This window comes from Somniosus microcephalus, chromosome 7, assembly GCF_052327205.1.
Source record: "Somniosus microcephalus isolate GS21.2 chromosome 7, FLI_Smic_1.0, whole genome shotgun sequence".
Classification (NCBI taxonomy): Eukaryota; Metazoa; Chordata; class Chondrichthyes; order Squaliformes; family Somniosidae; genus Somniosus; species Somniosus microcephalus.
In genome coordinates this window covers 148,459,923-148,592,721 of record NC_140993.1, presented here as the reverse complement: position 1 = coordinate 148,592,721, position 132,799 = coordinate 148,459,923, and the positions used below count along the sequence as shown (strand labels likewise).

General features: G+C 46.4%; 1 protein-coding gene across 1 annotated transcript; it reads right to left on the bottom strand.

Moving 5' to 3' along the window:
- Nucleotides 1-25,086: 25,086 nt before the first annotated feature.
- On the bottom strand, nt 25,087-79,264 carry dnajc5b (DnaJ (Hsp40) homolog, subfamily C, member 5 beta). Its single transcript, XM_085993060.1, has 4 exons — nt 79,133-79,264; nt 64,459-64,672; nt 48,421-48,592; nt 25,087-28,111 (listed from the first exon to the last, which is right to left on the bottom strand). Exons 1-4 carry the CDS (start codon nt 79,237-79,239, stop codon nt 28,017-28,019), a joined length of 588 nt encoding a protein of 195 aa, XP_085849186.1. The 5' UTR covers nt 79,240-79,264; the 3' UTR covers nt 25,087-28,016.
- Between the last annotated feature and the right edge of the window lie 53,535 nt (nt 79,265-132,799).

Genomic DNA, 132,799 nt, shown 5'->3' with positions numbered 1-132,799 from the left:
GAATGCTCCAGACTCTCCAGCTCTGCTTCAACGGCTGGGCGGATCGCGTAAGGTACCGGTCTGGCCTTAAAAAATTTGGGGTTTGCATTATCTTCGATTTTTATCGTTGCCGTTACTCCTTTTAGAATCCCAAGTCCTTGTTGGAACACCTCTTTCGCGTCAGTTAGGATTTTTGACAGTCGTCCAGGTGTGACATCATCATCCTTTTTGTTAGTCACAGTTAGCGCCTGAATGGAATGCCAATCCAATTGTATTTTTCGGATCCATTCACGTCCCAATAATGGTGGTCCTCCATCTTGTAGTATATATAGATACAGTTTCTGTGTTTCCTTGCCGTTGTATTTAACTGCCACCCTTATTTTTCCTCTGGGGTAGATTTTTTGCCCCGTGTATGTCTTCAATACAATGGACGTGTCTTTCAAGGGTATGTGTGAGAATAGCCGCTCATAGCCTCGTCAATTCATGACAGTTAGGGCTGATCCTGTGTCCAATTCCATCTTTACTGGGGACCCTGCTATCATGAGGGTGACCCAAATGTTTCGGTGATCCTCCTTTGCGATCACGTTGTGTAACTTTAGACAACTTAGTCTCCTGCTCCCAGAGTCATTATCACTCTCCTGATCTTCCGAACTACTGTCTGTCAATTTCTTTACTTTCTTGTACTTTTCGTAGTAGTTCTTGTAGTGTTGGTTTTCTTTCCCAACCTGCAGACTCTTGCTGTGTGTCCCATTTTCCCACATTGCCTGCATACTTTGTCCTTAAACCAGCAGTCCTTCTGATCATGGGTTGTTCTGCCGCAGCGATAGCACTTTTCTGTTCCATACGCCATTTCGTTAGCGCTGTATTCTTGTGGTTTCTGTTGTATTTCCGCAGCTCCCCGTGCTGCTGCTTCGTAGGATACTGCCACGCTGAAAGCCTGTTCTAGCGTCAGGTCCTTTTCCGAAAGTAGTCGTTTCTGGGTTCCTTCACTCTGGAGCCCGCAGACAAACTTATCCCGTAAGGTGTCTGCCAGTCCTGCTCCGAACTGGCAGTGCTTCAATAACCTGCGTAGTTCCGTAAGATAGTCAGCATTGCTCTCATCTTTGTGCTGGTTTCTTTTATGGAACTTGAATCTTTCTGCTATCAGCAGCGGTGTAGGGTTTAGGTGTTCCTGTAAGATATTAACAATTTCTTCAAAACTTTTCTCCATTGGTTTAGCTGGGGTAATTAAATTCCGCAATAGGCCGTACGTTCTCGCGCCCATCAAATTTAATAATACCGACGCCTTCTTTCCATCGGCCACCTCATTTGCCTTGCAGTACACTTCAATTCTTTCCACATACATTGTCCAGTCTTCTACCTCGTTGTCGAAAGCAGTGATACTGCCACTTTTCGGCATCTTGGGTGATTTAAAATGGCGCCTCCCGCACTTTTTCTTCTTCCCCAATGGATTAAAATGGCGCCTCCCACACTTTTCCTTCTTCCCCAATGGAATAAAATGGCACCTCCTGCGCTTTTCCTTCTTCCCCTTGCTGCCACGCTGCTCCTAGCATTCTGCAGGGTAATGGCGGCGACCCGCGGCTTTGGCGCGTCTCACATTTCCTTCCCCTTGTTTAATTTTCGCTACGCTGCCCGGTTCTTGAGCACCGACTGTGCCCTGTGCGCTCCACCCTCTCTCTCTCTCTTTTCCTCCCAACGACGCTGCACGACCCCTTTGCAGAGCCGCTCGATCGAGCTCGAGCCCGCCGCAGTCCGGAAGGGTCAGCGCACTACCTGCTACCAGCACGATTTGCTGGAACACCTTGACTGGGGAGCCAAGCCCAGCTCTCCACAGCCTCTCTTGCAACTCTCCGAACTCCGATGGATCCTTGGGCGGTTGCCCGCGGTCGACGCCCGTTGCTCTGACTTCGACCTCCAAGATGCTTCTTCTCAGGGAAAGATCCCCGTGAGGTGATGCAGTACTGCAGGTGAGTTCGAACCTGTTCGTCGCCAATGTAGTGTCCGAGTATCAATAATACACGGACTGCAGGAGAACAATAATAACAGGTATTTACTGAACAGAGGGTACTCTTTTATTTGGACCCAAAAAAAACCAATTCAACTGTAAATAAACAAAAGTTCAACTAAAGCTTAACAAATCAAATTAAAATTTGGTTTTCTGTGTTGATGATGCACTCCAGTCCCCGCGGCGCCCATCGGTCGCGGAAATACTCAAGCGCACCGGCGGACACCGCGTGCTCCATCTCCAGGGCCACCCGGGCGCGAACATGGCCGCGGAAGAGATGCAGGCAATCCGGCTGGACGACCCCCTCGACCGCCCGCTGCCTGGACCAATTGATGGCTCTTTTAGCCAGGCCCAGGAGCAGGCCCACAAGGAGGTCCTCCAACCTGTCCGCTCCCCTCTGCACCGGGTGACCGTAGATCAAGAGCGTGGGACTGAAGTGCAACCAAAAATCGAGGAGCAGCCCCTTCAAGTAGTGAAAGAGGGGCTGCAACCTCTCACAATCCATATAAACGTGAAACACGGACTCCTCCAGGCCACAAAAAATGCAGGCGGCCTGGGAGTCCGTGAACCTACTTAAAACCTTATTGCACGGGACCGCTCCATGCAACACCCTCCAGGCCAAGTCCCCGATGGAACAAGGGAGGACTCCCGCATAGAGAGCCCTCCATTGGGGACCTCCGCTACCGCCGGTCGGCAAAACGCCACGCCAAGGCGTGTCCGGACGGTAGACGAAGATGGCAAAGTGGAGAGTGTGCAGGAGCAGCCCGTACAGGAAACCCCTCCGCGCGGAATGAAAAGGCACGGAGGGTATTTCCTCGAGACGGCTCAAGTTGTGAGGCGCCGGTTCCCGAGGGGAGTTTCGGGGCCGGGCGCCGATGAGGAATTCCGTCCGAACGGGGGTAAGCTCGGACGGGATCGCCCCACGTGCTTGAGCCGCCTCGATACACCTAGTGGAGTCGGGGCCCAGTGCCGCTTTTACCGATTCGATGGTTTCGACCGCGAGCCGGACGTTGGCCCAGGACAGGCGCCGCGCCAGCTCCTCCGGCGCCATCCAGCCCGCTCCTCCACCATCGAGCAGGTCCCCGACTCTGGTCACCTTGCCAGCCACAGCCCTACCCTCCGCCAGCCGCCCAAACCCGTGTTCGTGGAGGTGCGGATTCCTGAGCAGCGGCTCCCGAAGGAGAGCCGCCGCTCCTGACGGGGGAGAGCTCCGCCTGGAAGCGACGTAGTTCCAAACCCATAGTAGTTCCTGGTAGAAGACAGGCAGCTCCCGCAGGCCGGCACGCCTGCTGCCCACTTTCGCAAACAGGAGCTGCGTGTCGTAATTGAGGCCATGCAGCTGGCGGAAGAAAAACGTCGCCAGCGCACACCATCTCGGAGGATTCTCGACGTACAGGTATCTCTGCAGCGTCTGAAGACGGAAAGTCGCAGCCTGGGTGCGAAGGCACACCAGCGCCTGACCGCCCTCCCTAAGCGGGAGACACAGAACCGCGGCAGAGACCCAGTGCTTCCTTTTGCCCCAGAAGAAGTCGATGAGCTTCTTCTGAATCTTGGCGACAAACGCAGGGGGAGGGATCAAAGTGACCAACCGGTACCACAACATGGCGGCCACCAGCTGGTTTATGACCAGCGCTCGACCCCTGTAGGACAACACTCGGAGCAGTCCTGTCCAGCGTCCTAGGTGAGTGGTGACTTTGGCCTCCAGCTCTTGCCAGTTCGCCGGCCAAGCGTCCTCGGCAGGGCTAAGGTAGACTCCCAAATAGAGGAGGTGCGTGGTGCTCCAGGCGAAAGGCCTGAACTCCTCCGGCAGGGAGTCCACCCGCCACTGACCCACCAGGAGTCCGGAACATTTCTCCCAGTTGATCTTGGCGGAGGATGCGTCCGAGTAAATCTGCTGGCATTCCCGCATCCTCCGCAAGTCAGCGGGATCCGTGACCGTGAGGAGCACGTCATCGGCGTAAGCCGAGAGGACCACCTCCACGCCCGGCCCTTGCAGAGCCAGTCCCGTCAACCTCTTCCGCAAGAGGCGCAGGAAAGGCTCCACGCAAATGGCATATAACTGACCGGACATGGGGCATCCCTGACGCACCCCCCTCCCGAAGCGAAGGGGCGCCGTCAAGGACCCATTAACTTTAATCAGACACTCCGCGGCGGTGTACAGAAGTCGGATCCGGGCGACGAAATGTGTCCCGAACCCGAATGCGCGCAGAGTCCCGAAGAGATACTCGTGATCCACCCTGTCGAACGCCTTCTCCTGATCCAGGGAAAGGAAGGCGACCGACAGACCAGCCCTCTGGGAGTGGTGGACCAGGTCCCGGACCAGATGGATGTTATCGTGGATGGTCCGGCCCGGGACCGTGTAGGACTGGTCGGGGTGGATCATGTGGGCCAGCACGGTGCCAAGGCGAGCAGACATGGCCCTGGCAAAGATTTTATAGTCCGTGCTGAGGAGGGAGACCGGGCGCCAGTTCTTAAGGAGGCGGAGATCGCCCTTCTTAGGCAGCAGGACAATGACCGCCCTGCGCCAAGAGAGGGGCATCTCCCCGGTCGCCAAACTTTCCCCCAGGACCCGCGCGTAGTCGCCCCCCAAGACGTCCCAGAACGCCCTGTGGAACTCCACGGTCAGCCCGTCCAGCCCCGGGGACTTTCCCCTAGAGAGCTGGCGGAGGGCGCCGGTCAGCTCCGCCAGACTTAGCGGAGCGTCCAATTTTTCGGCGCCCTCCGGGCCAACCTTCGTCAGGTCCTCCCACAAAACTCTGCGCGCATCCTCGCTGGATGGATCCGGAGAGAACAGAGCCCCGTAATAGGCGCGGGTCTCCGCGCTGATTCCCTCCGGATCCGAGACCAGAGATCCGTCGTCGGCCAGCAGCCCCAAGAGCTGCTTACGGACCCCCCGTCTTTTTTCCAGCGAGTAGAAGAAGGGGGAGCCGCGGTCCAGGTCCCGCAGGAGCTGGATCCGCGACCTCACGTACGCGCCTCGGGACCCGACGAGCTGCAGGTCCTTCAGCGCGCCCTTCTTCTCTTCGTACACCTTCCGCAGGGCCGGGTCCTCGACGACCTGACCGAGACGGGACTCCAGGTCGAGCACCTCCTTCTCCAACCGCCCGACCCGGGCCTCCCGCCTCTTGGTCGACCCCTTCGCGTACTCCTGACAGAAGAGACGGATGTGAGCCTTGCCCACATCCCACCATAGCCTCAAGGAGGGGAAGCCCCCCTGCTTCCTTCTCCAGTCGGCCCAGAATCGACGAAACAAATCCCGGAACCGTGCGTCCTCCAGCAGCAGGTTGTTAAAATGCCAGTACACGGACCCCCCCCGCGCGCGCAGCGGAGCGAGCTCCGCCCACACCAGGTGGTGGTCCGTGCACGGCACCGGCCGCATGGAAGCTGCCGGAACGCAGGAGACGAACGCCCGGGAAATGTAGAGGCGGTCGATTCTGGACCTTCCTCCCCCAGACCTCACGCTAGTGAAGGCGCTGGAGTCGGGGTGGAGATTTCGCCAGACGTCCACCAAGTCGAAGGACCCAACCAGGTCCCTCAACTTCTCCATCGCCGCCGGGCTTCGCGGGGGACCCGAACGGTCCCTCGCCTCGAGGGTGCAGTTAAAATCCCCCCCGAGGATGACGCACTCGCCCACGTCGATGGAGCCCAAGAGAGCGGACACTTCTTCGAAGAAGCGCACTTGCTGCGCACTGGTCTGAGGGGCGTACACGTTCACTAGATGGAGCGGCACGCCCCCCAGGTGAACAGTGACATGGAGCAAGCGGCCCGGCACGTGCTCCTTGACCCCCAAGATCTCCGGCTGAAAATGCGGGGCCAGCAAGATAGCCACCCCGCTGGAATTGTTGGAGAGGTGACTCATGCTGACCCCTCCTTGCCACTCCAGGAGCCACGTGGCTTCGTCTCCCGGAACGGTGTGGGTTTCTTGCAGGAAGCACACCGCATACTTCCCGTCCCGAAGGACCGAGAAGTTATTGAATCTGCGGCGCGCCTCCCTGCTGCCGTTGATGTTGAGGCTGGCTATGGTTATCTTCATGTCAGAAGCATAGTGCAACCTCTACCTACACCTAACGGGGCGAGGAAGCGCAGCCGCTGGTCCGCCGCCACTTCCTCAGCAGCCCAGTGAGAAACGTTGTGAGCCGACGCAGCTCGAGCGGGTTCACACCCTCGTCCGCGCCCAAGATCTTAACGGCGGCGCGGACGGAATCGATGAGCAGCGCCAGCTCCGACCACCTGTCGAGGGCCAGCCGGACCTTATTGCGCTGACCCAGGCACGTGGCCATAAAATCCCGGAGTTCCCTTACGGAAATGAGGGGAGACTCGGCAAGGGGCACGAGGTCATCCATCGCCACGTCGGCGCTGGAGTCCGAATCGTCCTCCGTGCCCATCACCGAGTCCCCATCCTCCTCCAGGGGGTCGTCACCAGCGGCCGACCCGTCCGCCGCGCAGTGCGAAGCGAACGACTCGGCCGCGCCAGCCAGCCCCGCCTCCGCCCGGATCCCACCCCCAGGATCGGCGGCAGAGGATTTCTCCCTGGGCTCCTCTAGGGGTGCCGGGCCAGAAGACGGCGGTGGTTCAGAGCTCCCCTCCGCCTCAGACGCCGGAACGACCGGAGAAACCGGGGAGAGAACAATTTCCAGCTCCTCCAGTACGTCCGGCACCAGAGACGCAGCCAGGGGGCCATCCTCCTCCCCGCCACCAACCTCCGACCCAGCGGACGGGGGGTTTTGAATTAAAAGCTCTACCAGGACGAGCATCCCCTGGGAGACGTCCGGGTCGCATTGGGCGAGCTCATTATCCTCGAGCTCGCCCGACCCAGCCCCCAGGCTGCCCGACCCGGCGAGGGGTAACGACACCGATAAAAGGTCAACTTCAATTACTGCCGCGGGTTGTTCCGCATGACGGCCCTTGAGCTGCAGATGGACTCACTTTGGAGCATCCACGATTCTGAGAGGGGTGTGGATAGCACATTTAGTGAGTTGGTCACACCGCAGGTTAAGGCCAGCGTAGACAGTACATGGGTGACCAAAAGGCAGAGCAAGGGCAGGAAGGTAGTGCAGAAATCCCCTGGGGTTGTCTCCCTTAGCAACAGGTTCACCGTCTTAGGTACTGTTGTCGGGGGGGGTGACGCATCGGGGGAAGGCACCAGCAGCCAGGCTCATGGCACCATGACTGGCTCTGTTGCAAAGAAGGGAGGGAAAAAGAGTGGCAGGGCTATAGTAATAGGGGATTCGATTGTAAGGGGAATAGATAGGGGTTTCTGTGGTCGCGACCGAGACTCCAGGATGGTATGTTGCCTCCCTGGTGCAAGGGTCAAGGATGTCTCGGCGCGGGTGCAGAACATTCTGGAGGGGGAGGGGGAACAGCCAGTTGTCGTGATACATGTTGGTACCAACGACGTAGCTAAAAAAAGGGAAGAGGTCCTACAAGTAGAATTTAGGGAGTTAGGAGCCAAGCTAAAAAGTAGGACCTCGAAGGTAGTAATCTCTGGATTACTACCAGTGCCACGTGCTAGTAAGAGTACAGAGAACAGGATAGTTAGGCTAAATACGTGGCTTGAGCAGTGGTGTAAGAGGGAGGGTTTTAAATTTTTGAGGCATTGGAACCAGTTTTGTGGTAGGTGTGACCTATACAAAAGGGACGGTCTACACCTGTGCAGAGATGGAACTGATGTTCTCGGGGTAATTTTTGATAAAGCAGTTCGGGAGCATTTAAACTAGTATGGCAGGGGGCTAGAAACCTATGTAGTGAAATAGAGGAAAGTGAAAGGCAGACAGAAATAAATGGTAAAAGGGTGAGGAACAAAAAACAAAGGGCCAAACTAATTCATAAAAAATGTGAGCATAAAAAAAGCCTGAGGGTTTTATACCTTAATGCGAGAAGCATCAGGAACAAGGTAGATGAATTAGCTGTGGAAATAGAGGTTAATAATTATGATCTAATTGGGATTACGGAAACATGGTTGCAGGGTGAGCAGGGCTGGGAGCTTAACATACAGGGGTATTCAGTATTTAGGAAGGATCGACAAAAAAGAAAGGGAGGAGGGGTAGCATTGCTAGTAAAAGAGGGGATAAATGCAATTGAAAGGAAGGATATTAACTCAGTTAATACAGAATCTATATGGGTGGAGCTAAGAAATAGCGAGGGGCGAAAAACATTAATAGGAGTGGTATATAGGCCTCCAAATAGTAAAATAGAGGTTAGGGAGGGCATCACGAGGGAAATTAGAGAAGCGTGCAATAAGAGCACAGCTGTCATCATAGGTGACTTTAACTTACATATAGATTGGACTAGCCTAATCAGTAAAAATAATGAGGAGGAGGAATTCCTTGAGTGTTTAAGGGATGGTTATCTGGATCAATATGTCGAGGAACCAACTCGGGAACAGGCTATATTGGACTGGGTACTGTGCAATGAGAAGGGACTAATCAGTAATCTTGTTGTACGGGGACCCTTGGGTCAGAGCGATCATAACATGATCGATTTCTCACTCGAAATGGAGAGCGAAGAAATCGACTCAGAGACTAAGGTCCTGAATTTAAACAAGGGGAATTATGATGCCATGAGACGGGAACTGAGTAGGTCTGATTGGACAACGTTCCTGAGAGGACTGGAGGTAGATAAACAATGGCAAACATTTAAAGATAGAATGACAAAATTGCAAAAATTGTTTATACCAATCTGGCATAAAAGGAAATCTAAAAAGGTGACTCAACCGTGGATAACAGGGGAAATTAGAGACAGCATAAAATCCAAAGATAGGGCGTATAAAATAGCCAAAAAAAGCGCCAGAGCGGAAGATTGGGAACAGTTTAAGATAGAGCAAAGGAGGGCAAAGGGCATGATCAAGAGGGGCAAAATAGCTTACGAAAACAAGCTGGCGGAAAATATAAAAACTAACTCCAAAAGCTTTTATAAATATATCAAAAGGAAAAGACTGGTGAAAACCAAAGTTGGTCCATTGCAGTCAGATACGGGGGAATATATAATGGGAAATAAGGAAATGGCAGATCAACTAAATGCATACTTTGGGTCAGTCTTTACGAAGGAAGACACAAAAAACCTCCCTGGGATATCGGGAAAAATAGGGACATTGGCAAAGGAGGAACTGACGCAAATCAATATCTCTAAGGATATGGTGTTAAGGAAGCTAAAGGGATTGAAGGTGGACAAATCCCCAGGGCCTGATAACATGCATCCTAGGGTACTGAAGGAGGTGGCCCTAGAGATAGCGGATGCACTAAGGATGATTTTTCAGAATTCATTAGACTCGGGAACAGTGCCGATGGATTGGAGGGTAGCTAACGTTACCCCACTATTCAAAAAGGGGGGTAGGGAAAAAGCAGGTAATTACAGACCTGTAAGCCTTACATCAGTTGTGGGCAAAATGCTGGAGTCCATCATTAAGGATGAAATAGCGGAGCACTTAGCAAATGGGGACAGGATAGGACAGAGTCAACATGGATTTACAAAGGGTAAATCGTGCTTGACTAATCTATTGGAATTTTTTGAGGGAGTAACTGGTAGAATAGATGGGGGAGAGCCAGTAGATGTGGTGTACCTGGACTTCCAAAAGGCCTTCGATAAGGTCCCACATAAAAGATTAGCATGGAAAATTGAGGCTCATGGGATAAAGGGGAAAAAGTTTTGGCGTGGATAGGGAACTGGCTGTCAGATAGAAAACAGAGAGTTGGAATAAACGGCTCATTTTCTGAATGGCAGGCAGTAACAAGTGGGGTACCACAGGGATCTGTCCTGGGCCCCCAGCTGTTCACAATTTACATTAATGACCTGGATCAGGGAGTCGGATGCAGCATTTCCAAATTTGCAGACGACACTAAACTAGGAGGTGGGGTGGGCTCAGAGGAAGAGACCAGGAAGCTCCAGAGCGATTTGGACAGACTGGGCGATTGGGCGGATAAATGGCAGATGCACTATAATGTGGACAAGTGCGAAGTTATCCACCTTGGGTGCAGGAACGGGAGGGCAAATTATTATTTAAATGGCAATAGATTGGGAGAGGGGGAAGTACAGAGAGACCTGGGTGTTCTTGTACACCAGTCACTGAAGGCGAGCATGCAGGTGCAACAGGCGGTCAAGAAGGCAAACGGTATGCTGGCCTTCATAGCAAAAGGGTTAGAATACAGGAACAGGGATACCTTGCTGCAGCTGTACAGGGCACTGGTGAGACCACACCTCGAGTACTGTGTACAGTTTTGGTCGCCTCATCTGAGGAAGGATGTTCTTGCCATGGAGGGGGTGCAGCGGCGATTCACCAGGCTGATACCAGGAATGGCGGGAATGACCTATGAGGAGAGACTATGTAGTTTAGGGATGTACACACTGGAGTTTAGAAGATTGAGAGGGGACCTCATAGAAGTGTATAAAATTCTGACAGGTCTAGACAGACTGGATGCAGAAGGAATGTTTCCCTTGGCGGGTGAGAACAGAACTAGAGGACATAATTTAAGGATAAGGGCTAAACCATTTAGGACAGAGATGAGGGGGAATTTCTTCACTCAGAGAGTGGTGAACCTGTGGAACTCATTGCCACAGAGGGCAGTGTACGCCAGCTCATTAAATATATTTAAGAGGGAATTAGATATATTTCTACGGGCAAAAGGGGTTAAGGGTTACGGAGAGAAGGCGGGGACGGGATACTGAATTAAAGGATCAGCCATGATCTCATTAAATGGCGGAGCAGGCACGAAGGGCCGAATGGCCTACTCCTGCTCCTATCTTCTATGTATCTATGTATAACCCCCCCCACGGGCAGGGTCTCATCCCCATCCCCGGGAGGCACGTGCTGGACAGACACATCTGCCTCAGCCTCCCGAGGGACAGGCGACCCCTGCCGATCGCTGGTGATGACGACAGCGCTGGGGGGGCGGGGGGGCGCAGTACCCGCGGCGGGCGACGACTCCCCCTGCTCGGAGGGACCTTCCTCCTCCCGGTCCTCCTCCTCATCCAGGGGGTCGCGCCTTCTTTTTAGCACGGAGGGAGCGAGGGAGACCTCCATGTCTGCAAAGGCCTCCTCCTCGACTCCCTCCGGCGGAGCAGGTTTGTCGGGTTCCTCGGGCCCGAGCCCGGCCGCAGGTATTGGCATTACCGCTGCGGCGGTTGCGGCCACAGGCTCGGGCACGGGGCCCCTCCCGCTCACATCTGCCCTGATCAACTCCGCGAGGAGCGCGGGTGTAAGGGGCTCAAGGGGCAAGGGCTCACCATCCACGGGGGGACCTGCCCTAAGGTGCTTCTTTTTTTCCCGCGCCTTCTTTCCGGCCGGACACGCTCCCTCCCCCCCGCCGGAGGCCTTGGTGGCATCGGCCCCCGACGTCAACCGCGCATCAGACGTACTTGACGCGCGGGCAGATCCGGGGGGGAAGGGCGGCGGCGGCAGCGCCAGCCTCGGCCGCACGAGATGATCCGGCGGCCTTGGAGGCAGGGCAGTTCCTCCTGATGTGCCCCACCTCCCTGCAGGCATGGCACCTCACACCGTCCGACGTCCAAAAGGCGCGGTAGGCGGTCCCCTCGTGGAGGACGACGAACGCCCCTTCAGTGTCCTCCTCCCGCGCCAGCTGGATAAACAGCTGGCGCCGGAAGGAGAAGACGTGGCGAAGGCTGGCCTCCCGGAAGCCGAGCGGGATGGGCGTGATCCCCGACCTCACCTCCCCAAGTTGTCGCAAATGGGGAAGGAGGAGCTCACCAGGAACATAGGGCGGGACGTTGGAAATAATGATCCTCTGCGCGGTGGCCTCGAGAGGATCCACCGGCAGGAAGGTCCCGCCCACGGTGAGCACCTTGGCGACAGCCAGGGACACCGCCCGCTCCGACCCCAGGAAGAACACAGCCTTCCCATACATTTTCGAGGCCGCGACGATGGTTGAGGGGCCGACAACCCCAGCCATGGCCTTGACGCAGGCCTCGATGGTCATAGTGGGGTGAGTGTAGCTCTTCACCCCAAGCTTTTTTGTTATTAATCGAAAAGGTGACGGGGCAGCAGGAACAGCGGGAGCAGCTGTGGCTGTGGCTACCACTCTCGCATAGGTCCCGGCTGGCCCCGCCACCGGCGAAGATGCAGTCGCCATTCTGGGGTGCTTTTTTTAAGGGCTACACTCACCCCAAGTCACAGGCCTGAAGGTGTTAATGGCCTCGGTGTATATATATATTTTTTTGTCCTCTATTGAGCAGAGGGAGCTGATTAAAAATGAGGACACACCTCTCTCCCTATTGATTTAAATTGGGAGAGGAGCCCTCGCCCCTCTGCTCAATTGGCAATTAATAAAATAGATGAAACTAAGGTGCCTTAGAAAGACAGGCAGAGAGAGACAAAGAGAGAGAGAGAGGTGGGGAGGTGGGAAGGAGGGAGGCCGCAAAGGGCAGTGTTGCCACTCAGGATGGTGGGTGGGTGTAGGCAGGGTTGCACTCTCCGATGGAAAAAGTCTTTGGTGGTGGTGGTCTTCTGGCAGGGGGAGAAGACGTCTTCACCTGGAAAAGCTGGAGAAGCCCAGGCTTAGTCCTGCAACAGGTCTTAACGATGTAATTAAATTAAATTAAGGACTTCACCTTGGGCAGCTCCAAGCTCTCCCAGGGCAGGCAATAGAAGGGATGCTAATTAGTGGTGTGTGTGGCCTAGCTTTTAACAAGAGCACACACACTACACCCCTTGATGATCCGGCCTTGCTTCTTCTTTTCTCCCCCCACCTAAAATACAAAGTCTTGGGAGAGTGCCCCAAATAACACCCACCTGTAGATGTTCCGGATGAAGTTTTCTTCCCTCCTTTCAAGCAGTTGGTTTCTCTCCCCTCTCTCCCTCTCCTGAAGTGGAGGCCAATTTGGGGAGGCAGTGATAGAAAGGCCTCTCCCCTGGTTGATGTTGATGTAGGCCTCCTTTCTCCTTCTCCTCCTCTGTCCTCTCTCTCCAGGCACCTCAGTTGATGTAATGATGGTGGAGTTGGTGGTGGTGGTCCAACGTTCTCCTCCTCTTCCTGGTCAGGGGACCACCACTTTAATCCACTCTCCAAAGTCTGGCTGCTCCCTCTGCTCGTGCTTGCAGCTGAACAGAGGGTAACTTAAGACTGAAGTACAGAAGCCTGCTATGGCTTTATATACAGGGGTGGTCACTGCCGGTACTGCAGTATAGAATCAGTTCTTCTCTTAAAGGTACATACACAACAATAACCAGGGAAAGCGTAGAGCCCATTAGGGAGTGGCAATCTGTGTGTAGAGCTGGAAGATGTAGGTGAGGTTTTAAATGAATGTTTTGCATCTGTGTTCACTATGGAGAAGGACGATGTAGGCATAGAAACCAGACAGGGGGAGGTACTAGCAGTTTTAGTGGGCTTAAAAGTGGATAAATTCCCAGGCCCAGACGAGATGTATCCCAGGCTGCTGTGTGAGGCAAGGGAGGAGATTGCAGGGGCTTTGACACAAATTTTCAGAACCTCTCTGGCCACAGGGGAGGTGCCAGAGGACTGGAGGACAGCTAACGTAGTGCCATTATTCATGAAGTCCCGCATGGGAGACTGGTCAAGAAGGTAAGAGCCCATGGGATCCAGGGCAGTTTAGCACATTGGATCCAAAATTGGCTTTGTGGCAGGAGGCAGAGGGTGATAGTCAAAGGTTGTTTTTGTGACTGGAAGCCTGTGTCCAGTGGTGTACCGCAGGGATCGGTGCTGGGTCCTTTGCTGTTTGTAGTGTACATTAATGATTTAGATATGAATGCAGGAGGTATGATCAGTAAGTTCGCAGATGACATGAAAATTGGTGGAGTGGTAAATAGCGAGGAGGGAAGCCTCAGGCTACAGGACGATATAGACGGGTTGGTCAGATGGGCAGAACAGTGGCAAATGGAATTTAACCCTGAAAAGTGTGAGGTGATGCATTTTGGGAGGACTAACAAGGCAAGGGAATACACAATGAATGGTAGGACCCTAGGAAAGACAGGATCAGAGGGACCTTGGTGTGCATGTACATAGATCCCTGAAGGCAGCAGGACAGGTAGATAAGGTGGTTAAAAAGGCATATGGGATACTTGCCTTCATTAGCCGAGGCATAGAATATAAGAGCAGGGAGGTTATGATGGAGCTGTACAAAACGCTAGTTAGGCCACAGCTGGAATACTGTGTGCAGTTCTGGTCGCCACACTATAGGAAGGATGTGATTGCATTGGAGAGGGTGCAGAGGAGATTCACCAGGACGTTACCTGGGCTGGAGCGCTTCAGCTATGAGGAGAGGCTGGACAGGCTGGGGTTGTTTTCCTTGGAGCAGAGAAGGCTGAGGGGGGACCTGATTGAGGTGTACAAAATTATGAGGGGCATAGATAGGATAGATAGAAAGGAACTTTTCCCCTTAGTAGAGGGGTCAATAACCAGGGGGCATAGTTTCAAGGTAAGGGGCAGGAGGTTTAGAGGGAATTTGAGAAAAAACTTTTTCACCCAGAGGGTGGTTGGAATCTGGAACTCACTGCCTGAAAGGGGGGTAGAGGCAGGAACCCTCACAACATTCAAGAAGCATTTAGATGAGCACTTGAAACGCCATAGCATACAAGGCTACGGACCAAATGCTGGAAAATGGGATTAGAATAGACAGGGCTTGATGGCCGGTGCAGACACGAAGGGCTGAAGGGCCTCTTTCTGTGCTGTATAACTCTATGACTCTAAAAAGCAGTATGAGTCAGGCAGGATTCAAACCTGCTGGCTATTTCCAGCATTTTCTGTTTTTATTTCTGATTTCCAGCATCTGCAGTACAGTATTTTGCTTTTGCATGGCAAGCTACTGCCTTGTTTCATTGCAATATGATTGTTATTTCTGTATATTTGCTGAGATACTAATTAATTATATTGAAATTACAACACAGAAACACTGGGCCCAACCAGTCTGTGTTGGAGTTTAGCAGTAGTTCTAATCACATATGCCCATCCTGTTCTCATATCCCTTTATTCATTTTTCCTTCAACCACCTAACTCTATCTGACCTATTCTTAAATGGGGAGAGATAGTACTGCATGTCATCAACATACATGCCTTCAGATGATATTGCCAAAGGGTGTGCAGGGTTGCGGGGGCGGGGGGTGGTGGGGGGGTGGATAAAGGATCCTGGGGTACACAGATTTGACCATGTAGATAGGAGAGGAGAAGCTGTGGCAGGGTTGTGATAGTTATGATGGCCGCAAGATACAGCGGTGCCATAGAAGGGATTGCAAAGAAGTTTGAGCAATTTGAGGAATAAAAACTCCATGGAAAAAGTGGTACAACAGTGGCTAACTAAAGAAGTTAAGGATAGTATTAGATTAAAAGAGGCTTACAATGTTGCCAAAAAGAGTAGTAAGCCTGAGGATTGGGGGGGGGTTGACCAAGAAATTGCTAAAGAGGGAGAAAATAGAATATAAGAGTAAACTAGCAAAAAATATAAAAACAGATTGTAAGAGCTTCTACAAGTATGCAAAAAGGAAAAGATTAGTGAATGTAAACATGGGTCCCTTAGAGGCAGAGACAGGAGAAATTATAATGGGGAATAAGGAAATCTCAGAGACGTCAAACAAATATTTTGTATCTGTCTTCACAGTAGAAGACACAAAAAACATACAATAGTGGGGAACCAAGGGTTTAATGAGAGTAAGGGATTTAAAGTAATTCATATTAGTAAAGAAAAAGTACTAGAGAAATTAATGAGACTAAAAGCCCATAAATCCCCTGGATCTAGTGGCCTAGGGTTTTAAAAGAGGTGGCTGCAGAGATAGTGGCTGCATTGGTTTTGCTCTTTCAAAATTCCCTAGATTCTAGAACCGTCCCCGTGGATTGGAAGGTAGCAAATGTAACCCCGCTATTCAAAAAAGGAGGGAGAGAGAAAACTGGGAGCTATAGGTCAGTTAGCCTGATACCAGTAGTAGGGAAAATGCTAGAATCTATCATTAGGGATGTGGTAACAGGGCACTTAGAAAATCATAACTCGATTAGGCGGAGTCAAAATGGTTTTATGAAAGGGAAATCGTGTTTGACAAATCTATTAGTTTTTTGAGGGTGTAACTAGCAGGGTAGATAAGGGGGAACCAGTGGCTGTAGTATATTTGGATTTTCAAAAGGCATTAGATAAGGTGCCACACTAGAGGTTGTGTGCAGCATCCTCTGAGGAGTCCTCCTGCTCTTCTTCCTGGACAGTAGGGAGGGGGGCTCTTGATGGTCCTGTGGGAGAGTAAAGACATGAGTTAGACATGTGATATGTACATTGCAGACACATCCCAATGTGTACATGATGAGTGTGATAAAAATAATAACTTCCGGGAAGTTATGTCATCACTTCCTGTGAACTGTGAACTATGAACTATGAACTGTGTACATACCTCACTTCCTGTCATGTGTCACTTCCTGTTGGACTGGTATAAATACTGGTCTGTTCAGTATTGTAAGAGGCTTCTACCAGAGGCATGGTAAAGACCTCTCTTGTATATAGTGTGTTTTTAAGTTACTTAAAGCTTACTTTAAAGTTACTTGATGGTAAGCCTCCTTTTTCTTACATCAATTTAAGTAACTTAGTATTTACACTCACGAATACTAGACCTTCGGACAAACTCGGAATTAAGGATCCAGGGAACCACCCATCATGGAGAAAATCCTTAGACCTATTCGTCTGGACTTGGACCCGAATGCACCAGCAGCTGGCAGGGTATGGAAGCATTGGTACCGTACTTTTGAGAATTTTCTGGATGAATGTGAAGCGGATGCTCCTGCTAGATTGAAGATACTTATCAATTATGTGACCCCAAAAGTGTTCGAATATGTTGATGAATGGGATAATTACGATGAGGTGATTCGGGCACTTAAGAAACTGTATGCCAAGACCCCAAATGAGGTCTATGCTAGACATCTACTGGCCACAGCCCGACAAGGGCCAGGGGAATCAATTGACGAATTCCTGCAAGAACTTCGCAGGCTCAGCATAGATTGTAACTTTCAGGCAGCCTCAGCTGAGCTGTACCGCCAAGAAATGATTCGTGATGCTTTCATCTGCGGGATTGCCTCTCCATTTATACGCCAGCGTCTACTAGAAAGTAAAACACTTGAGCTACAAAAAGCTTTTGACCTAGCTTGTTCACTGGATTTGGCAAAGAGAAATGCAGACCTCTATCAGCTGCCCAGATCTCGATCTGCTGCTGTAGCTGCAACCAGACAATTCAAGCGGTCTCAGGTGAACCCTATCATGGGGGAATCTAATTCTGATAATTCTGATGAAGAAGAGGAGGACGACCCCACTTTAGCAGCCTCTTGGCAATCTAGGAAGGAATGCTTCTTTTGTGGAGATGCTTTTCACCCTAGGAAAACCTGCCCTGCTCGCAATGCAATCTGCAGTTATTGCGGGAAAAAAGGACACTTTGCTAAAGTTTGCCTATCAAGGGCCTCTACGAGGGCCAATCCAGCTAAGGCCTACCGAACTGCCCCAATTAGGGCCTATCAAGATGCTCCAGCTAGGACCTATCAAGCTTCCTCTCGAGCTCTCTCCCGAAGAAGCACACCAAGAGTTTTAGCCACTCTCTGTGCAACGACACCAATTACAGCTGCTTGCCCACAGAACCTGTCTCATGCTGCCACAAAAATTTCAATTAAAGGGCATACCTTAGATGCCTTAATTGACTCAGGAAGTACTGATAGTTTCATTAAGGAACAGATTGTTGCGAAATTGAAACTACATGTCTTCCCATCGGACCAGGCAATTGCGATGGCCCAGTCATCACTTAATACCAGAATCTCCGGCTTTTGTGTTGTTGATATGACACTTCATGGTCGTATGTATCCCTCCACCCAACTTTCGGTGCTCAAGGACTTATGTAGTGATCTCCTCTTAGGACTGGACTTCCAAAAACAGCATAAGAAACTCACCATTGAGTTTGGTGGATCCAAACCCGGACTTACTATTTCTAATATACCGTCTAAATTACCATTTTGTGCATTATCAGCAGCTTCACTTGATGAACCCTCATTATTTGCCAGTATTCCGCCTCAATGCCAACCGATAATAACGAAATCGCGGCGCTTTAATCAGGAAGACCAATCTTTTATTGCGGCTGAAATCTCTCGACTTCTAGCAGAGGATATCATTGAACCATGTTCGTCGCCCTGGCGGGCTCAAGTCGTCATTGTCAAGAACCCTCTAAAACCTCACAAACAGCGACTATGCATCGATTATTCGCAAACCATCAATCAATATACCGACTTGGACGCCTACCCATTGCCACGCATTGATGATATGGTTAATAAACTGGCCGAATACAAAGTGTTCTCAACTTACGATTTAAAAAGTGCCTATCATCAGTTACCCTTGAAGGTCTCAGATAAGCAGTACACAGCCTTTGAGGCTAATGGACGGCTGTACCAATTTCGTCGCCTCCCATTCGGGGTTACTAATGGAGTGGCTGTCTTTCAACGGGCAATGGATGGCCTGGTTAAGCAGGAAAACCTAAGGGACACTTTTCCCTATCTTGATAACATTACCATTGCAGGTCACGATCAACAGGAACACGACTCCAACCTCCAAAAATTTCGGGATGCCCTCCATCGCCGTAATTTGACCCTGAATGAATCCAAATCTGTTGAGTCGCAACCGACCATCAACATCCTTGGCTACTGCGTAGGCAATGGTATCATTAAGCCAGACCCAGAAAGACTTCGCCCGCTCCAAGAGCTCCCGTCACCTAAGAATCCGGCTTCTTTACATCGGGCTCTCGGTCTGTTTGCATACTACGCTAAATGGATTCCTCATTTTTCGGACAAAATCCAACCCTTGCTGCATGCTAGATCATTTCCACTGGGAACAGCGGCTGTTGCAGCCTTTAACCTTCTCAAAAAACAGTTGGAGAAAGCGGCTCTTCACTCCATTGATGAGAATCTCCCTTTCGTGGTTGAATGTGATGCCTCGGAGGTGGCGATCTCGGCTACTCTGAATCAGGAAGGTCGTCCTGTAGCATTTATGTCCAGGACCTTACAAGGTGCCGAGCTACATTATCCTCTGGTTGAGAAAGAAGCCACAGCCATCATAGAGGCAGTACGGAAGTGGAACCATTTTCTAGCTCGCCAGCACTTTACATTGATCACGGACCAACGATCAGTCGCCTTCATGCTCGATAATCGAAAACGAACCAAAATTAAGAATAATAAAATACAACTTTGGAGGATGGAACTGGCCTCTTTTGGTTATACCATTTTCTATCGGCCTGGCAAGGAGAATGTGGCCCCGGACACCCTCACACGGGCATTCTGCTCCACTATGTCATCCTCCACCCTCATGGATGTCCACAATGGTTTGTGCCATCCTGGCGTTACGCGCATGCTACATTTCGTACGATCACGGAATCTCCCTTTTTCCACTGGAGATGTAAAGAAAATATGCTCAGAATGCCGGCTTTGTGCGGAATTAAAACCTCAGTTCTTCCGCCCCTCAGATGGTATACTCATACATGCAACCCAACCGATGCAACGACTTAGCATCGATTTTAAGGGCCCAGTGCCCTCTTCAACTCGGAGCACATATTTGCTCGCCATGATCGACGAATATTCACGTTTTCCATTTGCCTTCCCCTGCTCCAATATGCTGGCGTCCACAGTAATCTGCTGCCTTGAGCAGGTATTTTCTCTCTGTGGCATGCCGGCTTATATTCACTCAGATCGGGGTCCATCCTTTATGTCGAGGGAACTCAAGGACTACCTCTCAGAACGGGGAATTGCTACAAGCAAAACAACACCATACCATCCCATCGGAAATGGGCAGGTAGAGAGGTATAACGGTATCATCTGGAATTCCGTACGTCTCGCTTTAAGATCTCGGGGCCTACCAGACCAGCAATGGGAAACAGTGCTTCCGGATGCATTGCACTCTATACGGTCCCTGCTTTCTACAGCCACAAATACTACACCTCATGAGCGGTTCTTTGGATTCCAGCGTCGCTCATCTCATGGGACATCACTCCCGTCATGGCTAACTACTCCTGGACCTGTATTACTCCGAAGATACGTTCGGACGTCTAAAAATGACCCTCTTGTAGACGAGGTCGAACTAACCGATGCCAACCCCACCTATGCAAACATACGATATTCCGACGGCCGAGAATCTACCGTATCATTACGGGATCTGGCTCCCTGCCCACCAGGACCTAGTGGGACATCGGGTGATGGCATTTCACCAGGAAACTCTTGGGACCTATCGGGTACCCCTCTCCAGGATCCTGATCGGACACCAACTAGCTTGGTGCCGGTAGAACCCCGTGCTCAAGGTTGCGACCCTCCCAGTACCACGCATGAAAGTACTGGTCTGCCACAGACCAGCTCTGCACCTCCCTCTGAACAGAGGCAGTCTGACTTTGAACCTATTGGGGCTCGTACTCGAAGCCATGATCTCCCCGACCCTTCACAGGGCAATCCAGGCCACACGGACTCTGGCCAATGGCCAACCGCATGTAAGCGGACCAGCGACCCTCTACGACGGGAATCCAAACGGGTGCGACTCTTCCTTGTTCGGCGGCTGCGGACCAAAAGGTGGACCACAGCCTCCTAAACCTGCAGGAGGGAAGAATGTGATAAAAATAATAACTTCCGGGAAGTTATGTCATCACTTCCTGTGAACTGTGAACTATGAACTATGAACTGTGTACATACCTCACTTCCTGTCATGTGTCACTTCCTGTTGGACTGGTATAAATACTGGTCTGTTCAGTATTGTAAGAGGCTTCTACCAGAGGCATGGTAAAGACCTCTCTTGTATATAGTGTGTTTTTAAGTTACTTAAAGCTTACTTTAAAGTTACTTGATGGTAAGCCTCCTTTTTCTTACATCAATGAGCATTCAATTTTTATTGACATCAGATGCCATATGTGTCATTCATGAAAGCCAAATAAGATGGATGGAGAAGCATTCTGTCACCAGGTTGTTCACCTGAGCCCATCTCTCCATCCCCCACTTCAAACTGTTCCACTAATCCCACAATGCCCAGAGCGGCCTCCTCAGCATTGGTCAGCTGTGATAAGGATGGTGGTCCTCCTCCTGTTCCCGCCCTCCCTCTTATTGTGGCCTATCTTTTCCTGCAATGAGGGAAAGAAGTGGAGTTTCAGTGAGAGTGATGGAATGCGTGTAAAGAATGGATAGGATAGATGTTTAGAGGGAGACTGTGAAGGATTGGGTTCCCATTATGGAGTTCCCTCCTTTTGAGTTGTTAGTTGTCATTGCATAACCTTGTGGGTGGGTGTGAGGGGTGTATAGTAAGATGGGGAAGTGATTCTGTGTATAGGGAGAGAGGGATGGGGGGTGGTGTAAGGAATGTTGGGTTGAGTTGTTAGGATGTGCAGGAGTAGGGTTACCAATGCAGAGTGATGGGGATGTTATGACAGGCACAGCAGAATTAAGGTAAGTGTGCTTTTATACTCACTTTTCCAGTGCACAGGAGATCATTGAACCTTTTCCTGCAGTGGACCCAGGAGCATCTGTACATGGACCTGGCATTGACCACCTCAGCTATTCACAGCCAGGCTGCCTTTGTCTGCTGAGGAGGTTTCCTTCTTCCATCAGCTGGGTATAGGACCACCCGACATCCTCTGACTCCTTCCACAAGAACATGGAGGGAGTCATCGTTGAAGCGGGGAGCTGCCTTTTGTTTCTCTGCAGACATCGTGCTGAGAAGCAGCAGAAATGACCTGAGATCTAATGGGGAAATGGCCCCTTAAATGCACCAGCTGCAATCACGTCAACAGAGCAGCTCAGCAGACCCACACCTTGTGATTGGGGCAGGTAACTCACACGGCGGGTTTAACTAGCCCAATTAATCAAAAATTGTATCAACAGGCCAGCTGGAGCCGGCAGTGGGACCGGAACCCGCCAACTACAGTTCCCGATGCCAACTCGCCTCCAAGAAGAAAATCGTGGCTATAATGGCTCTAAGAGTATTGAAATGTATAAAATTCTTAGAGAGCTTGACAGGGTAGATGCTAAGATGCTGTTTCCCCTGGCTGGAGAGTCTAGAACTTTGGGTCATAGGCCGCGATTTTGCGAGCGCTCAGAGGGCGGGTTTGGAGGCAGATCAGAGGTAAAATTCGATTTGATTGACGGCGGGTTCCGAATCCGCCATCAACCTGCCTCCAAACAGCTTTCCCAAGTGTTGGGTCCCCGATTTGCGAATGGATCCAACACCTAGCGGCGGGAAGCGGATTAAAGGCAATTACCTGCCTATTAACAGGTACTTGCCAGTAGCTTTCAGCCTGTTTTTGGATTTTCCCACTTCTGGGTTGGCTTTCCCGACATCCGGACACCACGCCAGGTAAGTGTGGCGTGTTCTGAGTCTGCTGTGATGTTTGTGGAATGAGTTTCAGAGCAAAGAAAATGTTGGATACTGCATTTTTAAAACATTTACAGATTTCTTTAGCTTACAATTTTAAATCCAACTATATGTCCAGTGCTACCTCATTGGGAGAACCTCTCTCACCAGTGACAGATCGCTTCTGTCATCTTACCTGCAGCTGCCATCTATTCCAGCATATGGAGGGAGTCATTGGAGAGCCTGGGTGCAAGAGGTCACCTTTGTGCAGTGATTGTCAGTGTTTTCAGCACCACAATGCTGTCAAACACTGAGAAATCAACTGTCAAAATAAAATTGTGCGAGGTCCCTTTAAGGAAACCAGCAGATGATGCGTCATCAATGATGTCATCAGACCTGCTTCGTGGTAATTGGCCGGCAAGCCCGCAGGGTGGGCTGAACAAGGTCAATCAAGGTAAAATCACGTATGTGGAGCGGATGCAGCTGGGGACGGGACTGGAAGCCGGAAACAAGCTGTCCTGCACCCAACCCGACAACAAAATCACGGCCATAGTCTCTGGATACACGTCGGCCATTTAGTAAAGCCTCCCGTAGTAAAGCTGAACAAGCATACCCTTCTACCCGTACCCCATAGAGAAATAATCTGGAGTCACAGAGATGGAAGGTGCAGGTTGGAGACATTTTTTTCTTTGTTCATGTGATGTGGGTGTCGCTGGCAAGGCCAGCATTTATTGCCCATCCCTAATTGCCCTTGAGAAGGTGGTGGTGAGCTGCCTTCTTGAACTGCAGAGGGCAGTTAAGAGCAAACCACATTGTTGTGGGTCTAGGGTCACATATAGGCTGACCAGGTAAGGACAGCAGATTTCCTTCCCAAAAGGACATTAGTGAAGCAAATGGGTTTTTACAACAAGCTTCATGGTCATCATTACTGACACTAGCTTTTTATTCCAGTTTTATTTAATTGCATTTAAATTCCCCAGTTGCTGTGGTGGGATTTGAACTCCTGTTTCATGGATCATTAGTCCAGGCCTCTGGATTACTCTCGGATTACTAATCCAGTAACATAATCACTATGCTACCGTACCCCATAGAGAAATAATCTGGAGTCATAGGGATGGAAGGTGCAGGTTGGAGAGAGTTGGTCAGATATGGTGGTGAAACTGTGGAGGGATTTGAAAATGAGGACAAGCACCTTGAAATAAATCACTGAGGATAGGGACCTAGTGAGCTTGACCAGGACAGGGATGATGAGTATAGGAGATTGTATAAGAGAGATCTTGGGCTCTGAAGTTCTGAATTAGTTGGAGTTTGTGAAGGTTGTAGGAGGGAAGGCCAGTGAAGAGAGCATTTGAAGTATCGATGAAGGTGTAGATTAGGATTTTGGTGGCAGAGAGACCTAGAGGCCCAAACGGGCAATGTTCCAGAGGTGGAAGGAGCATGTTCCACAAAGAGAAGTCACTTTTATTTGTGGCTTTTATTCACAAAGTAACTGTACCATTGGAGTTTGTAAGATAGCATAGACTGCAAGGGATATGGACAATACCAATGGTCACATGGACCAGCAAATGGGATCATATTTATATCATATCATCCCTGTTTGGAGAATCCTGCAAAGTGCAAACATTTCAGGCCCTCTTATTCTGCTGCCAGGTTTCCAGTGGGGAAGTAATGAAGGTGTTTGTCTTGGCGAACATCACAGCAGTGACCTGTTTGATTCATTGATGTTGCTGATGCCACTTTTGGTAACTTTGAATGAGCCTGCACTGTAAAAGTTCAGGGCTGTGATGACCTGAATGCCACTGGCAGTGCCATCCTCTAATGGTTATCCGTGGTGAAGCAGAATCGGTGAGGGCAGTCTTCCATAGACAGTTCCAGGTAATGATGTCTAGGTTTACACACATGATTGTGTGGGTAGGAGGAATGTAGGAAGTCTGCCTAGCATCAATTCTTTCATCCTCTTCTAAATAACACAAAATGAGAGGATGCCCCAAAGGAATTCACATATTCTAATTTTTAATTGGACTAATCAAAAATGTTTAAGTTTGGCCAATAAAATGCAAAACACAAACTGTACACCAGAAGTGCACATTAGTCATGATGCTCCAGCCATCATGAGTGTGGGGTAGGCTTGATTGACCATCTGGTCTTTTCTCTGCCTGTCATTTTTGTATGTTCATTGGAAAATCTACCCATTAGTGTCCACTTTAAGGAAGTCATCATGGGAAGAATACAACTGGTAGTCCTTGAAGGAATCACTTCCCACCAGTCCTGAACCAGGCTGACACATTTCATATGGGTGATCTGAGCTCAGTGCTTGCTGGAAAATTGGGAATTGCACTTATGCAGATATTAGCATATATTATATTGAAATGAAGCCTTCACACATTTTGTGCAAGGAAACAGATCAACAAAATGGATGAGGGCCCAGCAATATGAATCTCAACAGAATTACTCAGCCACACTCACCCATTCCAAGATGGCACCACTGGCTATGCAGAATGGAACATTGGCTCAGTGCGTGGTGCAAAATGACCTAAAAGAGGAGACATGAAAGCAAATTTTACAAATTTGCGTTCCCAGTGTAGAGTTTTGTGTGTCAGGATCTCATATTAAGAATATGAGATGGAAGTCAACAGGATCTATAGAATTTTCCATCCATTAATGTCAGAAAATTGTGAAGGGCCTAGTGATCTTCTCATCCAAATCCCAATATATGTGCCTGTTGCTTGAAGCTGTGAGCCGGGAAAGCAAATTCATAAAATCTGCTCTATAATATAACCAAAAAAGGTGTAGATATTGAAATATCAGACTTCCAGTCAGCATTCAGCAAGTGTAGGCCTTTGTTTAGAACAGTACACTTTTTAATAAGATACTGATTCTTTCACATAGGCAAATGTATACACAAAACATAAATATTAAATCATTTTTCTGATTGCAGACATTTTGCTAACACTTTCATCACTTTTTTCCATTTTTTATTTTGTTAAGCTCCAGTGCAACCATACACATTAAGTAGTTTTCTCGTTCAAATACTGTATTTTTTCTTTCCTTACAGTCTGAGTTTATATTCATTAGTCAAACAGAACAGAAAGAAAAATTTAGGTAAACATGAAATACAAAGATAAAAGAAATGTTGATTTGTCCTTTGTCATCCTCAGCTAGTTTAAGTAGTGCAAAAAGCTTAGCATGTTCTTTCACAGAGCTTACTAGTCTTTCCCACTTTTTTAATGCTCTGAATTCACAGCAAGCAGTGGATGGGATGGTAACCACATACTAATATCCACTAACAAATATTTAGTTATGTAGTATGCTTGCATATCTGAGAACTGTGCTTTATATTTTACATGTCAGAAAATTAATATTGTTTTCTTACATCTCCATTTGTTTCTCATTCGCACCACCTGTACTTTGTATCATATCGTGATGGGTAAATACCAAAGAAGTGAAGCCAAGTGGTCAGGCAAATACAGTGGCTAAAGGTAGCAACTTACCAACAGAGAACACCTGAAGCTGCCTGCAATATGAATTGGTCTAGTATTAAAATATCCAAAACTACAAATTCACACTTTCTTCACAATTGATTTAACTCCAATGGACAGACAGTATTCCCACAATGGACTGAACAAAGGAAAGGGGTTAACCAGGGCTTTGGTCTTTACAAGTGACAAGTTTTGCAAAATACAAGTAGCATCACACACAGATGTCTTGATGCATTAACTACAGCAATTTACAATACTGTTTAAAGAAAATAAGTAAACTACACAAATCAATTGCTAATTTTTAAACAATTCATTTTTTAAATAATATTGACAAAGATAACATCCCTTTGTGCAAAATCAATCTGTTTCATATTCTAAAATGAAACCTACATACAAGTTGTATCATATATTTGCCTTCAGAAAACCTTCCTGTAATTTATTTTTTTAAACATATTTGATGTTGCTACTTAACGATCTTTAGTTACACGAGAAGGATTGAAGATATAGAAGACAATATTCTTTATGTTTTTAAACAGGAAGTAATAGAATTGTCCAACAATCCAAAAAGTTATAAAGGGAGAGTTATGCACACACATGGTTACTCTGCTTCATGTTTAGAGGCAGAAACAAGCTGCATTTTCTGAATGCTTGAGGTGGGGAACCTCCCCTTCATCAGTACAATTTCAATGGACAGAAATTCCAGTATGTGCTGGTGGCGAGCAAGGTTTCTTGCTGCCTGGGATACATGAAAAATGGAGGCTAGTAAATTTCTGTACTAGTGACATCATGAATGACGAATTGCATTCAGAATTGTCTCGATGTAGGGTGCAACTGGAAAAGTTTCATTGTATGATAGGACGGGAAGCTTTACACTAAAGGGGTCATTCTACAACTTTGTGCTTCAGGTGGTTGTAACATCCGGCACAGTACAGGCTGAAATTTCTGATATGTGCTCTTCGGGTCAGTGGGTGTGAGGCTCCCCACCAGGAACACCAAGTTATTAAATTACTCTTTAAATGTCTGTTTCAAGACTTTCTTTAACCATCGATTATAAAGCAAGATACGTTGCGACTGAAAAATGTAAGTAAGCATAGAAATATCTCTTTACAAGATGTAGGATTGCATGATAATTCAATAGAATATGAATATATTTAAATCTAGTCCATGAAGGAGTGAAAAGCAGATGCATTTTAAGTCTGAGCACTGAATGAAGATGTTAACACCAAAATAAACTACAAAATTACAGTTTGCTCCTGAATTTACTGCAAGAATGCAGGGAATTACAACGTTTTCTATGGTTTTGAATATTTCTCTAATTCTATTGTACACAAAATTAGAAATTTATTCATTTTGGTTATTCGAGAAATGTGCATCTTATGAAAGCTATGAAAGGGAATCCAGTAATCAGAGAGCTGAAATGTAGATGACTGAACTGAGATTATGGTTGAGATAGGTCGGAAATACATTACAATCTCTGCTCCAAAGGCATATCAAATAATTCCTGTACTGCATCTGATCAAATCCTTTCAATTACATTTTTTTTGACCCGAGAAACCTTGCTAAAATCGCTAGCACAGTTCATGTGTACTTCAGAGAGCTTCTAAACTATAAATGATTGAAGTGCTGGTCTTACTCCTCCCTGTATTTGTCACCCAGTCCTTGTGTTACAGCTGTAACCAGATCAGTCAGCCTATTATTTTCAGAGGTGCAGTGCCAATATCCCAATCACAAAGAATGCAGTAGCAAGCAGCAAAACTACTACAATATTTAGTAGCAAAAGATTCATTTCTAACTTTCTTACTGTTGGGGCAATGAATAGTGGAAGGAAGGTGTTAGTTTTCATTCCCAGCCTCACGTTAGTTGGAGTCTATTTAATAAAATACATTTGCTTATCCAAAAAGGTGCAATTTGGTTACACAGTATACAAAATATATGACAATATATTTGAGAGGGAAAAGTATATTAAACACAATAGTCACCAGAAGTGTTTAAAATAATTGAATGCTTGTTTCCAGATGATGTTATAAGGTAAAGTGAGAAAAAACAGGGATTTGATTTTGAAGTGTTTAGAGCAACAAAGCAACACTGAACTCTGCTTATAGATAGGTTTTCAAACTGCTTTACAGTTGTGGGTACTTTTAAGTAATGTCAAGATTGGTAGTTGATGGCTTCATTTTCCAAATGAAAAAATGCAACCTCTCTCCATGACATGTCCACATTGTAAAGGTTGTCTGGAATTTCAGCTCAACTTCCTACTCTCTTAAATTCTACTGATCTGTGTTGTAGCTACGTCGACCATCGCCAATAAGTTGAGTTTTTTCATTTGCATTTGTAGGCTGAAGCACGATCGGAGTCTCTCCATCTGCAACAACAAAGCAACAAGTAGTAAGGAATCAGCGCATTAAAATGCTGTTTGGCTACGCCTCAACATATTGTTCTGAAGCCAAAAAATATACAATCTGATATCATTATATCAAACAAAGCTTTGGAAGAGCATACAACACCAATTTTTGATTTATTTACTGTAAGCTTCGCATTTGTTTCAGCAAAACCCAGTCCTTCTGATCAACCAGCAAATTGGTTATTTTTGTGTCCATTTTATGGTGCAACGATGTTGAATTTATGCCCCTTTGTTCCCAAAAACTGAACATTAATGATCCATAATTAATTAATTTCACCTCCTGGAAACAAGACCAAATGAAATTCTAGCAATAATTAATATTCTGTTGTTGATGTACATGATAAAAGTGGGTTTTCATTGTATTAAAACAAGTCATGCTTTCACTGTGCACTTAAATTATATACAATACAGAGAGTACTGCAAGTATTCAAGGGGTGATCTACTGTTAAACCATTGATAGAGTCTATTTCAGCAAGGGAGGCAGCTGAAGAAACATTCCCTGGGATTAGCCGCTGAGTGAACTGCATATGGTTGAATGGAATGTTGTTTCCTATTTTGGAAATTCCCACCTGTTTCAAAGTAAATGAAAATCAATTGTAGCTGTTATGTCTTCTAGCGCTCGTAGTGCTTTGTAAAGACACCTCTGGACTCGGTAGTTTGTAATTATAACTACTGTTTTATTTGAGTTGTAATGGCTGCCTGCCGCATGGTGCGGGGTGATATTTCCGAGTGCCCTGTGCAGCGCCTGCGCACTACTTTCCCAGCATCGTAGTGCTGCTACACTTGATTTGAGTGTTAGTACACTTGTACAATGTAGTCCCAACATAACTATGTAACATCCCTCTTTCCCAACAAAACTAATTACATCAATTTTTCTATTTTACAATGTTCCCAGTTGAATAACGTTAACAAAAATACAGAACGTGAGCTTTCTTTGCTCAATTTATATACAGATATTTGTCCATGTTGTTTTACTGTTCTGTGCGAATTATAATTGTCTTTATAATTATTCGCAATACCGCTCAGGTGGTTGTATGTTACTCCTCCATCTTGTGGACTTGGCTGTAACTATTTCTTTCTGCGGTGTTTTGGTGTGTTCATTTCTTGTTGCCGGTGCTGTCATGTTTGGCTCTGGAGAGTGCATGTTTGCAGTTGTTGTATTTGAGGTGTTTGTTTCTGGCGTTATATTGTTTTCCGTGTCTGGTACCCTAACTGCTGTTAATGTTGTCCGCTGTTTGACAGCTTCAGGTGAGGGTCTGATATGGATCCTGTTTTGCCTGTATTGGTTTCCAGGTTCTGTCTCTACCAAGTAAGATCTTGGAATATCAGCTTTTCCAATAACCTTGGCTGGACTCCATGTTCTCAACAACGGATCTTGTATATGCACTGATTGCCCATTTAGCAGCTCCGGTAGTGGTTTTGCATGCTTGTTATAGTGTGTGCTCCCCGTAGCTTGTGTTTCCATCAGCTTCTGCCGAATGTCCTCTTGGTCCTGGGGAGGATATATCTTTGCTGGTAGAGTTGTTTTGTATTTTCTACCGTTTAGTAGTTCTGCTGGTGATTTCGAGTCTGCTCTCAAAGGTGTCGATCTGATTGCCAAAAGGGCGAGGTCTTGGTCTTCTCCCATCTCCTTGCTTTTAATGAGAGCTCTTTTGACTGTTTGGATCTGTCTTTCAATAAATCCATGTTCCCTTGGGTAATGTGGGGATGAGGTAATTATTTTAAATCCGTATTTTCCAGCCAGTGCTCTGAATTCGCTGGAGGTGAATTGTGTCCCATTGTCGCAGATGACCTTCTCTGGGATGCCCTGTTCTGCGAATAAGTTTTTCGCAATTTTTGTGATTGTTGTGGCTCTCATGTCGTTTATCCTTCTGACAAAAGGAAATTTTGAGTAGTAGTCTGCTACTATGATGTACCACTCCTGGTTGCACAGGAACAGATCTGTTCCGACTGTGTGCCATGGTCTCGGGGGTACTTCCATTTGAATCATCTCCTCCTTCTGCTGTGTGTTTCGGTATTTCTGGCATATGCAGCATGTGGAGACCACTTGTTCTATGCTTTTGTACATGCCTATCCAGTACACAGCTGATCTGGCTCTTAGTTTACATTTCTCCATCCCCATATGGCCTTGGTGTATTAAGCGGAGAAGTTCCATTTACATCGTTTTTGGTATTATGATTCTTGAGCCAGCAAGGAGAACACCGTCCTCCGAGATGTTGTCTCTGATCGTCCAATACTGTCGGATTTGGTTTTGGACCTGCTGGATCTTCTCCGGCCACCCCTGTATTACCTGTTTCATGAGTAGTAGCAACTCCTCTTCTTTACCAGTCTCCTCTTGAATTTGGCCAAGCTTTGTGGGAGTAACATTTACGAGGTGGTGTATTTTTACTGTCAGGCCCTTCATCTCATGTTTTTCGTGTGGTGACAATCGAGGCAATGCATCTGCCAGTGCCATTTCTTTTCCTGGCCGGTATTTTAATTCGAAGTCGTAACTTTGGAGTCTTAACAGTAACCTTTGCAGTCTTGCTGGGGCCTTGCTTAGCTTTTTCTTGTAAATTTGTTAGAGTGGATGATGGTCACTCTCCACCTCGAATTTTCTTCCGTATAAGTAGGTGTGGAACTTTCGCATCCGTATACTACTGTCAATAGCTCTCTTTCGATGTTTGCGTATCTTGTCTCTGTTGATGTCAATGCTTTCGATGCGAAAGCTATTGGTTTTCCTTCCTGCACGAGGGCTGCCCCTAGCCCCCTGGTAGAGGCATCTACCTGTAGGGTGACAGGTTTTTTTCTATCATAATAAGACAGGCTGGTTTCTTCACATAATAATTCCTTTAGGTGTTTGAAGTTCCTCTCATGGGATTCTGACCATTGGTATTCGGTGTCTTCTTTTAGTAATTCTCTTAGGTTCGCAGTGTAGTCTGACATGTTTGGGATGAAAGAGCTCATATACTGGACCAAGCCGAGGTAGCGTCTCAGCTCCTTCTTGTCGTTTGGAGGTTTCATCTCTGCTATCGCCTCGACCTTTTCGGGATTACGCTTGACACCCTCCAGTGTGTAGATCATGCCAAAAAATTTGCATTTCGTACTTTTAACGATGCACTTCTCGGCATTCAGCTTGATGCCAGCCATTCTGGTGCGCTCCATGGCCTCATGCAAGTGCACGTCGTGGTCTCTTTCATTTGTTCCGTAAACTTGGATGTCATCAGCGATTCCAATGGCTCCTTCACAGCCTTTGTATGTTTCATCGATCTTTTGTTGGAAGATGTCTTGGCTGACTTTCAACCCGAATGGCAGCCGCAGGAATTTATAACGCCCCAATGGTGTATTAAAAGTCGTCAGGTTAGTTGATTCTTCATCCAGTTTTACGTTCCAGTAGCCATTTCTGGCATCCAGTTTGGAGAAGACTTTGGCTCCTGCCAGTGCTGGTGTGATTTCTTCTAATGTTGATGTGGGGTAGTGGTCCCGCTTTATTGCCTGGTTTAAGTCTTTGGGGTCCAGACAGATTCTGAGCCGCCCGTTCGGCTTTTCCCGTACCACAATCGAGTTTACCCAGTCTGTGGGTTCAGTGACCTTTGCGATTATTTCTTTCTCTTCCATTTCTTTTAGTTCAGTGTATAATTTTTCTTTTAGCTCGATGGGTATTTTTCTTGGAGCGTGGATGATGGGTTTTCCCTCTGGATCTATTGTTATATGGTACTTGAACTCCCCGAAGCATCCTACAGTGTCATCAAAACATTCTGGATACATGTCCATCAAATGTTTCGTGTCCATGATTTGTGGACGATTCTCCAGTGGGGTGTTGCTGTCGACTTTCAGTGATGTTTTTGTTAGTTCGTGGTTTACCGAGATTAACCCCAGCTTCTCGCAGCTGTTTAATCCCAGGATCGCCGGTCCCTCGGAGTCGGTCACATAGAACATGCAGTTGATGTTTCTGCTTTTGTGTGTTCCTTTTATATAGGTTGTTCCGAGTTGTCTGATCTCGCTCCCCCCATACGCTGTCAGCGTGACGTTGTTTGCTTTTAAACATCCTCTTTTCGGGTATCTATCTTCGCCCAAGTTTTCGGGGAAGATCCTCTGGTATAGCCTCAGTGGAAGGATGTTGCTCTGAGCTCCTGTGTCCAACTTTACTTTTAGATTGACGGTTGTGGGCTGTCCTTCGATCCTCTTTTTAACCTGGATGATAGTGTGCCATTCTTCCTTTGGGGTGCTTTCCGCTCTGGACGTTTCGTGTAAGAGAACCTTTATGGTTTCAATGTTCAGAGCTTTGTCGTACCCGCAGTCTTCGTCATCTTGCTCACCCATGGTATGGATTTTGTTTTTCTTTTGTTGGTTCTGCTGTCCACCTCTGCTTTTGGTGTGTAGCCCCTCTCTTTTAGCTCTGCACATCTTTTGCCAGTGGTTTGCTTTACCACATGTGTTGCAGCTTGTTCCATATGCTGGGCATTTTCTTCTGTCTGTGTAGTCGTGTTGTCTTCCGCATTTTCTACACGTATTCTTCCCGCTGTCATGTACTTGTTTTTGTGTGCTGTGCTTTTCGCGCACTGCATCTACTCTGTGATCCGGTTCAGGAGTTGTCCGCACGTCAGCCGTATGAGTATTCAGCGTTTTCATCTGTTGTTTTGTGGCTTCGTGAGCCCTCGCTGTATCTATGGCTTCTGATATTCCAAGCTTTTCTTTTCCTATTAGTTCTTTTTGCACTTCTGTATGTGCTGATCCCCATATTAGTTGGTCTACCAGCCTTTCTTTTAGTTCCGTAAACTTGCATTTGCTGGCTTCGTTTTTTAGTCTCGTCAGGAAATTGTCAGCCGTTTCACCAGGTTCCTGTCTTAAGCTTGGGAATTTATACCTGTGTATGCGGTGGTTTGATTTAGGCTCGAGATGGTTACTGAACTTTTCATAAATCTCCGTAGGGTTCGTTTTATCCTCTTCGGATAAACTCCAGCTGTTATAGAGATCTAAGCCTTTTTCTCCCGCCCACAGTAGAATGTAGCTGACTTTTTCATCATCGGAGGAGCCTTTCAGGAAACTTTTAAATGTAAGCTCGCATTTTTGCTTAAATTTCCAGAAAGCTTCCACGATATCGTCGGCTTCCCACTTCATGATGGGGAGCATATTCGCGGTCAGTGCATTGGACGCCGCCATTTTAGCTGCCCGTACGATTCGCGGTTAAAACGCTGCAGAGTTTACTTTTAAATTTTGTTCTTCAATCTGATATCGTTTTTATTTGCGTAAGTTTTACTCACTTATACCGCTGCCACCATGTTATGTCTTCTAGCGCTCGTAGTGCTTTGTAAAGACGCCTCTGGACTCGGTAGTTTGTAATTATAAACTACTGTTTTATTTGAGTTGTAATGGCTGCCTGCCGCATGGTACGGGGTGATATTTCCGAGTGCCCTGTGCAGCGCCTGCGCACTACTTTCCCAGCATCGTAGTGCTGCTACACTTGATTTGAGTGTTAGTACACTTGTACAATGTAGTCCCAACATAACTATGCAACAGTAGCACTATGCGGTGTCAGAATCAACAAATGCACTGTTTTCAAGGGATCCCTACACAAAATGAATTAGGAAAACAGAATTTAAATACAAGTAGATTTTCAGGAGAGTGTAACATGATCAGTTAAACACTATGATACATGTCTCCAGTGGAAGGAATATGATAAGCTCCACACAGTAGTCACTATATTTAGATGGTGCCTCTTTAAAAATACATTACTTGGCTTCCTCATGTGACTCACCAAGTAAATTCACCATTTAATTAGATGCAGACCACCAAATTCCCAGGTTCAAAGTTTGGACTGTTCCGAGAAGAAATTCCTGCTCCTGATCACTGTTCAATAACCCCTGCTGGAAACTGAGTGTACTTTGGGTGAGGACATGATTGGGCTTTGCAGTGATGCCCTCATGTTAGAATAGCCTGCTGAAATAGACTATTTAGGCTCACACATGAAGAATAGATACTGGGAATGGGGATCGCCAGCTACTATGAAATTGTACTTCAGTCAAGTCCCTTTTTCAGGGTTGGTGTGAAAAAATATACAACTCAAAAATAGTAAGCTATTGACACAAATGTCATTCTGAAAGAGTGAGGAAAAGAAACTGATCAGCCTTATTCATGCTAATGCCCTACTTCTACATATTGTGGACAGCAAAATCAGGGGCATCTATAAAAGCAGTGCAGCCATAGTTACACCACTCAACTCTCATTGCTATTGAGCAGGGGAGATCAGAGCTCTGAGCATACTTACTCAGACTTGTACATGGAGCTCTGATCATTAGCCTTTGAATGCCATTGAAATTTAGGATGATTATAAGGAGATGCTAGGATAGTTATCTCTTTCCAACATTTAAAAATAGAAAGGCAGTGTGGCAGGCTGGCCAAGATATTGTAAAACCTTTCATAAAGCAGCAAGTCCCTCACTGTACAGATGATGCCATGGGTTTATAGATGCTGTGACAGTACAATTATCCTGGTAGTCTATGCTGGGTGATTTGTTTTTCCGTCAAGCCGCTGTGGGAACTTTGTTCCCTTTCAGTTATTGGGGTCGAGTGTGTTTCAGTGAACTCCCTCTTCCCAGTGTGTTTACTTTTTGTTAGTATACAACTGTTAGAAATTTGTTTCAAAAGGTAAGATGAACTTCAAACTTTTTTCCCCACCGGTCTTGGCTTTTTGTGCCTTCACCCTGTGTGTCACCGTAAAGCATCTTACGAGATCTGCATCAGGAAGTCTTCCAAAATGAACAAAAAACTTAGTGCTGCCTTATTTAAAATCTCAAGATTTTTAGAATCAAATATATTGTAAACAGAATACACATTAAAGACTAATTTTAAATGAAACAAACAATGGTGTTTCTGTTGCCATATGCATCTGATGGCCATCCGCAGTTTACCTGAAATAAACCACTGCTTTCTGCCGTTTATCCACTCTATCCCTGCTTATTTCTATGTTTCCGATCCTCCCAGGACCACAAACATGGCTAGTTAACAAGAAGTCATCAATTCTTGTCCCTTATACAAAATGGTGGGAACAGTAGCATAGTGGTAATGTCACTGGGCTAATAATAGTTCAAATCCCACCACAAGCAACTGGGGAATTTAATTTCAGTTAATTAAATAAATATGGAATAAAAAGCTAGTATCAGTAATGATAACCATGAAGTTATTGGGTTGTCGTAAAAACCCATCTGGTTCACTAGTGTCCTTACCTGGTCTGCCTATATGTGACTCCAGACCCCATGGCAATGTGGTTGATTCTTAACTGCCCTCTGAAATGGCCTAGCAAGCCACTCAGTTATAAGAAATCGCTACGAAACACAATAAGAAGAATGCGGATGGACACGGCAACGGCACACCCAGCCCAGTCGACCCTGCAAAGACCTCCTCACCAACATCTGGGGACCTGTGCCAAAATTAGGAGAGCTGTCCCACAGACTAGTCATACTCAGAATCATACCTTTCAGCCAATGTCCCAAATCAGCTTGTCCCACTGAGCTGGCCGAGTCCTGCTACCAGACTGGGCCTGCAACAGGTGGTGAGAGAACCAACATGAGGGAAAAACCTACTTGACCTCGTCCGCACCAATCTACCTGTCGCAGATGCATCTGTCCATGACAGTATTGGTAGCAGTGACCACCACACAGCCATTGCGGAGACGAAGTCCCGTCTTCACACTGAGGACACCCTCCATTGTGTTGTGGGGCACGACCACTGTGCCAAATAGTATAGATTCAGAACAGATCTATCAGCTCAAAACTGGGCATCCATGAGGCGCTGTGCTGTGGGCTGTCAGCAGCAGCAGAATTGTATTCCACCACAACCTGTAACCTCATGGCCCGGCATATCCCTCACACTACCATTACCATCAAGCCAGGGGACCAACCCTGGTTCAATGAGGAGTGCAGAAGAGCATGCCAGGAGCAGCACCAGGCGTACCTAAACATGAGGTGCCAACCTGGGGAAGCTGCAACACAGGACTACATACATGCTAAAAAGCGGAAGCAGCATGCTCGACAGGACTAAGCAATGCCACAAGCAACGGATCAGATCAAAGTCCTGCTACATCCAGTCGTGAATGGTAGTGGACCATTAAACAACTAACGGGAGGAGGAGGCTCCATGAATATCCCCATCCTCAAAGATGGTGGAGCCCAGCACCTGAGGGCAAAAGACAAGGCTGAAGCATTTGCAACCATCTTCAGCCAGAAGTGTCAAGTGGATGATCCATATTGGCCTACTCCTGAGGTCCCCATCATCATAGAAGCCAGTCTTCAGCCAATTTCGATTCACTTCACGTGACATCAAGAAATGGCTGAGCGCACTGGATACAGCAAAGGCTCTAAACCCCAACAACATCCCAGCTATCGTACTGAAGACTTGTGCTCCAGAACTAGCCACGCCTCTAGCCAAGTTGTTCCAGTACAGCTACAACACTGGCATCTATCCGACAATGTGGAAAACTGCCCAGGTATGTCCTGTCCACAAAAAGCAGGACAAATCCAACCCGGCCAATTATCGTCCCATCAGTCTACTCTCAGTCATCAGCAAAGTGATGGAAGGTGTCATCGACCGTGCTATCAAGCGGCACTTACCAATAACCTGCTCACTGATGCCCAGTTTGGGTTCCGCCAAGACCACTCGGCTCCCGACCTCATTACAGCCTTGGTCCAAACATGGACAAAGGAGCTGAATTCCAGGGGCGAGGCGAGAGTGACTGCCCTTGACATCAAGGCAGCATTTGAACGAGTGTGGCATCAAGGAGCCCCAGTAAAACTGAAGTCAATGGGAATTGAGGGGGAAAACTTTCCACTGGCTGGAGTCATACCTAGCACAAAGGAAGATGGTTGTGGTGGTTGAAGGTCAATTATCACAGTCCCTGGACATCGTTGCAGGAGTTCCTCAGGGCAGTGTCCTAGGCCCAACCATCTTCAGCTGCTTCATCAATCACCTTCCCTCCAACACAAGGTCAGAAATGGGAATGTTCGCTGATGACTGCACTGTGTTCAGTGCAATTCACAACTCCTCAGGTAATGAAGCAGTCCATGCCCACATACAACAAGACCCAGACGACGTTCAGGCTTAGGCTGATAAGTGACAGGTAACATTTGCGCCACAGAAGTGCCAGGCAATGACCATCTCCAACAAGCAAGAGCCTAACCACCACCCCTTGACATTCAACGGCATTACCATCGCCAAATCCCCCACCAACAACATCCTGGGGGTTGCCATTGACCAGAAACTTAACTGGACCAGCCACATAAATACTGTGGCAACAAGAGCAGGTCAGAGGCTAGGTATTCTGCGGCGAGTGTCTCACCTCCTGACTCCCCAAAGCCTTTCTACCATTTACAAGGCACAAGTAAGGAGTGTGATAGAATACTCTCCACTTGCCTGGATGAGTGCAGCTCCAACAACACTCAAGAAGCTTGACACCATCCAGGGCAAAGTAGCCCGCTTGATTGGCACCCCATCCACCACCTTAAACATTCACTCCCTCCACCACCGACATACTGTGGCTGCAGTGTGTACCATCTACAAGATACACTGCAGCAACACGCCAAGGCTTCCTCGGCAGCACCTCCCAAACTCGCGACCTCTTCCACCTAGAAGGACAAGGGCAGCAGGCGCGTGGGAACACTACCACCTCCAAGTCACACACCACCCTGACTTGGAAGTATATCGCCGATCCTTCATCGTTGCTGGGTCAAAATCCTGGAACTCTCTACCTAACAGCATTGTGGGCGTACCCTCACCACACGGACTGCAGCAGTTCAAGAAGGCGGCTCACCACCTTCTCAAGGGCAATTAGGGATGGGCAATAAATGCTGGCCTTGCCCGCGACCCCCACATCCCATAAACAAATTTCAAAAAAAATTATCCAAACAGTCTTTTATACTTTGATCTTGTCATTCACAGTTCTGGCCCTGGCAGTGTTAGGTTTTTTGAAGAACAGAAAGCACTGAGGAGTAAATTGCATGAAACAGTTGTAAATGGAAGCTAAATAAAGTATAAAAGCTTAACTTCTAAAATAAGCTGACAGTCTTCCATTCAACAGTAAGATGTGACTGATGAGTAACAGGAGAGCAGGTTTATCACGAGGCATCCACTGGTGAAGAGATTCTAAATGCTTTGAATTCCCACATATCACATTCACTGCCATATTTCATTATCTTGCTGTTACAACTTGCATTTATATAACACCTTTAATGTAGAAAAACATCCCAAGGTGCTTCACAGAAAACACAAGATAAACTGCGGACGGCCACCAGATGCATTTGGTAACAGAATCACCATTGTTTGTTTCATTTAAAATTAGTCTTTAATGTGTATTCTGTTTACAATACGTTTGATTCTAAAAATCTTTAGAGATTTTAAATTATGCAGCGCTAAGTATTTCGTTCATTTTAGGAAGACTTCTTGATGCAGATCTACCGAGGTGCTGCACGGTGACACACAGGGTGAATTCAGACAGAAATTGACACTGAGCCAAAGAAAGAGTTATGAGGAGGGGTGACGAGAAGCTTGGTCAAAGAGGTGGATTTTAAGGACGGTCTTAAAGGAAGAGAGGGAGGTGGAGAGGTTTAGGGAGGAAATTTCTGAGCATGGGACCTGGACGCAGCCACCAATGTCGGGGTGAAGCGAGGGTAGATGCACAAGAGGAATGGAGCATTTGGGGGAGGGGAGGGGAGTGTAGGCCTGGTTACAGAGTTAGGGAGGAACATCTATAATTATGGGGGATTTTAACTATCATATAAATTGGACAAATCAAATTGGGCAGGGCTGCCTTGAGGATGAGTTCATTGAGTGTATTAGGGATGGGTTTCTTGAGCAGTATGTAACTGAACCGACCAGGGGGCAAGCAACCTTAGATCTGGTCCTGTGTAACGAGACAGGATTAATTAAAAATGTCCTAGTAAAGGATCCCCTTGGAATGAGTGACCATAACATGGTTGAATTCCATATTCAATTAGAGGGTGAGAAGGTTGGATCTCAAACAAGCGTGCTAAGCTTGAATAAAGGAGACTATGAAGGTATGAGAGCGGAATTGAGTAGAGTGGATTGGGAAAATAGATTAAAGGGTAAGACGATACATGATCAGTGGTGTACATTTAAGGAGTTATTTTACAACTTCCAAAAAATATATATTCCACTGAAAAGAAAAGGGTGTAAAAGAAAAGACAGCCATCCGTGGCTAAGTAAAGAAATTAAGGATAGTATTCGACTAAAAACAAGGGCATATAAGGTAGCCAAATCTAGTGGGAGGATAGAGGATTGGGAAAACTTTAAAAGACAGCAAAAAATAACAAAAGGATTGATTAAGAAAGGGAAGATAGATTATGAAAGTAAATTAGCAAAAAATTTAAAAACAGATAGTAAGAGTTTTTATAGTTATGTAAAAAGAAAAAGGGTGGCTAAAGTAAATGTTGGTCCCTTAGAGGATGAGACCGGGAAATTAATGGTGGGAAATATGGAGATGGCAAAAACACTGAATGAATATTTTATATCAGTCTTTACAGTAGAAGACACTAAGAATATCCCAACACTGGACAAACAGGGGGCTAAAGGGGGGGAGGAGCTAAACACGATCAAAATCACTAAGGAAGTGGTACTCGGTAAAATAATGGGACTGAAGGCAGATAAACCACCTGGACCTGATGGCTTACACCCTAGGGTCTTGAGGGAAGTGGCGGTAGGGATTGTGGATGCATTGGTAATAATTTTCCAAAACTCCCTGGACTCGGCAAAGGCCCCGGCAGACTGGAAAACTGCTAATGTAACACCCTTATTTAAAAAGGGCAGTAGACAGAAGGCTGGAAACTATAGACCGGTTAGCCTAACATCTGTGGTAGGTAAAATTTTGGAGTCCATTATTAAGGAGACAGTAACAGGACATTTGGATAATCATAATTTAATAGGACAAAGTCAGCATGGTTTTATGAAGGGGAAGTCATGTTTGACAAATTTGCTGGAGTTCTTTGAGGAAGTAACATATAGGGTGGATAAAGGGGAACCAGTGGACGTAGTGTATTTAGACTTCCAAAAGGCATTTGATAAGGTGCCACACAAAAGATTATTGCTTAAGATAAAAAATCACGGGATTGGGGGTAATATTCTGGCATGGATAGAGTATTGGCTATCTAACAGAAGGCAGAGAGTTGGGATAAATGGTTCATTCTCAGACTGGCAATCAGTAACTAGTGGTGTTCCGCAGGGGTCAGTGCTGGGTCCCCAACTCTTTACAATCTATATTAACGATTTGGAGGAGGGGACCGAGTGTAACATATCAAAGTTTGCAGATGATACTAAGATGGGAGGGAAAGTAGTGAGTGAGGAGGACATAAAAAACCTGCAAGGGGACATAGACAGGCTAAGTAAGTGGGCAGAGATTTGGCAGATGGAATACAATACTGGAAAGTGTGAGGTTATGCACTTTGGCAGGAAAAATCGTAGAGCAAGTTATTATCTTAATGGCAAGATACTGGAAAGTACTGAAGTACAAAGGGATCTGGGGGTCCTGGTGCACGAAACTCAAAAGGTTAGTATGCAGGTGCAGCAAGTGATTAAGAAGGCCAATGGAATGTTGGCTTTCATTGCTAGGGGGATAGAATATAAAAATAGGGAGGTATTGCTTCAGTTGTACAAGGTATTGGTGAGACCGCACCTAGAATACTGCGTACAGTTTTGGTGTCCATACTTAAGAAAGGACATACTTGCTCTCGAGTCAGTACAAAGAAGGTTCACTTGGTTAATCCCGGGGATGAGGGGATGGACATATGAGGAGAGGTTGAGTAGATTGGGACTCTACTCATTGGAGTTCAGAAGAATGAGAGGCGATCTTATTGAAACATATAAGATTGTGAAGGGGTTGGATCGGGTGGATGCGGGGAAGATGTTCCCGATGATGGGTGAAACTAGAACTAGGGGGCACAGTCTTAGAATAAGGGGCTGCTCTTTCAAAACTGAGATGAGGAGGAACTACTTCACTCAGAGGGTGGTAGGTCCATGGAATATGCTGTCCCAAAAAGCTGTAGAAGCTACATCATTACATAAATTTAAAACAGAAATAGACAGTTTCCTAGAAGTAAAGGGAATTAAGGGTTACGGGGAGCGGGCAGGAATTTGGACATGAGTCTAGGTTCGGATCGGTCATGGCCCTGTGGGTAGCGGAGCGGGCCCAGGGGCCGTGTAGCCTGATCCTGCTCCTATTTCGTGTGTCTAATTCTGTTAGATTCAGGAGATGGTTCTGTGATAGTGGATTGGCGGTTAGGATCAGATCAGCCATGATCTTATTGAATGGCGGAGCAGGCTCGAGGGGCCGACTGGCCTACTCCTGCTCCTATTTCTTATGTTCTTATGTAAGGCATTAAAGAGATTTAAATATGAGGATGATGATTTCAATTTGGAGAATTTTGGAGCCAATGTAGATCAGCAAGGACAGTGGTGATGGGTTTGAGGGACTTGGTGCAGGATAGGATACAGACTGCAGAGTTTTGGATGAACTGCAGTTTAGAGGGTGAAGGATGGGAAACAACCAGGAGAGTTGAGTCTAGTCTAAAGGTGACAAAGGCATGGATGAGGGTTCTAGCAGCAGATGGGCTGAGGAAGACGGGCAGTGTTACGGAGGTAAAAGTAGCTGGTCTTTGTGACGGAGAGGATATGGGGTCAGAAACTCAGCTCAGAGTCAAATAGGACACATAGATTGCGAACAGTCTGGTTCAGCCTGAGACAATGATAAGGGAGAGGGATAGAATTGGTGGCTAGGGTATGGAGTTTGTGGTAAGTGCTGAAAACAACACCTTTTGTCTTCCTAATGTTTAACTGGAGGATACTGCGGCTCATCCAAGCCTGCGTGGAACCGGACATTGTGTCTTTGGATAATGTTGCTGAGGGGCAGCAGGTAGCTGAGGAAGAGGAGGCAGATTGATCTTTGGTGGACTCCAGAGGCAACAGTGCAGGGGCGGGAAGAGAAGCCATGTTGGAGATGCTCTGGCTAAGATAGGACAGGTAAGCATGGAGCTAGACAACAGAAGCATTGGAGGACGGTGCAGTCGCCATGTCGAAGGCTGCAGAGAGGTAGAGCAAGCTGTTCGCCATATTGGCGTAGGCAAAAAAATAGGCATCCTGGGCCCACGCCTGAAAAGGCGTTAGGTCTTTACATATTCAAATAAGGGGCCTACGGCCTGTTTCAGGCATGGACCCTGGATGCCTTTTTTTTGCCAACACCAATATGGGGGCAGCTTGCTCAGCCTCTGTAAAGCCTTTGATTTCGCGATTACACTGTCCTCCAAAGCGGGCCGCTACCAGCCATCATTTTTGAGGCCTCTTCTCTGGTGAGCTGCCTGGGGCACACAGCTCACTGGTTCGTTGATGAGGCTCGAGGCCCAATATTAGGTGTGCCTTGGGCCTATCCATTCAGGCACAAGGATCGTTCCCTGCGGTCACGAACAAATTTGTAGGCTACAGTATCAGCATCAAACATTCCAAGATCAGCTATAGTAAAGATAGAGGCAGAATAAATGACCCTTTACTCTGTCCAAAAATGTGATTTAGCCCCCACCACAGAAGAGTACACCCTAATGCGTCAGTGTAACATTTCTCACACCAGTTATCTTGTGGCTTTTTTGAGCAAGGTTGCAAATTTTAGTACCAGTTAGTGTTAGTTTTGTGCTTTGGATCCACATCTATTGAGAGCTGGCCTGAAAGTGCACAGACTAATTTCACAAAGGGCCTGTAAAGCCAAAAGACAGAGGAGACTTACATTGCGTCTGTCTTGGATAGGATTCTAGACCAGTCCCAGAGATGTATGGCCAGCATACTCACCATTGCACCAACTAACAGATTCCTGGTGTAAGTGCAGTGGGGCAGAACCCACCCCTACCCTTGCCCCAGCCTGCTGACCAAAAATCCCAGGGACGTAGTTATTTGCATATCTGGGGTTCCTTGAGTTTCAGCAGACTATTCAACTGTTAGATCACCACAGCCCAGCCGGCTTCACATTCCCATTGGACACTTTATAATTATATTTCAGATAAGATTAGATGAGGCCTGTATTCTAAAAAGTAACACGGTCTGACCGGTTACTGGTGAAGCAGAAAAAAGGACTATTGATGCCCATCAGAACAGGGTTTACATACAAAGGATAGTGAATGCTTACATATAAAATACATAGCGGCCTTCTGACGGCAGGCAGAAGGGCTCCAGCCCCAAGGATCTGATGAGTCTCAGTGGGAAGAAAAGGCCACATGCCTTTTTAGGCCTCCTTGGCTTTACTGCGTGTTCCTCTCCGGCTCAGAGTCATTGAACTGGAGACACTCTGACACACAAGGGAGGGGGAGCAGTATCTGAACAGTTTGCTCCAGACCTCGGTCACAACTCGTAGAGGTGTGCAGGTTCAGAACGGGGTTGGTGTGGCTGATATTGTGCAAAGTAAGGGGAACCCAGGTGAGATTGAGAATGAGGATCCGCAGAAACTGATCCTATTCAACAGGTACAATGTACTTATTACCTGTGAGGATAAGGATAAAGACTGTTGGAAGCACAGCCAGAGTGTGGACCCTGGCACCTTGGAGCAGGAGGCTGTCCAAAGGGGGGAGGAGGAGGAGGAGGGGAAGCATAATGTGGTAGTTGTAGGGGATTCAATAATATGGGGGACAGATTGTATCCTTGGAAAGCAGGATCAAGAGTCCCACATGGTACGTTGCCTACCTGATGCTAGGGTGAGGGACATCGCAAACCATCTTGAAAGGATATTGGGAGAGGGCGGGGGAGGATCCAGTTGTTGTGATCCATATTGGGACCAACAACAGGAAGGAGCAGGCAAGAGGTCCTATTTGGAGAGTACCAGGAACTAGGAGCTAAATTAAAAAACAGGACCTCAAGGGTTATAATCTCTGGATTATTACCTGCGCCATGTGCAAATTGGCGTAGGGATAAGCAAATTAAGGAGGTGAACACGTGGCTGAAGGAGTGGTGTGGGAAGGAGGGGTACCATTTCATGGGACAGTGGCACCACTATTGGGACAGGAAGGAACTGTAATGTTGGGACAGGCTCCCCCTGAACTGGGCTGGGACCAGGGTCCTAGCGGAAAGTATAAATAGGGCGGTCACAAGGACGTTAAACTAGTAAATGGGGGTGGCGGGGGGGGGAGGGCTTAGGTGGAAAATGTAGTATAAATAATAGTTCAAAAACAAACGAAAGAGAGTAGAGTAACAGTCAGAAATTGTGCTTTAGGCACTACAGGTAAAGGGAAAACTAAAAGATGTAAAGTGATTAAACCAGGAGAGAGAAGTAAGAAAATATGTAAGTAAAACATTAGAGCTGAAGGTCAGGTTAGGGTGCGTGGCCCAAATAAATGTTCTTTATACAAACGCACAGAGTATGAGGAACAAAGTGAATGAACTGCAGGCGCAAATTCAACTTGGAACGCATGACAATGGTAGCCATTACTGAGACATGGCTGCAAGATGGTTAGGACTGGGACCTAAATATACCAGGTTATAAGGTCTACAGGAAAGATAGGGAAAATGGTAGAGGGGGAGGAGTAGCCTTAGTGATTAAGGGTGAAATCACTTCAATGATGAGAGGAAATAACGAGAGGTAAGTAGGCAGTAGAGACTTTATGGGTAGAGTTAAGAAAAAATAAAGGATTTAAGACTGTGGTGGGAGTTGTGTATAGGCCCCCTGGTAGCAGCTGTGAAGTGCTCGATTGTATGAATGCAGAGATTAGACAAGGATGTAACAAAGGCAGAGTGGGTTTAATGGGGAATTTTAACTTTCATATAAATTGGAATAAGCAGGCTAGCACATGTCAGAAAGGTAGTGAATTTCTTGAGTGTGTCCAGGATAGTTTTCTGCAACAATGGCCCAGAAATTCGGGTCTCCACGGGTGAGTACGCACGGGGTACTCACCCGTAAGCCCAATGGAAGTGCTGGTTTCGTGCATGCACTGCAAATGCGCGGGAAACCGGCACTTCCGTTCCCCTGAAAGAAGGGGTTAAGAGGTGGAACGCGTGCGCAGGAGAGGCAGCGCGTGCCCATCGAACTTACGGTTTTTTTGCAGGTTTTCCCGGGAAGGTAAGTCTCCAGAAGTTAGACACGTAAAAAGCAGTCGCAAGGCCTGCTTTTTACAAGGTAAGTGGTGAATTAATTAAAATTAAAACATTTTTTCCACAGGTTTATTATTTTTAAATACTTTAAAGAAAGGTAAGTTTATTTTTAGCCCTGTTAGAAAATAAAATTATTTTTTTCAAATATTTAAATAGTTATTTCATGTAAAATTTATTTGAAGATTTAGTGATGTTTTGGGGCTTATAGTATTTATAGGTTTGACAGCATCGAACTAACTGCGGCCCTGGGATACGCAAGCACTGCGCGCTGGCAGTTGGAGGAGGCCCAGGATTGCAATTCCACGGGGGCCCACAGCTCAACGGCCGGTGCGCAAGGTAAGTGCAGGTTGGGGGTTTGCACCCGCGGGAAGCCCCCGACCCGAATTTCTGGGCCAATATGTCTTAGAACCAACAAGGGGGCATGCCATATTAGATTTAGTAATGAGTAATGAGCCAGATTTAGTTAACACCCTAACGGTGTGTGAACATTTATCTCATAGCGATCATAATATGATCGAGTTCAACGTAGCGTTTGAAAGGGAGAAACGCCAAACAGCTTCTAAGATTCTAGATTTAGATAAGGCTGATTTCAATGTGATCAGACAGAGACTGTTCACAGTAAACTGGGCAAATCTGTTAATGGGTAAAACAACAGAAGATCAATGGGAGGTGCTCAAAAAAGAATTTAATGTGACACAGAACCAGTTTATACCCCGAAGGGGCAAGAGCTCTACTTGCCAAAAAACCCGCCATGGACGACTCAAGAGGTGAGAGACAACATAAAATTAAAAGAAAAAACATACAAAAATACAAAAAATAGCACAGATCCTGGCAAATGGAAAAGGTACAAAGAACAGCAAAGGGTGACAGAACAGATAGTAAGAGCTACGAAAAGGGAGTATGAAAAGAAACTTGCAAGGGATATCAAAATGAACACACAATTTTTACAACTATATTAGGAAAAAGAGGGTGGTCAGGAGCAATGTTGGCCCCTGAAACTGATAATGGTGATATTGTCAATGATAATAAGGAAATGACGGATATGTTGAACAATTACTTTACGTTATTATTTACAGTAGAGGTAGAGGTCAGCATGCCAGACATCCCAAAGAAACTAATACTTAATCAGGGACAGGGACTCACCAAAATGAATGGAAGCAAAATAACAGTAATGAAGAAAATAATGGCAATAAAGAGTGACGAATCCCCAGGGCCAGATGATTATTTCCATCCCAGGGTTTTAAAGGAAGTAGGTGAGAAGATTGCAGATGCCCTAACTATAATCTTCCAAAGTTCTCTCGATTCAGGAACCGTTCCTTCAGATTGGAAAATTGCGCATATCACTCCGCTATTTAAGAATGGTGAGGGCGAAATCAGGGATTTATAGATCAATTAGCCTAACATCTGTTGTTGGGAAATTACTAGAGTTGATAATTAAGGATAGGGCGACTGAACACCTTGAAAATTTTCAGCTGATCAGAGAAAGACAGCATGGATTTGTAAAGGGTAGGTCATGCCTGACAAACCTGATTGAAATTTTTTGAAGAGGTGACTAAAGTATTGGACAGGGGAATGTCTATGGATGTTATTTATATAGACTTCCAAAAGGCATTTGATAAAGTCCCTCATAAGAGACTGTAAACTAAAGCTGAAGCCCATGAAGTGAAGGCAAATTATTGACCTGGTTACGAAATTGGCTGAGCAGCAGGAGACAGAGGGTAGGGATAATGGGCAGGTACTCTAATTGGCAGGATGTGACTAGTTGTGTCCTGCAAGGATCTGTGTTTCGGCCTCATCTATTCACTGTATTTATTAACGATTTAGATAATGGGATAGAAAGCCACATATCCAAATTTGCCGATGACACAACGATAGACGGCATTGTAGGCAGTGTAGATAGAAGCATAAAATTACAAAGAGATACTGATAGATTAAGCCAATGGGCAAAACTGTGACAAATGGATTTCAATGTAGGCACATGTGAGGTAATCCACTTTGGACCTAAAAAAGAATAGAACAGGGCACTTTCTAAATGGTGAAAAGCTAAAGACAATGGAGGTAAAAGAGACTTGGGGGTCCAGGTACATAGATTACTAAAATGTCATGAACAGACAGAAAATAATCAAAAAGGCTAATGGGATGCTGACCTTTATACCTAGAGGACAAGAATACAAAGGGGTAGAAGTCATGCTACAGCTGTACAAAGCCCTGGTTAGAACACACCTGGAGTACCGTGAGCGGTTCTGGTCACCACATCTTAGGAAGGATGTATTGGCCTTGGAGGGAGTGGAGGGTAGGTTTACCAGAATTATACCCAGACTCCAAGGGTTACATTACGAGGAGAGATTACAGAGACGAGGGTTGTATTCCCTGGAATTTAGAAGGTTAAGGGGTGATTTGATTGAAGTTTTCAGGATATTAAGGGGAACAGATAGGGTAGATAGAGAGAAACTAATTCCGCTGGTTGGGGAGTCTAGGACTAGGGGGCATAGTCTAAAAATTAGAGCCAGAACTTTCAGGAGTGAAATTAGGAAACACTTCTACACACACAGGATGGTAGAAGTTTGGAACTCTCTTCTGCAAACGGCAATTGATGCTAGATCAATTGTTAATTTTAAATCTGAGATTGATAGATTTTTGTTAACCAAAAGTATTAAGGGATATGGGGCAAAGATGGGGATATGGGTCAAAGATGGGTATATGGAGTTAGGTCGCAGGTCAGCCATGATTTCACTGAATGGCAGAACAGGCTCGAGGGGCTAAATGGCTTCCTCCTGTTCTTCTCAGACCCTTAGGCTAGCTTTCTGGGCATGCCTCAAAATGGGTGCTCACCATCCATTCCCAATGGAAAATGTGACAGGAGATGCGGTTTGGTCCCTCCCCCTCATATCCATGCCATCAGAATGCCTGCATCAGTAGTAGGCATAGGCACCCTGTGCCTGTGCCCCCAGGGGTTGCCCTTGAATCTCAGAGCAACAAGGTGGAGACCTGGTGCTGTGAGTCTCGCCTCTTTTTCACCGAGGAACTGAAGATTCTCCAGGCGCTAAGAGGAGGCCAAAATTTTTGCTAATTTTCTGATCAATTGAGCACGCGCAAGACTAACCCGATGCTTCTTGTCCGTGTAAGGCTCAAGCTGAAGGAGAACAGGTACCTTCCCTTTAGCACTTACCATTCTCCATGTCCGTGCGGATTTGTTCTTCCAGGTCCTCTGGCGAGACATAGTATTCGTATTCTTCTCCTGGGGACTTGGGTTTGCATTTGCCAAAGCAACAGTTACAGCAGCAGCAGAGGCAGCAACAGAAGTAACAGCCCGTGATCAGCCCACAGAACACAAAAAGGCCCTGGGTAAAATGCAAATCAGACAAAAGCAAGCAATCAGAAGTGAATATATAATTTAGTTGGGGCTGCTGTGCTATTGAGCTCTCTGAGAGTTATGGGCTGGATTTTCCATTGGCCATGCTCTGGTGGTTGGAAGGGTGCACAACGGGCTTTGTGAATCTTTGGAATTCTCTACCCCAGAGGGCTGTGGATGCTCAGTTGTTAAGTGTATTCAAGACTGAAATCAATAGATTTTTGGGCACTATGGGAATCGAGGGATATGGGGAAAGGGCAGGAAAGTGGAGTTAAGGTAGAAGATCAGCCATGATCTTATTGAATGGCAGAGCAGGCTCGAGAGGCCGTATGGCCTACTCCTGCTTCTATTTCTTATGTTCTTGTGATTGCCCGTGTTGTGCATGGCCATTCCTGTGCGAACCTCCAGTTTCCTGCTTCATTGGTCATTCAAGGCATTGGGTTCTCTTTTTTAAAAAATACACGTCAGATAGGCTTTGTCTTACCTTAGTCTTCCAGGCTCAAGTGTGTAGCTAGATTAGACCTAGGGTGGACTGGCCATATGGGAAATAGGGCTCCCCTTTTCCTGTGAGAATCCCAAAGTATCCTGTTCCCTTAAAGGGGAGCCAGTCTGCCCCTGACTACACCTCACTGCACACATAGATGGCATGAAGATAAGTTACTTTTGTGGTGTATGTGCCTTTAAGAGCCCCCTGTGTACTGTAATGCCGGTAATGGCCACTCGGGCTATATAAGCCTGTATATTGTCTTGTATCTGTTAGTTCACCTCCAGACTTTGTTCAGTAAACACCTGTGAAACCAACTCCTGCCTTCCATGTCTCTATTAACACACGGATACAACAGTGGCGACGAATTGGAAACGGACTTACCTGCAATTCGGCAGCACCTCAAGGAGATCGATTCCTCAGACGAAAGTCGAAGAAAAGCAAGAAAGAAAAAAAAAAAAACTGTGGTTTCACCAGCTAGCCGAGCTGGTGGCAGGTACTTCAATAATCCTTCCTGGGCGGCGGGCTGGGGCTCCATCAGCTGGTTCTGCAGCGGGGCCGAGCAGCGAAGGCGGAGGCAAACAGAGACAGAGGGGGGGAGCACTCGGGAGACGGCCGGCGCTGCAAAGCAGGTCGGCGTTCGGACCAAGCAGAGGGAGGGAAAAGTCCCAGAGAGTCCGGTGCGAACGAGTCTCCACCTGTAAATAAAAACCGCGGAAAACAGCGTTGTCAGCAGCAGCAGCGGCGGGAAAGCGCGGAAAGCGCCATTTTTTTTCTGCAGGGAAGAAAGGAAAGCGCGGGAGGCACCATTTTTTTTCAGGATGCCTAAGGCTGGCAATATTAATGCTTTCGATAACGATATAGAGGATTGGACCACATATGTGGAAAGAGTGGAGATATATTGCACAGCAAATGGAATAGAAAATGATAAAAAAGGCATCAGTACTTCTAAATCTAATGGGCGCAAGGACATACGGGCTGTTACGAAACTTAATCACTCCAGCCAAACCAAAGCACAAGAATTTTAAGGAGATTGTTGATACCCTACAGGAGCACTTAAACCCAACACCGCTGCTGATATCGGAACGATTCCAATTCTTCAAGAGGAATCAGCACAAGAATGAAAGTAACGCTGATTACCTCACCGAATTAAGGAAGCTATCAAAGCACTGCCAATTCGGGGCAGGACTGGCAGATTCTCTTCGAGACAAATTCGTCTGCGGTCTCCTAAGTGAAGGAACACAGAAAAGGCTACTTTCTGAGAAAGATTTGACACTGGACAAGGCTTTCAATATGGCTGTATCATACGAAGCAGCCGCAAGAGGAGCTGCAGAGATACAGCAAAAGACACAGGACTTCGGCACCCATGAAATGACACAGGGTTTCGAGAGATGTTATCGCTGCGGCAGATCCACCCATGACCAGAGGGACTACTGGTTCAAGGACAAAGCATGCAGGCAATGCGGAAAGATTGGACACATTGCACGTGTATGCCGATCTGGACACAAAAAATCCACGGACAGGAAAAAAATCAATAAGGAAAAGTACAGAAAGGTACAAATGATGACGTACAGTAGCTCCGAAGACCAGAAGAGCGATAGCGACTCCGGAAACAAGAGACTAAGCTGTCTCAAATTACATAATGTAATTGCCAAAGAAGATTACCAGACCATTTGGGTTACCCTCACGATAGCGGGGTCCCCAGTTAAAATGGAGCTAGATACAGGATCAGCTCTGGCCATCATAAGTCGACGGGATTACGAGCGGCTATTTCCGCATATACCTTTGAAAGACACATCCATTATCTTGAAAACATATACGGGGCAGAAAGTACACCCCAAAGGGAAAATAAGGGTGCCTGTTGTATACAACGGCAAGGAAATACAGAAGTTGTATTTATAAGTTCTGCAAGATGGTGGCCCACCGCTGTTGGGACGTGAATGGATCAGGAAGATACGTTTAGACTGGCACTCCATTCAGGCACTGACGGTGACCAGTAAGAAAAAAAATGATGATGACGTCATACCTGAACAATTAAAAGACATCTTGGCCAACGCCAAGAAAGTGTTTCAACAGAAACTAGGAACCTTGAAAGGCATCACCGTCTCAATAAAAGTGGAAGATGCGGCAATTCCCAAGTTTTTTAAGGCAAGGCCGGTGCCATACGCAATTCGTCCAGCAGTCGAGGCAGAGCTGGAAAATTTGGAAAAGGCAGGCGTATTATCCAAGATAGATTGGAGCGAGTGGGCAACACCCATCGTCCCGGTCATGAAGAAAACGTTGAATAATGATAAATCTGAAGAACAGAGAAAAATTTGCATCTGTGGGGACTTCAAGGTGACTGTAAACCCGGTCCTTCACATGGTACAGTAGCCTCTTCCGAGGATAGAAGATATTTTCGCCTCACTATCCGGAGGGAAACGTTTCACCAAAATTGACTTGGCACAGGCATATCTACAGATGGAGGTTGAAGAGGCCTCTAAAAAGTATCTCACGATAAATACACACAAAGGTCTGTACCAGAACAATCGACTGGTATTCGGAGTAGCATCAGCTCCAGCTATCTGGCAAAGAGCTATGGAGCAAATCCTGCAAGGGATTCCGGGGACTCAATGCTACCTAGACGACATCCTTGTAACAGGAGAAAACGACAACGAGCACCTTGCCAATTTGGAGCAGGTGCTCACTAGGCTGAGAGAATGGGGCCTACGAGCAAATCGCCCCAAGTGCGAATTTTTCCAGAAACAAATATCATATTGTGGCCACATAATTAACGAGGAAGGGTTGCATAAGTCACCTGAAAAAATTGAAGCAGTCATAAAAGCCCCAGCACCTGAAAATGTCTCACAATTAAGGTCGTTCCTGGGATTGATAAATTACTATCATAAATTTTTACCGAACTTGTCAACTCTTCTGCACCCTCTTAACGAACTGCTACAAATGGGAGTAATTTGGAAATGGAGCGAAGAGTGTAAACGTGCCTTCCATAAATGCAAAGGCTTGATCACGTCCAAGGAAGTTTTGGCTCATTACAACCCATCACTGCCAATCAGACTGGCGTGCGATGCATCCCCTTACGGCGTAGGAGCGGTATTATCGCATAGGTTCCCTGATGGCTCGGAGCGGCCGATAGCTTTTGCGTCACGCTCATTGAACTCAGCTGAGCGTAACTATGCCCAGATCGACAGGGAAGCACTCAGCCTGGTATGGGGAGTGAAGAAATTCAACCATTACCTACACGGACAAAAATTTACCTTGTTGACTGACCATCAACCCCTCATCTCCATATTCAACCCTAAAAAGGGTGTTCCATTATGACAGCGCAAAGGCTACAGAGGTGGTCCCTTTTCCTAGGGGCACACCAATATGACATAGAATACAAAGGATCAAAACAGCATGGGAATGCTGACGGTTTATCGCGCCTACCATTGCCAACGGTAGAAGAGGCACCTACAGTAGACCCAGTGGAGATGTTCCACTCAACCATAGTGGAATGTCTACCAGTAACAAATTCTGCCATTGAAAAGGAAACGAGAAATGACCCGACTCTCTCACGAGTCTACGATTTAACGGTGAAGGGATGGCCAGCACATGGCGAACCACTGTTGCCAGCATTCTCGCAAAGAAGAGAACAGCTGTCAGTGTGCCGAGGAACCTTGATGTGTGGATCCAGAGTGGTGATTCCACCCAAACTCCAGGATAAAGTGCTAAAGGAGCTTCACGAGGGGCACCTGGGTGGAGTGAAAATGAAGAACCTAGCCAGAGCGTTTGTGTGGTGGCCAGGTGTCGATGGAGACATCGAAGAAATGACCAAGAGCTGCCTAGGATGCCAGAAGGTCCAAAACGCCCCACCACAAGCCCCTCTACATCCATGGGAGTGGCCCTCATCTCCATGGCAAAGGGTACACATCGACTTTGCTGGTCCATTTATGGACTCAATGTTCTTAATCGCGGTTGATGCACACTCCAAGTGGCTGGAGGTAATAAAGATGTCCTCCACCACCACGGAAAAAACCATCACAGTATTAAGGACCATATTTGCCTGGAATGGGCTGCCTGAACAGATCTGTTCTGATAATGGACCGCAATTTGTGTCCGAAGAATTCAGGAAGTTCTTAAAAAACAATGGGGTTAAGCACTACACGTCCGCCCCATACCATCCCGCCACCAATGGATTGGCTGAAAGGTTTGTCCAGACCTTCAAGAAGGCCATAAAGGCCATGGGTAATGAAGACATAAAACTTCAGCATAAGGTAGATAACTTCTTGTTTGCATACAGGAATGCAACACATGTGGTTACAAACCAAACTCCTTGCCATGATGTTCTTCAATAGAAGCCTAAGATGCCAGCTGGATTTGATCAAGCCAAACATCAGAAGGGACGTGGAGAACCGGCAATTTCAAGGCATGAATGAAAGGCCAACTAGAACCTTCCAGATAGGTCAACAAGTTTTGGCCCGGGACTACCGTACCGAGAAATGGCAGCCTGGAACTATTTGCACACGACTAGGACCGCTGATGTATACCGTGGACATTGGAGAAAGCATAATAAGGCGCCATGCTGACCAGATCATTGAGTCATCCGAAAAGGGACAACCTACACCACAACTCTATATGCCTAATGATGAAGTAGAGATACCCATAGTATCTACCTCCGATCCGGTGATGCTGGAACCAGATGAACCCGACATGGCATTCAAGCCGAATCAGCCTTGCCAAAAGAACCTACTACACCACCAGAAACTACTACACCACCGAGGCATTATCCGGACCGAGTCAGGAAGCCTCCAGAGAGACTGACTTATAATTGATTAACTGCAGCAAATGTGTAGATTATTGTTCTTGTAACATGTTAATTAATGATTACTTAAAATATTATGTACTGGTTGTCTAAAAGGGGAGGAATTGTGGTGTAGGTGCCTTTAAGAGCCCCCTGTGTACTGTAATGCCGGTAATGGCCACTCGGGCTATATAAGCCTGTATATTGTCTTGTATCTGTTAGTTCACCTCCAGACTTTGTTCAGTAAACACCTGTGAAACCAACTCCTGCCTTCCGTGTCTCTATTAACACACGGATACAACAACTTTAATACTAACAGAATCAGAATCATTAAGGGGCATACATTTCTCTCTTTTTCTCAAAAAAGTGCTGATGACAATAGTTTTGCAATCAAATGATGGATGGTTGTCATTCTGTTTTGGTCAAATTTGTAATCCATTTGAACAAAAGATTGGACAATGACACAGCAGTAATAATGCTCCTTTTCCACTTTTCAAGCAATTAAATAACCCTTCACCTGGTTTAACAAACAAAAAGTTTGGTATTCCAGCAGGTGCACAGAATTTGCATATAATTGGCCCATAAAAATGTAGGATATGCTAATTTAGCCACAAAGCTCACTGTTTTCAAAATATAAGTCCCAGGTCCTTAGTTTTCTATAAGTTACAAAACTGCTGTTCTACCACTCACTGTTCAAATCCTTCAGATTGGTTTCCATCTTGCAGTCTGTGGTAAAGGAGCAGAGTTTGTAGCGGACACGAAGAATGATGGCTTCACTCTTTCCAATGTTTAGCCAAAGGAAGTTATGACTCATCCATGACTTGATATCAGATAGGCAGTCCAACATAGAAACATAGAGGATAGGAGCAGGAGTAGGCCATTCGGCCCCTCGAGCCTGCTCCGCCATTCAATGCGATCATGGCTGATCATCCAAATTCAGTACCCTGTTCCTGCCTTCTCTCCATATCCCTTGATCCCTTTAGCCTTAAGAAATATATCAACTCCTTCTTGAATATATTTAATGAATTGGCCTCTACTGCCTTCTTTGGTAGAGAATGCCACAGGTTCACCACTCTCTGGGTGAAGAAATTCCTCCTCATTGCTGTCCTAAATGGCTTACCCCTTATCCTTAGGCTGTGACCCCTGGTTCTGGACTCCCCGACCATCGGGAACATCCTTCCAGCATCTAGTCTGTCTAGCCCTGTTAGAATTTTATAAGTTTCGATGAGATCCCCTCTCATTCTTCTAAACTCCAGCGAGTACAAGCCCAATCGACCCAATCTCTCCTCATATGTCATTCCTGCCATCCCAGGTATTAGCCTGGTGAATCTTCGCTGCACTCATTCCATGGCAAGAACATCCTTCCTCAGATAACAGTATTGAGGTGGTCATGGGGTTGAAAGAAGTAGTGGAGAGGTAAGGCTGAGTATTGTCAGCATACATATGAAAGCTAACCACATGCTTGTGGATAATGTCCGAGAGGGGCAGCATGTAGATGAAGAAATGAAGGGAGCCAAGGACAGATATTTGGGATAACAACAGAAAATGCTGGAAATACTCAGCAGGCCAGGCAGCATCCGTGGAGAGAGAAACAGTGTTAACGTTTCAGGTCTGGGACCCTTCATCAGATAGATATTTGGGAGTCTCTGGAGGTGATGGTGCACAGAAAGCAAGAACAACCATTGCAGGTGATGCTCTGGCTGTCTTGGATAAGTAGGAGTGGAACCATGCAAGAGCAGTTCCCTAGAGCTGGATAATAGAGGAGAGAACCGGCTGTGGTGGAGGACAGCCCAATCAACATTTGTAGAGGTCAAGGATGATAATGCACCAAGGTCACAGTCACAAAGGATGTGTTTCGTGAATTTGGCCAATACAGTTTTAGCGCTGCGACATAGATGGACATTGGACTGGAGGGATTCAAACAGGAGTTTTGGGAGAGATGGGCATGGAGCTGGGAGGCAATGACATGCTGAAGGAACTTCAAGAGGAAAGAGAGGCTAGATATGGGATGATACACAGGTTGTAGGGATCCACATAAAAGGATCGTTGCTGCAGATCCCTTCTGATTGGCTTATGCCTTTCATTGTCGATAACAAAACTGCATTCTCAAAAAAAAATTCAAACGTACATTTTGTATGTTTTTTTTTGAACGGTGGAAAATATGGTCCCTTGCTAATGAAAGTATAAAGCTTAGGTCCTAGAAATTCGATGGAGCCTCGCCCATTTTTCAGGAGCTTAATGGGAACCTAAGCCTCCAGCATGGCAGACAGAAAGTGCATGCTCATTACGAGTATGCTGCCCACCTTATTGATATAGGCGGAAAAATAGGGATCCAGGGCTCGCACCTCAAACAGGCGGCAAACAAGCCAACACCTCTCACGGTCCCCTTTATAGACTTAACTGAGGGTTCCTGCCGGCGACACAGTGGCCAGATCTTTGAGGCCTCTTCTTTGGCGAGCTGTCTGAGGCACTTATTAGGTGTCCACAGATCACCGGTTCAATGATAATGAGGCCCGAGGCCCAATACGAGGTGCGCTTCAGGCCTATCCATTCAGGCACGGGGCCCGTTTTTGGGTGCAAACGAATTTTTCCTCCTAAATGTTTATGATTGGCAAAGGCAAACTGTTACTTGTCACTAATCTTCACAATTAGTACATAAAGTACATTGAAGGACCTCTTGGGTTTTAGCAATAATTAAAATGTGAAAGGGGGATGAAGTCATGTCACAGTTGCTGGTGACCATGCCTGGTTACCATCTTCCAGCTGGAATATGTAGCCCAACATTTCTCTAGTAAAGAGAAGGCTGGGGGATGACCTGATAGAGGTCTTTAAGATAATGAAAGGGCTTGATAGGGTAGACATAGGGAAAATGTTTCCACTAGTGGGAGAGTCCAAAAGTAGAAATCAGAAATATAAGACAGTCACTACTAAATCCAATAGGGAATTCAGGAGAAATTTCTTTACCCAAAGACTAGTTAGAATTTGGAACGCGCTACCACAAGTAGTTGAGGTGAATAGCACAGATGCATTTAAGAAGATGCTAGATAAGCACGATGGAGAAAGGAATAGAAGGTTATGCTGATAGGGTTAGATGAAGAGGGGTGGGAGAAGGTTTGTCTGGAGCATAAACACGAGCAGAGCTTGTTTCTGTGCTGTAGACTCGATGTAACTCAATGTAATTTAAGTGGGGGGGGACTGAAGGAGTTAGAAAGAGATAATCATTTGTGCAATGTTATCTCAATGTAACTATAAATCCAGGTTGTATGTTTTGTTGTATTCTCACAAATTTTATAGTAAAATAAGAAAATGCAGCACAAGGAGTCAAGGGGAAAAAAGGCCAATTTTTGGGTAAACATTTTGAACTTCTATTTCTCTTCTGTGTAACTGGAAGTGTAAAACAAAACAAGTAGGGTGAATTTCCTCAGCCCTGCTCTGCTCTACAAGTGCCCGGTTTACACCAGAAAGTTCTGAGCTCAGTTTTGCGTGCAATGCAAACTGCTCCAATGTGTATTACAGTTTTCCCTTCCAATACTGGGGAGATTATAAAATATTTAAAATATGTCAAATTGCACAATGGAGCAGGACATCGGCACTCCCATGTAATGTGCCAGAGTGGTTTGGTGCAGGTTCATTACCCAGTGATTTTCTGATCTCAGCCCTGCAATCCATGCTGGAAGGAGGGAAAAAAATCAGGGAGTAGAATTTCCATGGGAATTCTCCCAATGTCCCACTGTAAGTTTGGGGGAAACCCCCAGACAAACAGCATAAATGATCATTTACACGGATGATTTTCAATGTCTCCGGCAGAAGGAATGGGGTGGTGGTTATGCTCTGAAAATCACAGCGCTAAACTTACCACCCCATTCTGGATTGTGATCCGCTTGCTGCCATTCCCAATTGGTCATGGAAATGGGCAGCCAGAGCGCACTTGTTTGAGGCAGGCATCTCATTAAAGTATGATGTATGTAGGACCCCAATGCAATTTTCAGGCACCAATGGGTGGAATGTGTGAGGCGCACACTCTGCCCATTGGTATTAGGCCGAGCAGCCCTTAAAGGAGCGCTGCAGGCTGCACAAAGAACGATTGTGGGGTCAAAGGCAGCATGAATGATCCTCCTGGCCTCACAAAAATCTTCCCATTCCATACCATTCCCTTTGAATTCCCCCTCCAAGCTCCAATGTTCGACTCGACTTTGCAGAAGATTTGATGGAATTCCTGCACCTTCCCTACCCTGATTGTGAATTGCCTCGGCACTTGCCCTCGCAAAACAGATGCAAATGTGACCCGACCATCAAAATGGCTTGGGCCTCTGCTGAGGTCATCAGGCCTGCAATTCGATTGATCCGCCCACCATCTGCCCAATGCCCATTTATAATGAAAACTGTCTCTCCCCCGCCCTCCGTCCCGCCCCCCCCCCCCATCCCCACCAACCTTTCGCCAGGGTTTCTGTCGATCTTCTGCCGAAGTTATGGCAGGAGAGTGTGAGAGCCCCTGTGGTAATTTCCCATTGGAATAATCACTTTGAGTCATTTAACATTTTAACATAACACAGAATTGTTTTACATAGGAAAGAATTGAGCTAAGTGATATATTCAGGATAGGCAAGACACTGTATACCTTTTGAACCTATAGGAGAATAGTGAATCTCCAGGAGGCAGTCACACCCTTTAGGTTAAGTAGTACTTTAGAGTTCGTCGGTGGCCAGGGACAGGAGGGTGTGACTGCAAGTCAGGAAGGTATGGGGATCCAGGATGTACTGATGGAGGAGCCTCAGCCCTGGACCTTGTCCAACAGGTACAAGGTGCTTTCTACCTGTATGGATGAGGAAAAGGACTGCAGGGAGGATGGGCAAACTGACCACGGCACTGTGGTACAGGGGGCCATCCAAGTGGGGGGGGGTGGAGAAGGAAGGAATGTGGTAGTAGTAGGGGACAGTATAGTCAGGGGGATAGATATTGTTCTTTGCAGCCGTGAAAGAGAGTCCCAAGGCTGTGTTGCCTGCCCGGTGCCAGGGTTAAGGATATCTACTCGCGGCTGGAGAAGAACTTGGAGTGGGAGGGGGGGATGCAGTTGTCGTGGTCCATGTAGGAACCAACGACATAGGTAGAACTCAGAATGAGGTTCTGCTGAGGGAGTTTGAGGAGCTAGGGTCTAAATTAATAAGCAGAACCACAAGGGTAATCTTCTTCTTCTTAGACAGTCCCTCGGAACCGAGGATGACTTGCTTCCACATTAAAAATGAGTTTGCAGGTGACTGATGAGTCCAATGCGGGACCTACAGTCTCTGTCACAGATGGGGCAGACGGTGGTTGAAGGGGCGGGTGGGTGGGGTGCTTGGGTTGACGTGCGCTCCTTGCGCTGCCTGTGCTTGGCTTCCGCTTGCTCCTGGCGAAGAGACTCGAGGTGTTCGGCGCCTTCCCGGATGCTTCTCCTCCACTTTGTGCGGTCTTGGGCCAGGGATTCCCAGGTGTCGGTGGGGATGTTACACTTTTTCCAAGGAGGCTTTGAGGGTGTCCTTGAAGCATTTCCTCTGCCCACCTGGGGCTCTCTTGCCGTGCCAGAGCTCCGAGTAGAGCGCTTGTTTTGGGAGTCTCGTATCGGGCATGCGGAAAATGTGACCCGTCCATCGGAGCTGATCGAGCGTGGTCAAAGCTTCGATGCTGGGGATGTTGGCCTGAGCAAGAACACTGACGTTGGTGCGCCTATCCTGCCAATGGATTTGCAGGATCTTGCGGAGGCAGCGTTGGTGGTACTTCTCCAGTGCTTTGAGGTGCCTGCTGTACATGGTCCATATCTCTGAGGCATACAGCAGGGCGGGTATCACTGCTGCCCTGTAGACCATGAGCTTAGTGCCAGGTTTGAGGTCCTGGTCTTCAAACACTCTCTTCCTCAGGCGGCCGAAGGCTGCACTGGCACACTGAAGGTGGTGTTGGACTTCGTCGTCTGCCCTTGTTGACAGTAGGCTCCCGAGGTATGGAAAGCGGTCTACGTTGTCCAAGGCCTTGTCGTGGATTTTGATAATCGGGGGGCAGTACTGTGTGGCGGGGGCAGGTTGGTAGAGGACCTTTGTCTTAGGGATGTTTAGTGTAAGGCCCATGCTCTCGTACGCTTCGGTGAAGGTGTTGACGATGGTTTGGAGTTCGACATCCGAGTGAGCGCAGACGCAAGCATCGTCTGCATACTGTAATTGGATGACAGAGGATGGGACGACCTTGGATCTGGACTGGACTGGAGTTTCCCGTTTGTTCTGTAAATGAGCTCCACTCCAGTGGGGAGCTTACTGACGGTGAGACGGAGCATTGCAGCAAGGAAGATCGAGCAGAGCGCTGGTGCGATGACACAGCCTTGTGCCCTAGTTCATCTATCTTGTTACAAATGCTTTATGCATTCAGATAAAGAGCCTTTAATTTAAATTTTTTACCATTATTCTCTGCTTTGACATTATTCTCTGCTGCATTGCTACCATTAAATGCGCCCTTCCTGTCACACTCTGCTTATTTTTATTCAAATCGCTACACGGCTCTATTGCCTTGACCTTTCTCTTTAGATTTCTAAATTTCTCTCATCTTCCCCTAGTAATCTCTGGATTACTACCTGAGCCACGTGCAAATTGGCATAGGGTCAAGCAGATCAGAGAGTTAAATGCGTGGTGTGGGAAAAAGGGGTTTCAATTCATGTGGCGCTGGCACCAGTACTGAGGAAAGAGGGAGCTGATCTGTTGGGACGGGCTACACTTAATTGAATAACTAGGGCTGTAGATAGGGCTTCAAACTATAAAAAGGGGGGGGGTCAGGGGGAAATTTAGAAATCTAAAGAGAAAGGTCAAGGCAATAGAGCCGTGTAGCGATTTGAATAAAAATAAGCAGTGTGATAGGAAGGGACAGAGCATTTAATGGTAGCAGTGCAGCAGAGAATAAGGTCACAGCAGAGAATAATGGTAAAAAATTTAAATTAAAGGCTCTTTATCTGAATGCATGAAGCATTTGTAACAAGATAGACGAACTAGGGCACAAATAGAGATACATGGGTTTGATCTAATAGACATTACAGAGACATAAGAAGAAGCTTATAATGTTGCAAAGAATAATAGTAAGCCTGAGGATTGGTAGCATTTCAGAAACCAGCAAAGGTTGACCAACAAAATTGATAAAAAGGGAAAAAATAGAATGAGAGAAAACCAGCAAGAAATATAAAAGCAGATTGTAAGAGTTTCTACAAGTATGTAAAAAGGAAAAGAGTAGCAAAAGTAAACATTGGTCCCTTAGAGGCTGAGACAGGAGAAATTATTATGGGGAATAAGGAAATGGCAGAAACGTTAAACAAATATTTTGTATCTGTCTTCACAGTAGAAGACACAAAAAGCATACCAAAAATGGTGGGGAACCAAGGGTCTAATGAGGGTGAGGAACTTAATGTAATTAATATAAGAGAAAAAGTACTAGAGAAACTAATGGGACTAAAAGTCGACAAATCCCCTGGACGTGACGGCTTACATCCTAGGGTTCTAATGAGGAAGTAACGTATAGGGTGGATAAAGGGGAACCAGTGGACGTAGTGTATTTAGACTTCCAAAAGGCATTTGACAAGGTGCCACACAAAAGATTATTGCTTAAGATAAAAAATCACGGGATTGGGGGTAATATTCTGGCATGGATAGAGGATTGGCTATCTAACAGAAGGCAGAGAGTTGGGATAAATGGTTCATTCTCAGACTGGCAATCAGTAACTAGTGGTGTTCCGCAGGGGTCAGTGCTGGGTCCCCAACTCTTTACAATCTATATTAACGATTTGGAGGAGGGGACCGAGTGTAACATATCAAAGTTTGCAGATGATACTAAGATGGGAGGGAAAGTAGTGAGTGAGGAGGACATAAAAAACCTGCAAGGGGACATCGACAGGCTAAGTAAGTGGGCAGAGATTTGGCAGATGGAATACAATACTGGAAAGTGTGAGGTTATGCACTTTGGCAGGAAAAATCGTAGAGCAAGTTATTATCTTAATGGCAAGAAACTGGAAAATACTGAAGTACAAAGGGATCTGGGGGTCCTGGTGCAGGAAACTCAAAAGGTTAGTATGCAGGTGCAGCAAGTGGTTAAGAAGGCCAATGGAATGTTGGCTTTCATTGCTAGGAGGATAGAATATAAAAATAGGGAGGTATTGCTTCAGTTGTACAAGGTATTGGTGAGACCGCACCTGGAATACTGCGTACAGTTTTGGTGTCCATACTTAAGAAAGGACATACTTGCTCTCGAGTCAGTACAAAGAAGGTTCACTCGGTTAATCCCGGGGATGAGGGGATGGACATATGAGGAGAGGTTGAGTAGATTGGGACTCTAGTCATTGGAGTTCAGAAGAATGAGAGGCGATCTTATTGAAACATATAAGATTGTGAAGGGGTTGGATCGGGTGGATGCGGGGAAGATGTTCCCGATGATGGGTGAAACTAGAACTAGGGGGCATAGTCTTAGAATAAGGGGCTGCTCTTTCAAAACTGAGATGAGGAGGAACTACTTCACTCAGAGGGTGGTAGGTCCATGGAATATGCTGTCCCAAAAAGCTGTAGAAGCTACATCATTACATAAATTTAAAACAGAAATAGACAGTTTCCTAGAAGTAAAGGGAATTAAGGGTTACGGGGAGCGGGCAGGAATTTGGACATGAGTCTAGGTTCGGATCGGTCATGGCCCTGTGGGTAGCGGAGCGGGCCCAGGGGCCGTGTAGCCTGATCCTGCTCCTATTTCGTGTGTCTAATTCTGTTAGATTCAGGAGATGGTTCTGTGATAGTGGATTGGCGGTTAGGATCAGATCAGCCATGGTCTTATTAAATGGCGGAGCAGGCTCGAGGGGCCGATTGGCCTACTCCTGCTCCTATTTCTTATGTTCTTATGTTCTTATGTAGGTGGCTGAAGAGATAGTGGATGCATTGGGTTTGATCTTCCAAAATTCCCTGGATTCTAGAATGGTCCCAGCAGATTGGAAGGTCGCAAATGTAACACCGCTATTCAAGAAAGGAGGGAGGAAAAAAACAGGGAACTACAGGACAGTTAGCCTGACATCAGTCGTCGGGAAAATGCTGGAATCCATTGGTAAGGAAGTGGTATCAAGTCACTTAGAAAATCATAACATGATTAGACAGAGTCAATATGGTTTTATGAAAGGGAAATTGTGTTTAACAAACTTATTAGAGTTTTTGAGGATGTAACTAGCAGGGTAGATGAAGGGGAACCAGTGGATGCAGTATATTTGGATTTCCAAAAGGCATTCGATAAGGTGCCACATAAAAGGTTATTACACAAGATTAGGGCTCATGGGGTTGGGGGTAATATAGTAACATGGATAGAGGATTGGTTAATAGACAGAAAACAGAGAGTAGGGATAAATGGATCTTTTTCAGGTTGGCAGGCTGTAACTAGTGGGGTGCCGCAAGGATCAGTGTTGGGGCCTCAGCTATTTACAATCTATATTAATGACCTAGATGAAGGGACCGAGTGTAATGTATCCAAGTTTGCTGATAATACAAAGCTAGGCGGGACTGTAAGCTATGAGGAGAACACAAAGAGTCTGTAAAGGGATATAGATAGACTAAGTGAGTGGGCAGTAAGGTGGCAGATGGGGTATAATGTAGGGAAATGTGAGATTATTCACTTTGGTAGGAAGAATAGAAAAACAGAATATTTTTTAAATGGTGAGAAACTTTCAAATGTTGGTGTTCAGAGAGATTTGGATGTCCTCGTGCAAGAAGCACAGAAAGCTAGCATGCAGGTACAGCAAGCAATAAGGAATGCAAATGGCATGTTGGCCTTTATTGCAAGGGGGTTGGAGTATAAGAGTAAGGAAGTCTTGCTACAATTGTACAGGGCCTTGGTGAGACCACACCTGGAGTACTGTGCACAGTTTTGGCCTCCTTACCTAAGGAAGGATATACTTGCCTTGGAGGCGGTGCAGCGAAGGTTCACTAGATTGATTCCTGGGATGAGAGGGCTGTCCTATGATGAGAGATTGTGTAGAATGGGCCTATATTCTCTGGAGTTTGGAAGAATGAGAGGTGATCTTATTGAAACATACAAGATTCTGAAGGGGGATTGACAGGGTAGATGCTGAGAGGTTGTTTCCCCTGGCTGGAGAGTCTAGAATTAGGGGGCACAGTCTCAGGATAAGGGGTAGGCCATTTAAGACTGAGATGAGGAGGAATTTCTTCACTCAGAGGGTTGTGAATCTTTGGAATTATCTGTCCCAGAGGGCTGTGAATGCTGAGTCTTTGAGTATATTCAAGGCTGAGATAGATAGATTTTTGGACTCATGGGGAATCAAGGGATATGGAGATCGGGCGGGAAAGTGGAATTGAGGTCGATGATCAGCCATGATGTTATTGAATGGCGGAGCAGGCTCGAAGGGCCATATGGCCTACTCCTGCTCTTATTTCTTATGTTCTTATGTTCTAAATCCTTATGAAAATTTCAGATTGCCTCTTTCTGATTTTGATCCTCTAAGTATCAGTAGAAAGCATATTTTCAGACTGCAGCTTTTATGTAACTTATCGCACCACAAAATATCACTGTATACTAAAACAGATAAAAGAAAAAACGTTACCTTTGCCCACCAGCTAGACAGCATGAAGTACGTGTTCACATTCTCTTCACCAAACTGTTCAGCTACGTAGAGACCCAAGGAGCCATATTTGTCATAAATGTTTCGTTTTGTTATATCCGACAATATTGAATGAGCATTGTTGATCTCTTTGAATTTATCAGACGCATCTGGGTTATCAAGATTTTTGTCTGGGTGGTGTTTCAAAGCAAGTTTTCTGTGGAATGTGACAAGTAAGAGATTTAAATATGTCTAAAAACTGGCTGAGCAGTGCATATTTTAACAGTTTAAAGTATTCAAAATCTTGTTTTGTAATTTTGCACATTTTCCCAATGCCACACACTATAAGAGGACAGGTAGACAACCTGTTCAAAGATTTCTGTCAAGTTGGTTGCTCTTAAGCTAGTTGCAAGTATGAAAGTAGCCCCAAGTGATCTTTCCCTTTCTGTGGAGAAAAACTTGACCTCCACTTGACCCCCTCCATAGGAACTCGACAATTAGGAAAATCATAACTGTGAACCTGTACACTGTTGCCAAGAACTTTCTTGGGGCTTCTCTTGATACACGATTCGGAGAACCAATGATAATTTTCCAAAGTTCTCTAGATTCAGGAAGTGTGCCTTTGGATTGGAAAATTGCAAATGTCACTCCATTATTTAAGAAAGGAGGGAGGGAGAATCAGGAAACCAAAGACAGGTCAGTTTAACATCATTTGTGCAGAAGTTACTGGAATCTATCATCAAGAACAGAGAGATTGAGCATTTGAATAAGTATGAGCGGATCCAAGAGCAAGCATGGATTTGTGAAGGGCAGGTCACGTCCAAGTAATCCAGCTAATTTGTTTGAAGTCGTCACAAACATGGGTGACAGGAAAGTGTCTACGGATGTTGCCAAATGGACTTCCAGAAGACATTTGATAGGGTTCCGCACAAGAGATTATTAGCAAAAACAAAAGCACATGAAATTGGAGATAACCTTGTGACACGGGTTGAAAATTCGTTGGGTGGTAGGAGACCGAGAGTAGGGATAAAGGGAATATATATTCTGGCGTGATGTGACAAGTGGTGTTTCCTAGGGACTGTACTTTTCACCATATATATCAATGATTTGGATAAAGGAATAGAGAGTTGTATATCCAAGTTTGTAGATGACCAAGTTAGGAAGCACAGTAAGTCGTGTAGATGCGAGCATGAATTTACAAAGGGATATAGATAGATTAAGCAATTAAGTGAGAGTGAGTAAAACTTTGGCAGATGGAGTTTAATTTTAGGAAGTGTGAGGTAATCCATTTTGGATCCAAGACAGACAAATTAGTTTTTTTTTAAATGGCGAGAGACTAGGAGCTGTGGAGAAGTAAAGGGATTTGGGTGTCTAGGTAGACAAATTACTAAAAGCTAGTGCACAGGTACAAAAATTAATCAAAAAGGCAAATGTGATATTGGACTTGAGCTCAATGGGGCTGGAATTCAGAAGTGAGGAAATGATGCTTCCATTGTACAGAGACCTTGGTCAGACCCCATCTGGAGTACTGCGTTTAGTTTTAGGCACAAAACCTCAGGAAGGAAGGCTTGGAAGGGGTACAGTGCAGATCCATCAGAATGATACCAGGGCTTAAAGGGTTAAATTATGAGGACAGGTTGCATAAACTTTGCTTGTATACCCCCGAGTTGAGACAGTTGAGGGGTGATCTAAGGATTCGATAGAGTAGATACAGAGAAGCTATTTCTTCTGGTGGTGGAATCCAGAACAAAAGGGACACAATCATAAAATTAGAGATAGGCCATTCAGGAGTGAAAGCAGGAAACACTTTTTCCACACAAAGGGTAGTGGAAATCTGGAATTCACTTCCCCCAAAAGGCTGTGGATGCTGGGTCATTTGAAGTTTTCAAGACGGAGATCGAAAGATTTTTGTTTGGTAAGGGTATCAAGGGATATGGAACACAGGCGGGTAAATGGAGTTGAGGTACAGGTAAGCCATGATCAAATTGAATAGCAGAACAGGTTGGAGAAGCTGAATGGTTTCCTCTTGTTCCTACGTTACTATGATCCTATGTATGCGAATGCAGTTACACAGAGGCTGTACATATCAGAATACTTTTTAAAGTTGTACAGCTCAGTCAGGTGAGTTTTGCCAGTTGTCTGGACCATTGAATGGAGCACCATGCAAAAACGCTAAGTTCCATCTTGGGGAAGAAAAATTGAAAATATCCAACAGTCCATGCTTGAATGATGCCCTCTGGCCACTGATACTGTGGCAATGTCAACAGTCATGGAGAATTCTGCGACCAAGACCATCTCACCTGCCAAATAAGGATGGCGGAGGATGGGAGGGAAATTAGTGCAGGTGTGAGTGATGGAACGTATCCCAAAAAGTGTAAAACATTATAAAAAATAATATATAATTGCACTAAATCAATGTCAGAAGTTTCATAATCAAGTGTTGAAAGCATCTGGCAGTGACAAAGAAAATTAATAGAAGAGAAAAGGAAATTAATATTTATAATAAGTGTTCCTTCTGTTGTGCCCAGAGCTCCCGAGTGGGTAATCATGTATTCCACTAGCAACGCAGGTCCCCAAGTCTTTTGAAAGCTGTGTCACATTAGCAATTCATTGCATTAATTAGTTAAGTAAACTCCATTTTACAATGTAAGTCATGTTTCCCATGTTCCTATATAACTCAATTAATTCAGTTTGATAACTCAATTAAAGATAATTTTAAGGCATTAGATAAATGATGTCAATTAGGAAGCATCAGAAAGGTAATAAGATCTATTAGCAATATGAAGTTTTATTTACATCTAACATCTTAATATTTATGTAACAGCAAAAGCTGTCGCAGCATTTTTTAATAAAATTTTAAGAGCCACAGAAGGTATAAGCATAAGTGAAAGTGGTGTATTTAGACTTTCAGAAGGCTTTCGATAAGGTCCCGCATAAGAGATTAGCGTGTAAAGTTAAAGCACATGGGATTGGGGGTAAGGTACTGACTTGGATAGAGAACTGGTTGGCAGACAGGAAGCAAAGAGTTGGAATAAACGGGTCTTTTTCCGAGTGGCAGGCAGTGACTGGTGGGGTACCGCAGGGATCGGTGCTAGAACCCCAGCTATTCACAATATATATTAATGATCTAGACGAGGGAACTAGATGTAATATCTCCAAGTTTGCAGATGACACAAAGCTGGGTGGGAGGGTATGCTGTGAGGAGGATGTTGTGAAACTCCAGTACGATTTGGACAGGTTGGGTGATTGGGCAGAAACATGGCAAATGCACTATAATGTGGATAAATGTGAGGTTATCCACTTTGGTGGCAAAAACAGGAAGGCAGATTATTATTTGAATGGCAATAGATTGGGAGAAGGGGAAGTGCAACGAGACCTGGGTGTCCTTGTGCACCACTCACTGAAGGTAAGCATGCAGGTGCAGCAGGCGGTTAAGAAGGCAAATGGTATGTTGGCCTTCATAGCGAGAGGATTTGAGTACAGGAACAAGGATGTCTTACTGCAGTTGTACAGGGCCTTGGTGAGACCACACCTCGAGTATTGTGTGCAGTTTTGGTCGCCTTATCTGAGGAAGGATGTTCTTGCCATGGAGGGAGTGCAGCGAAGATTCACCAGACTGATACCTGGGATGGCAGGAATGACGTATGAGGAGAGATTGGGCTTATATTCGCTGGAGTTTAGAAGAATGAGAGGGGATCTCATTGAAACTTATAAAATTCTAACAGGACTAGACAGACTAGATGCAGGAAGGATGTTCCCGATGGCGGGGGAGTCCAGAACCAGGGGTCACAGTCTAAAGATAAGGGGTAAGCCATTTAGGTCAGAGATGAGGAGGAATTTCTTCACCCAGAGAGTGGTGAACATGTGGAATTCTCTACCACAAAAGGCAGTTGAGGCCAATTCATTAAATATATTCAAGAAGGAGTTAGATATATTTTTTAAGGCTAAAGGGATCAAGGGATATGGAGAGAAAGCAGGCACAGGTTACAGAATTTGGATGATCAGCCATGATCTCATTAAATGGCGGAGCAGGCTCGAGGGGCTGAATGGCTTACTCTTGCTCCTATCTTCTATGTTTCTATAGAATCTGTTGCCTTTCTCCATGGATATTATTGCCATGGGATTTTTTGCAATAAGTTTCCACTGATTTGCAAGTACCTAAAAGTAGTAGCATATATTTTTCATTAAAATTAGCAGTCATCTGCAGCATTGCTGTCATTAGCATCCATCACATTTTTAAGTACCGGATGCCACTCTGTGTCATATCTTGCTACTTAACAAGGTTGACTGTTCTGGCATCTTCTCTCAGCCTGACAGTCTGATAAATGGCTTCTGTTTGTCATTTTTCAAGTCTTTTCCTTCTCATTGTCACAGCATCCATTGCAATAATTTTCTAGGAAAGGTACCCATCTTTGCACTGTATTTGCTCAAACCTGGCTAGTCTCATTCATATGTGATAGCAGCTGAAGCTTACATAATTGGTTTGTTTTGTTTTCCGATTTGTAGTCTGAGCTGGCCGAGTCCTGAAGTACATAGCTGGCAGACTGGGCCTGCAGCAGATGGTGAGAGAACCAACACGAGGGAAAAACCTACTTGACCTCATCGTCACCAATCTACCTGTCGCAGATGCATCTGTCCGTGACAGCATTGGTAGCGGTGACCACCGCACAGTCCTTATGGAGACGAAGTCCCGTCGTCACACTGAGGACACCCTCCATCATGTTGTGTGCCACTACCACCATGCTAAATGGGATAGATTCAGAAGAGGTCTAGCAGCTCAAAACTGGGCATCCATGAGGTGCTGTGGGCCATCAGCAGCAGAATTGTATTCCACCACAATCCCTCACTCTACCATTACCATGAAGTCAGGCAATCAACTCTAGTTCAATGGGGAGTGCAGAAGAGCATGCCAGGAGCAGCACCAGGTGTACCTAAAAATGAGGTGCAAACCTGGGGAAGCTGCAACACAGGACTACATGCATGCTAAACAACTGATGCAGCATCAACGGACAGAGCTAAGCGATCCCACAACCAACGGATCAGATCAAAGCTGTCGTGAATGGTGGTGGACCATTAAACAACTGACAGGAGGAGGAGGCTCCATGAACATCCCCATCCAGTAAAAGACAAGGCTGAAGTGTTTGCAACCATCTTCAGCCAGCGGTGCCGAGTGGATGATCCATCTTAGCCTCCTCCTAGAGGTACCCACATTCAAATTCACTCCACCTTGATATCAAGAAATGGCTGAGTGCACTGGATACAGCAAAGGCTATGGGCCCTGACAATATCCCGGTTGTCGTGCGGAAGACTTGGGTTCCAGAACCAGCTGCACCTCTAGCTAAGCTGTTCCAGTACAACTACAACACTGGCATCTACCAGACACTGTGGAAAACTGCGCAGGTATGTCCTGTCCACAAAAAGCAGGACAAATCCAATCCGGCCAATTAATACCCCATCAGCCTACTCACAATCATCAGCAAAGTGATGGAAGGTGTTGTCAACAGTGCTATCAAGCGGCACTTACTCACCAATAACCTGCTCACCGATGCTCAGTTTGGGTTCCGCCAGGACCACTCGGCTCCAGACCTCATTACAGCCTTGGTCCAAACATGGACAAAAGAGCTGAATTCCAGAGGTGAGGTAAGAGTGACTGCTCTTGACATCAAGGCAGCATTTGAACAGGTATGGCATCAAGGAGCCATAGTAAAATTGAAGTCAATGGGAATCAAGGGAAAATCTCTCCACTGGCAGGAGTCACACCGAGCACAAAGGAAGATGGTTGTGTTTGTTGGAGGCCAATCATCTCAGCCCCAGGACATCGCTGCAGGAGCTCCTCAGAGCAGTGTCCTAGGCCCGACCATCTTCAGCGGCTTTATCAATGACCTTTCCTCCATCATAAGGTCAGAATTGGGGATGTTCGCTGATGATTGCAGTGTCAAGTTCCATTCACAACTCCTCAGATAATGAAGCAGTCTATGCCCACATGCAGCAAGGCCTGGACGACATTCAGGCTTGGGCTGTTAAGTGGCAAGTAACATTCGCACCACACAAGTGCCAGGCAATGACTATCTCCAACAAGAGTGTCTAACCACCGCCCCTTGACATTCAACTGCATTACCATCGCCTGGAGGCAGAGGGTATGGCTGAGGTGTTAAATGAGTATTTTGCATCTGTCTTCACCAAGGAAGAAGATGCTGCCATAGACAGTGAAGGAGGAGGTAGAAGAGATACTGGATGGGATAAAAGTTGATAAGGAGGAGGTACTAGAAAGGCTGGCTATACTTAAAGTAGATAAGTCACCAGGACCAGATGGGATGCACCCTAGGACACTGAAGGTAGTGAAGGAAGAAATCGTGGTGATACTGGCCATAATCTTCCAATCCTTCTTAGAAACAGGGGTGGTCCAGAGGACTGGAGAATTGCAAATGTTACACCCTTGTTCAAAAAAGTGTGTAAGGATAAACCCAGCAACTATAGGCCAGTAAGGGAGTTTAACCTCGGTAGTGGGGAAGCTTTTAGAAACAATAATCAGGGACAAAATTAACAGTCACTTGGGCGAGTGTGGATTAATTAAGAAAAGCCAGCACGGATTTGTTAAAAGCAAATCGTGTTTAACCAACTTGATCGAGTTTTTTGATGAGGTAACAGAGAGGGTTGATGAGGGCAATGCGGTTGACAGGGTGTACATGGATTTCCAAAAGGCGTTCGACAAAGTGCCAAATAATAGGCTTGCCACCAAAGTTGAATCCTATGGAATAAAGGGGACAGTGACAGCATGGATACAAAATTGGCTAAGTGACAGGAAACAGAGAGTAGTGGTGAATGGTTGTTTTTCAGACTGGAGGAAGGCAGACAGTGGTGTTCCCCAGGGGTCAGTTCTAGGACCACTGCTTTTCTTGAAATATATTAATGACTTGGATGTGGGTGTACAGGGCACAATTACAAAATTTGCAGATGACACAAAACTTGGAAGTATAGTGAACAGTGAAGAGGATAGTGATAGACTTCAAGAGAACATAGACAGGCTGGTGGAATGGGCGGACACGTGGCAGATGAAATTTAACGCAGAAAAGTGCGAAGTGATATATTTTGGTAGAAAGAATGAAGAGAGGAAACTAAAGGGGGTGCATAAAGAGAGAGACCTAGGGGGTATATGTGCACAAATTGTTGAAGGTGGCAGGGCAGGTTGAGAAAGCAGTTTAAAAAAAGCTTACGGGATCCTGGGCTTCATGAATAGAGGTATAGAGTACAAAAGCTTGGAAATTATGAACCTGTATAAAATACTGGTTCGGCCTCAACTGGAGTATTGTGTCCAATTCTGGGCACCGCACCGTAGGAAGGACGTGAATGCCTTAGAGAGGGTGCAGGAAAGATTTACGAGAATGATTCCAGGAATGAGGGATTTCAGTTACGTGGATAGACTGGAGATGCTGGGGTTGTTCTCCTTAGAGCAGAGAAGATTGAGAGGAGATTTGATAGAGGTGCTCAAAATTACAAGGGGTCTGGACAGGGTAGATAGAGAGAAACTGTTCCCATTGGCAAAAGGGTCGAGAACCAGAGGACACAGATTTAAGGTGATTGGCAGTAGAACCAAAGGCGACATGAGGAAAAACCTTTTTACTCAGCGAGTGGTTAGGATCTGGAATGCAATGCTTGAAAGGGTGGTGGAGGCAGACTCAATCACGGCTTTCAAAAGGGAGTTGGATAAGTATTTGAAGGAAAACAAATTGCAGAGCTACGGGGAAAGGGCGGGTGAGTGGGACTAGCTGAAGTGCTCTTGCAGAGAGCCAGCACAGGCTCGACAGGCAAAATGGCCTTCTTCCGTGCTGTAAACATTCTATGATTGCTGAATCCCCCAACATCAACATCCTGCAGGGTCACCATTGACCAGAAACTTAACTGGTCCAGCCACATAAATAATGTGGCCACAAGAGCAGGTCAGAGGCTGGGTATTCTGCGGCGAGTGTCTCACCTCCTGACTCCCCAAAGCCTTTCCACCATCTACAAGGCACAAGTCAGGAGTGTGATGGAGTACTCTCCACTTGCCTGGATGAGTGGAGCTCCAACAACACAAGAAGCTCGACACCATCCAGGACAAAGCAGCCCGCTTGATTGGCACCCCATCCACCACCTTAAACATTCACTCCCTCCACCACCGGCGTACCATGGCTGCAGTGTGTATCATCTACAAGATGCACTGCAGCAACTCACCAAGGCTTCTTCGACAGCACCTCCTAAACCTACGACCTCTACCACCTAGAAGGACAAGGGCAGCAGGTGCATGGGAACGCCACCACCTCCAAATTCCCCTCCAAGTCACACACCATCCTGACTTGGAAATATATTGCCGTTCCTTCATAGTCGCTGGGTTGAAATCCTGGAACTCCCTCCCTAACAGCACTGTGGGAGTACCTTCACCAGATGGACTGCTGCAATTCAAGAAGGCAGCTCACCGCCACCTTCTCAAGGGCAATTAGGAATGGGCAATAAATGTTGGCCGTGCCAGCGACGGCCACATCCCAGGAATGAATAAAAAAAACATGCAATGCAGACAATGGATTTGAAAAGCTCCTAACCTTTTGTTATGGATTATAGATCAGAAATTTCAAGGTATGTAAACCATTGATCTAACCCATGGGAGCCCTATTTTCTGATTTACAGTCGCAAAGCCACCTAGTTACTGCCAAGCCAGGAACCTCCCCCCCCCCGCCTTCCCCCACACACTATTTTTCATTGTGTCTAACTGCCATCGATAAATTAAGCCATCCAACATCAAATATGTTGCTTTAACAGTATCTTGGTGTATGCAAAATGAGTAGGGTTTATATTACTTGGCCACTGTAATCAAATGGTAGCTACAATGAGTCACCACACAAACTACCTTTCACTGACTGTGGATTACACATTCTAGGTCCAAGATTATAGAATCTTACAACACAGAAGGTGGCCATTCAGCCCATCGTGTCTGTGCCGGCTATTTGAAATAGATATCCAATTAGTCCCACTCCCCTGCAATTTTCTCTCCAAGTATTTATCTAATTCCCTTTTGAAAGTTACAGTTGAATCAGCTTCCAACACCCTTTAAGGCAGTGCATTCCAGATCATAATAAATAGCTGTGTTAAAAAAATTCTTCTCATCTCACCTCTACGTCCCTATTTATAAAGCCAAGGCGCCCATATGCTTTAACAGCCTTATCAACTTGTCCTGCCACCTTCAAAGATTTCTGTACACCAACCCTCCCCCCAGCCCCTTTGTTCCTGCACCCCCTTTAAAATTGTACAATTTAGTTTATATTGCCTCTCCTCATTCTTCCTGAATTTATCTGAAACAAAAATATGCAATTTTTGTCACTACAGCAAAAATGTCTACAAAGCACCATAAAAATTGATTTTAATAATTTATGTACCAACTGATATTGGGCATGGTTCCATAGTTTTCATCAACCATCCAGTACCTTGCCATGGCTATTTTTCACATTTGAGCCTAGACAATGAGTACCAGCAGATTCTGATGCTGTCCACTTCCAATCACATGCACACTTTCCAGCAGGAGTTACTGGACAGCGATCAAGAATGGGAGCACTGGATGATATTTCCATTGCTGAGTGAGATAAACAAACTTAACATACATCAGGGATTGAATTTGGGACTTTCCTGGTCTATATGATTTAATACCATGCCACACGCTGATTTACCTACTAAACCATTGAAGGAAGTTTACATCAGATATTAGATTTGGTCTTGTGAAGGGGAGATGGAGCATCAACATTTGGCATCATGGAGTGATGGGAAATGGGTTCTCATTCACAATCTACACATGCTACTAAGTTCCTGATCTCAGCCACATTGTGCTAAGCAGGCATACAAACCAAGCTGATGTGGGGAACAGGCAGTGAATCACAAAATAAATGGGAACTGTATTAATTAATAGATGTTCACTTGAGTCACAAACATCAACAGAAATAAAAACAGAATTTTAGATTTTATAAGCACTATTTTCTGCCTTACTTCTGCTGACCCTTTTAGTAATTTCCTTTCTTTGTCTGCACAGCTGGTTCTGGGATTTTAATTAGGCTGGAAGTATCCAAAATGTTTTTGCCATATAATTATATTCATCTTGTTTTTTTTGTAGCTTTCAAGAAATTAGGCTGTCTTCGAAAAAAAATCTTTATATTTGCCAACAAATGGCACAATCCAGTTTAGGATAAAAGTGTGTTCTGTTGATGTCTGCTAAAAGATAAACAGGAACGGTGACAGTGTGTTATCACCATATTGCCTCAAGACATTGGAATCACTTATGTGCCAAAGCCAACACAGCGCTGTGAAAACAATAAAATGCTGTAACGGGCACTGGTGTAAATCAGATTTGTCTTCCCCTGTCCTCTTTGGAGTAGTGCAATATGCAATCTTCTATAGTGCAAATACAGTCATCAAAAGCACTCCGCATAACCTTCTGGCCACAATCCTGTCCCAGCTCCTACTGACAAAAGTTACATTGGCTTAAAAATTGGGTAGCGCCCTACCTTCGCCGGGGCACTAAAATTAGCATCCCGAGAAAGTTAGCGCCCCTGCGGCCGATTTTCCCAGGTAGCACCCGGAAAGGGAGGAGGGGCGCTACTGGAAGCAACCCGCGTCCCTCTTGGGGCGCTGCGAGCCAATATTGCGGCGCAACGCGATGTGCCACAGCGCCATGCGCTGCAGCACGTCGCGCCGTGGTACTGCAGGCCTTCCTCCCCTTATTAAAGGGGAGGGGCCTGGCGCAGCGTGTCCCAGCGCCCAGCTGGGCCACCAGGGATCGGGAGTGCCGGCAAACGAGCAAAGGTCACCACATCAGGTGGAGTGCCGGGCTCAGAGAGAGCAGCCGGCACCCCGCGGGGGTCTTCACGGGGGCCGGGGACACCAACGGGGGCAGGTGCTGGCAGGTGGCCAGCAACAAAAATGGCCGCCCGCCACCTCCCCTTTAACTAGCGCCGCCCCGGCCGCAGGTAGGCCCCCTTGAACCCGGCAGACATAGCGTCCGGCGGTAAGTCGGGGGGCGCCCCCCCAATATTACAGCCGGGGTGCTGCGCACGGCGATGATGTCATCGCCGGTGGTGCAGCGCGGCACTAATGGCTAGCACTGCCGCTAACCTCCTGCTGAATTTTGCGGGAGGAGTTAGTGGCGCCGCGCCCAGGTGCTAGTTGATTTGGGTGCTAACGGGAGGCGCAAATCAACTGAATTTAGCCCCCATGATATTATAACAACTTGTATTTATATAGTGCTTTCCATGAAACAAAATGCTTCAACACACTTTATTGGTGGAGTACTGGACACTAAGCAAGAAGCAGGAAACAATTTAGGGGAGGTGGCCAAAGGTACGGTCACGAAGTAAATTTGGAAGAGGCTGTTGAAGGTGGGGAGTGAATTAGCAAGGCAAAGAGGTTTAGGAAGAGAACTGCAGAGTGTAGGGGTATTAGGCCTGGATTAGGGGTGGTGTGTGTGTGGAGAAATGCACAGTCAGAAGAGTGGAGGGTGAGCACTGGGATGAAGGGCACAGATAGATTTGACACCCGAATAAGAATTTTGAATGTCAGGATTCAGGAAACAAATCATTGGTGAAGACTGTAGTGATGGGTGTGTGGACTTTGAGCTTGATGGGATATGGACCACAGAGTTCTCGCTGAGTTTGAGTTTATGTTGGGTGTCGCAGGGAAGGTTAGCAAGGAGGGTGTTGGAGAAATTAAGACTTGAAATGACAAAGGTGCAGATAAGGGATTCAGCAGTGGGATGAGGTAGGGGCAAAGGCATGCAATGTTCTAAAATTGGATGTAGGTGATGACTGACCAGATGTGTGTTTTGAAATTCAGTTCAGGACCACAGGACATTGATATTGCATACCTGCGAGGTCAGTCTGAGCAAGCAGATGTGGCAGGAAGCAAAGGGTAATGGTCGACGGGTGTTTGTGTGACTGGAAGGCTGTTTCCAGTGGGGTTCCGCAGGGCTCAGTACTAGGTCCCTTGCTTTTTATGGTATATATCAATGATTTAGACTTCAATGTAGAGGGCGTGATTAAGAAGTTTGCAGATGATACAAAAATTGGTCGTATGGTTGATAGGAAGAAAGTTGAAGACAGCAGGAAGATATCAATGGACTAGTCAGGTGGGCAGAAAAGTGGCAAATGGAATTTAATCTGGAGAAGTGTGAGGTAATGCATTTGGGAGGGCTAATAAGACAAGGGAATACACAATAAATGGTAGAATACTGAGAAGTGTAGAGGAACAGAGGGACCTTGGAGTGCATGTTCACAGATCCCTGTAGGTAGCAGGACAGGTAGATAAGGTGATTAAGACATACAGGATACTTTCCTTTATTAGTGGATGCATAGAATATAAGAGCAGGGAGGTTATGCTTAACTGTATAAAACACTAGTTAGGCCACAGCTAGAGTACTGCATACAGTTCTAGTCACCACATTACAGGAAAGATGTGATTGCACTAGAGAGGGTACAGAGGAGATTTACAAGGATGTTGCCAGGACTGGAGAATTTTAACTTTGAGGGAAGATTGGATAGGCTGGGGTTGTTTTCTTTGGAACAGAGGAACCTGAGGGGAGACTTGATTGAGGTGTATAAAATTATGAGGGGCCTAGAGAGGTCAATAACCAGGGGGAATAGATTTAAAGTAATTGGTAGAAGCATTAGAGGGGAGTTGAGGAGAGCTTTCATCACCCAGAGGGTGATGGGGGTCTGGAATTCACTGCCTGAAAGGGCGGTAGAGGCAGAAACCCTCAACATATTTAAAAAGTACTTGGATGTGCACTTGAAGTGCCGAAACCTACAGGGTTACGGACCAAGAGCTGGAAAGTGGGATTAGGCTGGATAACTCTTCCTTGGCCGGCACAGACATGATGGGCCGAATGGCCTTATTCTGTGCTGCAAATTTCGATGATATACATGCTGCTGGCATCCAAACAACATGGCAGCTTCTGATGGTAGCCGGGAATGGTGCATGGACAGAAATGGGAAACCTGGGTAAAAAAGGGAAAAATGAAAAATTACCGTAAAAATAAAAGGCATTTCATTCTCAACAAAAGTAAAAACCTGTATCGGTTGAAGGAAGTAAAGAACCAGCGAACCAGTGCATATTAGTGAAAAGTAAACAGTCTCACGGCAGTGCTTCAGATTTGATCCGAAATTAACCAAACCCATTCTCTACCAAGAAAACACTTTACTTATCTTCCCTTCACTTTAAAATCTGTTAGTAGCATACATGCCAACCTAGAAACTAGCAAATACAGCCACAGCCCCCAAAAAGTGAACAACTCAAGAATGGCCCTGACATATGAATACATGTAGTTCCATAGGCTTTCAACTCAAGATGAAAATAGAAACAACAGTCCTTCACTTGCATTAGAACAAACATAAGTAGATGAAAATCTAAAGGGAAATTCGTATGTTGGAGGCACAAAATTGGTAGCTCATTTTGAATATGCATTCTGGTTTATTTTAAGCATTCTGTACTTCACAATAGATCTTTAATCTTACAAAAACGGAAAAACAAAGTAACATTTGCATTTTCAGTAGACCACCAGACCATTACATACCCAAAAACTATGTTAACAGTCTCCCACATCCACCCCCACCGTCCCGGTTCACAAAAGTAATCTACCCTCTACAAACCCAGTTCACAGAGACACTGTACCCCATCTAATTCCTCACTATCTTCTCTGCCAACTCTCTAAATACTTCTTCCTCTCCCCCATCAATTCAACCTGGCATCATTCTGCTCCTCCAAACCTGTTAAGCTAGTACACTTCATGTACTCGTCCAGTTCAAGTGGCACTTTTCCTTCTCCCCACCGGAGTTCATGATACCACTCCCCCAGTTCATACAGGCACATTCTCTCCCCATTCTCTTAATGTTGGCACTCTCTCCCCCACACCAAAATGCTACTCCCAGCTTCTCTACTCTTCCACCATTCTTAACCTATGCCTCTTCCCTTCATTACCATCCATTTCTCTCCTCTTCAATTGCTATCCACTTCCCCCTTTCGTTGCCATCCACTTTTCCATCCTAACTCAGTCCTGCCCCATCTTGCTCCTACCTGAATTTGGCTGCTAGTGCACCAGAGCACAGTCACTCTCCACACTGCTGCTAGCGCTAAGGCAGGGATTGCTAGATCTCTGTATACTTTAGATGAGTAACAGGACGCTGTCTACAACAACAACAACAACTTGTATTTATATAGCGCCTTTAACGTAGTAAAATGTCCCAAGGTGCTGCACAGGAGCGAGGTAAGGAGAAGGGAGGATATTAGCAGCCAGACCCAGATACAAGCATCAATGGAGGAGAGGGCAGCACTGGGAGGGGAAGTTTATACTGATTTTTGTCAGCATATGCTGACACACTGACCAGACCCCCAGAATGCTGACAGCAGGAAACACTGACATCTGACATGCATGTAATATTCTACTGCTCCAAGTAGTTGCCTTTGTGAAAGTAATCCATTGGAACACATAACCATTACCTATTGTTCTCTCTTCCATCTATTCTGATTTGTCCTTGGCCTATAAAAGAGGCTTTTTAAGCCTGATCATGACAGTTCTGATGAAGGGTACCATCAATCTAAAATTTAGTTCCCGGAATTTTCATCCCTATACAGTACTTTGGTGTGGGATTTGGTAAACTGTTCTACGTACCTGTAGGACTTTTTTATCTCCTCATGTGTAGCTCCTTTCTCTAGGCCTAGAATTTGGTAAAGTGCTTCCCCAGATGTAGAAAGTGCACGTTGTCTTTGTTCAGCCATTTTAACTTAAGTCTGCTTTTACCAGGCGTCTGAAAAACAAAATTAAGTTCATGAAGTGAATTTCGTGAGGCTACACTTTATATGGCAGAAAAAATTAAAAAAAGAATGAAACATGGCTCCTCTGGAGAGAGCAGCCAGAGCCAAGGCCATGGCACCATGGGTGACTCAGCTGCATAGGGGGGAGGAAGAAGAGTGGAAGAGCAATAGTGATAGGGGATTCATTGGTTAGGGGAACAGATGGGCGTTTCTGTGGACGCAGACGTGACTCGAGGATGGTATGTTGCCTCCCTGGTGCCAGGGTCAATGATGTCATGAGAGGCTGCAGGACAATCTGAGGGGGGAGGGTGAACAGCCAGAGGTCGTTGTCCATATCGGTACCAACAACATAGGCAGAAAAAGAGATGAGGTCCTGCAGTCAGACTATAGGGAGCTAGGAATGAGATTAAAAAGCAGGACCTCAAAGGTAGTAATCTCCAGATTACTCCCGGTGCCACGTGCTAGTGATTACAGGAATAGGACGATAGAACAGATAAATGCGTGGCTGGAGGGATGGTGCAGGAGGGAGGACTTTAGATTCCTTTAGACTAAGAAAGACTATGAAACATTCAAAAATGGGTTTAGAATGTATGTACGTAAACACACAAATTGTGGTGAATAAGGTTGGTGAGCTACAAGCACAATTAGCCATGTGGCAATATGATGTTGTGGCAATAACAGAAACATGGCTTAAAAACGGTGAGGACTGGGCACTTAATATTCAAGGGTACAAGGTGTTCAGAAAACATCGGGAAGGAAAAAAGGGAGGTAGGGTGGCAGTGCTGATTAAGGAAGACATTGTAGTGTTGGAAAGGGAGGATGTTCTTGAGGGGACAAGGACAGAATCTATTTGGTTAGAGTTGAGGAGCAAAAAGGGTATGATCATGCTATTGGGGGTATTCTACAGGCCTCCAAATAGTGAGAGGGAGGTAGAGGAGCAAATCCACAGGGAAATCACAGAGATATGCAAGAGCTATAGAGTGGTGATATTGGGGGACTTTACCCAAATATCGATTGGGATAATGCTAGGGTAAATGGAAAGGACGGAGAGGAATTTCTGAAATGTGTTCAGGAGGATTTCCTTGACCAATATGTTCTTGGCCCAACTAGGAAGGAGGCATTGTTGGATCTGGTACTGGGGAATGAGGTGGGCCAGGTAGACCAAGGGCACAATCTTGTCAGCCCTGGGGAGGCGGGTTTGGAGGCGGGACTGCCAGGAAAATGACAGAATCTGGGGACGAGTGCCCATCTCGCCCCCGTGCCATCTTCCCGGGAGGCGGGTAGCCGACCCGCACCGGGTCACGTCTCCTGGAGGCGGGAAGGGGATTACAGCCACTTAACTGCCTGTAAACAGGCAGTTAAGAGGATTAGCCCCATTTTTCCAACAGAGGCACGTGTTAGATCCGTGATTCTGAGAGTATGATGTTTTCAAATAACTACACGGATGCTGTAACTTAACAATCAACAGGTGTTTACTGGAGTAGGGTAGTCTCAAGACTGGGGGTACAGAGGCATGCTCAAGGCTTATATACAGGTGTGGTCACTGCCGGTACTACAGTATACAGGAGCTGTAAAAGTAGTTCTCTCTTAAAGGTACATACACTACAATTCCTCCCCTTTTAGATTAGCAGTACCCATAATATTCAAATAACAATTAACACTTTAACATGCACATTAAACAAAAATAGTCCATTTATAGATTCAGTCTTTGGGGCGGCTTCCTGATCCTTTCTGGATAGCGCCTTTCCTGAGGTTCTTGTTCTTGGTGCGGAGACGATTCTGGCCCCTTTTCGTCGGTTAGTTCATCAGTTTCCACTGCTACTGGTTCTGAGGTAGATGCTACCGGTATGTCGGGTTCATCCCCAGGTACTCGAGACATGGGGTTGACTCGTTCCTGTGATGCTAAGATCTGATCGACGTGGCGTCTCACAATGTTCTCCCCGACATCCACTGTGTACATAATGGCCCCTGCCTTGTGCATATCATTCCGGGTTGCCATTTCTCTGTTCGGTAGTCATGGGCCAAGACTGGTTGTCCTACATTGAAGCTCCTTGTCGGCTTCTCATTGATGTGCTGGAATTGTTTATCCTCAACATTTCTTCGCACATTTGGTCTGAGCAAATCCAGACGAGATCTCAACCTTCGGTTAAAGAACATCATGGCCGGGGTCTGGTTGGTAACTGCATGTGTCGCATTTCTGTAGGCTAATAGGAAATTGTCCACCTTATGCTGTAGTGGAATTTCATCGTCGCACATGCCCTTTATCGCCTTTTTAAAGGTTTGTACGAACCTCTCAGCCAATCCATTTGTGGCTGGATGATACGGGGCGGATGTGTAATGCCTTACCCCATTCCTTCTCATAAATTTCCAAAACTCTTCGGACACAAACTGTGGTCCATTATCAGAGCAAATCTGCTCTGGCAAGCCGTTCCTGGCAAATATGGTCCGTAGGACTGCAATCGTTTTCTCTGTAGTGGTTGAGGACATTTTTATCACCTCAGGCCATTTCAAGTGAGCATCCACTGCTATTAAGAACATTGAGTCCATGAATGGACCAGCAAAATCAATATGCACCCGTTGCCATGGAGAGGAGGGCCACTCCCATGGGTGTAGAGGGGCATGTGGTAGTGCATTTTGGGCCTTCTCGCATCCTGAGCAGCTCTAGGTTAGGTCCTCGATTTGTTGATCGATCCCTGGCCACCACACATAAGCCCTAGCAAGGCTTTTCATTTTCACCCCTCCCAGATGACCTTCATGAAGCTCATTTAGCACTCTCTCCCTTAACTTGGGTGGAATCACCACTCGGAATCCACACATCACTGACCCCTGGCATACTGACAGCTGTTCTCTTCTGGATGAGAATGCTGGCAACAGTGAGTCACCGTGTGTTGGCCATCTCCTCACCGTCAAATCATATACCCGAGACAGTGTCGGATCATTGCAGGTCTCCTTCTCTATGTCCGTGTTAGTTACTGGCAATCGTTCAATTATTGACGAATAAAATATCTCGATAGGGTCCACTGCTGGTGCTTCCTCCACAGTAGGCAGTGGCAAGCGTGATAGCCCATCAGCGTTTCCATGCTGTTTCGTGCCTTTATATTCTATTTCATATTGGTTCGCCCCTAGAAAAAGGGACCATCTTTGTAACCGTTGTGCAGTCATCACCGGAACGCCCTTCTTTGGATTAAAGATGCAGACAAGTGGTTGGTGGTCAGTCAGCAAGGTGAACTTCTGCCCATGCAGATAGTGGTTGAATTTTTTTACTCCACATACTAGGCTGAGGGCCTCCCTGTCAATCTGGGCATAGTTGCGCTCGGCTGAGGTTAGTGACCGAGACGCAAAGGCTACTGGCCTCTCCAACCCGTCTGGGAATTTGTGCGACAGCACTGCTCCAATACCGTAGGGTGATGCATCACATGCCAAACGAATTGGTAGTGCTGGGTTGAAATGGGCCAACACCTCTTCTGATGTGATCAATTCTTTGCACTTCTGGAAAGCTCGTTTACATTCGTCATTCCACTTCCATGGTACCCCTGTTTGCAGTAGGGTGTTCAGTGGGTGTAATACCGTAGACAAATTTGGCAAGAACTTATGGTAGTAGTTTACCAGCCCAAGGAACGACCTCAGTTGTGACACATTTTCCGGTGCTGGAGCCTTGACTACTGCCTCAATCTTTTCAGGGGACTTATGTAACCCCTCTTCATCGATAACGTGGCCACAATACGAGATCTGCTTCTGGAAAAACTCGTACTTGTGGCGATTAGCTCGTAGCCCATATTCCTTTAATCTAGTGAGCACCTTCTCCAGGTTGGCGAGGTGATCACTGTCATTTTCGCCCGTGACCAGGATGTCGTCCAAATAACACTGGGTCCCTGAAATCCCTTGCAGGACTTGATCCATCGCCCTTTGCCAAATAGCCGGAGCTGATGCTACCCCGAACACCAGCCGGTTGTATTGGTAGAGACCTTTATGAGTGTTGATCGTGAGGTATTGTTTCGAGGCTTCTTCTACCTCCATTTGCAAGTACGCCTGGGCTAGATCAATTTTGGTGAAGCGTTTACCTCCAGATAGCGAGGCGAAAATATCCTCAATTCGTGGAAGCGGATATTGTACCGTGTGAAGGACTGGGTTCACTGTCACCTTAAAATCCCCACAGATGCGGACCTTCTTTGGTTCCCCAGGCGTATTACTCAACGACCTCTTCATTACAGGAACGATGGGTGTAGCCCACTCGCTCCAGTCTACTTTGGACAGTACTCCTGAACATTCCAACCTTTCCAGCTCTGCTTCGACGGCTGGTCTGATCGCATAAGGCACTGGTCTGGCCTTAAGAAACTTTGGGCTTGCATTTTCCTCTATTTTAATCATTGCTGTTATGCCTTTTAGTGTTCCGAGTCCCTCCTGGAACACTTCTTTTGCATCAGTTAGCATTTTTGACAGTCGTCCAGGTGTGACGTCGTCATCCTTTTTGGCCTCCACCTTCAGTGCCTGTATGGAATGCCAATCTAATTGTATCTTCCGGATCCATTCACGTCCTAGTAGTGGTGGTCCTCCATCTGGCAATACATATAGGTCCATTTTAGGTATTTCCTGGCCTTTGTATATCACTTTCACCCTTATTTTTCCTTTGGGGTAGACTTTTTGCCCCGTGTACGTCTTCAAGACAATCTCTGTAGCTTTCAAGGGTATGTGTGAAAATAGCCGCTTGTAGTCCCTTTGGTTTATGACCGTTAGGGCTGATCCTGTGTCCAATTCCATTTTCACTTGGACTCCGTCTATCTTGAGTGTGACCCAGATAGTCTGGTGATCCTCCATTTTGGTTACATTATGTAGTTTCAGACAACCCAGCTCCTTGCTTCCGGAGTCTGTATCACTTTTCTGTTCGTCTGAACTACTGTCCATCACCTTATGTACCTTTTTGTACTGCTCCTGTGGAGATTTCTTGCTGTTGGTTTTCTTCCCTGACCTGCAGACTCTTGCTATGTGTCCTGCTTTTCCACACTGTCTGCACACTTGGTCCTTGAACCAACAATCCTTCTGGTTGTGTGTTGTTCTGCCGCAGCAATAACACTTCCCTGTTCCATATGACATTTCATTGGTGCCATATTCTTGTGGTCTGCGTTGTATCTCTGCAGCGCCCCTTGCGGCTGCTTCGTGTGATACTGCCATGCTGAAAGCCTTGTCCAGCGTAAGATCCTTTTCTGATAGAAGCCGTTTCTGGGTTCCTTCACTTTGAAGCCCACACACAAACTTGTCCCTTAACGTATCTGCTAGTCCCACTCCAAACTGGCAGTGTTTCGATAGCTTGCGCAGTTCCATTAAGTACTCAGCATTACTTTCGTCTTTATGCTGGTTCCGTTTGTGGAACTTAAATCTTTCTGCTATCAGCAGCGGTGTGGGGTTTAAGTGGTCCTGTAGGATTTCTACTATGCTTCCGAAATTCTTATCCACGGGCTTCTCTGGGGTTATTAGGTTTCGCAGTAAGCCATAAGTTTTTGCACCCATGGAATTTAACAAAACCAGTGCTTTGCTAACATCTGGCACTTCATTCGCCCTGCAGTACACCTCAATGTGTTCCACATATGTCGCCCAATCTTCGACTTCATTGTCGAACGCAGAGATACTGCCACTCTTTGGCATCCCTGGGTGTTATTTAACTGTCAAAAATGGCGTCTCCCGCGCTTTCCCTTCTTCTCCGCTGGCACAAAATGGCGTCGCCCGCGCTTTCCTTTCTTCCCGTGCTCGCCCTTCTTCTCCGCTGCGGCTTCTAAAAATAGCGTCTCCCACGCTCTCCCTTCTTCTCCGCGGCTCAATGGCGTCTCCCGCGCTCTCCCCTCTTCTCCCCGCGGACGCTGTTCAGCCCTTGTGCCCTGGCTGTGCTCTGCGCCTTCTCCTGTGCGCCTTTCCCGTTTCCGCCGCTCGGTCCTGAACCCGGCTGCTGCTTTACCCTCTCTCTCTCTGTTTTTTTTTTTCCCCTCGACGCCGCTCAGTTTTCAACTCCCGGCTGCGCCCTGTGCGCTTCACCCTCTCTCTTACCCGTCGACGCTGCTCAGCTTTTTCTCTGCTGTCGGTCGGCTCCAGCCGCCGCTGTCCGGGAAGGGTCTGCGCTGTACCTGTTGTCAATCTGTTGCTGGATCGTCGTGGCTGGGGAACCAAGCCCGGCTCTCAACAGCCTCCCCTGCGATGTTCACTCTCTGCCGGATGGCTGGGCGGTTGCTTGTGGTCGACGCCCGTGCTTCTGGCCTCGACTTTCTTCCACCACCCTCCCGGAATGAATCCTTGAAGGGAAATGCAGAGTTGCAGGTAGATTCGAATCGACACTCGTCGCCACTGTTAGATCCGTGATTCTGAGAGTATGATGTTTTCAAATAACTACACGGATGCTGTAACTTAACAATCAACAGGTGTTTACTGGAGTAGGGTAGTCTCAAGACTGGGGGTACAGAGGCATGCTCAAGGCTTACATACAGGTGTGGTCACTGCCGGTACTACAGTATACAGGAGCTGTAAAAGTAGTTCTCTCTTAAAGGTACATACACTACAGCGCGGGCTTCCCAACGTTGGGAAACCCTGCCAGGGTCACCGAGGAGAGCATTGGGTCGGAGGGGTGTAAAAGTGCGCTGTGAAGGTAAGTGATGGGTGCAAATGTGGAGAGATAAGTACGTGAGGTGAGTGGAAAGTGATAGAAAATGTTTACTTACCTTTGTTTATTCCTGCAGGCTTCAACAGTTGGGGATGCGGAGAGTCTCGCATCTCACCAGCAGAGATGATAGATGGCTGCTGCATTCTCCAATGCAATAACTATCTAATTTCTGCTCACAAAAGAGGTTTAATGAGTCTTGAATACAAGAACTCATCAATCAACATAGAATGTCAGTGTTTCACAGCGTCATAGAGCTGTCAAACGATGACAATTCATTTGTCAAAAATTTTTGACAGAGGAAATGTCATATGCTGACGTTCTCTGTAACCGGCTTTCCCTTAATTAGCCTAACAAGGTCAATCAAGGGAAAATAGCGTGGGTTGGCCACAAGTCGATGGAGGCGCGACTAGAACCAACAAGCAGCAGTCCCGTCTCCAACGCGCCCCCATTGACAAAATCGTCCCCAAAGTGTCTATGGGAGAACACTTGGGTACGAGTGATCATCATATCATAAGATTTAGATTAGTAATCGAGAGGAACAAGGAACAATCTAGAGTGGAACTTCTAAACTGGAATAGGGCTAACTTCAATGGGATGCAAAAGGATCTAGCCAGGGTAAAATGGAACCAAAGACGGACAGGAAAAACTGTAATGGAACAATGGGTGATCTTTAAGGAGGAGATGTTCCAAGTACAAGCTAGGTACATTTCAACAAGAGGGAAGGGTAAGGGAACCAAAGCTAGGGCTCCTTGGATGATGAGGGAGATAGAGAAGATGATGAAACAAAAAAAGAGGGTCTATGATGAATGTCAGGTGAATTCTTCAAGGGAGAACCAGACCAAATACGATAAGTTGAGAGGGGAAGTGAAGATGAAAAGATTGGCAAAGAGAGAATATGAAAGTAGAGTGGCGGTTAACATAAAAGGGAACCCAAAAATCTTCTACAGCCATGTATACAGTAAGCGGGTAGTAAGAGGCGGGGTGGGGCCTATTAGGGACAAAGAAGGTGTTATATGCCTAGAGGCGCAGGGCAAGGCTAGAATACTCAATGCGTACTTTATATCGGTGTTTACTAAGGAGGTGGATGCTGGCAAAATATCGGTAGAAGTGGAAAAGGTAGAAGAAACAGAAGGGGTGAAAATTGATAGACAGGATGTACTAGAAAAACTGGGTATGCTTAGAGTGGATAAGTCACCTGGTCCAGATGGCTAGCATCCCAGGTTGCAAAGGGAATTGGGGGAGGAGATAGCAGAAGGGCTTGCCATAATTTTCCAACTTTCCCTAGATGCGGGGGAGGTGTCTGAGGAATGGAATGTGGCAAATGTGACACCATTGTTCAAGAAAGGGTGTAAGGACAATCCTAGTAACTACAGGCTGGTCAGTTTAACATCAGTGGTGTTGAGAGGTTTTGAAGGTCAAGAGCTGGAGCGGACAGTTTGAAGGATCAGAGCTGGAGAGACAGTTTGAAGGATCAGAGCTGGAGAGACAGTTTGAAGGTCGAGAGCTGAAGTGACAGTTTGAAGGATCAGAGCTGGAGAGACAGTTTGAAGGTCGAGAGCTGGCGTGACAGTTTGAAGGAGCGAGAGCTGGAGAGACAGTTTGAAGGTCGAGAGCTAGTGACAGTTTGAAGGTCGAGAGCTGGAGAGACAGTTTGAAGGATCAGAGCTGGAGAGACAGTTTGAAGGACAAGAGCTGGAGTGACAGTTTGAAGGTCGCGAGCTGGAGAGACAGTTTGAAGGTCGAGAGCTGGCGTGACAGTTTGAAGGAGCGAGAGCTGGAGAGACAGTTTGAAGGTCGAGAGCTAGTGACAGTTTGAAGGTCGAGAGCTGGAGAGACAGTTTGAAGGATCAGAGCTGGAGAGACAGTTTGAAGGACAAGAGCTGGAGTGACAGTTTGAAGGTCGCGAGCTGGAGAGACAGTTTGAAGGTCGAGAGCTGGAGAGACAGTTTGAAGGTCGAGAGCTGGAGAGACAGTTTGAAGGTCGAGAGCTGGAGAGACAGTTTGAAGGTCGAGAGCTGGAGAGACAGTTTGAAGGTCGAGAGCTGGAGAGACAGTTTGAAGGTCGAGAGCTGGAGAGACAGTTTGAAGGTCGAGAGCTGGAGTGACAGTTTGAAGGTCGAGAGCTGGAGAGACAGTTTGAAGGTCGAGAGCTGGAGTGACAGTTTGAAGGTCGAGAGCTGGAGAGACAGTTTGAAGGTCGCGAGCTGGAGTGACAGTTTGAAAGATGAGAGCTAGAGCGGAACCCGGTTACCAGGACGCCAAGTTGGACAGCCAGGGGTAATGTGCAGGCCAGGTGTGTGGAATTAACCAAGGGGAAACATCGAGAAAAACTGAGAGGAAACATCGAGAAAGACAGAGGAAACATCGAGAGAGAGAGAGAGAGGGGAAACATCGAGAGAGACCAAGATGGAAACATCGAGAAAGACTGAGGGGGCACTTTATTTGTTTAATTTAATTAATTTATTAATTAATTATTAATTAATTAATTAAATTTATTTAATTATAAGTTGTGAGTTCCTCACGATTTTCTCCCAGTGCGGCCACCCTGTAACCAGAGATTATTCTAGAAGCCTGGGTAGAAATATCAATGTAATTACTGTAGAAATTACTTTTTTTACATTATTGCTTGTTCATTTTATGTGCTGTCTTTTTTATGTCTTTTATTTATTTTATGTCTGCTTCATTTATATTTAAAGTATGTATGCGTGTATATGTCGGTATGTGTTTTTTTGTGATGGCGCCGATGAAGATGGCTGCCGTCCTTGCGAGCTCCGTGCGTACCAGGCAGCTCAGTGTTCTTGCTGCTTGGTGCTCTCGGCTCGTCAAGTAAAAAGCATTTCACTGACTAGATTACACTTCTTGTATTTAGTTATGTGACCAATAAAATTGAAATTGAAAATTGAAAATTGGTGGGTAAAGTTTTAGAAACAATAATCAAGGAAAAAATTAACGGGCACTTGGAGAGGTTTAAGCTAATTAAGGAGAGCCGACACGGATTTGTAAAAAGCAGATCGTGTTTGACTAATCTAATTGATTTTTTTGATGAAGTAACAGAGGATTGATGAAGGGAATGCAATGGATGTTGTCTACATGGATTTTCGGAAGGTGTTTGACAAAGTACCACATAGAAGGCTAGTTAACAAAATTGAGGCTCATGGAATAGGTGGGTCAGTGGCAGCTTGGATAAGGAATTGGCTTAAGGACAGAAAACAGCGAGTTGTGGTAAATGGCTATTTTTCAGACTGGAGGATGGTAGACAGTGGTGTTCCCCAAGGGTCAGTGCTGGGGCCACTGCTTTTTTTGATATTTTGATATATATATAAAATATATATATATACTAGCTGGGGGAGCCCGGCTTTGCCAGGGCTGTTTTGGGCCGGGCGGTTTAAATCGAGTCCCAGGCTTTGGGGCCCTGTCTCTGTGTCCCTCTCTCAATCTGCTGCCGGGCAACATTTCTACCTTTTAATACCTTGAAAGATGAAAGTGAAAGTACTTTTAAAAATAACATAAGATTTACCAAAAACGTTTTATAAGAGATACTAACTTTTTCGAAGCTGGATTAGCAGATTTTGAGCTGGACGTAAATGGGGTTTTTAGCTTGAGGCAATGGCTGCCAGATCCCTGAGATGAAAACGATTAGTCCCGCCCACAGACGCAGCGATTGGCCAACCATCAGGCGACTGAACTGTAGGATTGGTCAATCGTGCCAGCACAGGATTGGTCGACCTTGACGTCAGTCAATCAATGCTACTTAGCAGATAATGAGTTTAATTTTGAAGGTTTTTTGCATAACGCGCGAACAATTTTTGTCCGGCCGAAACGTAAATACGCTTAGGACGGTTCTGGAATCGTCAGCTTTCTTTCGACGTAACGCACGTGTAGGTACGCTCTATAACTTCGAGTTAATTCAAGACAGACAGACGGAATGACAGACAGAAGTATCCTTTTATATATATAAGATAATAAATGACCTGGATATTGGAATACAGAGTAGAATTTCTAAATTTGCCGATGACAGAAAACTTGGGGGTGTGGCAAACAATGATGATGATACCAATCAACTGCAACAGGACATAGAAAGGCTAGCAGAATGGGCAGACAAGTGGCAGATGGAATTTAATATAGAGAAGTGTGAGGTGATGCATTGTGGCAGAAGGAACAGGGAGAGGCAATATACACTTAATGGCACAGTTTTAAAAAGTGTGCAGGGACAGAGGGACCTGGGAGTTAATCTGCATAGGTCCCTGAAGGTGGCAGGACATATTGAGAGAGTGGTTAGCAAAGCACTGGTTAGGCCGCAACTGGAGTATTGCGTCCAGTTCTGGTCACCACACTTTAGGAAGGATGTGAAGGCCCTTGAGAGGGTGCAGAAGAGATTTACCAGAATGGTTCTGAGGATGGGGGATCTTAGCTACAAGGACAGGTTGGAGAAGCTGGATTTGTTTTCATTAGAGCAAAGGAGGTTGAGGGATGATTTGATAGAGGCGTACAAGATTATGACGGGTTTGGATAGGCTAGACGGGGAAAGACTTTTCCCACTAGTTGATGGTACAAGGATTAGGGGACACAGATTTAAGGTTTTGGGCAAGAGATACAGGGGGGATGTGAGGAAAAACTTTTTTACGCAGCAAGTGGCGATGACCTGGAATTCGCTGCTGACGGAAGTGGTGGAAGTGGAGACACTCAATGTTTTCAAGGGGAGACTGGATAGGCACTTGAGAGAAATAAACTTGCAGGGCTATGGGGATAGTGCGGGGGAATGGGACTGACTGGATCGCTCCACAGAGAGCCGGCAAGCACTCGATGGGCCGAATGGCCTCCTTCTGTGCCGTTATGACTCTATAATAAATGGTGCTTTCCTATCACTCTCAGCATCATCATTACAAATGCAAGTCGCCCTGAGGCCTCAATGTGTAACTTCCATTTCCCAGAGCACATAGTTGTTTACTACATTCACAAAAGCATGACAATGTAAAATATTAAACAGAACCAAAGAAAACAGAACAAAACACCCAAGTGACTCCCCTTGTGACTATTTGTCCTTTATCTTCCTCTTATGCCTGCTTCTACGTGGTGCTTCCCCTGTGGCTTCAGCAGATGTAGAGGCACCTTGCTGACTTTGATGCTGCACCTGCTTAGACACCTTTGAAGGGCGTCCTCTGGGTTTGGGAGCCTGGGAGGGCTCCTCCACAGTCTGCTCTTCCTGCGGCTGTGCAGGGCTGAGTCAACCATCTCAGTTGGGTGAGGAATCGCAGGTTCCGCAGTGGCATGGGAGTGTGAGCGCTTGGAGAGGAGCCCACACTTCCTTGTTGCCTGCCACCAACATCCCTCTCATGGGTCAGCCGCACTTCAGTGCTAGCAAGTGGCTGGAGAGCACACATCAGGGGGGCCTTGAGGACCCATATCTGTACTGGCAGTCCTCAGAACAAGGATGTCCATGAAGCTCTGGTGTCTCTCCTGTATGGATGCCCATCTCTCCTCCATAGCTGAGGATCTATTTAGAAGAGTCACCACATTTTCATTAGCCTGGCAATTTATGTCCTCCATGGCGGTTGCCACCATCTCCATGGCAGAACGTTCATGCGCCATTGCCTCCACAAAAGCAGTGCTCATGTTAGAGATGGACTCCTCCATTCTCTCCACACTCGCAGTTACCCTGGATGCAAACCTGTCAGAGACTCCTGCACTTGTTCCTGGAGTGCCAACACCGCTCTCTTTCTGGATGGCCCCAGAGGCACAGCATCTACATGCAGCTGAGCAGAGCTAGGAGAGTCCTGCGACCTCCAATGAGGACTCTCCACTGCTGTCGCTGTCTCCACCACCTGCTGATGCTCACTTGTGAACTGTGATACACCAGGTGACAACACGACTCTATGTCGCGAAGGCCCCGCCGAAGTGTGCATATCTGCGCTGGTGCTGGGTGCACTGAGTCCTGGTGACGCTGCTCCCTCAGAGGCTGCAGGTTCCTCTGAGGAGTTGTCTGGCTCTTCCTTCTGGACAGTGGGGAGGAGGGCACTCGATGGTCCTGTGGGAGAGTAAAGGCATGAATTGGACATCTGATTTTGAGGTAGCAGACACATCCTTTTGTGCAGACGATACAAAGTGAATCTCTATGAACATTATATGCCATTGTAGTCAATCATTAAATCTAAATGAGAGGGATGAAGCTCTATTCTGTCACCAGCTTCATCCAGTGCGCCCGTCTCTCCATTCTCCACTTCCAGCTGCTCGCCTCCTCAGCACTTGTCAATGTTGCGAGGGTTGGTGTGCCTCCTCCTGTCTGTGCTCTCTCCCTCTTATTGTGGGCTATCTTTTCCTGCAAGGAGGGACACAAGTGGAGCTTCAGCGAGATTGATGGAGTGACTGTGAAGAATCCATAACATAGAAGCTTAGAGGAAGACCAAGATGGAGTGAGGTGCAAAGAGGAAGCTAGCTCCCTGTGTGTTGTTATTTGTTGTAAATGCATAACAGTGAGAGCGAGTTTGAGGGGTGCATAGCAGGATGGTGAGCTCATTCTGTTCAGAGAGAGAGATGGATAGGTAAGGGTGCAAGGGAAGTAAGGGTAAGGTGGGATGTGCAGGAGCAGGCTTACAAAGCAGAGTGCTGGCGATAAGAAGAGAAGGGAAGCAGATTGAAGGTAAGTGTGATGTGATACTCACTTTTGATGATCGCAGAAGATCATTAAGGCGTTTCTGGCACTGGATCCAGGTGCGTGAACAAATGGACCTTGCGCTGACCTCCTCAGCAATGTGTAGTCAGGCTGCCTTGGTTTGCTGAGGAGGGTTCCTCCGGCCATCGGGAGGGAACAGAATCTCCTTGCGCCCTCTAACTCCCCCCACAAGAGCTTGCAGGGAGTCCTCAGTGAAGCATGGTACAGCCTTAGGTTTCACAGCACTCATTATGGCCTTGCCAATTCCAGACTCCAGCAGAATCAAGAAATGAAAGGCTGAAGCTGCATTGGGCCCTTAAAAAAATCTGCACTAATGACGTCATCAGAGGTGACGAACAGACCCGATCCCAGTCATTGGACCAGCCAGCGCGCACCACTCAACTTAAAGGGCCAGTTAAACTAAAATCTCACTGGGGATCGGATGCAGCCGGCAGTGGGTCTGGACCCCGCCCACCAGGCAACCCGACTCCATCCCGCCTCCTCCATTAAAATCACGGCCGTATGTTCCACCCACATAACACTGGTTCATGTTCCCATCCAATGAACAGGGACATTCAGTATTGCTAGTCACAGATATATACAGAAGTGGATTTCAAGAGCTTTGTCTCATTGCTGGGACATTTTCATGCCATTCCTCAACCTATATTTTGCTTTTTATTCTTCTTGCTGTGCTCAGTTAGGGGTCAGAAGCCATTGGGACCGATCTTCAACTTTCTCCCAAAACAGGTGCTAAGTCGATGAAGGAGTCACACTGCCCGTCTAAAGCCGGCATCGGGAGGCCCGATTTAAATTTCCCCAGCAGGCTGTGGATGCCATGTGGGCACCCTGCTGCAGCTCACCGTTTGAGAGGGTGAAAATCAGCTGGCTCCCAAGCTGTGCCGGCTGGCTCCTTGGGCCTGGAGGGGAGGGATCCTGGGGAGGATCTCCTCCTGGCACCACAAAAATTATGGGGAGTGAAGCACAGCTGGGGCAGGCCAGGAAGAAGAGTACAGCAAAAGGAAGCTAGGGAGGGGAGCACAGAGAGTGGAGATTCGGAACCGCTTGAGAGGGTGGGAAATCAGCTGGAGAGGCCACGGAGTGAAGCACAGCAAGATTACATTACATAGGATATATGGCACAGAAACAGGCCATTCGGCCCAACCTGTCCATGCCGATGAAGCACCTGGGAGTGGATCGCAGCTGTGATGGACCGAGAGTGGGCAACAGAGATGGCGGATCAACCCAAAACATAGGTAGTGAACCACATTGATGGGGGGAGGGGGCAAGAAGCAGGATATAGAATTTAAGAATTAAAACTACTGGATGTTGAGAGAAGTTATTGCTTATTTATTTAATAGCAAGAGAGATGCAATGAACCGAGATGCTGTTGTTCTCCGAGAGCTGTTCTTCTTGGATCCAATTTCCAATCATAATTGGGATAGGATAGATATTCCATTCTGGTGAAGTTGGTGAGAAATAGAGTGCTGATTGTGTGCAATTTTCCATGGAAAGCTCATATCAGAATTACGGAAGTCTGCAAGGCAACTTGTGCATTTAAGATTTAATATAAACAAAGCTTGTAAGAAGAGATGAAGGCCGAAGCTGGATAAACACCTCAATACCTGGCCTCAGCAAATGTGCACCTACGCATGCTGTTATGCGTAGATGCAACCCAAGATATCCGAATAGTATAAAAATGTGGCACTTTCCCTCTTAAAGTTGGAGCGCTCTCGGGAGAGTTGGAAGTCCATTTGCCCGCTCTGTATCTACTCGTTTTAGCCTCCCACCCACATTTGCAGTCAAGGGTGCACATACTGCACTCTGTCAGGGGATTAATGGATGTAGAGACTTCAGTTCCCAGGGGATGCAATGATAGCAGACCTAATGGCGTGGATGCGATATGTGCAGACCTCACAAATCTTAATGTCGATGGCTCTTCAAAAGCATCCCAATTTCCATACATCATGCTTTAAATAGTGCTGGGTGAATGAAGGTAAGTCAACAACCACAGAGGGTAAATCGTGCTTAACTAACCTACTGGAGTTTTTTGAGGATGTAACTGGTAAAATAGATAAGGGAGAACCAGTGAATGTGGTGTATTTGGACTTTCAGAAGGCTTTCAATAAGGTCCCGCATAAGAGATTAGCTTGCAAAATTAAGGTACATGGGATTGGGGGCAAGGTATTGACTTGGATAGAAAACCGGTTGGCAGATAGAAAGCAAAGAGTTGGAATAAACGGGTCATTTTCCGAGTGGCAGGCAGTGACTAGTGGGGTACCGCAAGGATCGGTCCTAGGACCCCAGCTGTTCACAATATATATTAATGATCTGGACGAGGGAATTGGATGTAATATCTCCAAATTTGCAGATGACACAAAGCTGGGTGGGAGGGTATGCTGTGAGGAGGATGTTGTGAAACTCCAGTACGATTTGGACAGGTTGGGTGATTGGGCAGAAACATGGCAAATGCACTATAATGTGGATAAATGTGAGGTTATCCACTTTGGTGGCAAAAACAGGAAGGCAGATTATTATTTGAATGGCAATAGATTGGGAGAAGGGGAAGTGCAAAGAGACCTGGGTGTTCTTGTGCACCAGTCGCTGAAGGTAAGCATGCAGGTGCAGCAGGCGGTTAAGAAGGCAAATGGTATGTTGGCCCTCGTAGCAAGAGGGTTTGAGTACAGGAACAAGGATGTCTTGCTGCAGTTGTACAGGGCCTTGGTGAGACCGCACCTTGAGTATTGTGTGCAGTTTTGGTCGCCTTATCTGAGGAAGGATGTTCTTGCCATGGAAGGAGTGCAGCGAAGATTCACGAGGTTGATACCTGGGATGGCAGGAATGACATATGAGGAGAGATTGTGTCGATTGGGCTTGTACTCACTGGAGTTTAGAAGATTGAAAGGGGATCTCATCGAAACTTATAAAATTCTGTCAGGCCTGGACAGACTAGATGCAGGAAGGATGTTCCCGATGGCCGGGGAGTCCAGAACTAGGGGTCATAGTTTAAGGATAAGGGGTAAGCCATTTAGGATTGAGGTGAGGAGGAATTTCTTCACCCAGAGAGTGGTGAACCTGTGGAATTCTCTGCCACAGAGGGCGGTGGAGGCCAGTTCATTAAATATATTCAAGAAAGAGTTGGATATATTTCTTAAGGCTAAAGGGATCAAGGGATATGGGGAGAAGGCAGGGACAGGGTACTGAATTTGGATGATCAGCCATGATCTCATTGAATGGCGGAGCAGGCTCGAAGGGCCGAATGGCCTACTCCTGCTCCTATCTTCTATGTTTCTGTGAGGCAGATTTTCAAATATGAATGATGCAGAGACATACATACATCAAGCACGCTCAGCCCATCTTTAACCAGGTGTTGAGCAGCCTAACCAGCGGCAATTAAATGCCAAAAACTTTTAACATGCGAAATTTGGTAGCACCCTGTCTCGGGGTGGTGATGCTGGCAAGGCGGGACATTCTGTGCCCGGCGAGGAAGCCCCGCCCCGCCCTTGAAATTCACCTAACCGCCCCGCCCAGGAAGTGGAACGCAATGTCGGGCGCGCCAATTCCTAGTGGGGTGGTAACTGAGAACCGAGGCGATGTCAGGGCGCGATCGGCAGCAGCTCCGTGGAGCACTGCTGCATTTTTACGCACCTCCCCTTCAGTTAAAGGGGCGGGCTGCTGCACACTCTGCAGGGCCTCCGATTGCCCCAACTAGGCCACCAGGGCGGCGTGGCGCGATGGCAGGCAGGACCACACCACAGCCCACCATGGAGGGCCGACAAATGGCGGCACAGGTCGCGGCCGCACCTCCCCTTTAACTACCGCCCCGCGAGCGGAGGTAGGCCTGGTTTGGGATTTGTGAGGCTGGCAGTGACATTGCCCATGGCAGCCTCGCGGGGCGCAGCCGAATATCTGCCGCGGGGCAGTATGGGGATGCGGTGGGGTGCTAAGGGGTCGCAGCGCATGGCGATGACGTCATTGCCAGAGACGTGGCGGCCCGGGGTGCTACTGGCAGGGGCATGGTGCTATTGGGTGGCACCTCAGCAATGCCGTGCCGAATTTTGCGGGGGCACCTCTTTCGCCTTCCCCCCACCCTGGGCGATAACCCCTTTGTGCCCCGTTAGGACCCCCTGGAGGCGCTAATGGCAGGCACAAAGGATCCGAATTTTGACCCCTTAATTTTTAATTTTTGTGGTGCCAGGAGGAGATCCTCCCCAGGATCCCTCCCCTCCAGGCCCAAGGAGCCAGCCAGCACAGCTTGAAAAAGAATTTAAGAGGGTATGGGGAAAAGGCAAAGGAGTGGGCCTAAGTGGATAGTAATGTCAGCAATGTGTCGAATGGCTTCCTATTGTCCTGTAACATTCTGGGTAGTTCTGGTCCACTAGAGGGCGCAATTTTTCTAGGCCAGGAATTTCCTCAGAGCTGATCCTACTCTGTCAAAGAACATAAGAAATAGGAGCAGGAATAGGACATTTGGCACTTCGAGCCTCAAAAAAAAACACTGCTGGTGCTTGGGACTCTGGGGCAGAGAAAGAAGGACCGAACGAACAAACGATCTTGCATTTAGGACGTCACAAAGTGCTTTACAGCCAAGTACTTTTGATGTGTAGCCACCGTTAGGAAATGCGGCTGCCAACTTGCGCACAGCAAGGTTCCACAAACAACAATGTAATAATGAATAGATCATCTGTTTTAGTGATGTTGGTTGAGGGATAAATATTAGCCAGGACATCAGCGAGAACTCCCTGGCTCTTTCCCGAATACTGCCTCGAGATCTTTTACACCCACCCGAGGGGGCAGATGGGGCCTCGGTTTAAAGTCCGAGTGCAGAACTCCCCAAGTACTGCACTGTAGTGCCAGCCTAGATTTCTGTGCTCAAGTCTCTGGAGTGGAAATTGAATCCACAACTTTCTGAATCAGAGGCAAGAGCACCACCACCAAGCCAACAATTTATTATGGCTGACTGAGCTTTGTGCAAAGGGAGTGCATGGAAATTTGGGCAGGTATTCACCACGCTCTGCACGGTTTTCCATCCTTTATGGTGGTCAGTTTTTCCTGCATAATTTTCTGGCTATAATTCCTGACATGCGCTCCCTTGCCTGATGCTCTGTGCTGGGAGTACCAATTTGTAAAATCTATCCACCCACTCCTCCCTGTTCCTTGCATGTCAAAGTTTAAATGTATGGCTATTGAAACATAGAAAAATAGGAGCAGGAGTAGGCCATTCGGCCCTTCGAGCCTGCTCCACCATTCAATATGACCATGGCTGATCCTCTATCTCAATACCATATTCCCGCTCTCTCCCCATACCCCTTGATGTCTTTTGTGTCTAGAAATCTATCTATCTCCTTCTTAAATATATTCAGTGACTTGTGTGGTATAGAATTCCACAGGTTCACTATCCTCTGAGTGAAGAAATTTCTCCTCATCTCAGTCCTAAATGTCCCCCTGTATCCTGAGTGATTCTAGCTGGTCTCTGTGGCTATACCAATATACAAAACCTTTTCAAATTTAGGTTTTTAAAAAAAGCCCAATTTACATTGTATGAGTTCAAACTTTGTTGTTCTACTGCAAGGCCTATTTACCACACTACAGGTTGTTCCCACTCCTGTGGCAGCTCTTTCCCAGGGTGATGGAGATCCTGAAAGCCAACTCCAAAACTTTTCTGTTTAAAAGAAGTGTATAGTCATGGTCCTCCATGACTGTTGTATGTTATGACAGCTGGGCAAAGTTGATCACTGTCCATTCACTTGCAAATATGGGTTCAAATCCCAGAAAGTCTCCTCTGTCAGCATTAGGGTCCTACATGAAATTATTATTTCTCAACCTAGTTCTAGTGGTTACAAGTTCACAGGAGAAAAGTGCATACTATTTGGCACACTAGCAGTCTGCCTCAGAGGTGGTGGAGGCTGGGCTAAGGCTAGAAGGTGCAATAGGTTGAAACATTGTCCTTTTACTTCTTAGAGTTAGGATCTAACCCAGAACAAGAGATGTAACAGGAAAGTGATTTAGGATCATTTTAACCCAGAACCCAACTGTCTAGCCTTTGGTTCTCCATTCACCATGACATTTCTGCAGATACCACTCTGTTCAATCACACCCTTACACCCACCTTTGATGCCCTTATCCCCACTAAAACCATTACGCTCTCTCACCCTGGTCGTTCAACCTGGTACGACCCTCATCTCTGCTCCCTTATGTCCAAAGGTTGCAGACTTGAATGGCTAAACCAGTTGTCCACCATAAACGTTCATCGCCAGATTTGGTTGGACCACATAAAGCACTATAGAGTCCTGCTCTCCTCTGCCAAAACTGCTCATTATTTCAGGATCAACCTGGAATACAATGATAACCCCCGGCTTCTCTTCCACTACAAAACGTCTTCTTAAACACCTCTCCCCTGCCTCCTCCACCAACAAGTGCAAAAAGCTTATGGACTTTGTCACTAAGGTCGAGACTATTCGATCAGCTGCCTTTACTGCTTCCCTCCCTTCCCCTAGCCCACCAAGTCAAACTTCCAGCAAGGTTCCCCCCTGCCCCAGCCTTGGACTCTCATCTTTCTCTAATTTCTCTCCTATCTTACCTCATGTCCTCTGTGAGCTCATCTTGTCCACAAGACCCACCTCCTGCTCCCTCAACCCTATTCCCACCAAACTGCTGACCACCCAACTTCCCTTTCTCATCCCCATGTTAGCTAATATTGTTAATGGTTCTTTGTCCTCAGGTATTTTCCCCCCTTTCAAAACCGCCGTCATCACCCCTTCCTCAAAAAATCCACCCTTGATCCCTCTGCAAACTACCACCCCATCTCCAACCTCCCTTTCCTCTTCAAAGTCCTTGAATGTGGTGTTGCCTCCCAAATCCATGCCCATCTTTCCCGCAACTCGATGTTTGAATCACTCCAATCAGGTTTCCACTCCTGCCACAGTACTGAAACGGCCTTTATCAAAGTCACAAATGACACCCTATGTGACTGTGGTAAACTATCCCTCCTCATCCTTCTCGACCAGTCTGCAACCTTTGACACAGTTGACCACACCATCCTCAATTGTCGTCCAGCTGGGTGGGACTCCACTTGCCTGGTTCCATTCTTATCTATCTAGGTGTAGCCAGAGAACCATCAGAAATGGCTTCTCCTCCCATCCCCACACCGTTACCTCTGGTGTCCCCCCAAGGATCTATCCTTGGTCCCCTCCCATTTCTCATCTACATGCTGCTCCTTGGCGACATCATCCGAAAACACAGTATCAGTTTCCACACGTATGCGGACGACACTCAGCTCTACCTCCCCACCACCTCTCTTGACCCCTCCACTCAAATTGTTAGACTGCTTGTCCGACATCCAGCACTGGATGAGCAGAAATTTCCTCCAACTAAATATTGGGAAGACCGAAGCCATAGTCTTCAGTCCTCTCCACAAACTCTGTTCCCTAGCCACCAACTCCATTCTTCTCCCTGGTCACTGAGGCTGAACCAGACCGTTCACAACCATGCCATCCTATTTGACCCCAAGATGCGCTTCCGACCACATATCTGCTCCATCACCAAGACTGCCTACTTCCACCTCTGTAGCATCGCCCGTCTCCACTCCTGCCTCAGCTCAGCCGCTGCTGAAACCCTCATCCATACCTCTGTTACCTCTAGACTTGACTATTCTAATGCTCTCCTGGCTGGCCTGCCATTTACCACCCTCCATAAACTCGAGCTCATCCAAAACTCTGCTGTACAGATTGTACCTCGCACCAAGTCCCATTCACCCCATTGGCTCCCGGTTAAGAAACGCCTCGATTTTAAAATTCTCCTTGTTTTTAAATCCCTTCATGGCCTCGCCCCTCCCTATCTCTGTAACCTCCTCCAGTCTTACAACCTTCCGAGATCTCATCCAAAACTCTGCTGCCTATATTCAATCTCACACCAAGACCCACTCACCCTTCACCTGTGTCCTTGTTGACCTACCTTAGCTCCTGGTCTCCCAACTAGTCAAAATTTAAATTCTTATTGTTGTGTTGAAATCCCTTTATGGCCTCATCACTCCCTATCTTTGTAATCTCTTCCAACCCTACAACTGTCCCCTTTTAAGACCCTCCTTAAAACCCATCTCTAATCAAGTTTTTGGTCACTCCTTCTAATGTTATCTTCCTTGGCTCGAAGTCCACTTTTTTCCCTTTTGCCTCTGAAGCGCCTTGGGACCATTTTTCTGCATTAAAGGTGCCATATAAATGCAAGTTCTTGTTGCTGCATTAGGCACTGGAATTCTCCCCAAAGAATATTTCCATTTCTGATATTACAAAATGCAAAATGTATACATCAGAAGTCTGTAACACAATATTGGAGTTCTGATGACACCATAATCTATTCAAGCTTCACTTTCATGGTTAGTATCACAATGCCTTAGCCTACAATCTTGTAGCTTGCATATCTATTTTCTACACTGCCCAAGTAATCTCTAGAACAGGAGTAAAACTGTCTAGTTTAGAGCACAGATAAAGATAACCTTACAGTTTTTGCCAGTGAAATCTGCCTGCAAGTGCATTTATCTGCAATCATACAATTGGACATGACAGCATACGTGTTAATAAAAATAAATTCACAGATCCTGTGCTCCAATAGGAAGTAATACTCAATGTTGGTGCAGGTGGAGGTAGGACTACAATACAGAGGGGTTAAAAATTATTTTGGAAGTCATTTCTTGAATGGCATTTTGGGCATAAGCCTGAATTTTAGGCCGAATTAAAGCATGGAAGGGGAGTGATGCAGATCAGGCCTCTCGAAGTATGATTACAAATTCTCAAAACTGAATTGACAGATGGATGAAACTGATTTTAGCTTCAAGCAAAAGTGAGTACCAATTTTGTTTTTTAAAGAAAGACTTAGATTTTTTTTGTTCAAATATTTTTTAGTTCAACACAACACTTGCCTTTCATCCACATATTGCAATCCTGCAAGAACTCCTCACACATTCATGTGCTGCCACCCAGTGCATTTGTACTGGAACTGCATGCTGGCTCTCATGGCCAAAATCATAGTACGATTGATGGGCTTTGCACCCAACCTTATCATGACAGGCTTTAACACTGTAAATGCCAATCATGGCCTCATCTAGAGGCATAAACAGGCAATGCAGGCTAACACTTTTAAAATGGATTTTGCCATCAACAGAGACTGATATAGGACTTTTCAATGCATTTTGAAATTAAATGTTTGAGCCACCGGAAAGCCCTGCAGCGGGTAGTCAAAATTGCCCAACGCATTACCGGCACCCGGCTACCGACCATAGAGAACATCTACCAGAAACGCTGTTTACGGAGGTCACTGACCATCATCAAAGATCCTACCCACCCCAGCCACAGTCTGTTCGCCCCCCTGCCATCTGGGAGACGCTACAGATGCATTCGCACCCGAACGACCAGATTTAGGAACAGCTTCTTTCCCAGGGCTGTCATCCTACTGAACTCCACAAATAAACTATAAAGCCTGCACATCTGCCAATGCACTTTATTATGTTTATGTTAATGTATTACAAGCCAAATGAATGTTGAATGTTTAAACGTCTTAATCTAAATGTACACTCTCGGGAGCCGCAAGCCTACATTTCGTTGTACTGCACTTGTGCACTAACAATGACAAAGTTGATTATGATTAATGTACAGTTACTGAACTTCCTATGGTGTTGGGCATGAAGTCGGAGCAAATAGTCTCTCTCTTACCTTTCTCTATATCATCTTTATGTTGGTTCTTCCCTCTGTGTTTGTCTATCTCATCTTCCGCTTCCCAGTGTATTTCTGTTCCGCTTCTATTTTTCTCCTATTTTGTTGATTTGTTCTAAGCTCCATGTAATTTTCTGCTTTTGTCTTTTCCATTTCTTCTTTCTTTCAAAAGGTGTGAGGTGATGGAAAGGAGCCACTGAGAGAAACAGGCCTCATTTTCCAGTGGTATTAGAAAGCAACATGAAAAAGATCTAATCACTGCTCCATATCTGCTTTCCAAGCCCCAAATTCCCACTTTCCCCACCCTCCTTTATCTTCTACTTGTCCCCTCCCTTCCTTTTGGGGGTGGGGTGTTGAAATAAAGAATAGATTTGCCTTCCAAAACTAGGCTTTATTAACTTTAAAATCTGCAGCACATCTTTCCACATCCAGTCCCAACCAAAGCTGGAAAAGAACTGAATTTAAGGTGGCCACCACACATCATGTGACATCAACTACCAATGAGATTACAACATATATCCCAAGGCAGTTAACAAACAACCAATCACAATACTTTTACTAAACAAGGAATAATCACCACATTCACCCCTCCTTTTAAAATATACTCCAACCTAAATAACCTTTACAATTTATAATTAATTATTTACAACTAAAACTATGCACAACAAGAGTAAAACTGTTTACATGACACAATACTAAGTGAACAACAACAAATAATAACATTGCACATAAGTATTAAGTATCTCTCAACTAAAACAATAATATAATATTACAACAATTTTTAAAACATTACTATCAATTTAAAAGTCCATTTTCAATCGGTCGACCGGATATCTTGTTCGTGTCGACCTTCTTAACCTTGGTGAAATTCCTTGCCCTCCCACACCAGAAGGCACAGAAGTATCTTCAGCAGGAAGGCTATCCATATCCCGATTTTCAACAGTTTCCGGATTAGAAATCCCATCAGAAGGTAAACTGGGACAGTCATAAACATCCATCAAGGGCTGACTAATAGAAGTATAATTATCTGCAATCGGATTGGAGACATTCGTAGTATCTGTAACAGCATCCACATTATCTAAATCATGACTGTTGTTAATATCCTCAGAAGAGGGCTGGCCACCACAAGGAGCCAAGTCTTTAATTGAAACAGTACTTTCTTTCCCATCTTGGAATCGAATATGAGCATATTGGGAATTTGCCTCCAACAGCTCCACCTCCTCCACTAAAGGATCATATTTTGACAATCTAACATGGCGTCGAAGCAGCACAGGTCCCTGCATAGTAAGCCATGAAGGTACCGAATATCCCGTAGTAGATCTCCGTGGATAGTTAAAGAGCCTTTCATGGGGGGTCACATTAGTAGCCGTTGAAAGCAATGATCTAATGGAATGCAGGGCATCAGGCAATACCATTTCCCACTGTGTATTCTTAAGGTTCCAGGATGTCAAAGCCAACATAACTGCCTTCCAGATCACCCCATTGTATCGTTCGCATTGTCCATTACCCTGGGGATTATACGGGGTAGTTCTACTAGTAGAAATTCCCCGACTCTGAAGGTATTCCTTCAACTGGGAAGACATAAAAGAACTTCCCTGATCCGAATGGATATACGCAGGCATCCCAAAGATGACAAAAAGTTGAGTCAGACATTTGATAACTGTAGCAGCTGATACATCTGCACAAGGAAAAGCAACAGGGAACCTTGAAAACTCATCCACAACAGTAAAAATATATCGGTTTTGAGTAGTTGAAGGAAGAGGCCCCTTAAAATCGACGCTCAAACGTTCAAAAGGAGAAGTAGCCTTTATAAGATGAGCTCGTTGAGGCTTAAAAAAATTCGGTTTACACCGAGCGCAGATAGAACATGATGAAGTCATCCGCTTGACGTCTTCAACTGAAAAGGGCAAATTCTTACTGCGTACGAAGTGTATCATCCTCGTAACCCCAGGATGACATAAGGCATTGTGAAGATTAATAAGTGTATCTCCGTGAATCACAGAACAATAAGCCCTCGACAGTGCATCAGCAGCAACATTATCCTTCCCCGGACGATAAACTATGTCAAAATGGTAACATGCCAACTCAATCCTCCATCTCATTATTTTATCATTTTTGATCTTTCCAAAATGTTTAACATCAAACATAAAGGACACAGATTTTTGATCAGTTACCAATGTGAAATGTCGCCCCGATAAATAATGTCTCCATTTACGCAATGCTTCTACTATTGCGTATGCCTCTTTCTCTATTGAAGAATGTCTTTTTTCACTATTGTTCAAAGTACGTGAGAAAAAGGCCACAGGTCTTCCATTTTGGTTCAGAGTAGCCCCAATTGCAAAATCAGAAGCATCTGTCTCGATCACAAAAGGAACCTGCTCATCAATAGAATGCACAACTGCTCCTAAAATATCCTTTTTAAAATTCTCAAAACATGTCCTGGCCTCCCATGATAGAGGATATGTCGTAACCCGAATAAGAGGCCGGGTCTTCCGTGAAAAATTTGCAATCCAATTAGAATAATAAGAAAACAGTCCAACAACGCGTTGCAAAGCCTTAGAATTAGTAGGACAAGGTGAATCAATCAATGGTCGCAGATGTTCTGGATCTGGTTTAATCTTGTTTCCCGAGATAATATACCCCAATAGATTTACCTCAGTAGTCGAAAAGATACATTTCTCTTTATTAAAAGTTAAACCAACTTTTTCCGCAGCTTGAAGGAATCTTTTTAAATTAGAATCATGCTCCACCCTTGATTTGCCACACACTGTGATGTCATCTAAGTATGAAAAGGTGTCAGAGAGGGAGTTATCACTTATAAAAGCATCCATTGCCCATTGAAAACAAGCAACACCATTAGTAACACCAAATGGTATTTGGCAAAACTGATACAGCTTTCCACCAGCCTCAAAGGCCGTATATGGTTGATCCTTCTTAACAATAGGAATCTGATGATAAGCACTCTTTAGGTCAATAGTGCTAAAAACCTTATACTGAGATACTTTATTGATAAGCTCATCAATCTTAGGCAAAGGGTACGCATCTAATTGAGTATACCTATTAATAGTTTGGGAATAGTCTATCACCATTCGTTTCTTGTGTCTCTTGTTAGTCGTGACAACTACCTGTGCTCGCCAAGGCGAACAACTAGGTTCAATGATTCCTTCCAATAAGAGACGTTGAACTTCAGAATTAATAAATTCTCTATCCTGACTACTATATCTTCTTGACTTGGTAGCAATTGGCTTACAATCCGACATCAAATTGGAAAAAAGTGATAATGGAGGAATAGATAAAGAGGTTAATCCACAAATAGATAAAGGTGGCTTAGTCCCTCCAAATGAAAGACTAAGAGACTCGTGTAACTGAAGCACATCATGTCCAATCAAATTATCCGCACAGAGATTAGGCAAAACAGATAGGCGTATATCAGTATACGTATTACCTAGAAGAATCATTTTCACAAAGCAACAACCAGCTATTTGTGAAGTAAGGGTCGTCTGAGCCATACACACCTGATACGTAACAGGCGAAATTTTCAAATGCTTCTCCTTTGCAAACTGAAGACTTATAAAACTCTCAGTACTGCCCGTATCTATAAGGGCCTTCACTTCCAACCCATTAACTTGAGCCGTAACTATAGCTTTGTTTAGGCCATGAGCAAATGCAGCAGAAATTGATGCAATAAACGCCCTATCTAAAGGCTGAATAGTCACAGAGGAGGAGGTGGTAGAGGAGGGCCCTCCCACACCAGGAGAGGAGGAGGTAATTGAACCTGATGATTTGCACACGCGTGCATAATGACCTCTCTTGCCGCATTTACTACACACAGCCTCCCGAGCAGGACACTTCAGACGAGGGTGCCGGATATTCCCACAAAAATAACACTTCTGAATCCTAGAGGCAACAGCCGCCGAAGTAGAAACTGTTTCAGAATCTAGTAAACCACTCCCATTAAGTCCACATAATTCCTTTTCATCCGAAACTGCCGAAACCATAGTCGCAGGCCGATTAAAAAGAGCATAAGAATCCGAACTTCTCTGAGCCACATCCAATGTAGAAGCTTGCTCAAAAGCACTTTTAAGATCCAAAGTCTTATTTTCTAACAACCGCTGACGAATTGATCTAGACAGTAATCCATTAATAAAAGCATCCCGTACCGATTCTTCCTTATATTCTTCAGCCGTCACGGCCTTATAATTACAGTTAACACTAAGGCACCGAAGTGCTTGTAAATAAGTATCCAAAGATTCTCCCACCTGCTGCCTACGGGCAGATAGAAGGTGACGTGCAAATACCTCATTCTTTGGTTTAACAAAAATCTTTTCCAATGTAGAAATAGCCACTTCATAAGTTTTACAGTCCAAAATATATTTATATACATCCGGAGCAATGTAGTTGATCAGCATATTCAGCTTATTTAGAGACTCTTGATCCAACACGCCCAAAAAGTTTTTAAATGTACAATACCAATGTTTCCATTTATCATCCACTCCAGCAGAATTGGGGTCAGCCTTGAATCGTTCTGGTTGAAGATATCGCTCCATTCTAACATAAAGTTAATAAATTGAAATAAAGAATAGATTTGCCTTCCAAAACTAGACTTTATTAACTTTAAAATCTGCAGCACATCTTTCCACATCCAGTCCCAACCAAAGCTGGAAAAGAACTGAATTTAAGGTGGCCACCACACATCATGTGACATCAACTACCAATGAGATTACAACATATATCCCAAGGCAGTTAACAAACAACCAATCACAATACTTTTACTAAACAAGGAATAATCACCACAGGTGTGGAAGGACATTTTAGAGAGTGAGGCACTGGGGGATTTTAGGTGATGGGAGGAGGTGGAATGGAGCTGAGTGGAATGATTGAAGTAAGGGACAATGGAGAAATAGGAAGGAGAGGCGACAGTGCCCATTACGTCTGCGCCTTTATCACCTACCCACCATATCCCTTCTGCTCCCCAATATGCTCTTCTGACCGACCTTGCTCCTTAACATGTTCCTTAACATGCTGACATTACCTTCTGGCTCCCCATTATACCCCTCACTGGCTCAGTTGGTAGCACACTTGCCTCGGAGTCAGAAAGTTGTGGGTTCAAGTCCCACTCCAGAGACTTGTGCACATAAAGCTAGGCTGACACTCCAGTACAGTGCTGAGGGAGTGCTGTACTGTCGGAGGTGCCGTCTTTCGGATGAGACGTTAAACCATGGCCCTATCTGCTCTCTCTCAGGTGGACGTAAAAGATTCTATGGCACTATTTCGAAGAAGAGTAGGGGAGTTATCCCTGGTGTCCTGGCCAATAGTTATCCCTCAACCAACATAACAAAAACAGATTATCTGGTCATTATCACATTGCTGTTTGTGGGAGTTTGCTGTGTGCAAATTGGCTGCCGCGTTTCCCACATTATAAGAGTGACTACACTCCAAAAGTACTTCATTGGCTGTAAAGCGCTTTGAGACATCCGGTGGCCATGAAAGGTGCTATATAAATGCAAGTCTTTCTTTCTTTCTAACAGTGCTCAAAGTCGCTGGCCGATGGCACCAATATCAATGGTCCTGCATGTCAGTCTAATGCCTGACCTGGGGAATTCACCAAGTTGCTCCACTGAGACCAGCAATGGGAACTTACATTAGGACCAGCAAGAAAAAAAGCCGTGGGTCTCAACTTTAGGGGCACACACAAGGAGAATACTAGAGGCCATATTTTGGCTTTAGCAAAGCTCCACTTGGATAAGAAACACCATATGAGAACCCATAAATCACTTACAAATAACAGATAAATTCAGACATTATGCTTACAGCAATTATATTGCTGCAGTGCAGGTAATTTCTGATTGCCCAAGAACCCTCCTTCCCTTGGTTATCAAGGAGATGTGACACACTTGATCTACTGAGAAATGAAGACAATCCGGCATGGGGCAGCCATGTCAGCATGGACAAACTGAACTCTGAAGCCCATGTGACTGAGGCACCTTCTAGCCATGCTTATAATTTTGCCGTGATGACATGCCTTAAGTATACTGCTCACATAAAAATCCCACAAGAATTTGTCCAATGCAGGAGGATAGAATGGAGCAGAGATAAGCCACAAGACTGGATAGTGCAAGCCAACTAAAACAGAGACTGAACTGAGTAACCAAGAGCACTAAGGACTACATAAAGGTGGGTAAGCAGCTGCAACGCTGTGAAAGATATTCTCCATTAGACTGACTGTTAGGGAGTGAGGGGTATATTGAACAAAAAAAAATTAATAACAAATATAGAACTAAAATAAAACACTAAGATGATCTTGTAGAACCCAAGAACTTCAAATTCAGGGAAAGGAAGCAGAGAGGAAAGATCAAAAGGATATAAATTATAGCTGCAAAACCAGGGCAGAAAATAGAAAAACATTAAAGAACCAAGATGGTGTGGTCATGCCAGGAAGCTGGAGTTCATTAAAAAAAAAGTAGGTGACCTTAGACTTTGTCACATGAAATAGTACAGTAGTTCACTTCAGGTCAGACCTAAAGTATTACCTTACATGTTAGCATTTCTACTGCTTTCTTTATCAGCAGGTGGAAACAAAATAGTCCTGACAGTGGCTAAAGTCCAGATAGAAGCTGATGTAAGTATCTGTGACTATTAAACAACTAATGCAATCCTGAAAATTGGAAATGTTCATACCAAGAGCCAATTCCTATGAAAGGCACTTCCACTTAGTCATGGCAAGCATGTCAAAGATACATTGATCATATAAAGGAAAAAAATTGTTATTTCTTCTAGCACACATGCAACTTCAGTATAATATATTTTTAGAAGTTACAATATTCAATAGTCACAACTTTGTGCAGTATAGTCACATCTCAAATTCTCCACATTTCATTACAAGAGAAAACTCAGTAATTCCACAAACTTGAGTTGCCAAATTGAACCCTACACTTACAAAGCATCTTTCAGTTCATCAGATGTAACCAAACTCTCCTGCACAGTCAGCTGCAACTAACAGATGATCTGCTTGTTGTGCAGTCTTCCAGCTACACACAGATATTATATTTGTAATACCGTCATACATTGATCTGTGAAGTACATTTATAGCAAGAGTTACAGAATACCAAAACAACGAGATAAGCTATATATTGTCAGTACATTGTCTACCTGCGGTGAAGATACAGCGGCTGCTCTCAGATCTCAGTACGGAGGTAAACAGGTCACTGGGATTGTATTCCCTACTTTGTTCAAGCAGGTATTTGATTGGCCTTCCAATCATAAAACCTAGGACAGAATGAATAAAACATTCATCGTCATAGTCTACCTGGAAACCAATGAGACTGAAAAGTGGTATTATGTTTCACCCACTGATGGCTAATAGTCATTCTGCACTTCTTCAGCCCATCAGGCTGATTGATGGAATCAAGAAATAAGGGCCTAGAAATTCAGTATAGCCACTTTTGGGGCGGTAAAGTCGGGCGGCCGCTAAAGTTTGCGGCCGGCGCAAAGTCGAGCCCCCTTCACCGATATTCAGTCGCATCGCCCTAAGAGGTTGCTGCTGCGCTAAAACAGGCGATGCACGACTATCATTAGGCGATAAGCCGGCGGCCCGGGGCGCTAACACCGGAAGTTGGGCGCAAGGCAGGTGCGGCGAGCTGCTGATTGACGGCAGACACTCTGGCTCCGGTGAGCTCTTAAAGGGGGAGGGTGGATTTGTTTGTTTGACAGGCCGAGACTGGTGTATCCATCAGTTTGTTATGTGGTACTGGCACACCAATCCCAATCATCATCAATCATCCTCCTCCTCCTCCTCCTCCTCCTCCTCCTCCCAAATGTACCTTTGTTTCTCACAAAGAAGGAGTGTTGCAAAATGGCTGCCTTTTCTACTGCAGGAGTGCCCTTTAATTTGCGCTCCCCGCGGCCCGCATCGGCTGAGCACCGTTCGACTCAACAGTCGCTAGGGCCGCCAGGCGCACAATGGGCCGGCGCGACTGAAGATCCGGTTGGGGGCGCACAAAGGGCGTTGCACGAGGAAATTACGTCATGATCTGTGCGCGCAGCTGAGCGCGCGCAAAGACTTTGCGCCGGCGCTAAATGTCTACTGAAGTTGGGGCGAGGCGCAGATCGCGCTGCGCCCAGGCGCTAAGCGCCTAGCGCTCGACATCTACTCCTCCTAAGGCGCTAACGGCTGGCGCAACCAACTGAATTTCTAGCCCCATGGTGTTTGGAAAAGTAACATTTTCCTATAAATCCATCTAAATAGCCATATTTTTGTGAAAAATATGAATGGTCACTAACATTTATTTTGCTATTGTTCATGTTTGGTACAAGAGAAAGTAATACCTTAGTATTAGCCATCCTCAGTGGTCCATTTAAGAGCCTGGATCAGTTTGGGACAGCCAAGAACAAAAGATGTTGGCCTAAAGTGTTAGCTATCTGATGGGACTTCATCTATATCTGAAGCATAGGGAACTTGATAGAATCGTAGTGTTAATTGTATTTGTTAATCCAACAAAGTACTTTGACAGGTTAGACCTAGCAGTAAAATAAAGACTATTGCATTATTTTGTTATTAAAAATATATTCAACTTAACAAAATCCACAATTCTAAATTTAAGCACGAAAGATTGAAAATTAACATTTCTAATTTTTGGTGCCAAATATGGCAGTCACTGTCCCTCTCCTCTGAAGCCAGACTGACTGACTAAACTGTATGCTTTGATATTTTAGTTTTGCTGATCAGAAATAGTCAGTCTAGGATCACAGGCCTACCTCTTGTTTTAGAGAGGGGCTTAAGTTCCATCTCCTTGTGCATGGATTGATTTATTATGTGCGATGCACTTGGGAGCACATTTTGCAGATTTGTTTTGACACGTTGGGGGCGATTTTCATGTCCCTACAGCCCTGTTTGTGCTTAAAAATGGGATAGTGTCGGCACCAAAATTGTGCATGGAATGGAACCGCTAATTTACCACCGAGTCCCCATCTATCTTGAATTTCATGAAGACCTCAATTTAGCTCCTGTCTGAAACAGGTGGGAGCCTCATGCATATATGTGAATCGAGGACAGGAGACACAGTTAGGACCCCCGATGCCATTACCACTTCCTTGTCCCACCCACCAACCATGGGCAGTACAATTCAAGAGGTGGCCTTTGCGTAATTAATGGGATCCTCAGCTGCAGTCAGGGAAGGCTAGAGGAGGGTTGGAATGCATTTTTATGGCAGTGCCGTTGCATTTTAAGCCTTAAAGGCTAAATTTAATGTGGGTTATGCAAAAATGTTTTCACTCCCGATGCTTCTACTTTCCTTTAAAAAAAAAGGTGCTGCTGCAGGCCTTTCTCATTCAGCCACCCCACCCAATTTCTCACCTCCAGATTGGCAAGCTGCCTACTAAGGATCACATTTCACACTGGCAACTCGCCGAATATATTGTGAGGGCCTCGAATCAAAATGGAATGAGTGGCTGCTGCGTGCGCCCTGCCTACCACCCACCTGAATAGTTCTTCAAGCAAAAATCGCACTGTTGTTTCTATAGCAGCATTGTGTACTTGTGCATAATTTGAATGTTGGCACATTGTGGAAATTAACCATTTCATCACATTTTGTGCAGAAGTTGCAAATCCATCATGGGGTGCAAAGCCCTTGGGGATGACCTTTGTCTTGTCAATAAGCACAAAGGTTTTTTCCAATAGAGGTGTTTAAAATTCAAAAGAGATGGGCTAGAGGAAATAGAAACAGATTGTTTCCAGTGGTTGAGTCTAGAACGAGGAGACATAGATATAAGATACAAGACATTTATAATGGAGAGTACGAGAGGGTTGTGAGGCTGTGGAATGCACTACTGGAATTAGTGAAGGAAGCAGAGACCATGTCAACATTTGAGAATAGGTTAGATAGGTGGAAGGAAAGGGGGATAAAAGAATACGGGAACAGAGCAGGCACGAGGGATTAGGACTACCGCTCGGTTGGAAATGGGGAGCAGAAGGTGACTGGGGAATGGGGGTCCAGGGGAGGAGACGGTGACTGCGGGACCAGGGGAGGAGACGGTGACTGGGGAATGGGGGTCCAGAGGAGGAGACGGTGACTGGGGGACCAGGGGAGGAGAAGGTGACTAGGGAATGGGGGTCCAGGGGAGGAGACGGTGACTGGGGGACCAGGGGAGGAGAAGGTGACGAGGGAATGGGGGTCCAGGGGAGGAGACGGTGACTGGGGGACCAAGGGAGGAGAAGGTGACTGGGGGACCAGGAGAGGAGAAGGTGACTGGGGAATGGGGGACCAGGGGAGGAGAAGGTGAATGGGGATTGGGGGACCAGGGGAGGAGAAGGTGAATGGGGAATGTGGGTCCAGGGGAGGAGAAGGTGACTGGGGGACCAGGGGAGGAGAAGGTGACTGGGGGACCAGGGGAGGAGAAGGTGACTGGGGGACCAGGGGAGGAGAAGGTTGTTGTGTCTGTGTGTTGATAGAGACACTGAAGACAGGAGTTGGTTTCATAGGTGTTTACTAAACAAAGTCTGGAGGGGAACTAACTGATACAACACAATATACAGGCTTATATAGCCCGAGTGGCCATTACCGGCATTACAGTACACATGGGGCTCTTAAAGGCATATACACTACAATTCCTCCCCTTTTAGCCAACCAGTACATAATATTTTAAGTAATTATTAATTACATGTTACAAGAAAAATAATCTACACATTGCTGCAGTTAATTAATTATAAGTCAGTCTCTCTGGAGGCTTCCTGACTCGGTCCGGATAACGCCTCGGTGGTGTAGTAGTTTCTTTTGGCAAGGCTGATTCGGCTTGAATGCCAGTGTCGGGTTCATCGGGTTCCAGTATCACCGGATCGGAGGTAGATATGGGTATCTCTACTTCATCATTAGGCGTATAGAGTTGTGGTGTAGGTTGTCCCTTTTCGGATGACTCTATGATTTGGTCAGCATGGCGCCTTATTATGCTTTCTCCGATGTCCACGGTATACATCAGCGGTCCTAGTCGTGTGCAGATAGTTCCAGGCTGCCATTTCTCGGTACGGTAGTCCCGGGCCAAAACTTGTTGACTTATCTGGAAGGTTCTAGTTGGCCTTTCATTCATGCCTTGAAATTACCGGTTTTCCACGTCCCTTCTGATGTTGGGCTTGATCAAATCCAGCCGGCATCTTAGGCTTCTATTGAAGAACATCATGGCGGGAGTTTGGTTTGTAACCATATGTGTTGCATTCCTGTATGCGAACAAGAAGTTATCCACCTTGTGCTGAAGTTTTATGTCTTCATTACCCATGGCCTTTATGGCCTTCTTGAAGGTCTGGACAAACCTTTCAGCCAATCCATTTGTGGCGGGATGGTATGGGGCGGATGTGTAGTGCTTAACCCCATTGTTTTTTAAGAACTTCCTGAATTCTTCGGACACAAATTGTGGTCCATTATCAGAACAGATCTGTTCCAGCAGCCCATTCCTGGCAAATATGGTCCTTAATACTGTGATGGTTTTTTCCGTGGTGGTGGAGGACATCTTTATTACCTCCGGCCACTTGGAGTGTGCATCAACCGCGATTAAGAACATTGAGTCCATAAATGGACCAGCAAAGTCGATGTGTACCCTTTGCCAGGGAGATGAGGGCCACTCCCATGGATGTAGAGGGGCTTGGGGTGGAGCGTTTTGGACCTTCTGGCATCCTAGGCAGCTCTTGGTCATTTCTTCGATGTCTCCATCGATACCTGGCCACCATACAAATGCCCTGGCTAGGTTCTTCATTTTCACTCCACCCAGATGCCCCTCGTGAAGCTCCTTTAGAACTTTATCCTGGAGTTTGGGTGGAATCACCACTCTGGATCCACACATCAAGGTTCCTCGGCACACTGACAGCTGTTCTCTTCTTTGCGAGAATGCTGGCAACAGTGGTTCGCCATGTGCTGGCCATCCCTTCACTGTTAAATCGTAGACTCGTGAGAGAGTCGGGTCATTTCTAGTTTCCCTTTCAATGGCAGAATTTGTTACTGGTAGACATTCGACTATGGTAGAGTGGAAAATCTCCACTGGGTCTACGGTAGGTGCTTCTTCTACCGTTGGCAACGGTAGGCGCGATAACCCGTCAGCATTCTCATGCTGTTTTGATCCTTTGTATTCTATGTTGTATTGGAGAGCCCCTAGAAAAAGGGACCACCTCTGTAGCCTTTGCGCTGTCATAATGGGAACACCCTTTTTAGGGTTGAATATGGAGATGAGGGGTTGATGGTCAGTCAACAAGGTAAATTTTTGTCCGTGTAGGTAATGGTTGAATTTCTTCACTCCCCATACCAGGCTGAGTGCTTCCCTGTCGATTTGGGCATAGTTACGCTCAGCTGAGTTCAATGAGCATGATGCAAAAGCTATCGGCCGTTCCGAGCCATCAGGGAATTTATGCGATAATACTGCTCCTACGCTGTAAGGGGATGCATCGCACGCCAGTCTGATTGGCAGTGATGGGTTGTAATGAGCCAAAACTTCTTTGGACATGATTAAGTCTTTGCATTTATGAAAGGCACGTTTACAGTCTTCGCTCCATTTGTAGCAGTTCATTAAGAGGGTGTAGAAGAGTTGATAAGTTCGGTAAAAATTTATGATAGTAATTTATTAATCCCAGGAACGACCTTAATTGTGAAACATTTTCAGGTGCTGGGGCTTTTATGACCGCTTCAATTTTTTCAGGTGACTTATGCAACCCTTCCTTATTAATTATGTGGCCACAATATGATATTTGATTCTGGAAAAATTCGCACTTGGGGCGATTTGCTCGTAGGCCCTGTTCTCTCAGCCTAGTGAGCACCTGCTCCAAATTGGCAAGGTGCTCATTGTCGTTTTCTCCTGTTACAAGGATGTCGTCTAGGTAGCATTGAGTCCCCGGAATCCCTTGGAGGACTTGCTCCATAGCTCTTTCCCAGATAGCTGGAGCGGATGCTACTCTGAAAACCAGTCGATTGTACTGGTACAGACCTTTGTGTGTATTTATCGAGAGATATTTTTTAGAGGCCTCTTCAACCTCCATCTGTAGATATGCCTGTGCCAAGTCAATTTTGGTGAATATGTCTTTTAATCGTTCAGGTATGACATCATCATCATTTTTTTTCTTACTGGTCACCGTCAGTGCCTGAATGGAGTGTCAGTCTAAACGTATCTTCCTGATCCATTCACGTCCCAACAGCGGTGGACCACCATCTTGCAGAACGTATAAATACAACTTCTGTATTTCCTTGCCGTTGTATACAACAGGCACCCTTATTTTCCCTTTGGGGTATACTTTCTGCCCCGTATATGTTTTCAAGATAATGGATGTGTCTTTCAAAGGTATATGCAGAAATAGCCGCTCGTAATCCCGTCGACTTATGACGGTCAGAGCTGATCCTGTATCTAGCTCCATTTTAACTGGGGACCCTGCTATCATGAGGGTAACCCAAATGGTCTGGTAATCTTCTTTGGCAATTACATTATGTAATTTGAGACAGCTTAGTCTCTTGTTTCCGGAGTCGCTATCGCTCTTCTGGTCTTCGGAGCTACTGTCCGTCATCATTTGTACCTTTCTGTACTTTTCCTTATTGATTTTTTTCCTGTCCGTGGATTTTTTGTGTCCAGATCGGCATACACGTGCAATGTGTCCAATCTTTCCGCATTGCCTGCATGCTTTGTCCTTGAACCAGTAGTCCCTCTGGTCATGGGTGGATCTGCCGCAGCGATAACATCTCTCGAAACCCTGTGTCATTTCATGGGTGCCGAAGTCCTGTGTCTTTTGCTGTATCTCTGCAGCTCCTCTTGCGGCTGCTTTGTATGATACAGCCATATTGAAAGCCTTGTCCAGTGTTAAATCTTTCTCAGAAAGTAGCCTTTTCTGTGTTCCTTCACTTAGGAGACCGCAGACGAATTTGTCTCGAAGAGAATCTGCCAGTCCTGTCCCGAATTGGCAGTGCTTTGATAGCTTCCTTAATTCGGTGAGGTAATCAGCGTTACTTTCATTCTTGTGTTGATTTCTCTTGAAGAATTTGAATCGTTCCGCTATCAGCAGCGGTGTTGGGTTTAAGTGCTCCTGTAGGGTATCAACAATTTCTTTAAAATTCTTGTCCTTTGGTTTGGCTGGAGTGATTAAATTTCGTAACAGCCCGTATGTCTTTGCGCCCATTAGATTTAGCAGTACTGAAGCTTTTTTTTCATCTTCTATTCCATTTGCGGTGCAATATACCTCCACTCTTTACACATATGTGGTCCAATCCTCTATCTCGTTATCAAAAGCATCAATATTGCCAGACTTAGGCATCTTAGAAAAAAAATGGCGCTTCCCGAGCTTTCCTTTCTTTTCTGCAGAAAAGATATGGCGCTTCCCGCGCTTCCCCGCCGCTGCTGCCGATGACAACGCTGTTTCCCGCGGTTTCCGTTCTTTTTATTTATTTATTTACAGTTGGAGACTCGTTCCTGCCGGACTCTCTCTCTAGGTCTCAACGCCGAGCTGCTTGCAGCGCCGGCCGTCTCCCGAGTGCTCCCTCCCCGTCTGTTACTGCTTGCCTCCGCTTTCGCTGCTTGGCCTAGCTGTAGAGCCAGCCGCTGGAGCCCCAGCCCGACGCCCAGGAAGGATTATTGCAGTACCTGCCACCAGCTTGGCTAGCTGGTGAAACCACAGCTTTTTCTCTTTCTTGATTTTTCTTCAACTTTGGACGCCAGAGGAATCGATGTCCTTGAGGTGCTGCCGAATTGCAGGTAAGTCCGTTTCCAATTCGTCGCCACTATTGTGTCTGTGTGTTGATAGAGACACTGAAGACAGGAGTTGGTTTCATAGGTGTTTACTAAACAAAGTCTGGAGGGGAACTAACTGATACAACACAATATACAGGCTTATATAGCCCGAGTGGCCATTACCGGCATTACAGTACACATGGGGCTCTTAAAGGCACATACACTACAAAGGTGACTGGGGACTGGGGGACCAGGGGAGGAGGAGGTGACTGGGGGACCAGGGGAGGAGGAGGTGACTGGGGGACCAGGGGAGGAGAAGGTGACTGGGGGACCAGGGGAGGAGAAGGTGAATGGGGTCCAGGGGAGGAGAAGGTGACTGGGGAATGGGGGACCAGGGGAGGAGGAGGTGACTGGGGGACCAGGGGAGGAGAAGGTGACTGGGGAATGGGGGACCAGGGGAGGAGAAGGTGAATGGTGTCCAGGGGAGGAGAAGGTGAATGGGGTCCAGGGGAGGAGAAGGTGACTGGGGGACCAGGGGAGGAGGGGGTGACTGGGGAATGGGGGACCAGGGGAGGAGAAGTTGACTGGGGGACCAGGGGAGGAGGAGGTGACTGGTGACTGGGGGACCAGGGGAGGAGAAGGTGAATGGGGTCCAGGGGAGGAGAAGGTGACTGGGGGACCAGGGGAGGAGAAGGTGACTGGGGGACCAGGGGAGGAGAAGTTGACTGGGGGACCAGGGGAGGAGGAGGTGACTGGGGAATGGGGGACCAGGGGAGGAGAAGTTGACTGGGGGACCAGGGGAGGAGGAGGTGACTGGTGACTGGGGGACCAGGGGAGGAGAAGGTGACTGGGGAATGGAGGACCAGGGGAGGAGAAGGTGAATGGGGTCCAGGGGAGGAGAAGGTGACTGGGGGACCAGGGGAGGAGAAGGTGAATGGGGGACCAGGGGAGGAGAAGGTGGGATGGTTGGGTCAAACAGCTTGCTTCGATGACTCCCAAACACCTGGCAGAAAGCAGGACAGTAGAAAGTTAAAATAAGGGCAGCAACTTACCCAGTGATCCCGCGGTTTTCCCGTCAGGTCCTGATATTAACCTGCTCTTTTGAGCAGGAAGGCAGCGGGGTCCTTCTTTAAATAAGCAGATCAGGACCCAACTGCAATTTTAGTTGGAGCAGCAGGGGAACAGTGACGGTTTTCCTGTCAGGCCAAATCTGCTGGAAGGTGGATCGTAGTCCAGAAGAGACCTAGGCAGGAAATTTTAAAAAATAATTCAAGTTTCCTTGTGGTCCAGGAGGAGCAGGATTACTTCCCCCAGTTGCCCCCGTCATTACTTAGTGACTGCCAGGAACTGTTCCCCCACCCCCAAGTCTAGTTTGCCTCAATAGCCACTTGTGGTAAAGCATCCGATGGTAGAATAGCCCTGAGCTCAAGAAGTTTCCTTCTCGCTTCCCCATTGGTTTTTCAGTGGGAATTCTCAGTCTCCCTCCCTATTTGCCCAAACTAAGGTTTCACTCACAACTTTACTGACTGCTCCCACTCAAGCCACAATCCCAATTCCCCTTCTCCTCCCCATGACACCCATTCCCCAGTCACCATCTCCTCTCCATGTCCCCCATTCCCCATTCACCTCCTCCTCCCCTGGTCCCCCATTCCCCAGTCACCTTCTCCTCCCCTGGACCCCCTTTCCCCTCCTCCTCCCCTGGTCCCCCATTCCCCAGTCACCTTCTCCTCCCCTGGACCCCCATTCCCCATCTCCTCCCCTGGTCCCCCATTCCCCAGTCACCTTCTCCTCCCCTGGTCCCACATTCCCCAGTCACCTCCTCCTCCCCTGGTGCCCCATTCCCCAGTCACCTTCTCCTCCCCATGTCCCCCATTCCCCAGTCACCTTCTCCCCATGTCCCCCATTCCCCAGTCACCTTCTCCTCCCCATGTCCCCCATTCCCCAGTCACCTTCTCCTCCCCATGTTCCCCATTCCCCATCTCCTCCCCTGGTCCCCCAGTCACCTCCTCCTCCCCATGTCCCCCATTCCCCAGTCACCTTCTCCTCCCCATGTCCCCCATTCCCCAGTCACCGTCTCCTCCCCATGTTCCCCATTCCCCATCTCCTCCCCTGGTCCCCCAGTCACCTCCTCCTCCCCATGTCCCCCATTCCCCAGTCACCTTCTCCTCCCCTGGTCCCCCATTCACCTTCTCCTCCCCTGGACCCCCGTTCCCCAGTCACCTTCTCCTCCCTGGTCCCCCAGTCATCTTCTCCTCCCCTGGTCCCCCATTCACCTTCTCCTCCCCTGGACCCCCGTTCCCCAGTCACCTTCTCCTCACCTGGTCCCCCAGTCACCTTCTCCTCCCCTGGTCCCCCATTCACCTTCTCCTCCCCTGGACCCCAGTTCCCCAGTCACCTTCTCCTCCCCTGGTCCCCCATTCACCTTCTCCTCCCCTGGACCCCCGTTCCCCAGTCACCTTCTCCTCCCCTAGACCCCCATTCCCCATGGCCATTCCCCAGTCACCTCCTCCTCCCCTGGACCCCCATTCCCCAGTCACCTTCTCCTCCCCTGGACCCCCATTCCCCAGTCACCTTCTCCTCCCCTGGACCCTCATTCCCCATTCACCTTCTCCTCCCCTGGACCCCCAGTCACCTCCACCTCGCCTGGACCCCCCCATTCCTCAGTCACCTTCTCCTCCCCTGGACCCCCATTCCCCTCCTCCTCCCCTGGACCCCCATTCCCCAGTCACCTCCTCCTCCCCTGGACCCTCATTCCCCATTCACCTTCTCCTCCCCTGGACGCCCAGTCACCTCCACCTCGCCTGAACCCCCATTCCTCAGTCCCCCATTTCCCGGTCGCTCCCCGCGGCAGTGGGTGACGTCACCCGGTGGGCCGGAGGCGGGAAATTTAAACCGCGCAGAGCAACTCTGACTGAAAATAAGTAATGGGAACGGTGTGCCTGGTATGTACTCCTGTTGGTATGTACTACTGCTAGTAGCATAATTTTATAAAATTACCCCATATGAAACAAACAACCCCCTACCAGCATGGTCGACCCAACGCATAGCAGCATTGAGGAAAAAAACAAGGTAGAAGAGCACGACACAGCGGCTTCCCGCCAAAACATGACGTATGCCAAGTGAGAATTCGGTCTGGGAAATTGGGAGCCACGAACCAGAATAATCAGCACTGGGAGCTCCGACAGCAATGGTCCCGTGCTCCCACCATCAGCCTGGGAGCGGGATCAACCCTTATTTGCCAATTTCGAAATAATTGCGAAGATAAATCAGTGCTGTAGAAACCCCCTACAGATTGCCATCAGGGCCTTTGCAGGACTTGGAGATGCCATTTTGACGCTAATTCCGGAATACATCCAAACTGAGATCAACACTTGTCCAATTCATGTTTATAATTTACCCAGTCAATCCAGATTATTAATAGTTTATTATGATTGCTGCTCTGTGCATTTCAGTTTTATAAACAATGATTTTTTCCAGGATGTATCTAGGTTTAATTTAGACCTGGAACTTTTATGATGTTAAATGGGTCAGGAAAAAGGGGACTGTGACCTCACCCCTTCTGTACCTCGTCCAATTTTCTGATGGGCAAATTTGAGACTTTAAACTTGGCCACTCAGCAGGTTTATAAAACCTGACTTATGCTAACATATATTCAAAATGCTAAATTTCTTGATACCAGGGGAGGCTTCACACTCGCGTGGTCCTTGGCCAAAAGACTGGGGACTTCTGGACCTGGCTAGGTAAAGTCAATTATTTAAAATTAATTTGAATGAGCATATATGTCTCTGTTTTGCTGTTTGATAAACTGGGAATTTTTCTTCTGCATATAACACTTTGCATATTTGTAGATGCCTCCATTATTGCAACTTTTACTGTAGACAACAAGGCCATGACTTACAGTCTTCCTAATTGATGCTGGGAAAGCAAGGTGGGAAGATAGGAATTCCTAGGAATGCGCCAAGAATGCTGCATGACCTAAATGAAGAGAATGAATTCATGAGGGGACATCACCTTCCGGTGCAAAGGCACCTCAGTGACTATATGCGCTCCAACTCAAGACTCAAGTGTACTGACCACACCATCTCTAATATGCCTGCTTCACCAGAGAGGCAGTGACCAAGCTGTGCCATCTGCTGCAAGTAGATCTGCAGACTACATTCATGACTAGTATAATGAAAGTGTTAACGGCATTGACTTTTTATGCCACACTAGGCTATTGCAGAGAACGCCAGTTGAGTCAGACAATTTGTTGTGCATAGATATGAAGATATTTCCCTGGCAAATATGGCATCAGGACACAGGAAGCAAAGCACATATGTCAAATTTGCTGGGAAAATACCTTCATAATTTTCCCAGTGGAAATGACCCAGCAACTGGTGGGTGGCACGGTTTCCAAGCGTCCACGGCATCATTGATGGAATATATGGCAGGTGGAGTACATGCTGCGAAGTTCTTGAGACCAAGCTGCTACTTCCTCATGCCTTTTCATTGAGGGCAAAACCTACAGGAAAAGAGCAAAAATACAGTGGCTTCCAAGATTAGTAAGAGCATACAACTTTAATGCGTTATGTGACCAATTAGAAACTGTAGCCTGTGCTATCAGGATTCCCAAAAAGACTTTCAATATGAAAGATCATAGCAAATGGAGGATACTTGCTGAATAGTAGCACCACACTGCAAACTTGCCTTCACCACTACCTTCCAAGGTTTCATGGCCAGATAAGGTGAGTGCCATCATTTACAAATGTGGTGAGCTGGTTAATTAGTAATGGATCTCCTTCAGTCCTGATTCTCGCACAATGACTGTGGGCAGCCTTGTCCTGTAAGCAGAGTGCACTTATTAAGATGTTGGCATTTGGCAGACCAGATGAAACAGCCCTAAGCACTTCCCTCCCAGCCACTGGCTACTCCCACAAGTTCACATGGTAGTTTTCCTGACATGACTCTGGTGGGTGATCTCTGAAGAGCTCTGTGTATCAGAACTATTGACCCCTCTGACAATATGGCATGAAACTTCTGTTGAATGAAGGTCTTTTGCAAAAAAGGAAAAATGTTGTATGCTAGCCTGGTAGATAATTTCTCTGAGCATTGGGGAATAGTAGTGATGTATACAAAGGGGCCTACGTTTATCTCTATGTCATTGAACTTATTTCTCAACTGCGCCTATGTCCAGCAGACCTGACAGATTGCATTGGCCAATGCCATTGCCCCCTTCCTTGCAGCTTGGGCCTCTGATGTCTTCAGAGTGGCCATCTTCCTTTCTTCTGTCCTGCCATTTTCTGGTGAAGGGGGCCATGGACAGTTCTAGTGCTTCGACCCTCTCACGTCAGGGGGGAGTTTATTTTTGAATACCATACGTGAGGCCATTGGGTTTCAGCTTACGAAGAAAAACAAACTAAATTTCAGAATATGATCATAAAACACAAATAAAAATTCTGAAACCCAATGTAATAAAAAGGAACTTATTCAGTCTCCTTGAAGCAGTGGCCTTGGTCATAGCTCTTTATTCTATTTTATTACTTGTATGTTGTTTTTTGAGTTATCGGCTTTTAAGGATAGTCAGCCTTTTTGAGGTTTTTTACGTTGGCATGTTTGGAAGATCTGGCTCCAAAATCAAGTAAACGTTATGACTTGCATTTCATTGTCTGTTACTTAGTGTCCCTAAGCAACAGGTAACAAACTGAGAAAAGATAATCAGTTTTTTTTAACAGTTTAATTTTTAACAGAGTCCCTCCTTAACATATTCTGACAGTTTCCTGACTTCCTCCTATTGAGAGTAAGGCAGTCAGCTGGCCATCTAGTTATCTGTTCATCCATATACAAACACTAACCATTAACCTCAATAAATCCACAATACCAGATTGCAACCAACTTTACATGTGACTTTCTTTCATCAGACAGGGTTTCTTTCAAAGTGAGCATCTGTCCCAATTGTGCATTTATAAATACTTCAATAAACATAGTAAAACACATTTGAGAAGTGATCACTACATACCTCGATAGGTAGGCAATGGCCAACATTTAATGATCGCATGGATGAACTACAGAATTTGTTCATCCCTGTTTGGCATAAAAATAAAACAAAAAAGGTGACAACCGTGGCTAACAAAGGAAATTAGGGATAGCATAAGATCCAAGGAGAGGCCAATAAATTGGCCAGAAAAAGCAACAAACCTGAGGATTGGGAGCAGTTTAGGATTCAGCAAAGGAGGACAAAGGGATTAATTAAGAGGGGGGAAATAGAGTATGAGAGTAAGCTTTCAGGGAACATAAAAACTGACTGTAAAAACTTCTACAGATATGTGAAGAGAAAAAGATTGGTGAAGTCAAGCGTAGGTCCCTTGCAGTCAGAATCAGGGGAATTTATAATGGGAAACAAAGAAATGGCAGACCAATTAAATACATACTTTGGTTCTGTCTTCACAAAGGAGGACACAAATAACCTCCCAGAGATGTCAGGGAACACAGGGTCTAATGAGAGGGAGGAACTGAAAGAAATCAGTATTTGTAGGGAAATGGTGTTAGGGAAATTGATGGGATTGAAGGCCGATAAATCCCCGGGGCCTGGTAATCTACATCCTAGGGTACTTCAGGAAGTGGCCCTAGAAATAGTAGATGCATTGCTGGTCATCTTCCAAAATTCTATAGACTCTGGAACAGTTCCCATGGATTGGAGGGTAGCTAATGTAACCCCATTATTCAAAAAAGGTGGTAGAGAGAAAATGGGGAATTATAGACCGGTAAGCCTGACATCGGTAGTGGGGAAAATGCTAGAGTCCATTATAAAAGATGTAATAGCAGAGCACTTGGAAAACAGTGACAGGATCGGTCAAAGTCAACATGGATTGACAAAAGGTAAATCGTGCTTGACTAATCTACTGGAATTTTTTGAGGATGTAACTGATAGAACAGATAAGGGAGAACCAGTAGATGTGGTGTATTTGGACTTTCAGCAGGCTTTCGATAAGGCCCCGCATAAGAGATTAGCGTGCAAAGTTAAAGCACATAGGATTGGGGTTAAGGTACTGACTTGGATAGAGAACCAGTTGGCAGACAGAAAGCAAAGAGTTCGAATAAACGGGTCTTTTTCCGAGTGGCAGGCAATGACTAATGGGGTACCGTAGGGATCGGTGCTAGGACCCCAGCTATTCACAATATATATTAATGATCTAGACGAGGGAACTAGATGTAATATCTCCAAATTTGCAGACGACACAAAGCTGGGTGGGTGTGTGTGCTGTGAGGAGGATGCAGAGAAACTCCAGTATGATTTGGACAGGTTGGGTGATTGGGCAGGTGCATGGCAGATGCAGTATAATGTGGATAAATGTGAGGTTATCCACTTTGGTGGCAAAAACAGGAAGACAGATTATTATCTGAATGGCAATAGATTGGGAGAAGGGGAAGTGCAACGAGACCTGGGTGTCCTTGTCCACCAGTCGCTGAAGGTAAGCATGCAGGTGCAGCAGGCGGTTAAGAAGGCAAATGGTATGTTGGCCTTCGTAGCAAGAGGGTTCGAGTACAGGAACAAGGATGTCTTGCTACAGTTGTACAGGGCTTTGGTGAGACCACATCTTGAGTATTGTGTGCAGTTTTGGTCACCTTATCTGAGGAAGGATGTTCTTGCCATGGAGGGAGTGCAGCGAAGATTCACCAGACTGATACCTGGGATGGCAGGAATGATGTATGAGAAGAGATTGGGTCGATTAGGCTTATATTCGCTGGAGTTTAGAAGAATGAGAGGGGATCTCATTGAAACTTATAAAATTCTAACAGGACTAGACAGACTAGATGCAGGAAGGATGTTCCTGTTGGTGGGGGAGTCCAGAACCAAGGGTCACAGTCTAAGGATAAGGGGTAAGCCATTTAGGACTGAGATGAGGAGGAATTTCTTCACCCAGAGAGTGGTGAACCTGTGGAATTCTCTACCACAGAAGGCCGTTGAGGCCAATTCATTAAATATATTCAAGAAGGAGTTAGATATATTTCTTAAGGCTAAAGGGATCAAGGGATATGGGGAGAAAGCAGGGACAGGGTACTGAGTTTGGATGATCAGCCATGATCGCATTGAATGGCGGAGCAGGCTCGAGGGGCCGAATGGCCTACTCCTGCTCCTATCTTCTATGTTTCTTACTGGAAACCTTTAGCATATGGTGATATGCCAACAAATTGTGCTTGACCACTAAATTGTCTTTTAACCTCAATTACTTTAAAATTGAATTTTCATTAATCAATTCCCCATTGGTTCCTTTTGAATAAAGTTGCTGAAAACTTTCAATCAGACAATAATGTTCAGCAGGTGGAAATGATGGGGTAAAAATTGGTCCTCGTTGTAAGGACCAATTTAGGTCAATCTTCTACCTGAAATTGGGTCGGGACATTTTTCAGGCGTCCGGGGTGGCTGGCTGGCTAAAACGGGCATTGGGCGCGCCCGGGTGGCCCTGGAGATGGAGCACGCCGTGTCCGCCGGCACGCTCGAGGCCTTCCGCGACCGGTGGGCACCGCAGGGACTGGAGTGCATCATCACCCCCAACAACAACATTTTAATTTAATTTGTTAAGTTTCATTTAATGTTTTAAGTTTAGTTGCAGTCTACTTGTTTATGGGTTGCTGAAAAGAGAAAAACAGGAATTGGGTGCCTTGCATATGCTAATGAGGGGCCTAATGCCTGTTTGAAGACCCTTGCCAGAAATTGGGCTACCCTTAGAGGAGTGGGCCTTGAGCCTGTGCCCTAGCCAGCAGACGCCACTGAAAAGGTAAGTGAATTTTTTTTTAAATTCTGTGGAGCCAGGAGGTGTAGGAGTACTTCCACACGCCGCTGCCTGATGTTCCCCCCCGCCCTCCCCCCAAACCCAGGATCTACCTGAAGGTTGGTGCTGGCAAGGCAGGTGGCCTGAAATTGAATGGTTCTGTCTGGCGAGCTGATTGTGGTGACACGATGGGCACCAGCAGTTGCCCCATAATATTTAGATACGGCCTGAAGACCAATTTCTTACGCGCTCCTCAGGCCTCCATCTTCAGGCACAGGGATTTTTTTTTTTGCATCTGTTTATCCCATTAAGATCGGCCTAAAGGAATTTTTAGGCTGATGTCTCCTGTTGAAAATGGATGAGCAGTTGAAGTCAAGTATTTTTAAGTAACTCAAACTGTTCAGCATATTGTCACATACAAATGTTGATATTAAAATATTAGCTTTTGATTAGTTGCTGATAGTTGGTATGTTGTACACCCATAGCATATACCTGTGGTAAACCACTGTTGTTAGTATTGTTGTTCACTGTTAGTACTGTTGTTCACTCTTGCATATTGTTGTACTTGTCTGTGCATGCCTCAGCTGACTCCGCCCCTGGCTCCACCCTCATGGCTGGGTATAAAGGTCGCTGCTCAGAAGCCTCCGGCCCTTTTGGATACCAGGCAACCACAAGAGGCATGCTCTGTTCTTTGGTAATAAAAGCCTGTTTATTACTTTCTCAATCTCCAGTCTTTTGTAGCAATTGATAGTGCATCAATACCAAATGAGAGTGTTATCTTAAAACAGTGCACAATGTTTTGTTACATTTGAGGCAAAAAAAAAAATTTCTAGGAAGGATTTTAAAAAAAAATTAGGCCTATCTCCTTTATTCTGTTTTTTTTACTGATCTCATAAGTTTCTAATGTTTTAAACAGAAGTTAGTGGAGAACTGATGGAAAACGGATTCAATTCTCCTGATCTTCCCTGCCCCATCTTCGTGCTGTCATTGCATATATTCTTTCATTAGATTGGCTTCCTTTTGAAGAAGGAACATGCTGGGAAATATCAGCGTGGTTCTAATTTTCCCTCCCTCCATGTGAGGAAACTTGGGTTCTGCTTGGTGCTTCTGCATCATGATCCTGTCACAATCAGGGACTTGATATTTGATGAAACATGGCACAAATCTATGTCTTACAAAGTCTATTGGAACAATTGGTGAAAGAGACTTTTCATGCATGTGCCATATTACAATGAAGGCTATCGGCAAAAGTAAACTGGCCTTTTGTGCATTCCTTCCTTCCTCCCTTCGGCCCTCCATTGGCGGCAGTGCTTTCAACCACTTACCTCATATTCTGGAATTCACTACCTATGCCCATCTACCTCCCCACTGCTAAGCTTTTGGGTGCCCCTCTTCATATCTCCTTCTTTGGCTCAGCAGCCATTTATTTCTGGTTATGCTTTTGTGTAATGTCTTGGGATGTTACGTTAAAGGTGCAATATAAATGCAAGTTATTGTTGTAAACAATCTTAGTAAAACTGCAGTGCAAAGGATAGCAACTCCTACATTATGTTGCCCTACAGACACAGATGTACAGGGTTCAAATGTATGTTGAGGACTACAAAACGTGCATCTCTTTGTCTACTTTTTTTCTAGTATTAAGAAAGTAGGAAAAATCACTTGGCTCGAATGTACAGTTATAAAGAGTTGCATTTCAGAATTTCAATAGTGGCGAGCACAGTATGGAGTCTCTCAATTAGTTTGAAAAGTGAGGAATGCTGATTAAAACTTAACTGCTTGCAGGTTTTTCTGTATATGCACGTAGCTTCAATCTTTCTTCCAACTGCTGTGACATTTTACTTTCCACACTTTCAATACAGGCCTTCAGCCAAGAATGTCAATTTAGCATAAGTTTTATGCTGTGGACCCATGTCCACTGGGGATTAGAGAGAGCTTGTCAGTCATAATTTATTTTCAGATATAACTTACACAGAGATCTGTTTTGTCACCCATGCCTGGGATGAATTTAATCCTGGCTCCCTAGTGGTAATAAACACTGTGTAAAGCCAGTGTTTAGTCCATTATTTCAAAGAGGCTTTAAAAATCATCTGAAATTCTCCAGAAAGCACTGCCAGCATCAAGATGGACATTATAACCTGGAAAATGTTGTCAGGGTAATTGCTTATGCCAGCAGTGATCGTAGAGGCAGAGGCAGAGACAACAATTTCATGAGTTTCAGAACTCCTGTGTTTGCCATGTACTAAGCAAAACATTGAAATTTTGGTAAAGGTTCCAAACTGGCAGTATGATTTCTCGTACAGACTCTGCATTAACTTCATTATCAATTATCAATTTTAAATATGTTCATGAATATTACTTTGAGAAGGTGCCTATTTACTATTTTGCAACTGCCCATATTGACATGATTGTAGCTCAATGTATGGGAAATCACAGGATCAGACCCAGGTCTCATCTGGCTGTGTCAGGAATGACCCAGATTCTGCCTCACCTCAGATTCTGCCTCTCCTCGCCACCAGAGGGCACCATGAACTCTTAATTGTGTCCTTTGTTATTCCTAATTGTACTCACCTGTGCATAGTTATATGCTTACTATTTCAGGGGTGCGTAGTTTATGTTCTTTGCTCAGTCTTGTGTTTTACTGCCTTGCGAGCGAGCTGGCTGGCTTCGCCAGGGGGCTCACCACGCTATTGAGTTTCGCACTCTCGCTGCAGGGAGAGCCAATGGAATTCGGAGGCGCTCATCGCCACCTTTCGCCATGGTCTCACGGATGAAATCAAGGACTGACTAACTGGCTTCCAGAGATCCGGTGAGTGATTTGGAGTCTCTTTGATATCTCCATTCGAGTGGATAATCGTCTCCGTGAAAGGCGAAGAGAACGCCACTCCTTTTTCACCTCACTTCCGGAGACAAGAGCCTTTCCTGCTTCGAAGCCATCCGAGAACCTCCGAGCCATCCATCTTTGACTGATCCAGAGGAGCCCATGCAGTTGGGAGTAACTCATCTCTCGCAGCCTGAACGTGATCGCCAAATGAGAGAGGGATCTTGCCTCTATTGTGGGGAATCGGGCCACTATCGCTCTTCTTGCCCAAAGTTGGTGGGAAAAGCCAGGGCTCGTCCAGGACGGAGGGACCTGAGATGAGCGTAGCCATCCCTCCCGGCCCCACTGTTTCTAGGGTCCTGCTGGCATCCTCCCTTTTCTGGGGCAGTCAACAACATGATCTTAAGGCCCTGGTGGATTCTGGGTCTGATGGTAACTTCATGGATCTGGGTTTAGCTAAACAGCTCAAGATTCCCCTGACCCATCCTGGTCACCCCCTCACTTGTCGCCCTGGATGGAAGACCCCTGGGCTCCGGAACTATTCACCATCATACTGCCCCCCTGTGTTTGTGTGTGGAAGGACAACATTTCGAGACCATCCAATTCTCCCTTATCCACTCTCCCGTGTTTCCATTAGTTCTGGGTTACCCTTGGTTGGCCTGTCATAATCCTCGCTTGGATTGGGCCGCCGGCCGGCTTACGGAATGGGGCTCCGCCTGCCATACCACCTGTCTTCACTCCAAGTCTCCTTCCCAGCCCCAGGAGTCCCCATCTCACTCTGAATTGTCCCAAGTGCCTCCCGAGTATGAGGATTTAGAAGAGGTCTTCAGTAAGGTTCGAGCCACTTCACTTCCCCCTCATAGGCCATATGACTGTGCCATTGACCTCCTGCCTGGGACATGCCCACCTAGGGGTAAGATCTTCTCCCTTTCTGCTCCAGAGACCGCCGCCATGGAGGATTACATCCGTGACGCCCTCGCCGCTGGCTTCATCCGTCCGTCCACCTCTCCTGCTGGTGCCAGTTTTTTCTTCGTGAGTAAGAAAGATGGAGGTCTCCGCCCCTGCATCGACTACCGTGGCCTTAACAGGATTACTATAAAAAACCGTTATCCTCTTCTGCTCATGTCGACTGCCTTCGAGCTACTACAGGGAGCCACAGTCTTCACAAAATTGGATCTCCGCAACGCCTACAACCTCATCCACGTCCGCAAAGGGGACGAGTGGAAGACGGCATTCAACACACCTACTGGGCACTATGAGAACCTGGTCATGCCCTTTGGATTGACCAACGCCCCTGCTGTGTTCCAGGCGCTCATCAATGACGTCCTCCGAGACATGCTGAATCGCTTTGTCTTTGTCTACCTGGATGACATTCTCATTTTCTTCAAAACTCTTCACGATCATGTCCAGCATGTAAGGCAAGTCCTGCAACGTCTGCTTAACAACCTCTTGTTTGTCAAGGCTGAGAAGTGTGAGTTTCACGTTTCCACTGTTTCATTTCTGGGCTTCATCATCTCCAGCAGCAACATCCAAATGGACCCTGGCAAGACCCAAGCTGTCCGAGATTGGCCACCACCCACCTCTCTCAAACAGGTGCAACGTTTCTTGGGGTTTGCTCATTTCTATCGGAGATTCATCATGAACTTCGGCACCATTGCTGCCCCTCTCAACGCCCTCGCCAAGACCGCTTCCACCCGGTTCAGTTGGTCCGCTGAGGCTGCGCAGGCTTTCGAGGATCTCAAGCGGCGCTTCACATCTGCTCCTGTCCTCGTGATTCCGGATCCCTCACTCCCCTTCATTGTCGAGGTGGATGCCTCGGATATAGGAGTGGGTGCCGTTTTGTCCCAGCGGTCTATTGACAACAAACTGCACCCTTGTGCCTTCTTTTCTCGCCGACTCACTCCTGCAGAACAAAACTACGATATTGGGAACAGGGAACTACTAGCAGTTAAGTTGGCACTGGAGGAGTGGAGACATTGGTTGGAGGGGTTTAAACACCCGTTCATTGTCTGGACAGACCATAAGAATCTGGCCTATATCCAGGAGGCCAAACGGCTTAACTCTCGTCAAGCTCGCTGGGCACTGTTTTTTAATCGTTTTGACTTTGTCCTGTCCTATCGTCCAGGATCCAAGAATCTCAAGCCTGATGCTCTCTCCAGGCAATTTGATCCACCCGAGCGGGAGAGACAACCAGAACCTATTCTTCCTACTTCTCGAATTGTAGCACCGGTTCACTGGGGGATCGAGACGCTGGTCAGAAAGGCGCAACAGAGGGAGGCAGACCCTGGCAACGGCCCACCAGGTCGCCTTTTTGTTCCCAACACGGCACGCTCACAAGTCCTGCAGTGGGGGCATTCGTCGCAACTTACCGGTCATCCAGGCACATCCATGACGCTGGAGTTCCTTCGCAGAAGGTTCTGGTGGCCCACCATGGAGAAGGACGTAAAGGCGTTCGTGGCAGCTTGTGCCATTTGTGCACGAAACAAGAACCATCGATCTCGCCCCCAGGGTTTGCTGCATCCTCTCCCCATTCCCACCCGCCCCTGGTCACACCTCTCTGTGGATTTCATCACAGGCCTTCCACCGTCTCAAGGCAACACTGTCATTCTGGTCATCGTAGATCGCTTCTCCAAAGCCTGTCGCTTTCTGCCCTTGCCCAAGCTTCCCTCAGCCCAAGAGACAGCCGAGCTCATGATCCAGCATGTTTTCAGGTTGTTCGGTTTGCCTCTTGACATCGTCTCTGACCGTGGTCCACAATTTGCCTCCCGGTTTTGGAGAGCTTTCTACAAGCTCTTTGGAGCTACTGTCAGCCTTTCCTCGGGTTTCCACCCTCAGTCTAACGGTCAAACAGAACGGATCAACCAAGACCTGGAGACGACCCTGAGGTGTCTCGTGTCCGCTAACCCTGCGACTTGGAGTCGTCACATCGTCTGGGCTGAGTACGCGCACAACACCTTGTGCTGCTCGCCCACAGGAATGTCGCCATTCGAGTGCCAGTTCGGTTTTCAGCCTCCACTGTTCCAGGAGCAGGAGCTCGAGGTGGGGGTTCCCTCTGCGGAGAAGTTTGTCCAGCGCTGTTGACGGATCTGGAGGAGAGCGCGGCTGGCCTTACAACGAGCTTCCCGGCAACGACTGATCCAGGCCAACAAGCGGCGCAGACCGGCTCCTTCATTCCGTCCTGGTCAGAGGGTCTGGCTTTCTATGCAGGATCTCCCGCTGCGAGTGGAGTCCCGCAAGCTGGCGCCCCGTTTCATCGGTCCCTTCACGGTGTTGAGGAAGGTCAACCCGGTGTCCTACCGTCTCCAGCTGCCCCGCTCCATGCGGATTCATCCTACCTTCCATGTCTCCCGGCTCCGGCCAGTGACCATCAGTTCCCTGGCGCCCGCCACAAGGCCTCCTCCTGCTCCCCGCATCATCGAAGGCCAGCCTGCCTACACGGTCCGTCGCCTGATGGACTCTCGCCGGGTTCGCGGGGGGCCTCCAGTTCCTGGTGTACTGGGAGGGATATGGTCCAGAGGAATGCTCCTGGGTCCCGGACCGGAACATCCTGGATCGCGATTTAGTGCAGAACTTTCTTCGTCGTTGCCATGGACCTTCTGGGGGAACTGATGTGCCTCAATAAATCCGAGACTCGATGTTAGCGAAACAAAACAAGGCTTTTATTGACTTAGAAGGTAACACACAGAGGAGAATGTATCTTCCATCCAGAGGTCTGCCGTACTGGATGTGCTGCAGGCTGGGCCAGCTTACATAGGAGCCAGGTATGGGCGGAGCCCTACACACAGTACAATACAATGGAAATGAAACTGAAACCAACCACAGTCACAGGCAGAGAAATACTGATGAGTGATGAATGGAATATTTCATCACATTCACCCCTTCTATAGATTTAGTCTGTTCGGGGGTTTGATAGTCCTCTGCGACCGACGTGGCTGTTGTGGTGCCGCGGGTGTCGGCTGGGTGTCCCCGGTGGCCTCCTGGGTCTCTGCTGGGGGTGCCGCCAGGGTTGTTGAAGGGGTAGTTGGTGGGGGTACCGTTGGTCGATGTTCTTCCGGGGGTGATGAAAGAGTAGTGGGTGGGTAAGAGTTGCTGTGGTCGTTGTTGCTGCTGTTGTCGTGGTTGTTGTCGTTACCGGCTGGGGCGACGTCTTTTATGGACACGGTGCCCTCCCTTCCGTCGGCGTGCCGGACATACGCGTATTGGGGGTTGGCGTGGAGTAGGTGCACTGACTCCACGAGAGGGTCCGTCTTGTGGCCCCTCACATGCCTTCGCATGAATACC

What these genes read in the sequence shown, in the direction of transcription:
- dnajc5b (XM_085993060.1), bottom strand. Translation starts at nt 79,239, where the DNA reads ATGGCTGAACAAAGACAACGTGCACTTTCTACATCTGGGGAAGCACTT. An exon ending in TGTCTAGCTGGTGGGCAAAG is followed by an intron (nt 48,593 to 64,458) that starts GTAACGTTTTTT and finishes CATTTTACCCAG; the next exon opens with GGCCTTTTTGTGTTCTGTGG. An exon ending in CCGCACGGACATGGAGAATG is followed by an intron (nt 28,112 to 48,420) that starts GTAAGTGCTAAA and finishes TTGTTGTTGCAG; the next exon opens with ATGGAGAGACTCCGATCGTG.